Raw genomic sequence first — 125040 nt, forward strand, 5'->3', positions numbered from 1 at the left:
CACCACCAAGGTTTTTCAGACAAGAGCTGACACTGTTATTTAGGAAGCCTTCGGTTCTCCCTAGCATTAATCTAGCACAATTTACTTTAATCAGAGTTCACATAAACCACAAGGTTTGCACAGTTTCAATTAGGTAGCGTCTGGACCAAACTGTCGCGTGAATTCGTAAGAACACAGAGACTAGAACTTAGTAAGTGTAATTTAATATGGAAAATACATCCACAATGCTTAAGATAAAAAGATAATAAAAGACATACAAATATAGTGCAATTGTTTCTTATAAAATAAAAAGGATAAAACACAGAATTGATACCTCACTTAGAATCAAGTTTCTGGTGCTGGGAGAAGCAGACAAAATGGAACCTCTTCAATCAAATGACTCCCTCAGAGAGAACCCCGAGTTACATTTTCAATACAGTTTTAAAACCAAGCTACAGAGCCCACAGCCCCCTTTCCTGGGAGGTCAGAACCAACAGAACTGTAGAATGCAAATTAGGGTTTTATGATTATGCTGTAGAGACAGGTTTTTGTCACTCTATCCTAACTTCTCACTCATATGACTTACAAACCTGATTTTGCCTCCACACAACAGGTCATAAGTTTCCCTTCATTTGCATATCCCACATGCCTCTGGTATGTATGATATTGGAGAAAATGAAATGATATTTTCCTGTGACCTTATTCAGCTTGAATCTGTCATTACCATACAACCCTGTTTCTGCAGTCGGCATGTCTGGGGCCTCCCAAACAGGTGTTAGATTTCATTGTCTTGCAAGAGATATCCTCAAAGGCTTTCACATTTGCATCCTGCCATAAATGGTATAAGGTGCTACCCTTATCTACCAGCCCCCTCTGGGTAGCTTAACATACACAAAACCCATTGATCTAACAGCTTCGAAGAGAACCATGTCACACTAACTTATCAAAGGATTAATTTGATACAACCTATTTACACTGCAGTTATGAATTATCCCTTATAAATAACTGCAAGCTCTATGTTCACGACAAACACTATCTAACTTAGTGCTGAAAAAGTTAATCCTGGCTATGATAGAAAGGTTTCAGAACACACAGTGCATCGCAGCTTGCTGCGTATGGGGCTGTGTAGCAGCAGACCGGCCAGATTGCCCATGCTGACCCTTGTCCACCACTGGCAATCCCTACAACTGACACGTGAGTGCCAGAACTGGACATTGAAGCAATAGAAGACGGTGGCCTGCTCTGATGAATCACGTTTTCTTTTACATCATGTGGGCGGCCGCATGCGTGTGCCTGGTTTACCTGGGGAAGAGATAGCATTGGGATGCACTATGGGAAGAAGGCAAGCTGACGGAGGCAGTGTGATGCTCTGGGCAATGTTCTGCTGGGAAAACCTTGGGTCCTGGCATTCATGTGGATGTTACTTTGACACGTACCACCTACCTAAACATTATTGCAGACCAGGTACACCCTTTCATGGCAACGGTATTCCCTGATGGCAGTGGCCTCTTTCATCTGGATATTGCCCCTGCCACACTGCAAAAAAATTAAATTAGTTGTTTGAGGGTGAAAAGGATATATGGTCAGTGCTACCAGCTTCAGGGGTAATTCACCCATGTGAGCTGCACAAATAAGGAGTTAACCACACTCCTCACACAATGGATAATAGAAAAAAATATTATTTGTCGCTCAAAAGCTGGTTCCGGATAGTAGTATTGCTTACATATATACCGTCTATAACTCTAAACAAACTATATAAGCAGTACATGTGAATACATAAACTGGTATAATGAAGAAGTCCAGGCATTGGGTGAAATGTGTTAGGATTGCAGACAACCTGTCAATGAAATTATTATCTTCATCGTTTATACATGCTGTTTTATTTATCACTTATGTAAGTGCAACCTTGAAGCACAAAATAAAAGCATTGTTTTTATAGTTTTCACAATGATTTATCTTTATTTCCCTCCTTCAAATGCACACTAGTGAGCAGAAAATCTAGAGAATATCAGACAGAAAGCCGACACGAGCGAGAGCCGCGGGTCAGCTGACAGGAGCTGTCAGCAAAGAATCAGCATAACTATCGGAGAAGCAGAACCGCTCGTGTGAATACAATATTGAGACTGCAGAAAACGTCTTACTGAAAGTAATTAGCCAGACATATTTCATGCAAATGAGTAGATTAACATCAATTTATATCTTAAGAACGGACTAAGTGGACATTGATGTCATGGCTGCACATTATTTACTGTTCTAATATTCACCTTTACATCAGATGTGCAAGCAGCTGAATTGCCAATTGTTTGAGGAACATGATAAAGAGTTCAAGGTGTTGAATTTGTCTCTCATTGTACCAGCTGGTCCAATAAAATTGGGGCACCCTTGTTCTCCATATTTAACTCAGTGAACTGTGCCTGAGACAGCCATACTAACTGAGTAGCAGAAAGGAGTAATACCGCTTTCATACTGCCGCCCCGGCAATATCCCGGGTTTTTCAAGCCGGGTTTTTGCCGGGGCTCAGAAACACCATTCATACTGCACCTCGGACCCGGGAATTTCCCGGGTTGACCCCATTCATACTGCACAAGTCTGTGCCCTGGCAATTTGTGGGAGTCATCACCAGAGCAGTTTTCATTGGCTGAAAAATGGTGATGTCATTGAAAGGTGACTGTTTTTTTGACGCATAAAGATGATGCAAAAGTGGGTGGTGATTGTTTACCACATTACTTTTCATCATGGCCGACGACTCACTTTTGTGTAGCCCAGAGTTCATGTTTACTAGTGTGTTTTTGCTGTTTTATGCAGCAAATGAGAGTTTGCTGCAGCTGCTGACACTGTGCACTCTTGCACAGTCCACAGTCCTCCCCTCTGACATTCAGCAGCTCACGCACCTCTTCCTCCATCCAGTGTGTCATAATTGCTGTTAATACACACTTTTTCAGTGAAATAAAAGCTATTTTCTCCAACAAACTCCGATTCTGCTTCAGCTTGATCTGCACTTCACCATCCACCATTTCTCCTAAACTCCTTCTCGAATCTTCCACGGGCTCCCACCGATGACATCATCCTCCAGAGACAGGCAGACAGCCAATCAGCTTGTTTTCTGTGCAACCCGGGTTGAAAAACCCGGGTTGCACCATTCATAGTGCAGGCAACCCGGGTCCGACCCGGGAATTACCCGTCGTTTTTAGACCTGGGATTTTTAACTTGTACCATTCATACTGCACCAAGACCCAGGTCGTTTGAGCTCGCCCCGGCAAAAACACAGGATTTTGGTGCAGTATGAATGGGGTATAAGATAACTCTGTCCAGGTTTGAATACACAGGCAGTAGTAGAGGCTCTGGTATAAAAGCACACACGCACAAGCAAATAAAACATACAGCCTCGTGCTTAAGCGTCTACAATTTTACCTGGAATGTTACCAATTTAGATTGTAAGCTGTGATGAGATAGTGACTGATGTGAAGAACTAAATACATATTGGCTATACAGCACTGCATAAATAATTATAGTAACTAATACAGGGCCAGATTATGGCACACGTGGACCTGAGGCTGAAAATTATAAAGGGTTTATTATGAGAAATGCCGTGCACCGGAGGTGTGGCCAGTGGTGTGTGGGTGTGGCCGGCTGTGTGTGGGCGTGGCCAGCACCATGGAGGGCAAAGTTTGCACTTCTCTCCAAACACCTACATCACCCTCCCATCTTTCCTTATATAAAGAGTTCACAACTAATGGTCTCACACAGGATGGATGTAAAGTGAAGAGTGGAAATACGTCCCAGCTGTCCCTCATACCGTGACAAGCTCCTGGCTAATCAGGATAGTCCCCTAAAATCAGGACTATCCTGATGGAATCAGGACAGTTGAGAGGTAATGGGATTTTATTGACCATTGAAGACAAAGATACAAACAATGGTTAATTATTTTTATTTATAAGGTGCTTTACCAGAAACATACATGAACAATGCTAATTTTCAGGTTTTTAACATTGAACAAAATACAGGGTGCTGAAAACTTAAGAAAGAAAATATATATATCTATAATATAAAAGCCTAGCGGCGTGTGTTAGTCTGTGTGGGAAAAAAACAAGCTGCAGCGCCACCTGCTGGGCGGAGTTATACACTGACCTACTAAATTCTTAGCATTATCTAATATATAAAAGTAAAAGCCTAGCGGCGTGTGTTAGTGTGTGTGTGTGTGTGGAAAAAACTATTTTCTCAGAAAGGGCTCATCCAATTGACCTGAAATTTGGTATACTGACATTATTTGTCAAAAAAAATTAGAATAGTGAAGTCAGTTAACTTCCATCAACCCCCCTTCCCTCCCGTGGGAGGGGTAGTAAAGGCTAAATTTACGAGTTGAGGGGTCAAACTCATTTTCGTGAGGTAATTTTACCTCATGAACAAACATTAAAAAGGGCGCTTGCGTCGGGAAGTAACGCTCTTCCCCTTTTTAAGACCTTAAGTAGCTTGATTTGACTAGAATGCATGAGTATCATGCACGGGTTAACTTGTATATATATATATAAATACACTGTCTATTGTATGTATCTATATTGAACCTAATATATAAGCATTCACTGTCCACTTTATTAGGTATACCTGAACACCTGCTAGTTAATGCAAATATCCAATCAGCCAATCATGTGGCAGAAACTAATACAGGTCATTCACACATGCATAATATATATATATTTGGAGAGCTACTAGCTGAGTAGCAGATAGGAGTAAGATAACTCTGTGCAGGTTTGAATACACAGACAGTAGTAGAGGCTCTGGTTTGATTTTGCAGGTAAACTTCCGTTTAGAATCTTGTATGTTGCACTAGTCTCTGATGACATTGAGAAGCTGGGCTCATTGATGGTATCTCTTACTACCATGAAAGATTTGTCTGCAGGCTGCTTTGTGATAGTGAGAAAAGTACATGAGCTGGCCTAGCAAGTTACTGCCAGTGATGATAGAGTCCCAGGTTTGAATCTGCAGACAGGTATAATTTTAGTACTTAGGATATGTCACATAGATGACATATAGGATGACATTTACTTAGATGACATATAGGAAAGTCTTACCTCCTAAAGATACTGTGCTGGGTCACTGGACTAGTACCCATGTGCTCTACTAACAGAGATTTTGAAGTCCTGGTTTATGTTCCCCCAGACAGCATTCTGTTAGTACCTTAGATGTTGCTCCAGGTTGGTTGATGACATTGAGCATAATCTACTCCCATACCCAGCAAACAAGGTGGCTCAATAGACTAATATCCAGCTTCTCTGTTTGCAGCTAATGGTGGAGACTCTGGTTTGAACCCCAAGACAGGCTTCTTTTAACTACATTGCACTGGAAAATTACTTACATAAGTTAAAGATGGCTCAGAGGGCTAGTACCCTGGTTCTCTGCTTGTAGAGATGGTTGAGTTCTTAGTTCAAATCCACAAGCAGCTGTATCTTTTTGTACTTTTGATTTTACATCTGTCTTGTTAAAGACATTGAGAAAAGTCTCCCAAATCACTAGCACCATGTGGTGCCATCAGTTGACTAGTAGCCAGGTGCTCTTCTGCTGTTAGATGGCTGAGGTCCTGGTTCAAATCCCCTTGATATATTGGTTGATGCACCTGGCTGGTTCATGACATTGAGAAGAGTCATCCTTAAGGATGGTATGTCTTTATTCACATTGAAGGCATTAGTGAATAGTGGGCAAATGGTAAAAGGTTCAACTAACAGCAGAGTTCCAATCAACATTGAGAAAAGAGTAATATATGGCAAGTTAATAATGTAAGAAAGAACTCTCTTTTACAAACTTTGGCTGTTGTACTTTTAGACACAAGAGCCATGTTTATTAAAGAATGCTAGACAAATAATTTAACACATCATCACCAGGAGAGAACCCAATAACCAGCCCCCACTGAGCAGGCTGATGGCAGAGGAAAGACCATCACACCTGTCTGGGGATTTGAACTGGGACCTCCAGCACCACAGTCAGCAATCATGGCCACTGGCCAACTGAGCCAGTACATGATGTAAGGAGCAGTGAGACTTTTATCAATGCCATCAAGGGGCCTGGAGCAAAATCAAATGTGCCTTAAATGTTGCCTGACTGGGGATTCAAACCAAGGAATCCATATAAACTGTAAAAAGATCTCCGATCTACTACGCCACCGAGCTGGAACATTTGCTGGTGATATTTAGAGACTTTTCTCATCGACTTCATCAAGCCTGTTGCAACATGAAATGTTCTAAAAAAGAAACCACCCGGAATTCAAAGTATGGCCTCTACTATGACTGTCCATGGGCACCTCACTACTAGTCAGCTGAGCTAACTTATACTTTTCTCAATGTCTTCAATCAGCCTGCTAAAATGAATCCAGACAGGGGATTCAAACCAGAGCCTCCTCTATCATTTCAAGTAAAGAAACTGGCTACTAAACTACTGAGCCATTTCTTACTTTAAGCAAAGTGAGAGTCTTTTCTTACTGTCTTCAATCAGTAACTTTGTATCAGGAATGGGCCATGCTCCTGTACTGCAAGTCCCAGCAAACTCAATAAACCTCTGTTTGACCATCAGTGCAGAGAGTCCAGCCACAACTGGAGTCCTCTATTTCTATTACTGCAAAAGCCTTTGGTATCTGATTATCTTGTAATTCTACAAAGGTACCTTTAGAGGTTTGAAACAATGGTGTCAAATCATTCTGCTCTGTGGTGGGGTTTGTACATGTCAAGGACTATAGGAATGTGACAAGTGATATGAGGAGTGATGATGATGATATTGGTGTGACCACCTCTCCAACAGACAAATTGCGTCTGGGGGCAGTTTGTGGTATTGGTTAAAGAGAAACTTTGGGGCCTCCTCACACTTGGGTCAGTTAGTGAGAGAGACACATATTTAAGTTAAGTACAAAGATGTTATAACTAAGTTAGATACAAACCTGAAAATACCTTATTGTGTGATGAATTTCAGATATTACTCTATAGACAAAGGGACAGATTCATTAGGATCTTGCTTAAAATCGTTCTGCACATGCCCAGAAACAAACCATACACCAGAGAGTGCAACAACGTCCAATTCATCTTCGAGTGCAAAGGACCCTACTACAGACTACAGTTTCAGGGGCGGATCGGTGAGGGAAATGGGCGTATGCACGTAGTCAATGTACAGTAAGGACGTGCCAAGCTCGAGGAGTGCAATCAGCAGCGTCCGATTCAAGCTTTGGGCATCTCTAATGTACGTGTTACTCTGTCATATCACTTGCACCAGCTACAAGTCTGGTGTAAGTGCTGATTACTAGTGATGATGGTCACATATACAGCTGGAACATGTGTTTGCAATCAGGAGCAACTGTAAAAATGCATTTTATGTACAGTAGACAATAGTAACATCCGAATAAATGTATTTTATGGAGAGAAAAAATGTTTTTTTTTCTTTTTAATGTTTTGTCATTGATAACTATTACAGGTGACATTAATTGATTTTTTCTTTCTGTACATCTTTATATTCCACATATGTGTTGGACGTATACTACAGTGTATTGTCTGTTAGAGCAGAGCGGACCTAGACCCGTATTCATCAGCAGAGTGAGGAGTTAGACAGATGAAGGGCGGTCCCCGCTATGTGCAGATTAAACGTACCAGCATGCCTTGTTTTGCACTGAAGTGCAGTAATGAGACTTCATTGTGCATGAGAGATAAAGAAGACACAAGAACATTTACACACATTTACAGGGGTGCTCTTTGCTTTGCAGAGGGACGCACAACCTTTTCCTTCCTGCAAAAAGTCTTCCTGGTCTCGTCCCTACACTTATCGGGATACATTCTATACCTTCCAGTCACACTTCTACCCACAGGTGCATTTCTAGGTGCGCTTCCACTAATATAACATAACACTTAAAATACACAAACGTGATACACGCAGTAAAAGACAGTCCCGATGATTAATCTAAGGCTTAAATGTGCATGGCAATGAATGGATCTTTTGAGAGGTGAGCGATAGGAGGGCTGTCTAGCGCTTCAGAAGCACTGGGCATGCCAACAGGTGTGTGGCCACACCCCCCACCCTGACATGTCCACGCCCCCATCATGACATGTCCACGCCCCCTTTCACTGTGTATTCTGAGTCAAAATGCTGCTAATCTGCGATGTATGCTAGGGTGGTCTAAAAAATGCAACAAAATGATTCCTGGTGGACCTGATGCATCACAAATACGAGAAAATGTCATTAAGGTACAAAATACCCCTAGTGATTAAGGGATAAAGGACCCCATAACAACTTTCTTATTTTGAAGAAAACCTATCAAGTTTCTCTTTAATAAACACAAATGTCTTCATTATAATTCTTGTTGGAAGTTATGTTCCTCATTTTTGACCCTGTACTTTCTGCTGACACAGTGCACTCATCAAACTCTATCTTTAACCCTTTGCATCTGGGGATATTTTTTATTTGCTATGACCACTGCAGAGGGGCTTCAGTTACACTGTTTGGTAATCTAGTCTTGTGACATTCATAGTATTGTGGGGCGTGAGGATGGGGCAGACAGGGCTTTCTTGTGTCTTAGAAAAAAAATATTTTAAGGGAATTGTTAGAAAAGAAATAGGGAAAAACTGATAACTTTTCACATAAAGTCCGATGAGACCACGCCCTTTGCCTTCATGGATATTGGGGCTACCCTACAAAAATCATTGGTACAAACGAAGGCCTGATATACTAACTTCAGGGCAAGGTGAAACAATAGGGAGTCACTCATGTACTATGCAGAAGCGTGATGTAACTCCCACAATGAAGTAATCCCATACCGATTATTGCAGTCAGTGTTTCCTTGCTCAGCTGAGCTTACAGTCTAATTTCCATCCCTGGAATATAAGTAGGCAAAATGCCTAAAACACAAGCAGCCGCGATAGTGGGACTCCACCCTGTGGGTTTCCCTGTTAATAGTGGAAACCCAGCATGCTCGTTGTCCCCCCCACAAGGCTGTCTAGCGCTGCGGCTGATGGAAGATGTGTAGGTGGAGCCACGCTGCCTTTTGTATTTATTTATTTATCTACTCCTTAAATGCATGAAGCTTCTCCCATTCATTTCAATGGCCCATTCATTCCAATGGTGTATCTACATATAGTGCATGAAATGAATGGTCTATTGAAATTAAAGGGATAAGCTCTGTGTTGCTTGCATCTGGATGTATTCACAGATACATGCCTACCTGTCCAGTGCATATGAACCGCGGATATACTGCATGTCAGACATGTAGCATTTATATGTGTTTCCAAATGTGGTTTGCATTGGCGTCTTTTGACGCAAAGGCAATGCCAATGGATAACCAACGTTATTTGTTCCTGATCACTGAGTCAACTCTTTTCATCAAAGTAATGTCATATTGTAAATACAGTAACATATACTGAATATATAACACCGAAGGAAGCTGTGAAATCAGACCCGGCTTTAACATGTTTTTACTTACATTTGACTTTTGGTCAATCAAACAAGAAAAGTAATGGAGAGGAGTATGCTGGGTCCCGGCGCCGCGCGGATTGGTAAGTTTTTGTGTTGTTGTTTTTTTTTATGGCTGGCGCACGGCAGAGGGGGACAACGTGACAGAGGAAGAGGACAGCGTGAGGGGCAGTGGAGGAGGACAGCGTGAGAGGGGCAGTGGATGAGGACAGCATGAGAGGGGCAGTGGAGGGGGACAGCGTGCCAGAGGAGGAGGACAGCATGAGAGGGGCAGTGGAGGGGGCCAGCGTGACAGAGGAGGAGGACAGCGTGAGAGGGGGCAGAGGAGGGGGACAGCGTGAGAGAGGACAGAGGAAGGGGACAGCGTGAGACGGGGCAGCGTGAGAGAGGGCAGAGTGTCTGGATGCAGAGGGGGCAGAGTGTCTGGATGCAGAGGGGGCAGCGTGTCTGGATGCAGAGGGGGCATTTTTGCATACAACTAAATAAGTATTTCTGTCCTGACCTAAATACTTATTACAATTTTTTGACCCACTACTTCTAAAACAGGACTGCTCAGTTATTATTTTGGAGGGGTGCCTTGAAAAAATTATGGAGACTCTAAGGGTGCCGCGAACTGCAAAAGTTTAGGAACCACTGGAATAGGATGTGAGAGCTCAGTTATTTTTTCAAATGGAATTGATACATGTCTGGCAACCATTTCATCTTATAAGTAGATAACTTGTGATGAGTTGCCTCCAATTATTTTTTTGATCTGAGATATCAGGTAGGTGTCCTTTAAACTGGAGATCTTTTGGCAAGCAGTTTTAATCTTCATAATGTGGCCACTCTTTTTCTCTTTAATAAAAAAAACAACAACAATAAAAAACCTTTTTGAAAAAGTTCTAACTAATGCATTTTAATGATTAATAATAACTTGGTAAGATTGAATAATACAGGAGTTCCCTCTAGTTATTTTGGTGCCCCCTAGTGGTCAGCACCAAGCGCACGTTCCACAAGGTTTGAAGTGCCAGTAGGTTCATCTAATAACTACTTACCACACAGAGTGATAGATTTATAAAGGCACTGGATAAACTTAGGGAATGTGTAACGGTACAGTATTAAATAGAGCCTGTTTTATGGTAAGAGAACATTAGGCAATAAAAGATAGGAAGTCCTTTGTACCCACCAGGGGGAAATTTCTCACAGAAGACTTAGCTCATAATACAGACAGAGGATGTGCAGTCTTGTTCCTGGCGGATAACATTCCCCTAAGACAAACGGCTATAAAGACGACTCAATAAAATGTCTCAGCTTTCAGATATATCAGCAGGCGCTGGGTCAGTCTCACATTTATATGTCTGATAATATATTAGCATCTGGAGGCCACGGAACAATGTTTTGCTGTGTAGGCCCTAATCTTCAGTGAACTCTCCACCAAAACTTGTAACGCTAATAGAGTAATGTCAATGTGAAATAAGGTCATTCTCTCATACATTTTTTTCTATGCTAGCCAAGCATGGCCTCTACAACAGACTAAAACACTAGGGGGCAAATTTATCAAGCTGTGGGGTTGAAAAGGAGGAGATGTTGCCTATAACAACCAATCAGATTCTAGTTATCACTTATTTAGTACATTCTACAAAATAGCCAGAATCTGATTGGCTGCTTTAGGCAACGCCAACACTTTTTCAAACCCGCAGCTTGATAAATTTACCCCTAAAACTTTAAAACAAAACAAAATATATGTGTGAATGTAGCTCAGCAAAGGGCTGTAACTAGGACCGAGCGATATGGGCCACCGCCCAGAGTGCAATGCTGACGGGGGGCACAGTTTATGAATATTTTAGGTTAATGTGGTTAAAATTGAGGGCAAGGGGGGCAGGCCGTTTTCCTTCTAGCCCCAGCCGCTAAAATTTTAAGTTACGGCTCTGGCTCAGCAGACACTTTTGGGAGCAAATGGAAGATTTTGTCTTTACAAATTTTGATATCGGACTTAAAAGTGGAACATTTTGTGGAGACAGAGGGTCAGGAAGATTTAGGTTCAAAAGAGGCACCTTTGGAAGTTAAGACCATTTGAAATAGGGCCCTCCACTTATATAGCCCCCCTTGTATTCCTTCTTGAACTGAATAAACTGGAGAGGGGGATGATATTTATCAGGACGCTACTGAGACTGAAATTTCTATTGGAAATATATATCAATAAGGAGACATGGCATAACAGGGCAGCAAATGACATCACAAAGCAGTGTATGACATCACAAGGCAGTATATGACATCACAGGAAGCTGTATGACATCACAGGGCAGCGTATGACAGTACAGGAAGCTGTATGACTACACAGCGCAGTGTATGACATCACAGGGGAGTGTATGACAGTGCAAGAAGTTGTATGACATCACAGGGTAGTATGTGATATCACAGGGCAGCGAATGACATCACAGGAAACTGTGTGACATCACAGGGCAGTGTATGACATCAAAGGGCAGTGTATGACATCACAGGAAGCTGTTTGACAGCACAAGGCAGCTTATGACTTCACAGGGCAGCGTATGACATCACAGGACAGTATATGACATCACAGAGCTGTGTATGACATCAAAGGGCAATATATAACATTGTTTTATGTTTATTTAATTTACTTGTTTTCATTTTTGCATTCTATTTGTGCTTATTGGTCATTAACAACCTCCTTATATTGCCAGTAAAATTAAAGGAGGTCAACACAGTTTAGGATATATTCAGATTTGCAATGCTCAGAGCAACATTAACCCTAACTAGATCCTGTGTACTAGATGTGTTGGCAGTGGTAATAATCCCGGCCAGGTGGGTGTCAATGGGAACTTTAATGATTAGTGTTCAGTAATATACGGGGTGCAGCTCTCTTCCCATGGTGCTTCCAGGTTGGCATATTCACTGTATGGGCGCTGTTTTCAGCGCAATGGTTTGAAGATAAAGTTCATGATGTACATAATAATCTATTGCTGTTGTCATATTTCATATTGATGTGTTGTCTTTAGGGAGTTTGCTAATGACTTGTTTGTTTGTACATCAGCGTCAGCATATAATCACTCATTATGCATATAATCACTCACAAGCTTCCTTCTACTATCAGGAGTGGCACAGTGCATTGCCAGGCCTATAGCAACATTTGGGTAGGAGCCTGATGAGGGACATCTGAAAGGGGCAGCACGGTGGCGTAGTGGTTAGCATCTCAGCCCCACAGCACTGGGGTCATGAGTTCAATTTCCAACCATGCCATGGCCTTATCTGTGAGGAGTTTGTATGCTCTCCCCATGTTTGCATGGGTTTCCTCCAGGTGCTCCAGTTTCCTCCCACACTCCAAAAAAAACATACTGGTAGGTTTATTGGCTGCTAACAATTGACCCTAGTCTGTCTGTGTGTGTTAGGGAATTTAGACTGTAAGCCCCAATGGGGCAGGGACTGATGTGAGTGAGTTCTCTGTACAGCACTGCAGAATTAGTGACACTATATAAATAAATGATGATGATGATGAAAGGTGCAGCCAGACTCAGAACTGTCCTCTGCTCTTGTGAGTACTGAGCAGAGGCCTCAGGAGAAACAGGAGTCCCCCAATATTGCTGTGCTCTCCCCTCCCCTCACCCCTTGCAGAGATGACCTCAGGACAAGCATTGAAACTGCTCCAAAATACAAGATGAAAACAAGGTTTGTTCCATTGCTCCATTCATAAACACACCACTAGAGGTCATCAAACACAATAAACTGCTGTAATAATTATACTAAGCTAAGCCTAAAATACAATTTGTCCTATATAGATTTGAAATTCAGATGTGAAAGGAAGATTTATTGTTATGCCCACCTGGGCACTTGTCTTTAACTCTGTTGAAAGACACCAAAAACAAACTTGTGTGTCTGAAATAGAGATGGGCGGGTCCGGTTCTCCGAGAACCGAACCCACCCGAACTTTGGGTATCCGAGTACCGAGCTGAGCAGCTCGGTACTCTCCCGCCAATTCCGAATCCAAATCGAGGCCGAACGTCATTGTGACGTCGTCGGATCTCGGGACTCGGTTCTCGCGATACTTCAACTTTATAAATACACGCCTCCACAGCAATCCATCGCCATTTGACAGAGGGAGAGAGCAGGGTGTAGTCATAGGCTAATTAGAGCAGGGACAGAGAAAGAATACAATATTGTTCTTGCAATTGCTCTAACCAAAATCGCTAGTGCAGAGAGGAGGATAGAGGTTTATTATTTTTTCTTCATATTTGGCACTCCCCAGCGCTTTTGGGTTGTCCCCCATAATTGTGCATTAATATTTCTGGCTGTCAAAAGTCATATCTGTCAGCAGTATCTACTCAATAAATGTTAGCACTCCTCAGTGTTTTTGGGGTGTCCTCTCTAATTGTGCATTAATATTTCTGGCTGTCAAAAGTCATATCTGTCAGCAGTATCTACTCAATAAATGTTAGCACTCCTCAGTGTTTTTGGGGTGTCCTCTCTAATTGTGCATTAATATTTCTGGCTGTCAAAAGTCATATCTGTCAGCAGTATCTACTCAATAATTTTAAGCACTCCTCAGTGTTTTTGGGGTGTCCTCTCTAATTGTGCATTAATATTTCTGGCTGTCAAAAGTCATATCTGTCAGCAGTATCTACTCAATAAATGTTAGCACTCCTCAGTGTTTTTGGGGTGTCCTCTCTAATTGTGCATTAATATTTCTGGCTGTCAAAAGTCATATCTGTCAGCAGTATCTACTCAATAATTTTAAGCACTCCTCAGTGTTTTTGGGGTGTCCTCTCTAATTGTGCATTAATATTTCTGGCTGTCAAAAGTCATATCTGTCAGCAGTATCTACTCAATAAATTTTAGCACTCCTCAGTGTTTTTGGGGTGTCCTCCCTAATTGTGCATTAATATTTCTGGCTGTCAAAAGTCATATCTGTCAGCAGTATCTACTCAATAAATGTTAGCACTCCTCAGTGTTTTTGGGGTGTCCTCTCTAATTGTGCATTAATATTTCTGGCTGTCAAAAGTCATATCTGTCAGCAGTATCTACTCAATAAATTTTAGCACTCCTCAGTGTTTTTGGGGTGTCCTCCCTAATTGTGCATTAATATTTCTGGCTGTCAAAAGTCATATCTGTCAGCAGTATCTACTCAATAAATGTTAGCACTCCTCAGTGTTTTTGGGGTGTCCTCTCTAATTGTGCATTAATATTTCTGGCTGTCAAAAGTCATATCTGTCAGCAGTATCTACTCAATAAATTTTAGCACTCCTCAGTGTTTTTGGGGTGTCCTCCCTAATTGTGCATTAATATTTCTGGCTGTCAAAAGTCATATCTGTCAGCAGTATCTACGCAATGGATTCAAAGCAGTCCACATATGATCTAAATGAGCAACCAGGTTCTGTCACCAGTCCTGATGTTAGTGTTCCCAGTACGTCATCTGGCCAAGGCGATGTCAAACAACAGAGTGTTTTCAAATTAGTGCAAAAAACAAAAACCAAAAAAAAATTTACTGTATTGAAGCGAAAAAGAAGTGTAACTGAGCAAAAGTTAAGTGACGATAAAAAAAAAATTGCAAGCATGCCATTCTACACACGCAGTGGCAAAGAGAGAATGAGGCCTTCACCTTTGGCTATTAGTGGCAGATCCCAAAAAGTTACCCAGCCTACAATTGGTGCACAACTACTGTTACGCGTCAAAGCCGAGCTGCAAGATAACAGTGAGGCATTACAGGAGAATATTTGCTCTGATTCACAAATGACAACAATCCCTGTGGAGAGTCCATCCAACAGTGGGATGTCTAATCGTGACCATTCTGTTAGTCTACCCATAAAGAAGGGCCCTTTCAGCAGTTCTGCTGATATGTGCCTGAACAGCCCGAGTGTAGCCGGTGATACACCAAGTGAGGATGACACTTTGTCTTTAGAAGAGGATGTGGGGGAGATTTGGGTATCCGACGATGAGGATGCGGTTGATTGTGTAAGTCCTGCAGCAGTGTGGCACCAGTGGGAGCAGTTCTGGCATGTGAGGTTCTGGCACCAATATGCACTTTCCAAACACAAGCAGGGATGACGCAGGGGGCAGACCACAACAGTTTGACATCTGGGCTGGTTTGAAGGATTTGTCAAAAAAATGTGTGACCTTGACCATAATTCCAACCAATCCTACTATTAACATGCAAAGGATGGTGGAGGGCCTATCAGGGATTAAACTGTATTTTTCATAATTTTCACTAATAATGTTTGGGTGTAATATACACCCAAAGACGAGTGCTCAATTGCTAAGAGTCATTGATGGAGAGGAAGACAAGCAGGCTTGTCTGTAGAATTTGCAGGCAAATTGTGCTGCGTTATATAGGTAACACCCAAAGAGAAGAGCTCCATTGCTCCATTGCTAATTGTAATTGCTGAAATAGAAATAATAGGGCTGACAGTCTTGGTCTAAATCTGCAGTTACATTTTATTGTACCATAGCTCACTGCGAAACTGGAGAGGTGGCAGGGTTTAGTGATAATCTTCCTCCAACAATACTAATTCATCCCAATATCCCAATATCATAGAAGTCTGTGTAGTATGATGTAATTGCTGATAATGGCCTTCCAAAGGGAATGACTAGTTGATTTTAGGGCAGAGCTGTCACGGTTTTTGGGCAATTCTTTTACAGCACAGCAAATATCAAAATGTTTAGCGGACTCATCTGCATCACCACTGGGTGTCTTGGGAAAGCAATTTCTTTTACTACAAGCAGTTGCCAGAGAAACTGAAGGAGAAGACGTCCCAACAAGATGTTGATAAGTCTGGGATCCTTGCAAAGAAAATTAAGTATTTCATCTACAATTAAAATATAGTTAGCACATTTACTTTGTTTTATTGCACACTATAATTTTATGTAGCACCTTTTCAAAATCTATTATTAAGGCAATCACTTGACTCAAGCTAACCGTGTCTGCACTTTCTTCACAGGTAACTACTTCGCTGGACTAAAGTATATTCCCCTCAAATGCTAATCTTCTTGCAGCTGCTGTATTCTCCTACATGCTGTTGCAGAAACCACAAATTGACCCTAAATGTTTATGGACACAAACAGCATCTCCTGCATGTCATTTTTCAAAAGTTCTGTAACACCAAGTTGATAGTGTGTGCAAAACAGGAAATGTGATGGAATTCAGCCCCGCTGTAATGCTGGACCAATATTGGGGTCGTAATCAGAAATGACATATCCTCAGGAGACTCCAAGCAGGATTAGCCATCTTTCAATGACATCCCTTAGTTTTTGGAACAGTTTGTCAGCTGTATGCCTCTTAGTGAAGCTGCTGATACACAGAGTAGCCTACTTCTCAAAAATGTGATGTACCTGGGTACATGCTGCTGCTGTCCATGCTGGGGAAGGCGAATGACCAACCCAGTGGGCTTTCACAATCATATAATATTTTGTTTGCCCAGTTACGCTTGTACACATATCTGTGGTTAAGTGTACAGTGGGTAGAATACCATTTTGTCACCCAATAATGACATTTTTAGTAAACTTTCGGTACAGGAGAGAATTAGCTTTTCTAGTAAAATGGTATAGTGATGACATTTGCTAACAGGGACATAACACCTCAATTAAATGTCTTAAACCAACTGTATTAATAGTGAACATTGGACGCAGATCTAACACTAGCATAGTACCCAGGGCGTCTGTGATCCGCTTTGCGACTGGGTGACAGGTTTCATTCTTGCTTCCTCTTGCAGAGGATTGTTTAACTGCCAATTGTTGGGGGGGAAGACTGCAGGTGCTGGGATGTAGATGAGAGAAGGGAGGTAGATTATGCTGGAATGCTTGTTGTTATTTTTTTTTTAACCGAAGTTTCTGATTTTCCCAACAGTTTTCCAATAACTCGCTGAAAAATGACGAAACATGGATGAGGATCCCAGATGGTTAAGGTCCCTACCTCTACTGAGTGTGGCTTTCAAAATGCTACAAATGGATAGACAACTCTTGCCAGGATTCGTGTAAAAATAATTCCACACTTAAGAGTGGATTTTTGGTCTTATGCCCAGGCATGACAATGGCCTTTTTGTTATCACTGGCAAGAACTGCAGCAATTTTTCTTTTCAAGTGTATGAAAATCATATTGTGACATAGGAGGTGTTCAAAATTGAATAAAAAATGACTGGAAATTAGTGTTACTGAGGTTAATAATAATGTAGCTACAAAATAATACCTAAATTATGTTATTTTAGCACCAATAAATGTAATTTTTATAACAAATTGCAAAACAAAACCAAACAAAACCAAAACCAAAACCAAAACACGCAATGGCGGTTTTGCAAAACCAAAACCAAAACCAAAACACAACGGTAATCCAGATCCAAAACCGAATCCAAAACCAAAACACGGGGGTCAGTGACCATCTCTAGTCTGAAATAACAGAGAACAATAGCTTGCACTCAAATACGTTGCAAATGTAAATATACCATCAAGTTATGTCAAGGTATATGAAATTTTAAAGGTTACGCCACATTGTTGAGATTTCTTTAGGGGTTAAATGGAGTACTCCAGGGATCTGTACTTGGACCAGAGTTTTTCAATATCTTTTGGTGACATTGCAAATGGTGCTAAAGGGAAAGTACGTCTTTTTACACAGGACACAAAGATAGGCAACAGGGTAGACAGACCAGGAGGGGTAAATCAAATAACTGATGATGATAGATAGACTATAGGAATGGTCAAGAGTGTGGCAACTACAGTTTAATGCAAAATCATGCTCTAGATCTAGGAACCACTATTTCAGGTGACATAAAGGCAGGTAAGCAATGTAACAAGGCAATGAGGTAGGCAAGACAGATGCTTGGTTGTATAGGGAGAGGAATCAGTAGCAGAAAGAAGTAATCATACCACTGTATAGGTCATTGGTACGGCCTCATCTAGAATACTGTGGTCAGTTCTGGAGGCCATATCTCCAGAAGGATATAAATACATTAGAGACTGTACAAAGAAAGACAACTAACATGGTGCATGACCTACAGCACAAAACTTACCTGGAAAGACTAAAATATCTTAATATGTCTAGTTTGGAGCAGAGAAGGGAAAGGGGGACATGATAGAAACTTTCAAATATATCAGAGGTTATAACAAGGTGCAGGAGGGAAACCTTCTACAAAGGTCTCTATTTTAGAGGTGTTCTTTGCTATGCAGATGGGGACAGTTCTGCTGTCCCCTCACTCTCATGATTAAGATAAGCGATACATGAGGCTAACTGAGCTGTACTTTAAACAAAAAATAGAAACGTTTATTTCATGAAGGGGTGGTACAAAGTGTTAGGAGTTTGGACTGTGATGTGATATTTACGATTTTGCACAGCGCGCCTCTGGAGATTTTCCACCTCTCTGCACTACTCTAGATAACAGAGGCATCTCCCAACAGCGGAGTGTAGAAATGTATCTTAAAGTATGCAGGGTTGAACATTTAGGCCAGCTGAGTCTTCACCTGCGCCCCCCCCCTCCCGGCTGCTTACGATCTTATCAGAATGCGGCCAGCCGACTTCCGACTCACATGACTTCCGCTGAGCGGTGCAGGGAGGTCACATGGTATATACAGAGGGGAAGGGAGTGTACAGTGCAGGGAGGTCACATGGTATATCTGGAGGAGGAGGGAGCACTGTGCAGGGAGGTCACATGGTATATCTGAAGGAGAAGGGAGCACTGTGCAGGGAGGTCACATGGTATACCTGGATGAGGAGGGTGCACAGTGCAGGGAGGTTACCTGGTATATCTGGAGGAGGAGGGAGCACTGTGCAGGGAGGTCACATGGTATATCTGGAGGAGGAGGGAGCACTGTGCAGGGAGGTCACATGGTATACCCGGAGGAGGAGGGTGCACAGTGCAGGGAGGTCACATGGTATACCCGGAGGAGGAGGGTGCACAGTGCAGGGAGGTCACATGATATATCTGGAGGAGGAGGGTGCACAGTGCAGGGAGGTTACCTGGTATATCTGGAGGAGGAGGGAGCACTGTGCAGGGAGGTCACATGGTATATCTGGAGGATTAGGGAGCACAGTGCAGGGAGGTCACATGGTATACCCGGAGGAGGAGGGTGCACAGTGCAGGGAGGTCACATGGTATATCTGGAGGAGGAGGGTGCACAGTGCAGGGAGGTTACCTGGTATATCTGGAGGAGGAGGGAGCACTGTGCAGGGAGGTCACATGGTATGTCTGGAGGAGGAGGGTGCACAGTGCAGGGAGGTTACCTAGTATATCTGGAGGAGGAGGGAGCACTGTGCAGGGAGGTCACATGGTATATCTGGAGGATTAGGGAGCACAGTGCAGGGAGGTTACCTGGTATATCTGGAGGAGGAGGGAGCACTGTGCAGGGAGGTCACATGGTATATCTGGAGGATTAGGGAGCACAGTGCAGGGAGGTCACATGGTATATCTGGAGGATTAGGGAGCACAGTGCAGGGAGGTTACCTGGTATATCTGGAGGAGGAGGGTGCACAGTGCAGGGAGGTTACCTGGTATATCTGGAGGAGGAGGGAGCACTGTGCAGAGAGGTCACATGGTATGTCTGGAGGAGGAGGGTGCACAGTGCAGGGAGGTTACCTGGTATATCTGGAGGAGGAGGGAGCACTGTGCTGGGAGGTCACATGGTATATCTGGAGGAGGAGGGAGTGCACTGTGCAGGGAGGTCACATGGTATATCTGGAGGATTAGGGAGCACAGTGCAGGGAGGTCACATGGTATACCCGGAGGAGGAGGGTGCACAGTGCAGGGAGGTCACATGGTATGTCTGGAGGAGGAGGGTGCACAGTGCAGGGAGGTTACCTGGTATATCTGGAGGAGGAGGGAGCACTGTGCAGGGAGGTCACATGGTATATCTGGAGGAGGAGGGTGAACAGTGCAGGGAGGTTACCTGGTATATCTGGAGGAAGGTGGAGCACTGTGCAGGGAGGTCACATGGTATATCTGGAGGATTAGGGAGCACAGTGCAGGGAGGTTACCTGGTATATCTGGAGGAGGAGGGAGCACTGTACAGGGAGGTCACATGGTATATCCGGAGGAGGAGGGTGCACAGTGCAGGGAGGTTACCTGGTATATCTGGAGGAGGAGGGAGCACTGTGCAGGGAGGTCACATGGTATATCTGGAGGAGGAGGGAGTGCACTGTGCAGGGAGGTCACATGGTATATCTGGAGGATTAGGGAGCACAGTGCAGGGAGGTCACATGGTATACCCGGAGGAGGAGGGTGCACAGTGCAGGGAGGTCACATGGTATGTCTGGAGGAGGAGGGTGCACAGTACAGGGAGGTTACCTGGTATATCTGGAGGAGGAGGGAGCACTGTGCAGGGAGGTCACATGGTATATCTGGAGGAGGAGGGTGCACAGTGCAGGGAGGTTACCTGGTATATCTGGAGGAGGAAGGAGCACTGTGCAGGGAGGTCACATGGTATATCTGGAGGATTAGGGAGCACAGTGCAGGGAGGTTACCTGGTATATCTGGAGGAGGAGGGAGCACTGTACAGGGAGGTCACATGGTATATCCGGAGGAGGAGGGAGCACTGTGCTCTCCTTCCTTTCTCTATGCGGCCGCTTTGAAGGCCGGATGGCCACACCAGGTTTGCTTCCTAAACGACCCGCAGTTGGTGTGAACGAGCTGTGCTCACTTTGCAACGTAAGAACCACCAGGATTACCAAAACACGGGAAATTACTGTGGTGACGATGGCAGCATGTTACCAATCTGGGGGCTTTGTGCTTCCCGCCTCTAAATTTATACTAATTATAACATCTTACAGGCTGAACAATAGCTTTGCAAAACACTGTAGTGACTTATACCACACAATAAAATGTATCAATAGAATTTCCCCATTATAATCAGCATAATTTGATAGCATGTTTGTACACAATTTTACTAAGTACTTTTAAATGAAGGTTATTTTGTCCCTTGCTAATTTGGGTGCATGTGCATACTGTCATTATGCAAAGTGTTTAGACGACTATTTTTAATTACATACATTTCCATAACATGCCGCAGATCATTACTGATGTAACTGCATTTTTAAAAGCAGATAAACATCATTAGTTCTCATTTGTATAAGAAATATATATGATTTTTTTTTTTTTTTTCGTTTGACAACACCCCTAGCCGAAAGTATTTAGCATGCTAATAAGTCTAATACATCTGTTTACCCCTTAGAGGTTACTGTAAATCACTAACCTGAATTCTATGTGATTTTCCTTTCTTTTTCTTACACCATGCACCCTGAAGTAATGCAAATTATACCTATTATTGTTCATAATGGGGTTCTTTAAACCAGTAAGGGGAATGAACCTATCAGTAGAATTTTCCACTTAGTAGGATGCACACGGTACATAATGACCTTCCTTCGGGTTACAAGAACTGAGGCTTCATCTGGAACACAGGAAGGTTCTTTGTGACTATAAGAAATGTAGCAAGAGAGGTATTGTTTCCTTCTGACAATAGTGAATACTCATGAAAAGAAGACCTTGAACTCTAGGGTTTAAGTCTTTTGTATTTTATAAATAAATTATTTTTTGAAGACCCTAATTCTTTAGACAGACCCGTATTGTAGGCGTTCATAAGTAGTCCCCCACTCCCCCCACGAAACTGCTACACTATCTGTATTCAACTCCCAGTCCACTGCACCTGGCAGCAGCAACATTTCTAACTATTCCACCATGTAGAATGGGAGCATGCATTGTGTGTGGAAGCTTATTGGATTGGTTGGGACCATTGACCAATCAGCTGCTGCATGCTGTACACACCCACGGAACTGAGAGTATTAGTCTCACAATGCAGCTGTCAGTGCTGGGTGGGAAACCAATGCTGTTAGTAGGGTCCCAGTAAGCTAAACGTAACAAGGTACACCTTGGAAGCTGGCTAATTAAAAAGCAGGGGTTATCCAAAAGTGGACAACCCCATAAAAGTAATTTAAAAAACTCCCAAATGTAATCCTTCTTTGCACTATGTTCTACTCGTATGTATTTTCCGATGAATGAAATCATGAAGATGCGCAGTTCTATCTAGCGTTATTAATATTTTACCATATACAATGTTTGAGAAAATCAACGTGCCTGTGTAATTATTGTGGCAAACAATTGCTGCTGGCACAGATTTGCTGAACCACTTTACTGTAGTTTTATTCAGGGATGTCAGGATGGTACAGATACAAACTCTTGTAGTTTCAGCAATCACACAAACAGAAGTATTTACAATTCCATGCGACCCTGCTTCTAGCTAGACACTCGATCCCCTCACTAGTCACCGGCCACTGGCTGGCGTCGGTCACCCCACCCACAACACAGAATGAGCTATTTACGCATCCTCCCCAGCACTAACTAGCCTTAATTAATCACATCTCTGTGCTCCACCTGTGAGCCTGTGTTCTGTGTGCAGAAATGTGGAAATACTTAATACATGTAGATAATATATATATATATATTACTGTCCCACCGTCCTGCACTGTCATACACAGCCAGGACTGCTGGGACAGTTGTGAGGTATGTCCTCCATCATTGCTGGGTAGCACAAAGGGCAACCCGCACGTAGTAAACATGGGTGCAAGAGGCATTACAAGTGAGAGTGTATGGGTTGGAGGTGATAACGTGTTTTTTTTAATGCTAGACACGCGCCCTCCTGGAGTGGCCACACCCCAATCATCTGATAGTCACTGCGCTTCTGCAATCCAGCAGTTATAAAAATCTATCCCTGCTTTTACCTGCTCTCTTTCAGCGGCCCTTTATATATGACGCACTACCCCGGGCCTGGGTGCCAGGGTCTACCAAAGCCTCTTTTCCATAGAATTTATGTGCAGGTCAATTGAAACCCTAATAAAGTTCAGCAGTGGTCCTTCTGACCAGAACTGATTCAGACAAAAAGGAGAGCACGCTAGTAGGCTACAGGTTAACATTGTACAGACAGAGAACATACCGTTGCAGGTCAAGTCATTGACTAGATAGTGAGCGGATGTGATAACTAATGCCAGCGGGAGGCAAGGCCTGTGCCCAGGAGCCTGGGCTGGAGAAACTGGCCTAGAGGTGCAGAGGACTGGGTAGGAGGTGCAATGGTCGAAAGAGAACAGGAGGAAAGAGGGCTCTGCTTGTGAGAGTTTATACCCTAGAGAGAAGGGGGAGACAGGCATAGGCAAACCGAGGTTTTTTTTTCTAGTGCCTGGAAACCCCCCTCCAAGCTTGGGGCACTGTATAATTGAGGTGGCTGGACCCTGCTCCCACATCACCCAGCTCTGCTTGAAAAGGGAGAGCTGCGTGCACCTAACAGTAGTGCATGCAGCATTGCCCATGTATATTATGGGGATAGGAAGAGTTGGAGAGCAGCCAAGCACTGTCTACAATTATAGCCACGCCCCCATGCATGCTGGTCACGCCCACTGGAGGCGTGGTGTGGAAACCCTCCTCTATAATTCCTGCGTTTGCTCCTGACAGGACAAGGAGAGCAGTGGAGGTGATAGCGGAGGTAGAGGAGTTAGGAAGAGGGTTGGTAGGCTTGAATGAAGAAACATGTTTTGAGGCTGCATTGAAGCTTTGGTGACTAGGGTCCAATCTATTATTAAGGAGAGAGAGCCTCATTTTACATAGTTAGTCACAAAAATGGCTCTTTGCTCCTCTTCACCACCCCCCCCCCCACCCTATATTACTCTGTTCCTCTTTCTCTTACAAAGCATACACAACTATATTGCCCATTTACAAGACTAGCTACTATCCAAGCAAATTAGCTTCAATAAATTTTGCTCACCACATACTCTTTATGCTACATAGTAGTAAATTAGACTCCGTGGATAATTATTAAGATTTCTATCAACACACAATTGGTGACAGTAGTTTAATACCCACCAGGGTGGCAATATCTGTGCAGCCCAAAGACTCCTCTGTTCCAATTCTACCGTAAGCTTAATTCGCACCAACTGTTTCAACAATGCAAAGACCTTTCCAACAATACTCCTACAACTGCAGAAATATTTGGCAATCGCACACAATCCATAATTCTATAGACACCCTTCTGTGGAAAATACTACTATAAAAAGGAAAGTTCTGTATTCATTCGGGAAAGGAAAAAAATTGGCAGCATTAGCAAAAGAAATATATCTTTCCCTTGTACTCATAAAGGTGTCAAACGTATATAATATGTCAACATTTTGGGGATAAAAAACAAAACAAAAAACACAACGTGAGCCTAAAGAGTCTAATTACATCTTTAATGAAATTAAAATAATATTTTTCGGCTATGAAGAGCATGCTGGTTCTAAGGCTGATTACTGGCATTACGTCAAACGGCAGTGAGAACGCATGTAAAATGTGATCACATTTGACATGTGGTGGATGCAGACTCTTGCAGTGGCAGCCGGGCCGGGTCAATCGAGGACACTACATCGACTCAAATGAGTTTACTTGTGGTGACCGCAAGTAAATAGAGCAGCACTTTTGGCAAAAATATGGTAGCTTAAAGCGAGCAACTGCTGGAGGAATTTTTCCATGCATGGATAGCTGTTCTGTCATTCAAGAGAAGGCAAGAAAGTGTGGTTTACCCGGCTATACTGCTCACTGGCTGCCTGTAAGTTGCTGAATATGTTTCAAGATTGGCGTATTGACATTTAAATCCCCACATAACCAGGGTCTTGGACTTACTTGCCAACTTTGTGAAGTACCCCTCCAGGAGTTACCGGAGAGAGGGTATGGGTGGAGGGGGCGGGACTCAATGAATCGTGCCATTTTTACCCCGCCCAGTGCCGTAATGACGTATAAGAGTCATTTTACACCGGGGGCGGGGCCAAAATGACGCAATACCCTGAGAAGCATGTCATTGTGGCTCTATTTCTGACAACAGGAGATTTGCCTACTCTCTCGATATTCCGGGAGACCCACCCGGAATTCGTGAGTCTCCCGAACATTCCGGGAGAGTGGACAAATATGGTCTTGGGTCCTTGAAGCAGCTTCTGATATATGCCTATACTCCTACTCGCTCACTTCTCTCCACAGATGAAGAGTTACTAACAGTACCTAGAACAGCGGTGGGCAGCAGGCAGCCCGACAACCCTTCACCAGCGGTCCCCGAGCAGTCTGGTCCCGATCTTATCAGAACAGGGGGTCAGGGGACTTCCCCATCATGTGACCTCCTCTGCACAGTGCACGCAGCATATGTGGAGAAGGGGGGGGGTGCACTGTGCTCTTCCTCCTTCCTCTGTGCGGCCTCTTTGAAGGCTGTACACATGGCCCTCCAACTATTTCATGTTGACCTAGAATCTCACTCATTTGGGACTGAGCTTTTAGCTTTATGACCCCTACGCTCTAGAACTCGCTGCCTCGTGCAATCCTATAGGCCCTCACTATAGAAATCATCAAAAACCGACTAAAGACTGAGCGCCTGATTCATCCAGGTACATGTCTGCTGATTTTGAGCGTATCATATTCAGAATCACTCTCCACGTGCCCAAAACCGGACCATACGTCAGTAAACACATACGTCAGTAAACACAGCCCTGTCTGCTCCATCTGCAAGCCCAAAAACAACTTACTACAGCCTACAAAAAGAAGTGTAGATGTTGCCTATAGCAACCAATCAGATTCTAGCTGTTTTTGTAGAATGTACTAAATAAATGATAACTAGAATCTGATTGGTTGCTAAAGGCAACATCTCCACTTTTTCAACCCCGCAGTAAATATACCCCTAAGCCCTGATCAGTAGTGATGACAGTCTTGTATGCTGCTATAACATGTATGCAATCAGGAGCATCTGTAAAGATGTATTTTATGTCCAGTAGACATTAAGAACATCTGATAAACATATTTCATGGGGGGAGGATTTCTTTGTACTGTTTTAACATTAATGCCTATATTATTAACTGGAGACATTCATTCTATTTTTTTCTGTACGTTCTTTGGCGAAATTTGTTATCCACATAAGTATTGGATGTATCCTGCAGCATCTTGTGTACTAGAGCAGAGCAGACCTACCCCCGAATTCATCAGCGCACGTATCTCTTCAGATCTCTGTACAGCGCTGCGGAATCAGTGGCGCTATATAAATAAATGGTGATGATGATGAAGATGATGATTTGCACATTTCTAAACAAACACACATTGTGCTAAGCATGTGTATGCCCTAAGACCTGTTTACTCAACCATTTCATTAATGCCCTGTTATTTTCTAAAAAAAAAACCAAATCCTTTAACTCTCTCTTCTGTACTCTGTTAATCCTTTACATGTTTATTTTGTAACCTGATTTTTTTTATCCGCAAATATAAATCACTTTGAGTCCTATTGGGAGAGAAGCGCTATATAAATAAAAGTATTATTATTATGATGATTATTATTATTATACAACATGGGAAAGGATTTTTGAGGGCCCTGTGTAATTCAGTACACCCCCCGCATGTACAGCCTGAGCCTGCCAGGCAGGTACGATTGATTTCTAGACCCCATATTACCTCTGCTTCCAGCAGACAAGCAGCTGTGCCACTTACTGAGCTCTGCTCTGTATTATTTTATGCTATGCTGGGATTTTGGTAATAGAAAATGTATGTCTATTCGTGGGAGCTGATCGTTTCTTGCTGTATTGTGACATTGTACAGTTATTTATTTGCACCCAAAGGATAATTAGCCAACAGACTTCAGGATGTTTGGCAGAAGCCAGATCCTGTTTTGTTACCTCACACACCCTTCATTTGGAACGTTACTCTGTATTATATGGTGAAACTATCAGCAGGCAACAGTCTGTGCATTGTACATTTTTATTCCACACTGAAGTCTTCTTTTTTGTTTGTTTTCTTTCGCCTGCAGGCTGTTTGACAACCAACCATATCCCCATATTGTCAGGTCCATTTCAAATGAAAGTTGATTGAAAACGGAACTATCTTTACACTCCATTGTTTAGTGTTACACCTTTAGGGGCATATTCAATTCTCCGGTTCCCGCGGTTAAAACGTTATTATAGTACTTTTCTCGCTGGATTTCAGCTCACAGCTCCCTGAGCCGCGAGCTGAAATCCAGATAGCTACTACCATAATAACGGTAGTAGTTTTTACGCTGCGGGACTTCCGGACAATTGAATATGCCCCTTAGAGTTTAGATGAGAGAAATTTTGCAATATTCTGCATTTGGCCACATTTCGCCTGTGGGATTTGGCCATAAGTGTTCTCGGTCCTACCCAAGAACACCACACGACAGAATTAATGAACCGTCGTCACCTTAGCCCTATTCATAGACTGTAAAGTTCTAGGTAATGTGAATATTCAAATGCAGAGTTCTATGTGTTAGGAGCCCCTCCAGCCGGCACAACACAACCCGGAGTCTACTCTGCCAATCAGGTGTTCACTGGAGCCCCTGATAGTGGGGACAGACTGGGCTGCAGACTGACAGAGGGTCGTGAAGTATGTACCGGCTGGGGAGAACCCAGGTAAGCGGAGTGAGGTCCACGCAGAGGTCAAGGGCCGGTAGCAAGTTACAATTCCAGTTAACAAGCTGGGGTCAAGGGTCACAGGCAAACAGGAGAAACGGTAAACAGGCCAAAGGTCAGGGTTACGGGATACACGAGCGAAGTCCAAATCCAAGCCAAGGGTCATACACGAGAGTTCAGCAGAATGCAATACACAGGAACAGGAACAAGCAGGTCAGCAGACTGGGAGTCAGAAGCTATAACCGGCAATGTGGTAGCAGACCTCATTGCCTTAAATAGTAACCCCAACCAATCAGAGCCTAGCTCTGCAAGAATACAGCCCATTGTATTAATTAGCCCGCAGGCTATCTAGATGCGCACGCGCCCAGCAGTTCCCCTTGCTGGGACGCGGCGCTCTCACACTCAGCGTCCCGACCGTTGCCTAGGCAGTGGAAGTGACGTCCCGGTCGTCATAGCGGCTCGTAACACTATGTACTAACTTACAAAGAGCTGCAGTGCTCAGTTTTTGCAGCAGGGCGGCGCAGTGGCGGATCGGGGGGGGGGGGGGGGGCGATCGGGGCAATCGTACCCCCTAGCAGGGGCTTGCTGCCGGCGGCTGCACAGTATGTGCAGGTCCGCTCGGCAGTGACAGGCAGGGACAATGTGCTCTGTGTTTAAAACACAATCAGAGCACACACTGTCCCTGTCTGTCACTGCCGAACAGACCTGCACATAGTGTGCAGCCGCCGGCAGCCTCAGAAGTCAGAAAGGGGGCGGGGCCTAAATCCCCCCCCCCCCCCCCCCCCCCCCCATATATCGCCCCAGGTATAACAATTTTCTTGATCCGCCCCTGGGGCGGCGCCATAAGTAATATTCAGTGATTGCATACAACCTAGCTGTGCTTAATAACGGTATTTCTTTGTTTCTCTTTTGTGAAATATTTTTTTAGTTATTTTTTTCCAGTTAATAATAAAATTATAATTTCTAAACTTAGTTTGGATGGGGGCCGCCCCAAAAATTGTCGTACCGGGCGCTGCTAGAAATAGCCAGGAGTAATGATTAATCACGGCCCAGTGACTATATGAGGGATGTGCTGGAGACTGGCAAATATCTCCCTCCTAAGTACTTCCTCTACTCCCACTGTCAGTCAATGGCGCAACCCCTCAGTCCCTGGAGGAGGAAGTAAACGGTTAGTTAGTTTGTCACAGTGTGTTTCCTCCTACAGTGATTATATGAGGCATGTCTTAGGGGGGAGGGCATTAGGGGGTGACAATGCATGCAGCATAATGGACAGTAATGTAAACTGTGAATTCTGGAAATGACAGAGTTAAAATGCTAATTTAATGACAACACCCCTTGAATAGCTGTATTGAGAATCACTTGAACTTTTAAACCAGATCATCAGCAACTTCACAGTAGCACAGAATATTTTAGGAAATCAGTGTCCATTTCTGTGACCGTGTTAGTGAGGACAGGACTGCATGTGAGGTGAGGGACAGTGTCTTGCTGTGAGGAGGGGAACAGGGCCATCTTAACAACATTATGGGCCCCCGGGCAAAGCAGTACACCGGGGCCCTTAGATATAGATATAGATATATAGATGTATACAGATACAGATATAGATATAGATATAGATAGAGATAGATAGATGTACTTGCTCAGTGACCCTTGAAGGTTTTTTTTGCAGGTTTTTTTCTTTTGCAGGATTATTTATTCTCATTAAGAGCCGTGCCTATGGGGCCCCTTGCCCGTGGGGCCCCCGGGCAGCTGCCCATCTTGCCCAATGGAAAAGATGGCCCTGGAGGGGAATAAGGACAAGTAGAAATAACAGGCTATGGGAGGGCTTTCCTCGCACCTGTATTGAGTGCCAGAAAATATGAGCAGAGATTCCAGCCATAACAACGGTAAGAGGTGTCTCTGCATCGAACTTGAATCTCCCCCAATGAGCTCAACTAACCACACATGACATGACATTACTGATGGCGTCAGGCAATCGTCACAATATTGTTGCATGCATAGCCCCAAAATGACTGTGAAAAAAATTGACAGAATAATTATCCGTTATGTTGGAAAATATGGTTTGAAGCGGATGCTATTGTCCTGCGTATAGGGTCATCTTCCAATCTCACTACCAGAACCTAATATCTCCCAGGATTGTCTCAACCACTTGGCCTAGGGCTAATGGCTGGATCTTGTCCAATTAGACAGTGATCCTGTGGTTCAGTTCTCAGTGGCAGGATTGGCTCCTGTGTTTCCACCTTTTTATAGTGGAAAAAGCAGGGTCTCCGAACAGCACAGAGCAGTGGTGTGAGGCTCCTGTTACACCAGTGCAGGAAGATTGTGGTGTCAAATACACCTCTGTATGAAACAGAGTTCATGTTTTATTTAACTTTTTACCCTGAAGACATTGTTCACTTTGGATCAACCAGGGCCGGTTCTACCATTTGTAATGACTCCCCTTGTACACCGGATAAATTCTTAGACAGCATCGTGGAAATTGTTTTCTTTTACTTTTTTTTACACTGGGATTTTATGTTGTTCTGTATTTTTGATACGGTTTGAAAATAAAGAGTTAAAAAATAAATAAATTCTTAGACAGGATGAATGAGAGGTCTTCACCCGTAGAGAGCGATATTCTCACAGGTACTCAGATGCTCCCAGGATTTGCAGCTGACAGGAAGAGAAGATGCATAGAGACTGCCAGTAACTGGCGGTCTGGGTACCAGAACACCAGATGGTAAACAAAAATAACCTGAAGAGGATGCAAATGGTCGAGGCAGGCAGCAAATAATGCCAGCAGAGACATGCCAAAAGGTCTGGGCAGGCAGCAGGCAACGGACATCCAGAAATAAAGCCAAGGGTCAAGATGGGCAGCAGACAGAAAATATCTAAGGTCAGGCAACTGATAGGTGTAGGTCTGCCGAGAGGCTAAGCTCCCCCGCTCGCAGGTAACAGGAGAATCACAGTCATGATACCGGCAAAGCCGAACACAGCGCCCCAGTTGCTTGGAAACCAACCATGACTGAGCAGGCAGGACAGGTGGCTAAAACAGAAGAGAATGCCAGCTGGGACAGAAGTGTGATAGCGAGCCATTGTGAGTAGCATGGCAGCTCGTAATACCATAAGGCGGCGGTTCCCAAAGTGTGCGCCGTGGCGCTGTCACTGGGGTGCCACGTCAGTGACAGCTGCGCGAGAGAGGAGGCTGCAGGGTCCTAGCGCCGCACGGATTGGTAAGTTTCTGTTTGCTTTCTTTTTTCTATAGCTGGCGCCTGGCGCGGGGCAGAGGTGGGGGTCAGATGGCAGAGGAGGGGGAGAGAGAGCAGAGGAGGAGGGCAGATGGCAGAGGAGGGGGACAGATGGCAGAGGAGGAGGGCCGATGGCAGAGGAGGGGGACAGAGAGCAGAGGAGGAGGGCAGATGGCAGAGGAGGGGGTCAGATGGCAGAGGAGGGGGACAGATGGCAGAGGAGGGGGACAGATGGCAGAGGAGGGGGACAGATGGCAGAGGAGGGGGACAGATGGCAGAGGAGGGGAACAGAGAGCAGAGGAGGGGGACAGATGGCAGAGGAGGGGGACAGATGGCAGAGGAGGGGGACAGATGGCAGAGGAGGGGGACAGAGAGCAGAGGAAGGGGGACAGATGGCAGAAGAGGGGGTCAGATGGCAGAGGAGGGGGACAGCGTGACAGAGGGCAGAGGAGGGGGACAGCGTGAGAGAGGGCAGAGGAGGGTGACAGCGTGAGAGAGGGCAGAGGAGGGGGACAGCGTGGCAGAGGAGGGGACAGAGGGCAGAGGGGGCAACGTGAGAGAGGGCAGTGTGCCTGGATGCAGAGGGGGCAGAGTGTCCGGATACAGAGGGGCATTTTTGCATACAACTAAATAAGTATTTCTGTCGTGACCTAAATACTTATTACAATTTTTTGACCCAACTACTTCTAAAACAGGACTGCTCAGTAATTATTTTGGAGTGGTGCCTTGAAAAAATTTGGAGACTCTAAGGGTGCCGCGAACTGCAAAAGTTTGGGAACCACTGCCATAAGGCTATATAAGGTGGCAGCTTAGCACACCAGCATCACTGGTGGCATTACTATTCAGACCATAGATCACTGGTGGCTTTACCAAGCAGATACCCCCAATCTCTGCTGGCAACACCATGCTGACCCCAGATCTCAGGTGACAACATGGTGCCGACCCAAATGGGTCCTTTAGCGCACTGAAGATAAAGTTGGACATTGGCGGAAAGCCCTTCTGCTCCACGGAAGATTTCTGTCCTCCCTGAGCTCACCAGCTCACACTCTGACTGGTGGATACTTTCAGCAAGTCATTAATGAGCCAGCCAGGTACCCGAGGTAGAAGAACACCACAGAGCACCCAGGGACACCCTACTTCAGCCATAACTCTATTGCTATGCACCTTATGTACTGATTCGGTTAGTAGCAATACAGTTATCTTCGTTTTGGCTGAGCTGGAATGAGATGTTAGAATGCAAAGACTTTTTATCTATTACAAAGCCGATTGTTGATTTTCTTTTGTGAGTCATCCGCTATCACAAACCACTGAGATCTCCATTCATGACAGAAAGAGGAAATAGAGGTAGATTATCTAGGAGAAAATTACAGACACATCCAGAAGTGCGCACAAGAGATGTCAGGAAATGGTATTAATAGCAGACAGTTTACATGCAACTCCCATTCTGCATCTTGTTATAAGGAAGCTCATAGACTTCTCTAGCAGATATGACTGAATGCATCCTGTAACAATTGCAATTAATGTGATGATTCCGATTGCAGAGAAGAAGATCACATATTTGCAAACACACAATATGTAAACTTGGTTTGACAGGCATGCATTAATGGTGTACCTGTCATTTACACAGGGTATGAATGTAGCTGTTTTACAGGCCTACCAATTTATTAGGAACTGGTGAGATCACTGAGGCATGAAACCCATTGTGGCGTCACTGTGTGTAGGCCATAGAGCTGAGTAAAAAGTACATAAGTGAACTCAGTGACCCATCATCTGACCACTGAGGATGTTGGAGACTGACTGGCTCAGGCCATGCAGTTCATTGCTAACACTGCATTTAGGTGCAAATTTAGAGGCGGAATCACAGCAACCAATCAGCACTTAGATGCAAGCTAGACAATGAAAGCTATGGTTTATTGTACTGTTTTGCAATGTTTGATCTTGAGTTTGTCATAAATGCAGTAAAAATAAAATATGAACAATTTACATAGCACTTAAAGCCACAAACTTAACCATGGTAAAGGTGGAGGTATAATGCAGGACATGATATATATAGGAGAACTGTTATATCTGATGGCAGATACACGGAGCAGGAGATTAACTGAACAAAAGATAATCCAACTGAAAGCAGCAGGATTCCTAGCAGCTTGCCATTTTCAACTATCTAAAGGCACCCTGGTGAGCTGGATGGATAGATAACATTAATGCTAAACTGTCAGCTCAGAAAAGGGATCAGCAACTGACAAATATTGACACCTCAATAAAGACCCTGAGGGTGGGCAATCACTACAGGTGGCCAAGTATACAGAGAACAGAGAATCTTGCAGAATCTTGCTGAAGAACAGTAACAGAAGATCTCATGATCTTGTCCGGTCGGAAGACAATGATCACATCTCTACACTGCTGTGACAACAGGTGGTCTCCAGACACATTCATGAGTCCATCATCAACCACTTTCTTCCAAAGGAAATAGGGCTCAGTGGGGGGCTAATCTAGTCTATTAAGAGACTCTGCCTTTGTATCTGTAAGCAGGGAAATACAAATAATACGGAACAGGAAGCTTGTGGGCTTTCCTTGCTTGCTCTCTCTCTCTCTGTATCTGTAGATGCTTCAGGATGTGAAGTTGGGGCAGCTGGAGCAAGCACAGGTATCCGAAACCCGCAGTTTATTAATTATATCCCCCTGTCTTCTTGCAGGTAACCAATCAGATTCTAGCTGTCATTTTGTAGAATGTACTAAATAAATGATAACTAGAATCTGATTGGTTGCTATAGGCAACATCTCCACTTTTTCAAACCCGCAGTTTAGTAAATATACCCAATGGTGTTGTTCATTTTTATCGTATGATTTTGATTCAAGCTTGTATTAATGATTTACAGGTTTGCTAAGTGTCATGTGATTACCATAGCAACCACAGTCACTTGACATGATTTAGTGAGCACAGAGGCTTTGGACAATTCAGAGTGTACCTCGCAACCCTCCAGCCTTTGCCCTCAATTGACCACTGAGGAGCTTGAAGACTGACTGGCTCAGGCCAAGAGATCAGCTAACACTCTCCTGGGAACAAGCAGAAACCAAGTATTTCCAGGAAAGAGAAACTTTTAAGCTAATCCTCACAGATAACTAAAGAGAAAATAAATCTGACTTATAAGTAGGGCATACTTTTAAATCACATACGATGATGAATTGGTAGCTAAATAATTTATGTTTATTACCCTATTCTCTACTTTTTAATTCTCTCTTTACTGTTAGACACTTTATATCTCTCTTTCATTCTTCTTTCTTTTCTCATCTCTGCTCTGTCTTGTGTGACAGCAGATGGGCAGTTCCGCGAGGAAAGACTGACAGTGGCCCTCTCTCATTGTTTCTGCATTACACTTGTCCTCAGTGTCTCTTTTCAGGCTGCGAGTCTGTTTCTCCGGCTTCGTACTTGGCAGCTATAAAAGAGATCAGACACGGACGGATTATGGCTCCGTTCCAGCGTCTTCAAATGATACACGCTTGGATGTTGGCAGCACACAAAGAAATCCACGCACTGCTCTCCAACATTTTTTCTTTTTATTTGTTGTTACGCTGCTATATGTTTTATTTCACAATACTATTGTTTGGACAGTCTCAGAGAAAGCAGACAGCAACCACTTGTGGGTTTTTCAGCCTTCAGTCTTCATCCCTCTATAGAGAGTTACCAAACGCTGAAACAGTGAAACGTCTCTAATTTTATTATTTCATATCAATTATTTATATAGCGCCGTTCATATTATGCAGCACTGTCATCTTCTGTACTTCTGGAGAGGATTTTAATCTTTTCATAGCTAGGATGAAGGCAGCAATGTTTTATAGCTCCATGGAGGCTCAAAGGGTTCTGGGTAATTGCTTGGTGCGTGGAGAAAACCAGGGGGAACACTGGTGACTGTAATGACTGCTTGATTGAAGATACTGCCATGGCTACATAATACAAGGAGGCTTAAGCAGCATATTTCTCCGTGGTAGAGTCCCTCATGAATCTGACTATGGGTGGTTTAACATCTTCCCACGGTGTGTTACCCTGTGTTGCTGCTGTTCACCTTGATAGATCGTTAAACGCTCAACAGCCAGGGACACTGAGAGGCGGGAGAGGGTACAAAGTACCTGGGCCAAATTTGGGGGTCCGCTGCAGTGACAGATTATAATGGGGGCCCCACAGCTCCTTCTCCATCCATTCTCCATCCTGGGCATGTGGAGACCTGGATTATAGGGGGTAGATGACTGCACAAATAGATTCCTAATGGTCCATGTGGTCATGCCCATCTAGTTTGCGCTCACAGCATCTCTTATGCCAATGTTGTGAGTGAAGCCCATGGAGGAGAGGGAGGCCAAGCAGCCGCTGCACCAGGCCTCCTTACAGCATTTAGTATACAGGGATGTTACAATAGGGGGACAGCGGCTATGGGGTATAAAGTTAAGGGGGGGCCTGGCAATACCAGGTTGCCCCCCTCTGAGACCCCTGTTACCCCCTGAAGCCCCTGCTTTGCTCTCAAAAGAGCGTATGCCTCTCCTGAGTGGACCATGCATGGTCAGAAGGAGTCACGTGGTCTGCTCTATTGAGGGTGGGAACGGCATCACCGGGCGCCTACCTAGATTTTGCTACAAGGCCCAGTGATGCACTATTCTGCCCCTGCCATCATGTACAATAAGTTAGATCCAGCCCCACAGAACAGCTGAACATGCAGAACATAGACTAATATGTAACAATGAGAAATAGTTGCTAAAACAGTTATTTTCAGTCCCGACTGCACCTGATCAGCCTCAACGGCTCTACATAAAGCTAAAACTGCAGAAGTACCTGGTACGCTGCAGCTCTCTGCCCCCGGATCTCTGCTTGAGCCCTACTTTGACATTATGCTTTGCAGGTTAATTTAGGTCAGAGTTTATATATTCTATTTCAACTGTATGTCAGTCTGTCATACTGTACTTCCCTCTACATATTTGCACAACTGTGCTTATGCAAAAGTCCACCCTGCTTAATGCTTAGCTGGCAAACACAATCCTTTATCTACGTTGCATAATAGGAGTAGCTGTTTGACACATACTATAGTAGTCTTACAGTTGTACGCCTGAGGGTCTATCCTAATACATTCCTGCACAGTGAGAACCAGGATCTAAATGCTCTGCATTCTCATTAGTAGAGTCCAGGGACCTGGTTGTTTTAATCCAAGTGTCTACAGTGACATGAATGCCAGCTAATCAATTCTCACTTACATGAATCACTCAGTTGTTTTCACATAGGGATTGATTTTCCCTATGCTACCTACTTTTAATTCTGTCCACACTCTTTATACCAGAGATATGCAACAGGCGGCCCTCCGAGCCTGCACCTGCGGCCCCCAGCTTGTTGTTGCTTTATTGTCAGATGTGTTTGTTATAGCTTGTAACACTTGTATGGGCAGCATGGTGGCTCAGTGGTTAGCACTTCTGTCTCACAGCACTGGGGTCATGAGTTAAATTCCCGACCATGGCCTTATCTGTGTGGGGTTTTTATGTTCTCCCCGTGTTTGCGTGGGTTTCCTCCCACACTACAGAAACATACTGGTAGGTTAATTGGCTGCTATTAAAAAATTGTCCTTAGTTTCTCTCGATCTGTCTGTGTGTGTATATTATGGAATCCAGACTGTAAGCTCCAATGGGGCAGGGACTGATGTGAGTTCTCTGTACAGCGCTGCCGAATTAGTGGCGCTATATAAATAGATGATGATAGTATAAAATGTCTCTTTCTTTGATTTAATGTATTGCTTTAGCTTATTACTGAGATTAAGGGTAATGTAGGGTCTTTAGAAGGTTGGAGGGCCCCCTCCCTGTTCTGTACAATCATGCATGCAGCAAGGTCAAATGCAGCAATTATACCTATGCCAGTGAAACATTTAAACATTGGCTGTGTATAGTTCATACCTCTATTCAATCATTCAATGCCGTGCTTTTTTATAGTGAGGGCGGGGCTATGGTGACACGAAATGTCACCACAGCCCTCCTCCTAGCCCATGTCACATGACTTCTCCCCCGGGGGAGAAATCTTAAAAGTGGGCATGTATGGTATAGTTGCAACCATATATATTCCTACCTCCCAACATTTAAATCAGCGAAAGCAGGTCAAAATAAGCCCCACCCCTGTTCAGCCCAAACCCCGCCAACAAATAAGGAGCCCATTTTTTATTAAACCCCACCCATTTTACAGCAAACTAATTGGGATAAATTGGGATAAATCGTCAAAATGGGGACAGTCGGGAGGTTCCATATCAAACATAATTTGAAAGGAAACTTCTAAATTCTGGCATCCACTCATGGCCATGGGCAGGGACGTTAGAGGAAAGGATGTTGAAGTTTTAGCAGGTATTTCTGTGCCAAAGCTCCTTGCTTTGTTGACAGACACATCCCATGGGCTGAAACAGGCCCAACACCTGAATTTGAGTTTTATTGGTCTCTCAGTAAACAGACTGGTAACGCCAATTCAGCAAAAGCTTATATTATAAAACAAATATTAACCACTATAAAATTAACCTTTATGATAATTGATTAAAATGCACCTTTCAGCTACACACAGTGGAGGCAGCCATTTTGTGGGCTGTACCAATCTTCAAAGGACTCCAGTCCACGAGTTCACCGGGCACAAGTGACGTCACTGAGACTCTTCTTGAGTGGTATTTTTAGGGCATGTGTTTCTAATGAATAGGTTGGCTGTGTTGTCATGCATACTGGTTCAGTCCACAAAATGGCTGCCTCCAGGGTCGGACTGCCCCGCTGGGGAGCCAGGGTATCCCCGGTAGGCCCCGACCCTAATGGCTCCACTCTGCGTTGGTGGGGGGAGCGAGTACCATAGAAAAAAAATACTCACGTGATCGTGGCGCCGGAGCCCCTCCTCCTTCCTCTCTGCTCCGTTCGCACTGGATGTCGGGGTGACGTCATCACCCCCGACGTTCAGTGAGGAGCGACGCAGAGAGGAGTCGGCAAAAAGAGAGAAGACAAGAAGAGAAGAAAAGAGAAGAAAGAAGCCGATAGAAAGGTAAGTGAAGGAACGGAAACAAGGGGGGCAATGGCAGCATGGCAGAGTGTGATAAAGGGGGGAAAAAGCAGCATGGCACAGTATGATAAAGGGAGGCCAGGAGAAGGGAGGAGCAAAAGCAACATGGAGGGCGCAGTGTGATCATAAGGAGGCACAGCATGGTCATGAAGGGGGACAGTAATGTGTGTGTGATGGCACAACGGGCTTGTGGCAATGTAATTTGTGTGTGTGGTAGGTGGTGGCTATTGGGTGCTATTTTGTTTGTGGGGTGATGGTGGGGCAATTAAATTTTATAGCGAGGACTATTAATTTAAGATGGGGTGGATTGGGGGCTATTAACTGAATGTGGGGCTGAGTTTGAGGAGCATGAGGTCTATTTATTAAATGTGAATATGAATTTTTTAATGGCAGTGATGGTTGCTGGAAATAGGTATATTTATTATACGTAAATGCTATTAATTTATTGCTGGGGCTGTTTGGAGGGAGGGAAATAGGTTTATTTATTAAATGGAAATACTATTACTTTAATGGTGGGGCTCGAGGAAACCCTAAATATTAATGCCGGGGCTGGTTGGAATTTTCTAAATGTACCCATTATTTTTTTCAAATTGGGTCCCCAACATTCCAGGATCCAAACAAGCCACAACTAAAGAAACCAGCAGCCATAGGTGGTGAAAGTGACAAGAACAGGTAGGAGAGAGCAGGACAGTCTGTCAAATGTTCTGATTCTAGTGGGATGACCCCGATTTTTGGTGACTGTTCTGCCCAATCTAAGGGGCAGTTCAAGACTGTGTACTCTTTATATACACACTGCATTCTTTATATACTACACTATGGTGCTAACTGTCCTTCGTGGGCTGACCACTCCCCCTCTAGTGTTTGGTCTCTCCTCTATGATGGCTGGCCACAACCCCTCTGGTGGGCCCCTAGTGTTGCAGTCCCCCGGTGGGCCCTTTATGCCCCAGTCCAACACCGGCTGCCTGCACTCTGCAGACCAATAGGCAAACCTTGAAATGGGTATTTTAAGTATTTGAAGTTTGGCTTGACTCTAAAAGGAATCGGCAATATGCTCTTGTATATTTGACATCTCAGCCTAGTGTCACGGCTAACGGCTATTGTCATAAGCTTGTAGAACAGGTGGTCCTGTAGAGCTTGTTGCGCTCACAGGTACTCGGAAGCCCAGGTCTTATGCTCTGCATACTACAAGCTTATGGATATAACCAAGGGAGGGCTAGACTCGACTCAGCAGCCTATTTTAAAGGAGAAAAAAAAATTCAGGTGTCCCAGCCCTAGGTAGGCCACTATGGAATCGGCCCGTGGGGCAGATGCTCCCCTGCCCTCCAGCCCAGCCTGCCCCTGGATATAACCGTAGCGCGGGAATGGGGATGACGGCAGGGGATAAGCAAAGTCGGAGACAGGCCGAGGTCATGGGGCACAAGCAGGCAGCGAGGTGAGGTCCAGGCAAAGGGTCAGATCCGGCAGAAAGACAGGATATCCGAGTCACAGGCAGAAGTCAGGGTCACCAGCAATGAATCACGGTCCAATAGACAATCCAAGGGTCATACACAGAAGGGTCTATCCAGGAGTACAGGAACAAAGTACAGGAGCAGGTCAGCAGCCAGGAAACAGAACGCTATAACCGGCAGGGAGGCTAAGCCCTCCCTGCCTTAAATACCTAGACTGCCCAGATTTAAGGAGGTGCTGAATGATTTTAATCAGCCACCTGAGACTGATGAAACATAGTTAATCTATTCTGTACCTGCACCCGGCTGCCTCTAATGTCGGGACGCAGGGCTGTCCACGAAAACGTCCCGGACAGATGCAGGAGAGATGAGTCGCGGATCGCCACTGCTCATAACACCTTGGTGACCAGCTCTGATATTAGAGGCTGTTTGAATTTACTACTATCCCACTGCAAATTTTGAATTTTGAAGCAACAAGGACAATTATTTTGATTGTCCTTATTGATTTCCTCAGCAGATCTGTTTTCACATAAGGTAATTAGAAAACTGCGCTTATTAATCAAACGCCACTCTATTTTGAGCAGCAGTTTTACAGTCCGCGTGGATTGAATTTGTAGCGTCTTAATGTAACATCTTAAAGCACCCTGTGGGTACTAGATAATTTATAAGACTAGTACGGACAACTTAATGCCCGTTTGTGGTTGAAAGCTGGGCAGCGCAAATCACATTACCGTCATTAAGGACTAATTTTAGCATTTAATATATCTAATCCAGTGGAGAACTGCTTGATAATCGTTGCCAAATTGTGAAATGAACTCCCTTAATTGTTATATTGATTTTCTGGCCCGAGATCTGTGTTTTTAACCACCGGAAGAGCTGAATTTGGCGTTCTCACTATTTGGCTTCTGTTTGTGGAATTATTGTCTTTCTTTCTTGACTGGAGTATGATGACAAATGTATAATAACTAGGGGTATAGTTACTAAACTGCGGGTTTCGAAAAGTGGAGATGTTGCCGATGGCAACAATCAAATTCTAGCTGTCATTTTGTAGAATGTACTAAATAAATGAGAACTAGAATCTGATTGGTTGCTATAGGCAACATCTCCACTTTTCGAAACCCGCAGTTTAGTAAATATACCCCCTAGTCTTGAAATAGAGATATGATCTATGTAAAAGGCACACGTTATCCACGGTGACTATGCATACTACCTTCACAGTGAGTACAGTTACTCCTCCTAACAACAAAACTCCTTCCTTGTTGTTATGGCAACACAACGGAGACACAGTCATTGTACAGTCACAACAGTGACTTGGCAAAGACCTATGACGTATATCTGAAGAGCATGTAATAAAAGATCTCTAAAACCTTCTTGAGCAATAAAATAATGAATAAAAAGCCCTGGCATCGACATAATCCATCGCAATTTAAAACATTTAGCTTCTGAATGAAACAAAGAGCCCTGTTCTCCAGAAGGCTTTCAATATGGGTTTTACCAGCAATGTACTGCTTATTTCTTATAGTTTTGTAGAAATAATTCACCCTTTGCTTACAGTAAAATCTACTGGTGTTTCTGTGGTTTGAAATAATCTTTTTTTTATACTTGACTATCTGTAAAGATTGACAAGTGATGGAAAACAAGAATGTTTATATGAGATAATCTTAAAATCTGTTTTATCTTACAGGGATTGTCTACCTTAAAGCAGAGCTGGATATTCCATTAGGCAACCAATGCTCCCTCCTCGGACCCATTGGCCTGGACTATCTTAATCTGATTTTATGTGGGTTTTTGTTGACAAAAAGAGGAGAAACCAGTATATTGCAGAAAGCCTCATAGTCTTAAACAAACTCTAGGTTAAAGGGTTATTCAATCTTCAGATGACTTTAATTATAGATTTGTACATGATCTTCTGCACTTTGTACTAAATCCATATATTTTTTATTGCTAGCTTCCATCTGAGCCTTTGAGTGTTGCTTATAGATCATCAGTCAGAGTTGTTTATTTTCATTGCTCCGGTGTCCTCCCTGCATTGGATACTTGTATATAGGTAGCGGCTTTGTGTCGTCTCCCAGGGTAACGGAAATAATCAACTCTGCCTGATGATATAAAGACGTGATAAAGTCATTGTTGAATGGGAAATCCTGATTTTTCCTTTTTCACACCCCCGAGTCAGTTAGTTATGTTAATATTTGAGACTTGTCATAATTACCCTATATGCACCATGGCCTTAGCTGTGTGGAGATTGTATGTTCTCCCTATATTTGCGTGGGTTTCCTCCGGGTGCTCCGGTTTCCTCCCGCACTCCAAAAAAAACCACAACATACTGGTAGGTTAATTGGCTGCTATCAAAATTGACCCCAGTCTCTCTCTCTCTGTCTGTGTGTGTATGTTAGGGAATTTAGACTGTAAGCTCCAATGGGGCAGGGACTGATGTGAGTGATTTCTCTGTACAGCGTTGTGGAATTAGTGGCGCTATATAAATAGATGATGATGATGTATGATCCACTCTTGGATGCTGTGTGCTGGTATCATCTGTTATGAAAACTTCGAGTTTCTGTCTCCCATAAAAAACCATTATAGCGTAGCACATATTACAATGTGCTCTCATAGTATAGCCCATGATAATGAACTATAGGTCTCAAAGTAATGTGCTCCCTAAGTTGTTGATGAAAAATAAAACTATAAAGATACAACGTGAACATGTTGCTATAACATAGAATTTTGTAATATGTGTTTGATTAGAAAAAAAATGTTCTTTTTATTGTTATTATGTTTTATTCTCCCGCATTACAGTGCTCTTACTCTGTAGCTGCATTTGACTAGGGACAGAGCAGTTATTGTATTCGTTCTTTACAACAAGGTCAGAGGTTCAGGAGACGGTATGACTAGGTTAGAACAACCTGTAGCCAATCACAGCATTAGAATGTTAACAGCATCACAAACTATTAGTTAATGGAGCCAACCTGTTATGTTCTGTACAACTTTCAATTACCCCGATCACCCCCCCTGGAGCCGCCACTGTGTGTGTGTTAGGGAATTTAGACTGTGAGCTCCAGTGGGGCAAGGACTGATATGAGTTCTCTGTATAGCGCTGCAGAATTAGTGGCTCTATATAAATAAATAAATAGATGATGATGATCAGTTTCTAGGGTCCTAGCAACAATGAATTCACACTAATATATGATCACTTCACACTGGTACATTTACATGGTGCAGGTATATAATTTCTGGAAAAGTGAGATATCTGTATGATAAACAGAAATCAGGCTCACCCCCACAGCGATTCGTTTTGGATGTCAAAACTCTGATACACATGGGAGTTCCATGGCTTTAACGGTAAAACATATCTACAACATGAAGAACACGTCTACAGGAAATCTACATTTCAGGGTTTTACAAATGACTTTTGAATGTTAGTTAATTGTGTAGGAGACAGGATTTAAGGTTTCAGACCAAACAACATAGAGGGACCTGCAGGAGACCGGGGATTAGTAGAATTGACCAGTTTGGAGTCACTTTATTTTCTCTTTAAAATGAGGTACATTTATCACAAAATAACAATGATATTGACACCTTCACCTAATGAGTGCATAATTGCACATTCATTTTCCTCATTTTTTTTTCATGTATGTAGAAAATATATCGTCAGCCGATTAAACTCTATATAAATGATTAAAACAGTCCGTACAACATTACACAGTTCATGTAGCTAATGATTATAGTTCACAGTCTAGGTCAGATTTAATTAGACGATGCACTAAAATAGATTTGCAGAACCACTTATTCTGATTTAATTACTTAAAATGATAGTGTAATGAGCATGCTTTCAGGAGGGGAAAAAAAAGTGTTTTAATGGGCTCCTTTGAAGTTAATACGAGGAAAATTTTTTTAATCTTTTAACCAAAAGTGTGATATGACAGTCCATTTTCAAAATCATGTTACAGAAGCCAAAATAGTTGCTTGGTTGACCTCAGCCTTTCGCACTGCCAGAGTTGTGATAAACATGAGAAGGGTTCAATAAATTTTTCAATAAACGCAATTTTCTGACACATGCATCAGAGAGCAACCTGCTGAGGATATGATGACTCAAAGTTCATGGTATCAATTTTGTAATATTTTGTTAAGCTGTTATTTGCTTTTGTCAGTACAGTAAAATGTCTGTAGTTATCATACAATCACACCGAGGGGTCAATTAAATTCGGCGCAAGGTGATGCAAATTGCAAAGTGTCTCTGCAACAGTCCTTAAAGAGACATCGCGTTAGGAGTTTTTACTAAAATCTCTGCTCATTTCCCCTCGCGTCCCATAGAGAAGCGAAAGAAAGCGAGCGGAGATTTCTGTACCGTATCAGCCGTCATTGTCCGGCGGATCCTCGCGGCTCATTGAATCTGCCCCCAAATTAGCAATTTTTGTGTGGATCCTGAATCCTTTGTAGCTGATCAGCTCTACCTGGCTGCAAATCAGGCAAAATTCCTCCTGTGGAAATACATCCCACTGTAAATACTAAAACACTAACACCCATCATGAGAAATTAAAATTGCCTGCAAACAGGGGCTTTTTCCATGAGGAGAGGTGAGCACCTTGCCTCAGGAGGCTGCAAGTAAAGGGAGGCAAAAAGGAATATAAAGTATTTTTGTTAAAAAAAAAAAATATGTATATATAATTGTATTTGTTAATCAGGTTGAGTCTATAGTTTAAATCAGGGGTCAGAGAACTTTTTTACCTTTTACCACCAAATATATTTAGATACTCTGACGTTACCCCCTTGATTTGAAAGGAAAGAAATCATATATTATTAATTATTGGAATTCAAAATGTTATTGAATCTATTAAAAATTTCTTTGCTTCAGAAGAGAAATTATGTTGCTTCATTTTTGATACGAGAGCATCAATATTGGGGCATTTTGATGTCAGAGCAATTTTGATACAGTCTTCAGCGTCCAATCGATTTCTCTGCTTTGTTTTTATGCTCGTTAGAGTGGAAAATCCTTGTTCGCAAAGGTAGGTTGTTGCAAAAGACAGCAACTTTTTGACTGCCTCCTCAGGTGCAATTTTGATGCCTTTGCAGCTGTTGACATCCAAAAATATGACAGATCTGCTTTGTTTTCAAATGCAATACGTGCTTCAGTATTGCATCGAAGCTCAAGAAGTGTCTCTGCCAACCCTTGAGTCTCTTCTGGTACAACAGCAATTTCACATTCAAAGGGGTCTACAATCCAACTGACAGCATGTGAATCGGCAACATTACTCCCATGAATTTCATTTTTACCCCATTTGGGGTAATTTACCCTTGCTCCCTGACCACTCATATAAATCGATACAATCTACCCACTGTTGTACATTTACTGATTTAACACTACCATTCCTGCAGTTTGCAGCACACAAACTGGTGGAACTACCATGGGTATTGAGGCAATGCCACCCTCCCTCCAAGACCCTTGCAGGAGACACCCCATACCCTTACGAGTCCACTTTGGAGCGACGCATGCGTAGTCTACACATCCTCAGAAGAGATCCTCTTTTTGTTCTTTTAGAGGACAATGGAGGTGTCCTGGGGAGCTTACATCAGGCCCCTCTTGCAAAACGTAGCTATTGGTCCGTCGATGCAGATTCCCCCATCCCTACATATCCACTGTACATAGTATGTACAGTAGATATGGTTCAACAGATAAGGATCAATTTATTTTATTTTCCTGTGCAGATGTGATATTTCACAGAGATTTTCATGCCGAAGCAAACATAAACATAATAAAACATTGCAGCTAATTGCAAATTGCCTTGTATGTTTTCCCATATTTTACTTGTAATTTAGGGTGTTTTTGACTTTTCCATCATTTAAACTTTAATAGATTTTATACCAATTTCTCCTGGTCTCTTGAAAAACTTAAAATGGGGGTTTGACTTATCGGGTAAAAACTTGGCAAATCCATACACACGCTTTTTGCACTAAATATATAGAGAAAATCAATACGACGGATCCTACAGTTCTTTTTTCTTTGACATGTTTTCCCACGAAACTGCTTAGTTTGTGTTTTTGATACCTATACTTGTAAATATTTTATTTAATGCACAATAGACATCCTGTTAGTTATGTTGTAGCAATGGTTTTTGGAGTTGTCAATTTAATACATTGTTTTGGGTGTTTTACAGCCTGGGGGAAAAGACCTAAATCAATAGAACAGACCGCAGCACTCAACATATGTAAGGGTTAGATCGTCAGAGATGGAAGCCAGTCTCTCAATATTTGTGGTTTTAAGGATAAGCAGGAGAGCTGCAAAGACGCTCTCCTGGGATTTACTGTCAGAAACTTTACCAAGGTTTAATTTCAAGGCTGTACTGCTGTTAAACAAAATAATGATTTTGGTGCCATATAAACAAGATTTGGGAATATCCAGAAAACTAGAAACATCCTATGTAAAATTGTAATTAAATTAAGTTGATCTAATATACAAATAATCTTGCGTTCACAAATGCAGACCTAATATATATCCAAGTTTGAAGGAAGAGAATATATTTGAAATTACATATAGATGAGTTTAACCATTGTTACATGTATTTAGCCATGATAGGCTTTGTGTGGCTCCAGTATATTCTGATAACTATTACATAGGAAACGGGTGTTAAATAGAAAAATAATAAAAGAATAATATAAATGCAAATCTAAGTTTTTTCATATAAGGTAAAATGTTTTAGGGTTACCAGTCCTTTAAAAAATAATTCCAGTCCTGTGCCAGTCTCATGCCCCCAGACTATCATCCTTATATTTTTACTTTCTCAGAGGTGGTTCGTTGTTTCTCGGTATTAGTCAAGAGAAGAAGATCCTGTTGTAGTGGAGAACCTATAGGGAGGAAGCTTTATACTGAGAATTTTGAAAAGTAACCAGCCACACCTTGATCCTCCTTACCTGAATTGTGGCCTCCTCTTCTGCACTGTTGGTGCCAAAAATAACATTGGGCTTCGCCATTTTATGCCAATGGAGATTGAGGTCCCGCCATTATATCCTGACCATTATGTTGGTGTCCTGGAGTTAAGAGCATGAGGCGGACATTGGACTTGTTTGCATTATAGTGGCTTCAGCTGATCCAGACCTGGCTGAATCCATTGCTGCTATTGAAGGTGCATAGTTTCAGTCACTAACATTCTTACAGGATAGAACAGTTGTTTCATTGGTTGAAACTACCTTTGATTTAAATGGACAGAAATCCAAGAATTTCATTGGATGACATAGGCTCTTTACTACAATAGGGTAATCTCATCATTGGTATCGTGAATAAACCACTGACCTCCACAAAGACACTAACAATGTAAGGATATGCATGGCTTCAATGGTTTTAGCTCATCAACCACGCGAGCTCACACTCAGACAGCTGACAGTCTCTATTGTCTATAGACCAGAAGGAGGCAGTGAGGGGCTAGACATTTGCAATGCAGGACGCCCGTCATTTAGTGCTGCAGTGATATAATATGGGCACCATGATTTACTAACTGTGCACGAGAGCGGGAGAGGTGATGGAGAGAGAGAAAGAGAGAGAGCAAAGGAGAGGTGATAGAAAGAGAGAGAGGGAGGTGATGGAAAGAAAGAGAGGGGGGAGTGAGCGAGGGAGAGAGGGGGTAAGGGAGTGAGGGAGAGAGAGAGAGGAAGTGGAAGAGAGTGAAAGAGAGAGAGGGAGAGAAAGAGGGAGGAAGGCAGAAAGAGAGAGAGAGAGAGAGAGCGAAGGAGAGGTGGTAGAAAGAAAAAGAGAGGGAGGTGATGGAAAGAAAGAGAGGGAGAGTGGTGGAGAAAGAGGGAGAGAGAGAGAGAAGTGTGGAGAAAGGAGGAGAGATGATGGAAAAATGAGAGAGAGAGAGTGGTAGAGAAAGAGGGAGAGGTGATAGAAAAAAGGAGAGAGAGGGTGGTGAAGAAAGAGGGACAGGTGATGGAGATAGAGAGAGAGTTAATGAGAGGAAGAGAGAGAGAGGCGATGGCGAAAAAGAAAGAGGTAATGGAGAGAGCGGGAGAGAGAAGGAGAGGTAATGGAAAGACATAACAAGGAAGAGCTGATGGAGAGAAAGAAAGAGGGAGAGGTGATGGAGAAAGAGGGAGAGGTGATGGAGAGAAATATCGAGGGAGAGGTGACAGAGATAAAGAAAGAGCTGATTGAGAGAGAGGGGGGAGGTGATGGAGAGAAAGAAAGAGAGGAGATAAGGATAGAGAGAGAGGTGATGGAGAGTGAGAGGAGATGGAGAGAAAGAGTGAGGGATTAGTGATGGAGAGAGAGGGAGAGGTGATGGAGAGGGGAGATGTGATGGAGAGAGAGGGAGAGGTGATGGAAAGAAAGAGAGAGGGAGAGTTATGGAGAGAAAGAGGTGATTGAGAGAGAGGGAGAGGTGATGGATAGAAAGAGATAGGAAATAGTGATGGAGAGAAAGAGAGAAGGAGAGGAGATGGAGAGAAAGAGACGAGAGGGAGAGGCAATGGAGAGAGAGAGCGGGAGAGGTGATGGTGAGAGGGAGAAAGAGAGGGGAATACAAAGGGAGAGAGTAAGAGCAAGAGATAGCAAGAGTGTGTGAGAGAGAAAGGTAGAGGGAGAAGGGGTGTGAGGGAGAGAGGTAGGAAGGGTATCAGGAAGGGAGGGATAGAGAAGGGAGAAAAGGAGATAGAGGAAAACAGTGAGAGGGGGGAAGAGAAGTGGATATAGATAGAGAGGCAGAGGCATAGAGCAAATGAGGGAGAGAGGAAGATGAGCACAATATAGAGACAGAGAGAGAACGAGTAAGAGAGAGAAAGAAAGTGGTCTACCAACATCAAAGCAACTTCCAATCAGCAAAGGCTGATAATGGATAATGGATCTCCCTTAGTATTACCCATATATAACTTTCACATATAAGACTAATCTTATTACAAACGTTTTAAAATAGAACGATTTTGATGGTTTAGTTGCCCTGTAGGTGACACACCGGCTGTTTTATACACAGATTATATAAAGTGGTGACTGACAAGTAAGAATAAATTGTTTAATTTTTGTTTTCTGGAATGGGTTGTTCCTATGGAAACAAGGTATTTTTGTGACAATATTTCATCAGACTAGCACAGAGCTGCTCCTTCGAGTATTGTGTAGTGCAGGGGTAGGCAACCTGCGGCTCTCCAGGTGTTGTGAAACTACAAATTTCAGCATGCCTTGCCACCTATCTGCTGGTTATCTACTGGAAAAGCATGCTGGGACTTGTAGTTTCACAACACCTGGAGAGCCGCACGTTGCCTACCTGTACAACATCTGACAAGTTGGACGCAGCCACAACTGAAATTCCAGTGACAGTCGTAGGTTTTGAAGGTTTGTCCACAGAAGTCCCTGAGAATGACCAGTTGTGATATATGATGTTATAGATCATAAACCCTCTAAGCAAAGCCCCCATTATCATTTGTAATGACATGTAAATGTAAAATAATTGGATTTAATATACAGATCAGGCGTCATCTCTATGCACAATAAACTAGACCAACTGTTCATACTGTTCATTTATTGCAAAATAGACCTGAATCATAGGCAGCCAAATTTAAAGCATAACTCCCCCGAAAACTAAATTTGGATCACAGCCCTGAATCTTTGGAGCCTTTGGGGTGACCTGCCAGATGAGGGTAACCCTGGACTGAAGATAATTAGAACTTTATTGACATAGAACCATTTCCTGTTGCCCCACAAAATACTGCTCCCTATGCCAAAGCCAATACAGCCTGACCCACATAGTCATTTAAATGTGGTTAACATTTATTGGGGTTTACTTGGGTAGCGTTTTTCATATCTTTCTTCCAGTGAGTCTGTTTCCAGACGTACGCTGAGCGGATGGGTATCTATCTCCATCATTCATTTCCATTGTTTGCAAATAGTTTTGCTTCTACTAACAAGGACAAGGACAATTTCCCTACTGAATATGCAGAGAGGCAGCATTAATTAGTCTTGGCCCGATTACAAGAGATTTTGACAAGGATACTGAGAAAGTGCCAGGAAGAGATAGATGTTCAGTTTAGCAGAACACAATAAAGATTTTGTCTCATTGTCACAGTTAAATTGTTAGCACAGCAAAGTGACAGGTTTTTAAAACATTTAAAAATTGATTGCAGATGGAAAACATTGTCACATTGTATCTGATAGTCCCGTAGCACAAGAGACAGAAAACAATGTCACATTCTATCTGATAGTCCTGTAACACAAGAGACGAAACACATTGTTGTATTGTATCTGATAGTCCCGTAGCACAAGAGACGAAACACATTGTTGTATTGTATCTGATAGTCCCGTAGCACAAGAGACGAAACACATTGTCGTATTGTATGTGATAGTCCCGTAGCACAAGAGACGAAACACATTGTCGTATTGTATCTGATAGTACCGTAGCACAAGAGACAGAAAACATTGTCACATTCTATCTGATAGTCCTGTAGCACAAGAGACGTAAAACATTATCACATTGTATCTGATAGTCCCGTAGCACAAGAGACAGAAAACATTGTCACATTGTATCTGATAGTCCCGTAGCACAAGAGATGTAAAACATTGTCACATTGTATCTGATAGTCCCGTAGCACAAGAGATGTAAAACATTATCACATTGTATCTGATAGTCCCGTAGCACAAGATATGTAAAACATTGTCACATTGTATTTGATAGTCCCGGAGCACAAGAGATGTAAAACATTGTCACATTGTATCTGATAGTCCTGTAGCACAAGAGATGTAAAACATTATCACATTGTATCTGATAGTCCCGTAGCACAAGAGATGTAAAACATTGTCACATTGTATCTGATAGTCCCGTAACACAAGAGATGTAAAACATTATCACATTGTATCTGATAGTCCCGTAGCACAAGAGATGTAAAACATTATCACATTGTATCCGATAGTCCCGTAGCACAAGGGACGTAAAACATTGTCACATTGTATCTGATAGTCCCGTAGCACAAGAGACGTAAAACATTGTCACATTGTATCCGATAGTCCCGTAGCACAAGAGACGTAAAACATTGTCACATTGTATGTGATAGTCCCGTAGCACAAAAGACGTAAAACATTGTCACATTGTATCTGATAGTCCCATAGCACAAGAGATGGAAAACATTGTCACATTGTATCTGATAGTCCTGTAGCACAAGAGACGTAAAACATTGTCACATTGTATCTGATAGTCCCGTAGCACAAGAGACGTAAAACATTGTCACATTGTATCTGATAGTCCCGTAGCACAAGAGACGTAAAACATTGTCACATTGTATCTGATAGTCCTGTAGCACAAGAGTGTTATATACAGCAAGTATCTATTGTAAATTATAGTCTATTTTATTTGTATTTTAATTGGTGTACAATATAAGGTATTTTTTTTTACCTCCTGATGACTTTAAGTTACTGGTTTGTACACGTCTGTCTATAACATTTACTAACCATATTGCATTGTTTATCTGGCTTCTGTCTGTGCTTTTCAACCTTGCAATTGAATCATCAGCGGAGTTGTTTAGTTGTGTTGCCTTGGTGTATGACACAATGCTGCTGTTCAGATAAAATTGGATGCAATGCAGAAAACACGGTAAAGTTGTGTCATTTACCAGGGCAGTGATAACGAAAACAAAACTGCCTGAGGATATGAAGAAATGGCTGAAAAATGCAGAAGTAAGATAATGGATTATTCCTTGCTCTATATTTATCACAGGGTTTGACTTTCCTGATCCATGCACAGAGAGGGGACTTTTGAATTGTAGAGTTAATTTGTTCCTATACTGACCAAACTTGCATTATTGAAGAGGGAGGGAACGAGTGTAAATAGTTAATGCTGGGTACACTCAACTGTGTTTTTAGCTGGTTATCGGGCCAAACAGACGATAAATGACTAATTGGTCCGATATCACAGTAGTGTGTATCCTGGAACGATGAACTATTATAGTTCCAAAGCACAGATCATCATCTGATCTGATTGGTCGTACTGTTTAAAAATGTTGTTCGGCTATGGAACAATGTCGGTCCAATTCTGCAGTGCGTATGCACTCTGCGGAGTTTGTTGGACTGGCTCCAGGAGACAGCTAGCCACAGGTGGAATTGGTTCCCGGATTTATCAGTTGTGGAAGTCAAATGTGAAGGATATTACAAACTCCAAATCAACGATCTGCATTGTCTTGCATGAAAGCGTATTGGATGCGTCAGTTCCAAGTTATTTATGAAGAGACCCAGCACCTACCTTTTCCCTTTTTCCACATCTAAAAAAAAAAAAGACATTTGGAAAACCCTAACACCAAGCTATTGGTGCACAGTAGATTACTAGCAGCAACTCTGATGTTATGGCAGTAGTAGCTGGTGCAGTGGTCGAACTACCATTGATGCAGCAGTTACAATGCACCGGAGCCCATGGAGGTAATGGGGCCCGCTGCATGGCAGATGCAGAGGCCAGTGGCTCTGATTCTCTGCTCCCCGCCTCCCTACATTGGGGCCCACAGCTCGCTAGTACTGCCTCTGAGCTGGTGCATCTGCATGGTGAGTACGGTTACTAGCCAAGTGGCTGCCACCTAAACTGCAAAGCAAACAACCTCAAAGCTTGAAGAGGAGAAGGGAACAGGGATGGTGCAAAATATTCCCAGCTCTTGTAGGCTCCTTGTGACAGAGGGGCACCTGTGTTCACAGGCCACGTCCGCCACAGCTCATGTTATGTAAAATGTAAATCTGTTACATTCCAGGATGGAACGCTAACCCAGATCTCTGAGACCTGGGGGTTCTAACTCTAGAATCATGTTCTTTTAATATTCCTATATGTCATCTAAGCTTCATTTAGCCCCCACCACCCCATACCATCAGATCGGCATATCTGGATGATTTCTGTAAATACCTGTATAGAAGCAGAGCACCAGCAATAATTCTGTACTTACATTTCTGCCATTCATCCGAGCACTTATGAAGACACGAGGATATTAAGAACAGCCCAGCCTACAGTCCATTCAATGAATGTATCACACAAATAATCTCTGACTTGTAAAGTCTATAAATCACGTGTGTCACGTTGAGATTCAATATATAAAATCTTTTTTTCTCCTTGAAGGAGGTAAGACCTTACAAGATTGTGCTGTTTTCTGACAAAGTATTAGTAATTTATTAGCTGTCTTCTACAGCCCATTCTTCAAAGATGTAGCTTCTAGTTAATTAACCTTGGTGGGAGAGGATGACTTTGAGTCTCACGTTGAACAGAACAGAGAGAAGAAAACATTTGGTGACCAGGGCCGGTGCGTGGGATGTCGGGGCCCTAGACACGGTGCCATCCCGCTCTCCGCTTCTTACCTGGTGAGCAGAGGGGGCAGTTGGGCTTCTTCTGTTCTTGGGAGTTTGGCGTTGGACTGTGACATAACAAACATGGAAGAGAAGCAGCTTCACAGGTAAGACGCTGCCATCTGCTGCCTCTCCACGTCATTGGCCAGCCCTCGGCGCGGGGGAGGAGCAGAGACAAGACACTGAAAGGGCGACATTATGGAACTCGCTCAGTATTTCAGGTGTCCCTCACACCCTGGCGCCCTAGGGCAACCATCTCGGTTCACCTAGTGGTAGTGCCACCCTGTTGATGACCAAACCTCACATATGCACTTAATAATGAACAAGAAAAACACTGCAATTGTACAGCGCTACCGAATCTGCTGGCGCTATATAAATAAATGATGATGATGATATCAAGTCATACAAAACAAAATCATCCATAAAAACAGAACAAGTACAAGGATGACTGTGCAGCCGTGGGGCAGAGGGTAGGGAAGACCCTGCTTGTGAGACCTTAAGGATAATCAACCTAAAAGGAGTAGAACCAAACATTTTACAGATATATTTGGACAGCAGACGGTTAACAGTAACCTATAAAAATGCCACAATTTTGCCGGATAAACAGTAAAGTTAACGAGACAAATAAGAACGGAAGAATCTGTTATAATGCACGTATTGGATTCCTGTGGATCCCGGCCAGCATCGCTCCATGTGTGGAATACAGATGAGATGTCGGTAATAAAGGTGAACATTACTCCACAGCGCGCACTCTCTGGGTGTTTATTCCAATAGGAAAATAAGAGGTTAGACGCTTATAATCTGCCAATGGTTCCTGGTGGTGGTAATGGAAGATCAGGCAAGGTCACTGTGCATCTGTAACTTATTCACAATATATTTCTAATGAAAACTATAAATCCTGACAGAAAGCTGATACATCTTGCAAAGAAAAAAAAAAACACCCCAGCTGCTGTGAGTAAATCCTTCCATCGTTCAGAGCCTGGGCTTCTGTCAATATCTCACCAGTAGGGCTAACTTAATCTCCTGCAAAATACAGCAAGACAGATCAGCAATCAAGAGTTTAGTGCAGGGGTCCTCAAACTTTTTAAACAGGGGGCCAGTTCACTGTCCGCATGAATCCCAGCATTTTGAAACCTGCAAATCAGCGAACGTTGGATGGTACAGGGAATCAAAAAAATAGGACATGCTGCATCCGTGTCTGTCTGTTGCACACTCTGACTGCTTGTGTGTGAGCTGCATTTTTTCAGAAAGGTTTAATTCATATTATTTGCAACGCTGGCAAATGCAGCTCAGACCTGTTGTATTACAGACACAGGGAAAGCACCCAGGTGTACAAGTAACTAAAAAAATTCTATTACAAAAAATAATTAGTACAAAAATAATTTAACTCTTTTATATAGAATGATGTTTTTAGAAAAAAAACCATCTGGGGGTAAATGTATCTAGTGCGAGTTTCCAGCAGGATTGAAAAGTGAAGATGTTGCCAATAGCAACCAATCAGATTGTAGCTGTCATTTTGTAGAAAGTACTAAATAAATTAATTGAATGTGATTGGTTGCTATAGGCAACATCTCCACTTTTTAAACCTGCCAGCAACTCGCAGCTTGATACATTTACCCACTGGTAGGGACATAACTGGGGGTAACGCACTCTTGTATATCTTCTAACCATGGCTGCCAATGACAGCTCTAGGGTGCAGCTACAAGGCCAGATGGGGCTGATGCAGAATTGGCTGAATTTGCTCCCAATATCGCACACAATAACTCTAGTGGAGAATGGCACACAAAACAAGAAACATCCAGTGAGCAGCGGCTCAGTGGGCATAAACTCCTTGTTAATGAGAGAGGAGAATGGCCAGACTGGTTCAATTTGACAGGAAGGGGGTCAGTAACTCAAATAACCATGGGTTATACCAGTGGTGTGCCGAGGAGCATCTCTGACTGCACAGCACGTCGTTCCTTGAAGTGGATGGGGTACAGCAGCTGAAGACCACAGTGGGTTCCACTCCTCTCACCTAAGAGCAGGAACTGAGGCTACAGTGGGCACAGGTTCACCAGAATGGGACAGTAAAAGATTGGACAAATGTCTCCTGGTCCGACTAATCGCAATCTGCAGATGGTAGGGTCAGAATTTGGTGTAATCCATGGATCCATCCTGCCTTGTGTCAACTGGCTGGTGGTGGTGTAATGGTATGGGGAATATTTTCCTGTTACACATTAGGCCCCTTAATACCATTTGAGCACTGTTTAAATGCCACAGCTTGCCAGAGTATTGTTGCTAACCACGTGTATCCCTTTATGGCCACAGTCTACCCATCTTTTAACGGCTCCTTCCAGCAGGGTAATGTGCCAATGTCACAAAGCTCAGGTCATCTCAAGCTGGTTCCACCAACATGACAGTGGCTTTTAGTCACCAGACCACAATCCAATAGATCACCTTTTGGATGTGGTGGATCCTTGTTGAATCCCTGTCATGAAGAATTCAGGCACTAAGTATGTATATGCATATAAAGGAGACCGAAAAGTTTTGGTGAATATCTACAAATATCAGTATTCTGCAGCTCTTGAAAAGGTTTGTGAAAACCATGCTGCGAAAGTTTCCTGTATTTGGAATAAAGTATTTATTAGTAATAATTAAGAAATGTTGTAAAAAAAAGAACCATGCATTAAAAATTAATGTTATGCCCTTGAATGTATTTATAAATACTTTTTTATTTTAGCCATTTCTAAATATTTTTGAATCGATTCGCTAAAAATTAAACAACTTGCCCAAAAAAAAAAAAAATGTCCAGCGAACAAATATCCAGGAATTTTAGAGGTCTATATTTATAAATCTGTGTACATGGATAGCTAAAAAGATATGTATACGATTAAAATATAAAAACATTCAGTAGTGAAATATACAACTATGCTCTATCGATAGCACAAGTGTGTACGGAGTCTTAACTTTTCTTTGGAAAGAAAGTTGACAGATTTGTTCACCCTCCTCGTTTTACAGAGATTTTTCACACCGCAATTCCATAAATCTGTTACCTTTCAAATCACGGAGAAAATGATGAAGCGTGAAAAAGAAAAAAAAGTGTAATTTCCTCAACTTAAATATGTAATTTATTTGCTTTATTCCTTGAAATTACCAGACTCCCAGCGGCTGAAACATTGTTTTACTATAGCTTGGAATTTCATTTACTTGTGTAGGATGTTGCCTAATTTTAGAAACACTTCCTGGCACTGAAAACAATGACTTATTTTTCTTTTTTTTTTTCCCCCCCAAATATAGAAACTTAAATTTGGAAAACATGTTTGGGGTATCTAAAAATAAAACAAATTATATTAATAGCACCATATATTTAAGAGCATCATCATATACACACAGAGGACACGGATATCTTGCAGGCTGAACCAATTTTCACAAGAACGCAGCATATAATTTCACTGAAACTTGTGCCACTATGGAAGAACAGGATGTGCACATTAATACAAACCCCAAACGTTTTTCAAACGTTGATTGGAATGCCTTATCTTGCACAATTACTTTACATTCCATATTGCTTGTTCTTCCAAGGCAGAATGAAACCAATCATAGATCATAATAGTACAGTGCCACCTAGTGGACCATTTCTTATAAAATGTTTGCTGGACACTAACCAAGCCATAACTTTTTGAAGAAGCTTTTAAATCTGTTTAAATTATTTCATCACAGCAGAACAGATCTCTGTTGTCGAATGGTTATGAAACAGAAAATCCAAGTGCAGCACAGCGGCATCTACAGAGCTGGTTTCAAAGGCAAACCGAGGGGGGGTTTACTAGTGCCTGGAAACCCGCCTCCCAGCATGGGGTACTGTATGCTTGAGGTTGCTGGACCCTGCGCCCCAGGACCAGCCACTTTGCAGCTTGTGTGCTGATCGTTTCTGTCTGAACTGTTCACAGCCATCTCTCCCCAACAAGTATTGAAAGCAGCAAGAACAGGTAGGAGAGAGCAGGACAGTCTGTCAACTGTTCTGACACACTCAAATCATTGTAGGTGCATTTGGGAGGCATTTGCCTCTTCACACGGGTCTGCTCGAAAAGGGAGAGCTGTGTGCCCTTAACAGTAGCGCACGCAGCATTGCCCGTGTATATGATGGGGATAGGAAGAGTTGGAGAGCAGCCAAGCACCGTCTAACATTATAGCCACACCCCCATGCACGCTGGTCACTCCCACTGGCGGTGTGGCATGGAAACCCCTCTCTACAAATCCTGCATTTGCCCCTTTCCGCAAAGAGCAGATTATTGCATTGAACCTAGGCCCTCGTCTCCAAGATTTGACCAGGTTTACTCTATCTGTAAATGTATATAATAAATCAATTACAGGATCTTAGGTTATTTTTCTTAGTCTGTATCTTAGGGGCTCAAACTTGTCGGGGTTCACCGTTATAAACAAAGGCCCTGTAGTAACAAAAGTGGACATCACATTTATGCTTAGCCGTTCCTGTAAACTTGCTTTACGGAACCCTACGAATCATTAATGCAACATGTCCCATTGTCTTGTGTTCTTGACCTGTCCAGTGTCCACTTTGCTCACTTGTGAGTACTGTCAATAAAGTTTATTTGACGAGCCATTTGAGCTTGTTGAGAAGAGACAAACCATAAATAAACTTCATTATTCTAGTGAAATAATAGAGTCTAGCCTAGAAGACTGAGGAGAACCTTAAAATAAAAACCAAAAGACAATTACAGCACACAGCAATGTATTACTGCAAGTTATCAGCTTGTACGCTTCTCTCAGACTAAAAGTGATCCCACAGTCACCAGAATGGCTGCCTGCTGTGATAAGCTCATATTGCTCAGCAGCTAAGTGTATTGATTAAAGGGATTCCCAGCCGGTGCCAGGAGATTTTGCAAAGTTATTGAATTAAACGCCTGGTAAGCCTTAACGCATTTGTTCTAAATTTGAGGCGTACAGGAGCTATCGCGTTTCACAGCTTGGCAGATCAGAGGTGAGACGTAACCAGAGAACACCGTGAAACCGCAGCTCTGATCTACAGATTGTCAGGTTCCATCGCCTCATTTCTGCTGTTCTAAAAGGACACCACATGCATTTGTTATAACCAGTGTTTAAAATGTGTATCTGTTGCCTACATAGCGGAGGCAGCTGTTGCATGGGAATAACCAATATTCAGAATATTTACTAGTAACTAGTGATAGTCACCTTTTTTTTTTTTTTACAACACTGCAATGAAAAATCAGTTCATATATGTGCAGATCATTGTTGGCCCATAGTTGCCTTTTAACTGTGCTGTGCAACTGAATGTACACTGCTGTGCACTTGGCAGGAGAACCCATCCATAAAATGCAATATAATGCAGCGCCATCTAGTGGTTGAACCCAATTGCATAAAGCAGTGGTTCCCAAACTAAGCTCCATGGCTCCCTGGGGTGCCGCGGCGATCTCACAAGGGTGCCACGTCCAGGACCGGTGTTAAGTAAGGCAGGGGACTACTTGGCAATTATTTTGGCTTAGGTGTGCATTGAAAGAAAAAAATTAGAGACCCTAAGGGTGCCTCGAACTGAGAAAGTTTGGGATCCACTGGCATAAAGTGATCTCAAGTTGCCTGTTGAAGGCCCACCCATCCTAAATGCGTAGCAGGACAAGAAAAGGGTTAACCTAGGATATACTCATATAGCGGAATCTTATTTTTATTTAAATAAATTTGAAACTTGTTCTATTGGAGACGGTTTCTTTCAGCAACCAACCTTCTCTGTATTCTATATCTAAATAGTGGTAGAAAGCAAACACTCCCTAATACTTGGATCTTAAATGTAATACCTTATACTGCTGTCCCCCTTTATGTCACCAGTACAATTTCTATGTACATTACAGTTCAGAGTGTGTCAAATCTTTAATGGCTTAAGACATGCTGCCACATATGAAATGAACCAACCATATTACAGGCAAAATCAATACGAAGAACATTTAGAACATAAAGATAATTTAGCCTGTTGCTGCCTTGCTACATATTGTTCAATGTCGACAAATATACGTGTACAAGAGGCAACAATATTTGTACCGTGCTGATCATTGTAGACGAGTTTCACATTAATTGTTGAAAAACCAAAACTAAAAAAAAAACATTTCAATAAGGTTGGATATTAACTTCATTTTTACTATTTTATTTGTGAAAAAAAACTACAAGCAAGAGATTCATAAATAGACATTTCTAATTAAAGCAGAAATAAAAAATAAAAAGATAAACGTGGCTTTTAGGACAGCCGTGCACATGCTGGCAACAGGAATATATTAACATCTTTATTTTGCTAGACAAAAAGCAGTGTTTAATAAAAAATTTCCCGAAAACATTGAAAGACCTGTGAATTTCTGACCATTTCACAAAAAACCACCAAATCGACACTTAGCATGAAAAGGAAAAATGAAAAATAAAAAAAACAAAAAACTTAAAAACAAAAATAAATCCTAAAATGCTTCATAGACTGTACAGCAGTAACTGTTAAAAGCAGAGTACAAGCCGTCTTCTCAGAAATAGAAAGGAGAAAAAAACAAAAAAAAAAATAAAAACACAAAACAAAAACGTATGACACAAAAACAAAAAAAAATAAAGTTTACAAAGATAATGTTTGACGTAAACAAGCATTCTATAGATGTCGGAAAAAACAAAATAACTAGACTACAAAACTAAAAAGACAAAATGTAACCAGCTTTACACAGTAAATAAAGGTTACAAGTCATACGTAACAACAGAATTGTGCATTGAAAACTTCTACGTTTCAATGTCTCTCTCTAAATGTTGGCTCTCAAACCACGTTTGGTTATATACAGGAAAAAAAAAAAAAAAAAAAGAAAAAATATATATTTTATATAGTCAGCAATTATTAAAATTTTCAATAATTTAAGATACAATAAGCTTAACGACAAAAGAAAAGAATAACAAAAAAAATGGTTTTAGTAAGGCAGGTGATAAGGTTTCTAAAGGTGCTGCCTATTATTTAATGCATACCGGCCGCCTACGCACCGAGGAGGCTGCCGTTCTGTGGGCTCAGATTGGATCTTACTTAGTCCGACCTGCGGCTCTCCAGGTGTTTAAACTACAAGTCCCAGCATGCTCTGCCAGCTATCAGCTGGCAAACTACTGGCAAAGCATGCTGGGACTTTCAGTTTCACCTGGAGACATTGGCGGATCTAAACATTTTTGTAGGGATCAATTGGCTCATTTACCCCTCCACTCCTAGCAGGGGTAGACTGCACCAAGTACGTGAACCTAGAGGCCAGCAGAGGATGCTGACCAGCCACCCCAATTGTGACTGGCTAGATCCTCCGCCTGCCTCTCGACCGTAAGCAGTCTGCTCCTGCTAGGGCGGGAGATCGCCTCCCTCGGGATCGGTTAGAGCCTGGAGAGCCACCGGTTGGCCAGGCTCGACTTAGTCTGTCAGATCTCTCACTAATCCCCAATGACCTGATTGGTTCAACCAACAAAACAGCTGCCGGCACAGAACGGAGGCAAACTTTAAATAGTTTATCTCCTAACAAAAGTATTTTGCAGAGGGGGGAGGGGAGGTGGGGGAAGATCCTTATATTGAATGCTCTACTCTTGCATGATGCAACAGTTTCAAATTGCACAAAGTAAGATTATCCGTGAAACTTGGAAAATATAACACTGTGCTGTATATCAGCCCTGCGCCAGTGTGCGCCCAAGACGCGCGGTCCGCTTACACACGTCTACTGAATAAGATTCTTGCTGCGGCTTACCAGCCCTTGGTGGACTGCGAGCTTAAAAAAAAGAGAAATATAAGTTCTATATCTACAGAATTTACCACACAAGAAACGATTTAGGATATAAATGCATTATTCAATTGTGCACATCAAATATATTGAACGTTACATAGAAGTCACCTTGCTTCAAGGCGATTTTTTTTTATTTATGTTTTCCACCTTTAGATGACTCGTTGGTTTGTATATGTCCTAGTGAGACTTTAACTATATACTTTTATATGAATTTTTAGACATTAGAGAAACAAATTGATTAATATTGTTTTGCCCTAGAATTGAAAACTGCTCTCTGCAGTGATGACAGAAGAATTGTTTTAGGTTCTAGGACAGCAAAAAAAAAAAAAAGGAAACAACTTTAACAGATGATATAGACACAAGACTGAAAGACACAGACGGATGCAAAACTGAAAACAAAGAATTGGATTTAGTAAAAACTGGAGGATGGCATGTACATTTAAGGCATGTAAAGCACTGGAAAACAATTTTAAATGTTGGTAATTGTTTACCAATTCTAACCATAGGGAAAAAATAGAATTATATATTACACTGGCTATTTAATGAGTAGATTTAAAACGGCCGAGCTTAGCCTCAATTTGTTTGCAGATTTGTTCAAACAGATGCAATTTAATATATTCATTAGTGAGGTTAAATTTAATTTCTTTAATCCCAGAAATTCAATGTCAACTGTCAATACCTAGTAAAGTGGACATTTGTCTGAAAATTACTGGCAAATGTCAGCCCACAGTGAATTAGACCAAGTGAAAGATGAAACTACACTTATGTAATTCTGTGCTGAGCCCCATCTTCTGAATCAACTTTGGTAGCAAAAGGGTTAACACAGGATTTGAGTCTTTTCCCCCCATTTTTAAATTATTAATATGCTGCCTTATACAGAACCTCCCACCGTTTTTGTTCACTAAATTCACAGTTCTGTAGATTTTAGCGATGTATTTATATCATTGGTCAGAGTTGTTATAAAGACATGGCTAAAAAAGAAACGAAAAATAGAAATATATTTAGAAAAAGTTGCCAGAGGGCACGTACAAACGACACAATAAAATCAAAGCTATCCGAAGGTGGAAAACCCATTTACGTTTATAAACTGCAGAGAAAAACTACTTCACCTGATCATACGGAGAGGAAAACTAACTTCACCGATCAAATACTACTGAAAAGAAATAATACTGACTCAGGAAATTTGCTGTTACAGGGAGCAACGTTAAAGAAAACGAGAAGGAAAAAAAAAAAAAGGCAGAACTATAACCCGGGACAGGAGTTTGCAGCTTGCACACTGTGGGGGATAAAATACTCTCTGCAGATTGTGCTAAACCAACAGGTAGGGCCAATAAAAAGCTGTAATGAGACCTTGGACACGCAGCAATACCCAATTTCATTCTAGAGCAACAAGAGGGCTTCATACGTAAAACTAGTTAAACTGATCACTTTTTACTCCTCGAAGTCACAAATCTGCTATAAACATAACTGCGGTTACTTGTTCGAACACTTCAGGCAAACCAAAGGGCCAGTGACCGTAAAATACATATTTGAAGAGGAAAAGGCTTCTTGTAACATTCACAAACATGTACGTTAAATCCCAATTCAGATAGATCCGAGATCAAATGTGGAGTCGTAGGTACGGTTAGACACTGGCTGTACGCATGTGACTGGGAGCCTGCAAACTACATTTTTGGAAGAAAAGCGCTTGGGAGTGACGAACTTTCAAAATAGACTTAAAAAAAAAAAAGTGTTTGTCATAGTTCTAAGGATCTAATCTGAATGATCTTATATTATTCTCTTTCCTATTCTGCGACAGATCAGTCTAACCTGGAAAATTGCTGAACGGACATCACTGAATACTAGTTGAAATATTTTACAATTCTCTAATGACACGGGATCTTTATAAAAACACTCATATTATACACACGTTACAAGAAGCCTTTCCCAGATGTATTTTTAACTTGCTCTTTACTTCTCACAATGGAGGTCGCTTTGTGGGCTGACCCAACATTCAGTTCAGGAATCCACGAGACGCTTGTGACATTACCGAGACGTGAGGCTCTTTGCACCTCCTGCCTCACCGTTCACAGCGAATTCACAGGCTGAATGGCCCAGCCCCAACAGTGTCGGCCTTCACCGTGTGTAGGTGATGGGTTTAGTTTACTGTTGCGCAAGTAATAATTTAGGTTATAGCCCCTCTTAGGTTTATACATGTTCTAACTAAAACCAACCTGTCTGCAGCCAACTTCCTAATACAGAAACTTATTTAATCACATGAGAATAAAGTGCCGTTACTCCGCAACCAATCAGATTATTCTAGTGCATCTTAAAAAAAAATAAAAAAATAATAATAATGAAAGCCAACATCTGATTGGTCGGTTGGGAATACAGCACGTAACACCATGAAATTATATAAGCTCCATAGACTACATAATATTAGACCTTAAAGACCGTCCGAGACCGGTACTTAAAATGTAATACTATGGAAATTCTGTTCAGATTCTTTCATAACAGTATTAATCAATTAGGTTACTTTGGGATACAATTCTCTTAACAGGGCCACTAAAAGTACAAGTTTATATAAAAAAGGCATTTTGTAATATTCACAAACATATGCAAAGGTGTCTTGTTAGATGTTGAAGATTTCCTGTAGCCTCCACCAATATAGTGACGCGCTTGGAAGTCTGATGTGCATAGTTACGGCCTATATCTGATATTTTTCAATTTGTGAAACAGGATAGGATATATATATATATATATATATATATATATATATATATATATATATATATATATATATATATATATATATATTTGTGAATATTTCTAGCCAGTGCTTTTATATATAAAAGTATCTTGCATTTTCTGTTTATTTTAATTAAATTATTTATTTTATTAGGTACTATTCCCATTTACACATAAATATTGTGGCTGACTGAAACGTCAGTCGTTTTTCGCTAAATGAAGATTCCACTGGTTGTTATCCTAACTGGATTACATGGGAAACACACGTAAGTGCAGGATGAAACACGAGGACATTCCCTTAGGAGGGTTAACACGTTATATTGTCACCCTTTATCACGCCTAAACCGGGCCAACAGGAGCTTCTGCCACCGAAACGCGTCAAGTGTCCGGTCTTCAAGGCTGTGTTCAAAGTTTTTTTTCGTTTCACAGTGTATCAAGCACCAGTGTTTTTTGTTTTTTTTATGTATTGGTTTTTAAATAACCATTTATTTATATATATTTATATATATATTTTTTTTACGTATATATTGATGTATAAAAATTGATAATATGCTGTAGTACAGGAAGGGGGCTGGGCTGGACAAAACAATAGCAAAGAAAGGGATATAAGCAAGAAAGAGGGGTTGTGAAATCAATAAATAAAGTCAAAAATAAAGAAAAACCCAGTAGATTTGTATAAACACAAAAAACAAAAAAATTGACTTCGGTGCACATCGAATTACAAGTGATTGTTGGGGAAATGATATAAAATAATGGAATACGCAAGTATCAAGGGTATTGTTGAGGGTACGAAGTTCATGGTAGCCAGATGCCCAAACTGAGTGGTCCTGGCGTAGCGACAGATTGGTATCCAGAAAAAGAAAATAAAAAAAAAATAAAAAAAATCAGTCTTAACAAATAATAATAAAAAAAAAAATATATATAATATAATATAATAATAATCCAGGAATATAAACAGACAGAGGCAGTTGGGTGTCTGGGAACTCCTGACCCCCGATTCAGAGTCTCTTCTGCCGAACGTATGTGCAATATTTTTTTTATTTTGTTTTTCCCTCCCTCTCTTCAGAAAGACTCGTCGTTCACAACGGACAGGTCGCCCTTAGGGGTTGAGGAACGGGAGGAACCTTTGTCTGTGCATTCTGAGCCGGAACCGCTCTGATTCTGCTGTTCCGAGCCTGCGCTGGAGGCGACTGTGGAGGAGGAGGTGGAGGAAGAACGAGTCTTTTCTTTAAAGTCTGTGATTATTACGGTCACGTTGCCCACCGTTACAGCGAGTTGTTGTGCGGTGCTTCGGTCCACGTTCTTCAGCCTGGGTCTGTAGTAACACAACAGAGAGACGATTACTAAACGTACGGAGTCATTGCTGCCTTCACAGTTTAACAGAACCCAGAAAAGTTTAAACTTTTACCCCCCCCCCCCCTATTGCAGTGTAATGTTTTTCGGTCTTTTTTTGCTAGGTGGCACTGTTGCTACATTGATTAACATTAGACAATCTAATCACAGAGAGGACTGCACCACCAAATGCAAGAAATTATAAAGAAAATTATTTGCTCATCTATAAAACAAGGAACCTCTAGTCAAGAAGGGTAATGAACATCATATTAAGATTTTTAAAGTACTCTCCAAACTTTATTCAGAATCCATCTCCAACACTGATGAGCTCCAATAAGATTGAAACAGAGGTCTACAAATCAGATTGGTGGCTCTAGGTTATATTAGCGGCAGCTTACCTCCTAAAACCAAAATAATCATAGCTGTACCCACAATTCCACAAAAAAAACAAAACAAAAAGCCTTTTAACCCTGTAGAATCTGGTTCTCAATTATTTTCTTTACCTTCTGGAGACATAGAAATACTTATTGTCCTCACTGTATCATGTACAAGAGACATTTCTTTTTAATAACCTTTCACCTTATAACAACCCCTTCTAATATCTCAGTCATAAAGTTTCACATCTTGATCAATGAATATTAGAGACTTCTTTGATTTGGAAGCAATTGGGTAAATCATCAATTCTATAAATACAGGGGCAAAATTTTTCTCTTTTACTTGAAACAAATTTGAAATTAAAAGGAATATTGTTTCTTTATTAAAAAAAAGAATTATGTATCCAGATAATATTTACGGACAGAACGTATATTTGACTGTTCCCCTGGACTCCCCCTGCTGTGTCTTTTACTATTATCAGGTTATAAGACACAGCAGGGGGCCATTTTATGCTCCTAACTTTAAAAGGCACTCGGATGAAAAGTGCTCCCTGAATTCTCTCAAAATATCAAATGTGAACTCAAACTATATCCTGTAAAATAGACAGCAAAATGGGGGACCAATAAAAGAACTGTTTAGGGCACAGTTCACTTAACAGGAACTCACCTTGAAGTGTGGTTAAAGTTGCTGATCTTTGTTGTTGCATTTGCAGACTGAATACTGTTCACTTCAATTTGGGGGTCTCGGTGAATATCCAGCTTTGGTCTGTGGGACAAACAAACCAACCACAACACATTATGTTTAGAGTCTGATTCATGTCAATATAGTCACACATGCCAAGTTATCAGTCTGTTTGGCTAACGTCAGCGGTGGGAAGCAGAGCGTTTTGGCAGCAATCGTCGCTGTTTAAAGGTTCCTTTAGCCTGGTGCCGTCATTTCCACAGGTAACTTGGGGCAACTGCGAGCGAACTGGACCGGCGGAATCTTGCCGCTGATCTGATCGTTGGGGCCTAACAATCAGATTCCAATATGAAGGACAGCTTGTGGTCATTTTCCTTTCACAGAACAGCAACATGGTGGTCCTGACTATTATTAAATAAAAACAAGGTCCGTACGTGTCTATTTTAACAGTGGTAAGGGGGAGAAACTGAAATAAATAAGATCTGCTAAAGAAGAGAACACCAGGTGAAAGAAGAACAGATGTTGGAATATACTAGAGTTGGTGCACTGTATAATTTTCTGGACACAACCGTGCATTGTCTATAGAAATACAAATAAAAAAAATAATTTTCTAACTTTGTGCAACTCGTCCCCAATTAATCTTATCCTGCACAAGAACCACTTCACCTTTCATACCATAGAGGAAACATTTTCTGAAGTCTATAGAAATCATTAGGCACAACACTTAAACGAAGGGTGCGAGATTAGCCGTAAAACAACACCAGACCCAGCGCGTTACTCAACCTCCGTAAGAGCGTTTCCTTTATCTTTTCTTTTTGAACACTTCCTAGTAATAATCCCAATTAGGCCGTCGTTCAGTATCGTTTTTCAATAATGCCTCACAGGACTGTGAAATGGGATTTAAAATAAAATTCTCAGCCAAGCACACATTCTCTCAACGCACAAAAGAGCTCTTTTAATCTACACACAAAATATCGAGTGGCCAATATCTCCCAGAATTCCACTGTGAATGTAAATGAGCTATTAAAAACAGTGGCAAACAAACATCCAACCTCCCAACAGAAGCAATTATGGGCTCTGGAGCGACAAATTTACACACGTGAGAGCTAAAACAACTAAAAATAAGTGTTTTTCACGTTCCGTCTTAATCCGTACAGCTGCTTCGCTGGGGATGTTTCCAAATATATTATTTACACTTGCGGAATATTGAAAGTTTGTCACCGGCATTATAAATAGGGTGGGTTTTTTTGCTGTTCAGCTGGGTAAGAATAAATGTTTTTAAACAAACATTCAACAGAATTTCACCTCTCTCACGATCTATCCCTTGAGACTATGCATAAAATGATAGCATTGCAATATTCAACACCTACCAAGCCATGAAACTATAGAGTACCTAGAACACTACATTTTCCAGACTTAAATATTACATTACTATGTGGCCTAGCTGTCAATTATTGGATACATTTAATACACATCTACAGTCAATGAGATGTTTGCCTATATATTTATTACTATCCGTCAAAGATGGAGATATGGTATCAGACTTGCTATTAAATTCCGGCAAAACGTGTTGATGGAAAAGATTAAACAGGACAATTTAGGTTTAAATAATGGTATTCTTATCATTAACATAGCAATTCTGACTGCTTGCTCAGCAGTTAATCGGTGACCATTTTTAAATGTCTGCCGAGATGGGTGTTAGTGAGAGGACCGATGAGAAGCCGCGAGCTCTGTCCTTATCACATGGTCACACAGGAAAAGCCACCGCTCGATTATAGAAACGGCGGCGCACCGGGAGAGGCCGCTTCAGCTGTAATTCTTGGTGCTCCACTAAGGGGAAGCAACAGGTCAGCGAAAATCAAACGGGTAACCGGGAATGCTGCTAATGACAGTGGTTACTCTAAACGCCCACTAATTAGTCAAGAGATAATTTGTGTCCTTACTCAGAAGAGCAGCATTCATTTCTAAGAAAAGATCAACTGATCTGGTAAAGGCTTTGAAGGCACCAAACCAATAATCTTAAGGTTACAAATCGGCATTCCTCCACCGACGACCCAACATGGTACCGTCACACCTACCGGTGAAGAGATAGTCTTCTCACATTTCTACTCTAATTAGGGCACTTACCTGGTCTTTTTATTAGTGGTCTTCTTGACAACACTTGAAGTAATATTAAGCTCTGGCTTCTCCTTTTCATGTCTCTCTCTTTCCACTTTATGTTCCTTTTCTGGTTTCTCTTTATCAATTTTATCTTTTTCTGGTTTCTCCTTGTCCAGCTTTTCTCTGTCCTTTTTTTCCTTGTCCAACTTCTCCCGATCTTGCCTTTCCCGATCCAGTCTGTCTCTGTCCATCTTCTCGCGATCCAGTCTCTCTCTGTCCGTCTTCTCGCGATCCACCCTCTCTCGGTCTAGCTTCTCCCGATCTAGCCTCTCTCGATCCACCTTTTCGCGGTCTAGTCTCTCTCGGTCCAGCTTCTCGCGATCTAGTCTCTCTCGGTCCAGCTTCTCGCGATCTCGGTCCAGCTTCTCGCGATCAACTCTCTCTCGATCCATCTTGTCGTGGTCCAACTTGTCCCGGTCCAGCTTGTCTCGATCTAGCTTGTCCTTTTCAGGCCTGTCTTTGTCTACTTTGTCTCTGTCTGTCCTGTCCTTCTCAGGCTTTTCCACCTTTTCTTTTTTCTCCTTCTTCGGAGGCGGTGGTGTTGCATACTGCTGGGCAACTTGCTGGGCGACTAACTGCGAGTTTATTCTGGGCTTCCTAGTAGAGAGGAAAAGGAAAGATGAAATACTTTGTAGTCAAACAGAACATCAAACAGGGAGTCAGAAGGTAAAGGATACAGACATAAAAGAATACACATTAGCAGAGAAACTTCCTGCAGCATAGCCAACGTACAATAGCAAAACAATTTCCTCAACAAGTCAGTACTGGGGGGGGGGGGGGGGGGGAAGAGGGATCCCCCCAATGCAGAGGACTAGTACAAAACAGCAGGTACTTCCTGAAAACATACAAATGAAAAATTGCTCCACACATCATAAAACTGCTCTGCATTTTAAAACATTGATGTTCTGCAGAGGTGCTTTTTTTTCTCTCTAATTGAACCATAAACAAATGTATTTGAACCAATATATTCCATTAATTGGTGCAACCTATACTAAATACATTACTTAATTTGTATTGCTTTGTCCTATGACTGCCTAGATGATTTAAAGTTATTGAAGACATAGTTAACAAAAATGAGACATACTACCCAACTTGCAACAATAACAAAAACAAAGAATAACAATAACAATCAACTAAATATACCAAATCCATCAAATAAACACACGTTTTAAAAGTTTTCCGGGGTCAGATTTCAATCCATAAAATTAAAAAATATTTATCCATCTACACATGCAAACACAAACAGCAATTTTATGTATGTTACATGTTAGGACTATAGAAAGAGTGTATTAGAATATATTTAATTCCAGTGTGAAGCAACATCAACATTTTAGAAAGATTTCTTTAGATTGGAAGACGTGAAAATAAAGTCACACTTTTGTTATATTGAAACTCTTGCCTAGTGTCATCATCAGCTATTTATATAGCGCCACTAATTCCACAGCGCTGTACAGAGAACTCATTCACATCAGTCCCTGCCCCATTGGAGCTTACAGTCTAAATACCCTGACACACACACACACACAGACAGACATAGACAGAGAGAGACAAGGTTAATTGGCGGCTATTAAATTGACCTTAATGATATGTTTTTGGAGTGTGGGAGGAAAACTAAGCAAACACGGGGAGAACATACAAACTCCACACAGATAAGGCCATGGTCAGGAATCAAACTCATCACCCCAGTGCTGTGAGGCAGAAGTGCTAACCACTGAGCCACCGTGCTGCTCAATCTTTGCAAACAGATGCAGAATATGCTGCCACTGTATATATAAGACTATTGTAATTAAAAGATGTTATACACAGATAAACAGATATCTAAAGGCGGTTCCCGGCCTCCTGGATGGTCTGTACAACCTCAGAGATTATTTGGCTACTTTACAGCCAGTGGAACAATCGACAGAAGATACTCTGCAAGTCTGTGGAGGTGAAGGCGTAACAGCTAATCTTCAATTCAGAGCACGTCTGTCTGACAGAACGCCCTCGCTGCCGCACAGCACTGCTCTACACAACAATAGCTTCTGTGTGTCTCAGAGGAATCAGGATGATTATTTTGTCTGGAGAATGACAGTTTCACACTTATTGACTGAAATTGTAAGAATGGAGAATGAGAGAGAACTGGCATAAATCAGTACTGGATTTTGATTAGGGAGAGAAAAAACAAAACCACCGCCCCCCAAAAAATAGTCCATTCACCTAAAAACGCAGGTAAAACAATTAGTAAAAGACCATGATTATTATCGTAGATTTGTAAGGTGCCACAGTGCTCTGCAGCGCCGTACAGTAGGGAAAACAATACATACATTGAATGGACTTGTTTAGCAACTAACTTTTTCCTGTGTTGTAGAGTTTGTTTTAAACCATATGTACTGAATGTGTCACGACACAAGACGACTTTGATAATAGGTCTTGTAACACAAAAAGTTTGTGTATCCGGTCAAAAGAAAAAAAAAATGAACATGTTTAATACTACTACAAATGAAAACCTAAACCCCAATGGAATATGCTGGATATTTATTCTTGTAGATATCGACCGATTTCACGGAAACACCGGTCAGAATTTAAAAGGGAAAAGAAAACACTCTTTAATCTGCCGAGCTTCCAAACCAGAGTTATTTTTCCTAAGGGATATTTAATTAATTCATCAGCTTCAAGTTTCGGGAGATTTGAGGACAAGGAACAATGGGCTATAATCTTCACAAGTAGTTTTAACATATGTACAGCTTGAAGAGCCAAGAGACATTGGCCAATACGCTGACGTGGAGATTCCTTCCCCTACCTCTCAAAGCGTATAGACAATAAAGGCAGCCATATTGTGTATGAACCACTATTTGTGAGTGGTCAGGGGGTATAATGAGCGGAGACTAACTAGATAGGAGGGTGCAGAGAGCAATAGACTGGACATTCTATTGTAATCATCATGTACTTGAAATCCAATTCCACCCAAGGCCAATTTTTTTTTTTTTTTTTTAATATGTTAATGTACAATTTTACTGATCTGAGCTCCATTGACCCAGCAAGTTCTCCAAATTCTAAAGTGCCAGAATAGAAGATTCTACCTCCTACGTGACCAGGTCTTGTTTGGAGAAGTCATAACTGATTAAGGCGTCTACGGCTTATTCACGTGAATGGGAAGTCCATGGGGGAGGTTCTTCGACAACCTTAACCGGGACTCCACAAGACAGACCCCTCCTACTCGGGTCGCTAGAAATATCAGGAGACTCAGAACAAGGGAAGTAATATTGTTGGGCTTGAAACACACACACACAAAATGTGGAATCAGAACAAGGGAAGTAATATTGTTGGGCTTGAAACACACACACAAAATGTGGAATCAGAACAAGGGAAGTAATATTGTTGGGCTTGAAACACACACACAAAATGTGGAAGCATTAACTTCTGAACCTGATCAGTCATGTGCTGAATGGCCAACACCCCCCACCCCTATATGGATCATCCCTCAAAGTGCAAGAAAAGAGGTTGACATAACTGGTCTCACGTTTGCTAGAGCAATTAAAACCACGGGGTGTTTGTGGTGAAGCGCTGCAAAACATTTGTGGGTTCCTGAGGAGGCGGGGGGGAGAAGGGCTGTAAGGTGTTTACAGTATAGAAAAGGTTGGATGTGGGTTTACTGCTGCAGCAGAAGTTACCTATGATACAAGAACAAACATGGCAGCGGACGGCATTGCTGCCTCACAGAGCTTGCACCTTCGGTTCAATTAGGACTATGGTGCTACCTGAGTGATGGTTGTATATTTTGCCCTTATTTGTGGGTCTCCGTTAGGTCTCCCCCTCTCCTAAGACAATACTAGTAGTTAATGGGCTTCTAACTAAAATGTTCCCGGTGTGAGAGTGTCTGTGGTAAGAAAATGAAACTGCAAGTTCCACTGGGTCCCTAGAATTCTAGAATAAGGTTCAGCACTGTGAAAAGGATATTTATACAAGTAAAACCACACACACACACACACACACACACCTCAGCATTGAAGTGAAGTGTAGAAATAGCCACAAGTAAATCCCCGAGTGTTGGCATCTGAACGCATACTACAGTAATATATGGTAATTTGTAGTCATTTCCATTTACTTAATTTAGCTTATTTGTAAAGCAAATGCATATGTAAGCTGCAGGAAATTGTTACATAGATAAGTACTGAATAAGTATCTGATAAATAATTGCATAAAATGTACATTTGCGGTTTGACTGTATATTGTATTGATAAGTTCCAAAATGTAAAATACAAGCTCACTTGATATGAAAAGTGATATCGATAATACACACAGAAAAGTGAGAGATTTAAAACAAATAAAATAAAGTTATAGAACTTTGTATGTATTAAAAGCTCTTTAAGATTCCCATTGCTGGGATCTGTAGTTCGACCACTGCTGGGGAGCGACAAATTACCAACCATTGGCCGATTGTATAAGACATACTGCAAATCTGAGGTTAGACAATTCACCGGGACAAGAAAAGCAACATGGAAAAACATGGAGTTCAGGGTACTTGTGAGTGTGTGCCTAGCAACTCGCTGCACAAGAATCTCGTTACAATGGCCTATGCTCTTGGCCCTACATTTTTAATTAGTGCCGTCCCATAGTCGCAGATAAGGACTGGGACAAAGAACATCTCTGGAGGCTAAACTACATCGGTGACATTGTTCCTGGAGCAAAGTGCGTTCCTACGAGCCGGGGAACACAATGATAACTTGTCAACAGAAAATGCAAAACCTCTCATTAGTCACAGAATTCCACTGTGTGCCTCCTATGGGAGGGGGCAGTGACAAGTCTTCTGCAGTGGAAAAGGCTCGTACAAAACACACATTACATTCATACATAATAAATTATGAGGGAAAATGTTACAGGATCATATATTGAAAATGTGCGGAGTCTCTCAGATAAAAGATTTAAACTTGCCAATTTCTAGAAAACCTCTAATTTTCAATAATTGCCCTCCCTTCGCAGTTAGTGCTTTGGTTGTAGACAGTGCTTGGCTGCTCTCCAACTCTTCCTATCCCCATAATATACATGGGCAATGCTGCGTGCACTACTGTTAGGTGCACACAGCTCTCCCTTTTCAAGCAGAGTCGTGTGAAGCGGGAGCAGGGTCCAGCCACCTCAAGTATACAGTGCCCCAGGCTTGGAGGGGGGTTTCTGGGCACTATGAAACCCCCCATTGGTTTGCCTATGCCAATGGCAAGACTATTACTTTTTTTTTTTATATATATTATTTTACATAACTGCAAAGGATATTAAAAAAAGTAAAGGATCAACCCAGTGCCAGTTCATATACAACAATTACCCTAGACAAATAATGGGAAAGCCCACCCAAATGCCAGTCCGCTAGTTTTCGGCTCGCCTGTCAGGCTGAGGGGCTTGTCCGCACCTACCCGCTGTTAAATGACCCATTCATCCACCAACACCTGGAAACCACATAATAAAATATGAAAGGTTCCAACGGGCCCGTGGATGAAAGACATTGAAAACCCCCCACATCACTGGACCTTTAAAGCGAGAGTTTGTTTTTCATGTGTGAATCAGCCCTGAAGGATTCTGTGACTATTTAATCTCATTTTTATGTTCTCAGACATAAGTGCCAAAAGTCAGCAGTTTAGACGCAGGTGCGCTGCCAAACAGCCCTTCACCTGAAGAGACCGCAAACATTCACGGCACTTACACCCACCGCCGGTGTCCCCATAAATCAGTGCGCAGTATTTCAGGCACAGCTAACAAGCTACAGGTTTTATGGTTTCTGAACTTTGTCAAAAGCACGTCTTTAAAAAAAAAAAAAAAAAAAAAAAAAAAAAGCAAAAACAAAAAAAAAAAAAAACACTGCCAGTGCTATACAAACAGTACAGACACAACAGGCTGCTACCGAAACTAAAACACACACAGATCATTACTTTCATAATGTCAGCCAAATGCCCAGTGTGCATGCTGTCAGATTCAGCCACATACATCGTTATGCTACAGACAGTTTTTGACCAAGTGTGGTTCTGGTGGTTATTGTGGTGCGTAATATACAGTGCAATGCAAATCTAACTTCTTTCAAAAGGACTCATGCTAATTATACAATTTAAAAAGGAGATCCTATATATTCTTACACTTTTATTTATACAGCAGTGCTATGTAGAGAATGTAAAACATTTATATCACTCTCTGCCACAGTGGACCTTACATTCTAAAATCTCTATCACACAGAAACGAATATTAACCCACCAAACGGTTTGTGGACTGTGGGAGGAAACCCACGCAAACACAGGAGAACATAAAACCTTAACGTAATTTGACTGGATTATTATTAGCAGTGACATGCAACACTGTGTACTGGCCAAATAATCATGAGGAATGATGAACACGCGTGTTTACCGAGCAATAAAGTTTGGGGGGGTATATTTACTAAACTGCGGGTTTGAAAAAGTAGAGATGTTATCTATAGCAACCAATCAGATTCTAGCTGTCATTTTGTAGAATGTACTAAATAAATGACGGCTAGAATTTGATTGGTTGCTATGGGCAACATCTCCACTTTTTCAAACCTGCAGTTTAGTATATAAACCCCTATATGTTTGCCACATACATTCTCTAGCAGAGTATCTAGCACTCCGGTTAGCTGCAAATATTTTTGGTGTGTTCAAGTGTATAGTCTTCTGTCTAATCCCCACCACCAGGGAGCTCTAGCCAACCTTTGAACCAATGCATTATTGCTTGTGACACACAGGAGGGGACAACAGGATCAATAAGCTAATCATTAAGTATAACCAATTAACTTCCCAAGAGAGGGCCCAAACCAAGTTACAGACCATGCAAATCGTCCCCGCTCTCCTGTACGGATGGTGAATTTATGGAATGAAACATAAGATTGCGCTCGATGGGAAAGCTTTATTTAATGAGATCCATATTTCCTCTAAACTTAGATAGCTGGTAAACTATTTAAAGTATGTGCTAGATGTGCTCTACAACAAAAACATCTCCCACATTTAAACTGCATCCACATTTCACTCTGTCCCCAGCAGGATAATAAAAGACATGGTTATTTTAATATGTTCAAGCAAGGCTGGGGTGTACAGACAGCGCAGTTTGTTAAACAAAATCTGCTTTTATAACCAGAGTCCAAATGTTCCACAACCATAAATATAGTTTGAGGGGTCTTTTTTGGTTGATTATACTGTCCTTCCATATTAAACGGGGTACACACTACTGGTTTTTCACCAGTTTATCGTGCAATTGACGATAAATGACTGCTAGGTCTGCTATTGCAGTACACTTCCATTATCAAGTGTTATCGTACTAAAGCCCATCGTATGGTTTCATTTGATTTTAAAACCGGACTAAAAATCTCTAAACGATGATACGATGTCAGGCAAATCCTGCAGTGTGTACGCACTCAGGACTGGCAGTGCAGGCAGATCTCTATAGAGTTTACAGAGTCACAATCTTTTCACCCGATGGTTATGACAGATGAAGAGCACAGATCTGAAGGTAATTGTATTGTGAAGGTAAAAATACAGAATATTTCTGTGAATTTAGACTAAGCCCCAATGGGGAGGGACAGATGTAAGCGCGTTCTCTGTACTACACTGCGGAATTAGTGGCGCTACATAAATAAATGGTGATGATGATGATGATGATGATGATGGAGGCCAATGAGCACATACATACAAGCCACACTGGCCAACGGGATTTGCTGCCCTTATGGTTTAAACCTAATTGGATTTCGATGGTCTGTAATGATGGTCCGGTGTCCCAGAGAGAAGCCAAATGTCTGCCAATTTGGTGGAAAATTGGAAATTTGAATATGTGCGCAGCTTAATAAAAAAAAGAATTAATAAAACAGAATTAAAAACTAGCACAGCCAGCAGCAGAGGAGGAGGAAACCTTGTAGTACGACAATCTAACATGATAATGGTCACAAATCACGTCCCGACAGCAGCTGGACTATTATCCCTTCATACACATCCAGGTCACCCTAAGTCAGGAGTCTCTCCATGACACTACCAATGAACTATGATTTCCTGTAATTTTACGTTGCTGCCAATAAAAGTCTGATTTGCACGGACCGTCCTATCAAAGATTTGTTCCTGAACATTTTTTTTTTATTTTTTTTTAGACCCATTACCACTTTTCTGCACAAACTGTGTTCAAATCATAATCTAATATAAATTCAGGGAGTGCAGGAAATGTTTTAAAAAAAAATAAAAATGTGTAGCTTATTGTAGGGATCATGATGTGATATTAATAAAAGGATAACCATCAAGTGAAAGAAATCCAGTAGTTGGTCTTACGCCAACAAATGATAGCAGCACAGTGGTCAGCATTGCCATCTCAAAGACACCTACCAAGACCTCATCTGTGTGGCGTTTGTATGTTCTCCCCGAGTTTGCATAGATTTCTTCTGGGTGCTCCACTTTCCTCCAAAAGCGCGTTGGGGAATTTAGACTGTAAGCTCCCATGCAGCAGGGAGTTATACAAATGATTCCATACAGCACTACATAATATGACTAGCGTATATAAACTATAATATTAATTGCACACATTTGTAAAAACTCTCAAAAGATAAAAGCCATCTAGATTGTAACATCTTGAAATCACCTTACATGAAAACGAGCTTCAAAAGCGAGAGTTCAAAGCAAAGCGTACCAACTACCCAGAAATGCCCTTTAAAACAACCGCCGCTTAAAAGTTGCACTCGCAACAGAGGCATGTTAAGCCGTTAGGTTAACTAGAAGCCTTCGCTCTGTAACACATCTTACAAATCTGCTCAACAACTTCAGAAGATAAGTCGTGAATGCGCAGCGGACTCTTCGGCGTGTGGGATATGTCACCAGTGTCCCTGTACAATTATGTTACGCTGCTTTAATTGGGAGAATTCCAACAGGAAAGAAAAAGAGAGAATGCCCAGAGGAATACGGTATTTTTCCAGATAGAGAATTCGTCCGCAGAAATCACTTAACCCTCACTCTGCCAAAATGATTCACTGTGTATGCATGAAAAGAAAGGGAGTTCTAACTTCTTTATATGAAGGACTTGAATTGTAGCTATGATTTATGCAAGTGTGCAGGCCAAATTGTCAAGTAAAAAAAAAAAAAAATATTACAACATTTACTTTCCATTTAGCAAACAAATAATGAACACAGTAACAAAACACAAGTCATTTTTTAGTATGAGGTCTCTTAAAGGAAAGTCAAGACACTAATTACAATATATACCAAAAGCAGTAATATTACAGAACTGAATACACAATAAATAACTGTTTAAGTGTTTATACTTAGCTGTATATCTCTATTGGGCTCGTTACCGTCTGCAGCAGGCGGCCACATTAAGGCCGCATTACCACCTAGGAAACATTTCTTTCATAATATGTCCCCTCCCCCAACCGGAGCCCCAGGAAAAATAAACAGTGATGAGGCAGCACGGTGGCTCAGTGGTTAGCATTTCTGCCTCACAGTACTGGGGTCATGAGTTCAATTCCCAACCATGGCCTTATCTGTGTGGAGTTTGTATGTTCTCCCCATGTTTGCGTGGGTTTCCTCCGGGTGCTCCGGTTTCCTCCCACACTCCAAAAACATACTGGTAGGTTAATTGGCTGCTAACAAATTGACCCTAGTCTCTCTCTGTATGTGTGTGTGTATGTGTCTGTTAGAAAATTTAGACTATAAGCTCCATTGGGGCAGGGACTGATGTGAATGAGTTCTCTGTACATCGCTGTGGAATTAGTGGTGCTATATAAATAAAATGATGATGATTATGTCACAGAGTAAATTAAATTTCAGTGGAAACTCAGGAAACACTAAGTAATGTGTTTCACCTTCAGGCTTCATATCTGAACATTTCATTTTTTGAGCTAGTTCAGTCTTTAAAGTGCACCTGTCAACTACACTCTGAGATAGCCTGAGGGGTAAAAACAAAATAACGTAGCCAATTTACTAGGAACTAGTGCTTTAACAATGACGAATTGGTTGCATACTCATGAAAAACCGTTCAGCCTACAAAATGGCAGCATACAATGTACAGTACCCATCAAATGTAATGGTTTGGTAGTCTAAAACTGCAATAAGCCAATGACCGGCTGCTTTTCATAGTGTACAGCCTTTATATCAGAAGCCAGGCAGCCAAGGCATCCAAACAATGACTTTCCTGCATCTAATTCATGAGCGCCATATCTATGGATGCACATCTTCACTGGCTCCTAGATTTCTCCTGAGCTTGACATTATTTTGCTGCTCTACATAGCAGTGGATGCCATAAAGCAGCTTAAAAATGAAAAAAAATTGGTCTCGGTCATGCAAAGGTTTAAAAAAAAAAAAAAAAAAAAAAAGGACAATTTCTGAATTAAGTGATTCCAATGCTCAAAGCAGTCTGGGAAAGAGAATACACCATGTGACCACCAAATGAACCAACTCAGAAAGAGTTAAAACAGTTACCACAAAACAAATTACTTTATATGTAATATATGTGGTACATTTTCTGTTGAATCCATGAGGTAAACTTTTAATCGGGGTAATATTTCACCAGCTGTACAGCTGACAGCTCATCGACAACTCTAAGGACATAAAGTACATAAACAAATTACCTCATGATCCTAAAATGTCTGTCAGATAACAGCGGATAGCACCATGCAGTAATATAAATAGATTGGTCAGGGTATGAGAACTTCATGCACATTTATAAATCTTTAAACTGCTTAAAAAAAACAAATTAATATGAAAAGGCGTATTTTAAGTGTACCGTCACCTGCACATAGTGGAGGCGGCGATTTTGCACGCTCAGCCAATACACATGAGAACCGATGCAACCGATAAATTCACTAGGAACCAGCGAGATCACTAACGCACGGGGATCATCATTTGTGAAAGTGCCATGTTTTATTTTAAAAACTAGGGCGAAAGTCGCCAAAATCTGTACCATTCCCATTCATCACCATTTATTTATATAGCGCCACTGATTCCGCAGCGCAGTACAGAGAACTCATTCACATCAGTCCCCGCACCATTGGAGCTTGCAGTCTAAATTCCATAACATACACACACACACACACACACACAGACAGAGAGAGAGAGACTAGGGTCAATTTTAATAGCAGCCAATTAACCTACTAGTATGTTTTTGAGGAAACCCACACAAACACAGGGAGAACATACAAACTCCACACGGATACGGCCATGATTGGGAATTGAACTCATGACCCCTGCGCTGTGGGGCAGAAGTGAGTAGCGATAGGAGAAATGATCAGATTCTATTTATAAATCTGCTGAAAGAGTAAATAGACATTAAAATACCCCCTCTACGTTTTTAGAAAGCATGCTACATTACCCCACGCACCCTTACTTATTTTTTTAGAACTCTCTGGATAACAGTATTCTAAGAGATTCTAAGATAAGATTCTAAGAGATTCTATACCTGTACTACATACTGCAGTGTGCTGGAATTAGAGTACGTGCCACAGAAGTCTTCTAGCTATTCAGGAGGGGCGCCTAGGGGCTAATACCGTTTTATGAGCATAGCGCAGGGAACAATACAAGCCCTGAAGAATGCACAGGCCTTTTACACTGAATGGGCCCAGGCTTTTTACAGCAGGGAGTCTTCTGGGTGTGAAACTTCTTACTATTCTCTTCTGTCCTCGCCTGACCCTTACCCAGGCAGAGAAGTTCCTGTTGCTTCATCTGCTTTCTGGCTTATTAGATAAATAGAGCACTTTGGCCCCGGGGTGCTGGCCAATCATTCAGGGCTTCTGGAATTAATGCACAAAAGAACAGGACCCACCAGTATAAATTGTACCTACTGCTTCATTGTATTCTCCCATTATCGTGCCCATTTCACTTGTGTTTTACATTTGATAATCGGTGTCTTTATCTTTGTAAGTATATAAATAGAATAAGATACAATCTGCAGATTTCCATATACAACACTGCAAGATAACACACACACACACACACACACACACAGAGCTAATTGGATAATCAACAATCATTAGTAAAGACAAAACAAAAAAGAAACAAAACATAATTAGCTGGTCCCTGGCCTGTAGCAGCTCTCGCCTCTAGGCAAGTGACCCGTGCGTCGCCAACTCTTGAAGAACTACAAGTCCCAGCAGGCACGCTTGGCGTTCCCCCCGCAGCTGTGGAGACACGAGTCTGCTTGCCTTTGGTTTATAGAATAATCGCACATATTGATATTAAGCCATCTAAACCTTGTTCTTCAGCTCCCTAATACCAATTACAAACAAAATATTTAGCTTTCTGCGCTACAGAAAGGGCACAGGAGAATACACTAGTGATTAGCGTTATTTAAAGGATACATTTTGGCAACGCAATGCCTGATTAACCCTTACTTGGCCATAACTAAATCATTAGCGGAATAGCATAATGCTCTAATTTTATGCACAATTTAGTTGGTTACTCTCTGCGTGTAATTAGATGAAAGAGATAAAATAAGACATTCTCCTTCCAAATTCTCTCATTCTGTGGTTGGTAGTGGATCAATTATTATCCTTATCTATATAGTAGAGATATATATATATAATTTTTTTTAAAAGGAATCAGGGACAAGAGACATCCATTGTCATCACTAGAAAATTACTCTCAAAAGTCAGGTATCAGCATTTGTCTGGTCCTACATATAAGCAACACACACACACATGTAAGCAATAATACTAACATGTTTTACAGCTCACTGCTAAAGAAAGTTCTTATAAACAAATATTAATTGATCAGTTCCCCCTATTAAAGTCGAATGAGAAATTTTGTTTTTGGCCGACATATAACACCCAGAATAAATTACAAAGAAGAAAAACCCATAAAGGGAGATGCTCCGTTTCTGTCTCTCTAAGACTAAGTCAACAATGCAAATCATCGTCATAGTTTATTTGTATGGTGCTACAGACTCCTTGGTGCCCGGTATAATCATACAGATATATGCATGGATGTAATTTAGAGAACACATCACCATCATCATTTATTTATTTATATAGCAACAACATATTCCGTAGCGCTTTACAATTGGGGACAAACACAGTAAACGAATAAACAAACTGGGTAAAATGGACAAAGAGGTGAGAAGGCCCTGCTCGCAAGCTTACAATCTATGGGACAATGGGAGTTTGACACATGAGGTTAAGTCTACATTTGCAGTCGGCCCAGCCAGGCTACAAAGGTAAAAGTGACTCATAAGCTAAATGATCCTGTCACACAACAATGTTGGTCAGGGGGTAGTTGTCTTGTGTGAAATTGTGTAACAGGTGGTAATAGGGTAATGTAGTGAGGTTAAAAGGGTGGTTGAGGAATATTATAAGCTTGTCTGAAGAGGTGGGTTTTCAGAGAACGATTGAAAGTTTGTATACCAGAGGAGAGTCTTATTGTGCGAGGGAGAGAATTCCATAGAGCGGGTGCAGCCCGAAAAAAGTCCTGTAACCTGGAATGGGAGGATGCAATGAGTGTGGAAGAGAGACGCAGATCTTGTGCAGACCGGAGCTGCCGAGTTGGGAGATATTGTGAGACAAGAGAGGAGATGTATGTTGGTGCAGCTTTGTTGATGGCCTTGTAGGTTAGTAAAAGTATTTTATATTGGATTCGGTAGAAAACAGGCAACCAGTGTAGAGACATACAGAGTGATTCAACAGAGGAATCACATGTAACAAATTCAGCACAAGACAGGATAGAGACAAGTAAGAAAGACGGAGACTTTAGAAGCAGGAGGGCAGGTTAAAGTGGGATGAAGGGGGACTGTTCTGTCACTACGTGTACCCTATGGAAAAGGTTACACCTTGCCATTCACTTTCCACAGGGGACCACTAAGGACAGGAGTGAGCAATGAGTACAGGCAGGACCAATACCACCGTCATCAGTGTAATCTCCAGAACAACGCACCCGTTTTCACCATCTCATTTTCAGCCATAGACCATAAGGATTGCAGACCACATGACAGCTGAACCAGTATATCACAACTTGGCGACCCTGGAGTCTGTACAGTCCGAGGATAACGCGTATCCGGGAGTAAATGTCCACATGTAACAATAAAGCCATAATGGATGTTACCAGATGGTTAATAACAAGCGTAATGTGGGTTCATTGAACTGTAAAGACTCAGCCATCCGCACCTGCTAATAAAGGAAACACACAGGGCGCTAGACAGATCTGAAACCCCCACGACTGTCCCCAAAGAAAAGTTTCTAGACATTAAAGTGCCAACACGTTTCAGATATGCTAATGAACATTGAGCCCATTAACAAAAGGAAATGAAAGGAAAACGCAACTCAAAAACTTTTTTTCTAGCCGGCTGCTTTTCCTCTGTGTACGTTGAGGTCACTGAAACATTTGATTTCAATGTTATTTAGAAACTTCGGGCCCGATTCACCTTCGGACTCAAGTCCTGCTGTATGGCGTATCTTGCGTGAAAGAGCTCTGCGCAATTGTATGTAATTCGTGTCCGAATGCAACTAACACCAGTGCCTATGACTTGAATGGTCGGTACGGGGGTGGAAGGGGCGAACGGACGTAGGCTATGTACAAGGGAGGGTGTGCTTACGCAGATGCGGCCGATTCAAGTTCACGGCATTTCTTAGCGCCCTGTTTTTTTAAGCTGTATCACAGGGCAGGTGTAAGTGCAGAGCGATCGTGAAGACTACATGCATGCATGCTAGAACATGTGTTTGCAAGCAATAGAAACTATAAAAAAGCATTTTAAGTACATTACGCATCTTGTTTTATGCACTTCATGTAGAAAAAAAAGTTATAAAACACAAATGCATGCGAGAATCCTCCACTCTGTTCTCGTTGTCTGCAAATGGCAAGTAACGTATAGCCAGGGGGTACTTATACCCGGATTCAAATGGAAACGCATCTTGAGATCCGCGTGTATTTGAATACGGGCCGACAAGCTTCATTCGTTTTTTTGGTTTGTTTTTTTAACACGCAAGTTGAGCTCAAAAGATCAATCAGGCTCTACCTAAACACTAACTATTCAATTATCGCAGCACTAATGCACCATCTGTGTCATGGACGATTACAGTAACCTTTGCAAACAGAGCTCAATATCATTATGTCAAAATAAAAATAAAAAAACACAGGCGCCATCTAACAATCTCCCATGTGAACCAGGAACCAGAGACGTTATTCCCTTTATTGCGTTGCAGATTCCTGTGCAGGTGGATGAAAGCAGAAATCCCTCCGACACCGGCATTTAAAGTGATTTTCCATTTTAAGAAATTGCCACAGAGGGAGAGCAAACCTTTCATTACCCAGCCCACATAATACCGGCAATCTCACCATAGTTCACTGACTCGGGCGGCTCTGACCGAGAGGCACGCGCAGGCGGATGTGAGGCTTACTGGGAATTCTAATACTTGGTTTGTTTTGTTTCTTTCCTGCTGGCTAAACTCAAGATCTCCTGGCTGTTCGCCTGACCCGGGACACGTGTGGAGCTGTACATCTAGCACAGAGTCATCTGGAGAGCGGAGTTGGAGTGGATTCTGCAGTCCCTCATCAGCCCAAGGGTCTCAGAGTGAGCAGTCACTGAACCGTCACTCAGTAAAACACAGAGTTCTCATTAAGGCAGAGAGCTGCGGAGGCTGGAACTTAGATGACAATTTGTGTCAACACAGTGACTGTTTCAAGGACTTGTCAACCTTCACAATGACTGTCGTGTATTGTCCTGGACATGCCCTCTTGCTACATTTTAGAAATACATTAATTTATTGCTATAGTTTCCAGGCATGTATTTAGATCAACAGGAATAAATTTAGTGCAATATCACTAATTCCAAGCGAGTTGTTAAAGCTGCAATAAACTACGTAAGATTTTACCAAGATGCCCCAGGGACAAACCAATGTCATTCGCCAACTTTAAATAGCAGCTTATCATCATCTATTTATATAGCACCATTAATTCCGCAGCGCTGTACAGAGAACTCATTCACATCAGTCCCTGCCCCATTGGAGCTTACAAGCTTACAGTCTAAATTCCCTAATACACACACACACACACACACACACACACAGAGACTAGGGTCAATTTTGTTAGCAGCCAATTAACCAACCAGTATGTTTTTGGTGTGGGAGGAAACCGGCGCACCCAGAGGAAACCCACGCAAACACAGGGAGAACATATAAACTCCACACAGATAAGGCCATGGTCGGGAATCGAAATCATGACCCCAGTGCTGTGAGGCAGAAGTGCTAACCACTGAGCCACCACGCTGCCCTGCCCGTTTGGTCCACAGGCTCACCCCTCACCACTGGGTCACAGTGATAAATATCTTTTACAAGGTGGTCGTACAGTATTAAGAGTTAATACTTAGTGATGTGGGACTATTAAAGACAGTAAAAATCTTACTTAATCAAGTTTAACAAACATGTCATGCTGGTAACTGTAGTGCACCAAGTCCCTCTAGGCAGCTCAGAAGACGATGTGCTTTCATGTACTGGCTCATCAGCCAAATGTCCCTGGAAGTTAATGTTGGCAGCTATGCCATATTATCTTTGGCATCAACGATACTAGCAGAATTTTTCACTAAGCATTTTTGAAAGCTGAAAAGTACCCGTTTTACTGCAAGACGAGTGATGCAACAAATTTATTGTTCTCAAAAACAGTCATTTTTCAGTAATGCTCCTTTATAATAAGTAAATATATGAGACAAGTACATAATCATTCCTTAATAAAGCCTATGATAATTAAACCAAAATATGGCAGACACGTAACTAAAAATGGTGAACTGCACTTCTATCACCGAACTAGTTCTACAATCATCACAATAGACTGCACAACTGATCCCCTAGACAGTTCAGCTGTACTTCAAGCAAAACCACCTAAAAAAAAAAATATAACAAGAATATATTACCAATGAAATCTATAGGCACCCCAACCAATTCCCTTTTTTGTCTACTCTCAATATAAAAGGCAATATATAATCATTTTAGTTCTGTAACAATTTCCATAGCTTAGATAAACGTATGTCCAATGCCACGCACACACACTCACATTGCAATCTCATTGTACAAATTTCGGAATTTGATTAAATTGTACAGAAATCTTTGCTCATGTGGGAGACGCTCCAATTTGATGGTAAACAAAAGACGGCTACAATTGTTCAAGCTGGATATTTTCTCTCTGTACAGAATATTGTGGTGAGTGTTCTAATCAGGATTCCACATAATTCCTCACCACAATCAGTAGATCTGTACAATTAAAAAAAATATATTGTTGGTGTAGTGTAATCTCCCAGCGTTTTAAATACCAAAACTATTTGTGACAGCAATATAAAAATAAATGGCAATTAAATAATTGCAGGTAGGAAATTGACCTAGCCCCCACTATGGGACCGGCCTGGGTGAGGGGGGGGGGGCGGGGGGGAGAGGGGACCCCCAGCCCGACTGGTACAACTAAGCGAATATTTACAAATAGAGAATCCAATTTTTGTGTGTAACTGTTGCTTACACGTGACGATATGTATCTACCTTAAGGAGCACTACAGCAGTTTATAAATTGGATTTTCTCACATTACACTGTACATATCATGACACCTCCTTTCCACGTGGTAAATAAAACGCTATGTGGAAGACACTAATAATTACACACACACACACACACGCTTGTACGGACCATGTGATGGCACTACAGACACAGGACACGCTTCTAGACAGTCTGTGTAATCGGGTGCATTGACACCGCTGCTGCATGGCACATTAGGAACCGCTGATTGCTACTTGAGCTGGAACACAGTGCGTACAGTGTGAAGAATGTAACAATGCTGTAATAATGGGATCCTTTAGTGCCTGTCGCATGGACAATTTCAAGCATGAACATTCCCCTTAGAAAAGGCACCAATACAAACACCCTGATTCTAGGACACTGCCGTCCTCTCCACCAGATCATACACGTACGTGTTGTACAGAGCACGGCAATCATTTCACAGAGTGTAAGCTTGTGAGCAGGGTCTGTTAACGCAAAAATGATTCAAAAATAATATAAGTATTTGAAAAAGCAAAGGTTATCTTTATTCTTGCAAATTGCATATGCAATGGTCTGTATTCATCATGAAACACGACAATATCCTCCATGTAAGACACAAGTTATATAGAAGTAACACCACCCCTCTTACATACGTCACTAACCACATCACATACTAAAGAATATACCTCAAAAGGACAAAGTTGGTTATATATAATCTCTTCATAGTACACAGATTTCTATGCCTAAGCAGGTCAAAGGGCATATGTGACCTCTTACACTTTTCTCTCTATATAGCATGACAGCTGCTGACCATTTTAACATCCTATGAATAGATGCCCTATTGTAGAGTATAACATAGAAAAACAATTTAACCATTTCACAGAATACAGAAAGAAATCATTTGACCAACAGATTTTATACACATCAATATTGTTTTATCCAACATATATTTGTACCATAATTTTTCTATTACATTTCCCCTCTTTGTGAAAACTATTCACACACTATAACCTTTAACTTAAAAAAACATATCAACTACAAAAAAAAAATATAAAAAACGATATTAATATTTTTTATAAAACTAACTATCAAAGAGAAATGTTTATTTAAGTTGTGGTACAAATATTCTATCCTCCTTGATATTCTTCAATGCAATAGAAACATTCCTTAGTGAATCCGAGACTACATTTTAAAAGAAGATAAATTAATGCACATATTATTAAAAAAATAATAGCATATTTTTCTAATGTCCAAAATAGTCCTTTCCACTACCCTAATATTCCTGAGAATATACCTGTAAATCAAGTAGAAGGAATCCACTATCAGATTCTCTCACCAATTATCATCTTCTGTATCAATGTTATTATGACTTATTCTGAATTCATTTTTTAATTTTGAAATATGTAACATATATTTATCTATTTCTTCTTCTCAGTTTGAAATATTATCAGAAATGTACGTACGCTAATACACGTTATAAATCGTTTCTAAAGTGTGACAATATACACCACTTTGTGCAGTTAAATAATCTAATATTAATCTTATGTTGGATTAATTTTAGTTTTATACGCTCGAAACTCTTTGGAAACATATCTAAAAGTGTCATCATAAATTTCTGTAATGTTATCCAACAAATCAGCTAATTATTCAATTGCTTTAATATTATTTAAATATCCCACATGTCCATGAGTGAAAACATTTTCAAAACCTACCCCTACTTTGACTGAATGTTCTGTTTTAAAAAGATGTTTATATTTAGTACTTACAGTTTTTACAGATCTCCTCGTTCTGCGTTTTAAGTCTTGAGTGACCATGTCAACCAGATCTCGATGTCATATTATAATTGTGCTAGGAATTAATTCTCCCAATATAACATATACCTTCAAAATTTGGAGGTAGCCATTTATATGCTCGCCTTCCACATATGAAATACAAATTCTCAGGAAGTGTATATGGTATATTAGATATTAAACTATGAGCTGCCTCATAGCCCAATTCACCAGTGGTCCGATTAACAGAATGTATCGTCCACCTAATTATATTCCCACTCAATGTTATATTAATCAATTTTTCAATTATTGTTAAAGAATTAAACTATACAATCCTCAAACGTTCCTTTATTATGCCTAAACATATTTTCGATACTTTATAATTCACTCCTTTCTGTTGAATTGTAGGTTTTGTAGTTTTATTATAACATGTTATATTTTCATGTATCACATTATAATACTTTATCAATTTTATATGTGATGGCATTGTAGTACTATACTCTTCTTTCGTTTTATTACTACATTTCTTTTCACCTAATTTTACTTTTTCATTTATAGGAAATGGTATAAGACCAACATTATAATGTCTATGAGGTACTTATATATAAACCCAACACTCACTAGTATTAAATTTTTTCCTATTAACTAATGAAATACATTATTGGATGTCGATCACTAAAAAAATTGGATCATCTAAGCACCATTGAACGCATAGTTTTTCCATATGATGCTCACAATATTTACAAATACATGTTTTTGTTGGAGATAAATCTCCACAATGGTTCTGTGATGCATCTCATTTAACTCTCCTTTCCAAAACCGTTACATTATTGTTCTGTTGTCCATATACAGGGCTGTAAACATATAGATCAAGAAAAATACCAATTGCAAATATGATTAATGTTAAAACAAATAGCAATGTCCATAATTTCAAATTTGGCTGTGGACCAATTAACTCTGAATACCAGTTTCTTTCCGTTTCTTGTCTTTTCCTCTTCACAAGATTTTCATCCCCTGACTTCGTCAAGTGGAGAGCATCTTGCCTTTGTAAGGGCTGAGACATTATTATGGTCTCAGAAATATCCCTTACTTGTAGAATAAAGGTGATAATTATCTTCTCACTTGTTCAGGATCGACTGCTTTCTTTCAATGGGAAGCGTGTATCCAAGTGCTTTTTCTTTGACCTTTAATGCTGTTGGCGTCATTAATAGCACGAGATATGGACCTCACCACCGATCAGTCAACGATCCGGATCTTAAAAAACTTCTTATCATCATCCAATTTCTCAAATTCAAATTATGACAGGCTCTGTCAATCGGAATCGGTTGTGTGCCTATCACAGCAGCTGGAATCTGTCTCAACTGTTTAGTAAATGATAGAATGTAGTTAAGTCACATCATTAACTTGGCTTTGACTGGTATTGCAATTCAGAGTTAAATTGGGAATTCTTCCAAACAGAATCTCATACGATGATAAATTGAGAGGACCTCGAGGGGTTAATCTGATAGCATGTAAAACTATTGGCAATGCATCAGGCCATAGCATCCTTGTTTCCTTGAATACTTTAGACAGTTTATTTTTAATAATCTCGTTGTATCTTTCAACTTTCCCACTACTTTGTGGATGGTACGGTACATGAAGCTGTTTTATAACTAACAATTCACACATTTGCTTAAAAACAGATCCAATAAAATGATGACCTCGATCAGAAGAAAGTACCTGTGGTATGCCATATCTACATACAAATTCTTGTACATTTTTTCTTAGCTGTAACATTAACGGTGGCTTTTGCAACTGCGTAACCTTCAACCCAACCACAAAATTTATCAACACATATTAATACATATTCTAACATCCTACACTTAGGAAGTTGGATAAAATCAATTTGAATTATTTGAAATGGGCCGTCAGTTGGTGGCAGGTGATTAGGTATTGTTTTTACTGCCTTCCCTGCATTACTCTGTAGGTAGATAATACATCAAGCACAGTACCTGGCAGCTATGGCTGAAAATCCAGGTGCATACCAATACATATGGACTATATTCTTCATAGCAGCCTTACCTGCATGGGTTAATCCATGACTCATTTGTGCCAATGCTGGTAAGAGTGCTCTGAGAATTACAGGCTTACCTCCCTTTCCATGCCACAGTCCATCTTTACGAATTTGACATCCTGCCATTTCCCATCGGGCCTTTCCCTGTGAAACACAACTTTTTTTCATCTCAATTAGTTCAGTTTAATCAGGTATTACAACATTTAGAATTTTAGTATTTTCAACAATCTGTGCAATGTCCTTTTCTGCTGCTCTCTTAGCAGTTAAGTTAGCTTTATGATTTCCTTTTGTTACTTCATCATGTCCTGTCATATGCGCTTGGCATTTAATAACTGCTACCTGTTTTGGTAATTGAATAGCATTCAATAATTCATTTACAATTTCATGATGAGCGACTATTGTACCATCAGCTGTAATGACATTTCTTTGTCGCCAAATTTTAGCATAATCGTGAACAACACCAAACCCATATCTACTATCAGTGTAAATATTTACTGTTTTATTCTCTGCCAATTGACAAGCTTTAATTAATAATTGTAATTCAGCATCTGAGCAAAATGTGGAACCGATAAGCTTTCAGAATATATAGTCACATTATCATCCACTATTGCAAATCCTGACTAATGCTCCTGTATCATTTCTCCTATGACAACTACCATCTACATATAACATCAAATCAGGATTTTACAATGGTATTTTTTAAATCTGATCGTGATGCAGTAGTTTGCTGCATGTATACAACACAATCATGTGGTTCATGAACAAAATATTCAAAATTCTGACGTTCACTTTTGTTTGCATTCTCCTCATCTGATTCACTTGATGCCAAATCATTATCTGGTGTATTCAAATATACCTTCCCCTCCCTTTTTAATCTTATCAGATTCAATATCAGAAGTAATAAACAATCGTAGCAGAATATTTAAAACGTTACATCTGACAAGTGTAATATTTGCAGCCATTAGAAGAATCAATTCCCATTTTGTTAGTCTGGCATTTGTAACATATCTAATCATATGACATTTTAAAAGCGTTAGTACAACATGTGACACTTGAACAGTAAGTGGATTTCCCAAAACTATTAGCATATTTGTCTACCAATATAGCTGTGGCTGCAACATATTTTAATACAATTTGGAAACCCTCTAGCCACGGGATCAAGTTTCTTACAGTAGTATGCAACAGGTCTGGGGATATTCCCATGGGGCTATGTCAAAACACCAGCTGTATGACCTGAATATTCATGACAAAACAAAGTAAGTGACAACTCAAAATTTGGTACATTTGGTTTCAATTTAACAGAGATCGGGCTAATCTTCATTTTCCCAGTCTCATTTAAATCTATAGTCCACAACTGACTAGGTACATTTTCTAGCATGTCATCTACCATTTTATTTAGCCCTGGTTGTTAACACCATACAAGCTGAATTCCATATGTGTCGTGATAAGACATATTAGTATCTATATCAAGAGCTATCTGCATGTCTATTTCTCTCAGGCATGTCTAAAAACACTCCATCCGGAGTACAATATATTGAACATCCTAATTTACACAACAAGTCTCTACCTAACAAATTAGAAGGAGCATTTGCTGCCAATAAAAAAATGTTTATCTGTGATATGACCTAAAGTGACCCTTTTTCTGGCTCTGTTTCTTTTAAAGAAATTACATGATCAGCGACTCCTATGGGCATTTACAATTCTATCAGTAATTGGTAATAAAATGTAATTATTTTTTTTTTTCCAGTACTGATCCTGCAGTTCCCGTATCAATCAGAAATTCATGCTTATTACCATTAACTGTCATATTCACAATGGGGTCCTATACATTGTTTTTTTTTTTTTAATACTGGACACATGTGTACAAAAGTTGCTGGAGACCGTCAATTTGATCTGGTCTTACCAGATTGTCTGTTTCCTAGGCTTTCTGCAATACTTGGCAAAATGCCCCCTCTCCTGGCAGTTATAACATATCACTTGTGATCTGTTACTTCTGTCAGGATTTTTAACCCTTGCATTAGTTTCAACCTTTTTAATTACCATATTATCCTCATGATGTGCAGCAATTGCGGCTAAGGCATCAATATCCTTCATAACCCAAAGATGGTCATGAATTTGCACTCTGACTTTTAAATTGTTTTTCAACCCCTCCACAAAAGCACTAGTCAAAATACTTTTAAAATCCGCTTTTGCAAACACATTAGAAACACCCAAATGATTTACAACTTCTCTTCTGAATCTAGCATTATATTCTCTAATCCTTTCAATTGTACCCTGTTTAATCAAAAAAACTTTAGAACAATCTAAAAATTTAGCCATAGCAAAATTCCACTGTACATAAATTTCAACTCTTGCACTATTGTTAAGGGTTTGACAATTAGCCTCATTTAACCAAAATTGCAAAGCTTGCGTTTCTTTACTTTTAAAAACATCCTTTCCTATTTCTCCTAGGACATTTATATCAAAATTTCCTTTTTCTGTAAATTCAGGACACCTTGTTAACCATTTATGCACATATTGAACAGACTGTTTTTCATATTTATGGAACATAACAGCCACTGGAGAACCAGGGGGAATATTATCAACCTATCATTAGGCTTTTCCAGTGTGGTTGCATATGCTTCCATGGCGCAGCTTATCTTTTTTATACTCCAGTCAGTCTGCGCTATGGTAATAGGGCTACAACCACTATTAATATGCAACTCCCTGCTTACAGGCTCCAACCGTTATAAGCGACATCACACTTTATCTCGTCAGATAAATCCTGGACTTATCATACACACATATTACACACGCTGCTATCTAAGGTCTTATAGTATATTTTTATGTTTCACCTTAAGTGACTTGGGACTATGCTTTGCCTCCTTCAAACGTTAACCGAGTGATATTTGAATTTGGCAACTGACCTGGATTCTGGCCTCGTAAAGAAAGCCCAATCACACTCACATATATTCACTTATTCATTCCATGGCTAACAAGGTATAACAGTCTCTGAGTAATAAACAGAAAATAGAAACTCTAATTGGTACCAAATCTATGCTTATACTTCTATTCAAAGATATAAAGCATATAGACAAACAATTAAAGATACGTTTGCAATTTCACACTTACAGAGATAACTATAAATACCTTTTCAGCAAACCCAGAGAGTGGGAGACAGAAATATATAATCATAAGATAAAAATATATTACCTTTTGTGGCCACTATTGAGTATATATTTTCCTCTCCCCTCTTCCAGAAGTGTTGGCTGATCGATAATTATAGATATATCTCGGTGGGACCTCCATAATGTTAACGCAAAAATGATTCAAAAATAATATAAGTATTTGAAAAAGCAAAGGTTATCTTTATTCTTGCAAATTGCATATGCAATGGTCTGTATTCATCATGAAACACGACAATATCCTCCATGTAAGACACAAGTTATATAGAAGTAACACCACCCCTCTTACATACGTCACTAACCACATCACATACTAAAGAATATACCTCAAAAGGACAAAGTTGGTTATATATAATCTCTTCATAGTACACAGATTTCTATGCCTAAGCAGGTCAAAGGGCATATGTGACCTCTTACACTTTTCTCTCTATATAGCATGACAGCTGCTGACCATTTTAACATCCTATGAATAGATGCCCTATTGTAGAGTATAACATAGAAAAACAATTTAACCATTTCACAGAATACAGAAAGAAATCATTTGACCAACAGATTTTATACACATCAATATTGTTTTATCCAACATATATTTGTACCATAATTTTTCTATTACAGGTCCTCTTACCTGTCTGTCTGTATTACCCAGTATTGTTTTATTAATGTCTGTTCCCAATTGTAAGGCACTATGGAATTTGCTGGCGCTATATAAAATGATGATGATATACTTTCCATACATTCAAAGTTTGTCTTGTCCACTATGGGAAACATAACCATAAATTGGCCATCAAAAATATGCATCACACGAACAACCTGCCTTAAGGCCAGGGGCGGATTCACCAAACCTTCTAAAAAGGAAGAGTGGAGGCGTTGCCCGTAGCAACCAATCAGATTCTAGCTGTCATTTCTCTCCTACATTCTAGAACATGATAGCTAGAATCTGATTGGTTGCTATGGGCAACACATCCACTTTCCCTTTTTAGAATGTTTGATGAATCTACCCCTAAGCAGACTCACAGCTGCCATGTAAATGGCCTCTCCCAGAAGCCCCTTCTCCTTTTGATTACCTGACGGGAGAAATATCTTCTCCTATCTATTATTTTTATCAACAATGTTTAGATTGTAAAAAGAGCACTTAAGATATTCGCTAAAAATACATTTAATCTCCCCTCCCCCCGTCAGTGCGTCTCCTCATAACCATAAATACTTTTGCTGCCGATAATCAGAAAGCTCAAAAAGTGCTTCAGCTACATATAGGGTCTCGTAATGTCTCCAGTACACAAACCAATCAGAGCTTTCAAAACAGACATTCTAGAAACCCAATGCAGCACAAGTGCAAACATATGACAGCTGAATCAGCGGACAAGGTTATCAACCAATTACCAGGGGCAAACGCAGGATTTGCAGAGGGGGTTTCCATGCCACGCTGCCAGTGGGTGTGACCAGCATGCATGGGGGCGTGGCTATAATATTAGACAGTGCTTGGCTGCTCTCCAACTATTCCTATCCCCATAATATACATGGGCAATGCTGCGTGCACTACTGTTAGGTGCACACAGCTCTCCCTTTTCAAGCAGAGCCGTGTGAAGCGGGGGCAGGGTCCAGCCACCTCAATTATACAGTGCCCCAGGCTTGGAGGGGGTTTCCAGGCACTAGGAAATCCCCCTCGGTTTTCCTATGATTACATACAGTGACATAATAAACAGGAGGGAACAGTGGCATTAATTCTATGGTTCTCCATAAGTGGCTTCATACATTACTGCATTAAATCTGCCCAGACACTGCCCTATCCAGACATTCAGCCGGATCACCAGATTACAGATTTACATAGACAGGGTGCCATAAGTGCGGTGGGACAATAACCACATACAGCGTCATATGTAGGCATCATCCAACCGACATTAACGGCTCCTTTTTACTGCAGTCTCGTTGCACCCATAATTAATGAGATTTACACCCTAACTGGCTCTCAAAGCAGTGTATGGGCCCCTTAAGATTCCCCGCTGTGCAAATTAAAATTTAATCTTCAATTAAATCATCTGCCCCATTATTATTTACATCTGCCAGTGCTACAAGTGCCTCTTTTCACAGACAGTGACGTACAACTACATTTATTTTTACCTTTTAAAATATGGCACGTAATATTTCATAAGACAGCAGAACCCTGGGATTTAAAGAGGATCCACTTCTACAAGAAACATCCAAAACAGGATCAGAGGAGTAATTACGATTAATAGTTTATTACCTCCCTGCTGCTCTTATAATGAGATGTGCGGCTCTTGGTTAAGTCCTGTGGAAGTTGTGTGGGGGGGGGGGGGGGGGGGCGATTATGAATGAACTCACAGTACAAGTTATAAAGATATCTATGAGAGGTTACTATGCTGCAGCAGGTTGAGGCTATGCTTCATCTGCAGCTGATCAGTATGGAAAGTGACAGCCGGCTGTCAAGAGAAGCCCCCAGTGACCCCCTTACATGTCTGCTGTTCTGCTACAGATCAGAGGGAGACGGAGAGAAGGATTGCTGTTTGACTCCTATTGCACGCTCATCTGGGAAAAAATACATTCATTTGTTTAAACTTGGGCTTGCTTTCCCGACTGCCTGAAGGAAACTATTCTATCAGAAGTGGATGTTTACAGCTGTCAACCATAAGGCCCAAGGGTGTCCGTGTTATTGCGTCCAATTTCATAAACGTCACTCGGTCCGAGTGATCCGTTGTCATACACGGCCTAGAACGGGATCTGTGCTTCAAAATTAGCCGCACCTCGCTTTGCAGGCGGTCTTGTTCTTAAACAACGATTTTTATAGCCATACAGAGATGTAGAACACAAGTTATGAACGGCGATAAACTTTACCCAAGTGCCATCTAAATTAGACCGTAAACCCTCTGCTTGTTTCTCTTGCACTGTATATAACCAGCTTTTCAGAAGCATTGTGCTGTATCGCTGCCTCACAGGGCTGTGGTTATGGGTTCGAATCCAACTAGGACCTTATCTGTGTTGCGTTTGTATGTTCTCCAACTGTTTTTGGTTTTCCTCCGGGTGCTCCGGTTTCCTCCCACAGTCCAAAGACTAACTGGTAGGTTAATTGGCTGCTGGCAAAATAGACCTGTGTGTGTATGGTAGGGAATTAGACTGTAAGCTCCAATGGGGGCAGGAATGGATATAAATGATTACATATTCTCTGTATAGCACTGTGTATATAGACTGTACTAAAATACCCTCCTCTCCAACACACAAGGCATACTGAGAGCAGTGCCAATTTTATGAGAATGGAAATACCTTTCTTGGACCAAAGTCAGTTCCTTGGGAAGGACCTTCACAGAATTGTGGCAGTGTGCAGCAAGCAACTTTTGAATTACATCCCGAGTAAATGACTGTTCTGACACTCATCAAAAAGTACACATCTAGTTTTCCCTATTCACCCGTTCGGTGGAAATGGCTATTTTGTGAGATGAACCAAATCAATTCATTAGAAACTTATCTGATAGCTTAAATACTTCTATAGGATTACTGATAGGAAGTCTGCTCTGTACAGGAAAATGTCGCCCACTCCCCATATGATCACTATGCTACCTCAAATATCTTCCATTTAGATAGGCTGCTGAAAAGTTGACACATATATTTGAAAAAACTAAACCACTATTTTATAAGCCAACTAATAATTAAAGTTTTTTGCTCCTTTAAAAGTGATATCATTTTAAGGTTCAGTGTCTGATGAGGTGCAACAGCTTTGAAGTGTAGACCCATTTTAATTTTTGCAATGGGTTACTGTATATATTCATACTTGGTCATTAAAAACCACCTTAAATCTCTTGAATCCTCCCTAATTAACTCCAGAACTCACCCAAACTGTTTTTTTCCCTCTTCTGACAATTGCTTAGTGTATGTATACAACCAAAACATACCTATGGTAGAAAGGTTCGCACCGCAGACAGTAACAGTGGAACTGAATCTCACACCGACAGTCGTCACCTCAACAACTGTGTTATTAAAACCCACCATCTATTTCTAGTGACCAACACAGTGCGATGTGAGAATTACTAACACCAATGAAAAGCAGTAGAGGAGGAAATGTACACTGACCACTCAACAGAAAGTGTAATATTAATATAAGGAATGAAAACCGAAAGGTTCAGGACTTTCAGATAATAGATCCTATGGTTAGAATTGAAACAAAATTTCTGCATAAGAAGGGGTAAGCTGAGCGGCGGATCCCATATTTAGGCTATAAGTAGGGTATTTTCTCATGAAAAACTACTAGCTGTTGAGGGTTTCGGGTGACATCCATTTACATAGACCCAAGAGGGACTGGTGGTGATTCTTTCCTGGTCATGAAAGGAAGTAAAAATTTACAGCATCTTCATCATCTATTTATATAGCGCCACTAATTCCGCAGCGCTGTACAGAGAACTCACTCACATCAGTCCCTGCCCAGAACGAGAGACTAAAGGCAATTTGATAGCAGCCAATTAACCTACTAGTATGTTTTTGGAGAGTGGGAGGAAACCAGAGCACCCGGAGGAAACCCACGCAAACACAGGGAGAACATACAAACTCCACACAGATAAGGCCATGGTCAGGAATCGAACTCTTGACCCCAGTGCTGTGAGGCAGAAGCGCTAACCACTGAGCCACCGTGCTGCCCATATATCAGTCTACAATCATCGATTTGTAAGGCACCCCAAAAACTCTATAGTGCTGGATGGCTAGTATAACAAATCATACATAAATCACAGAAACAGTACATAGAAGGTTAACAAAGAAGGTGCAGACAAGAGAGAGAGAGGATGGAGTGGGGATTTGCCCCTGAGAGCTTACAATCTATACTACATCCACACCACTGCTACCCTTGCTTAGACATAAGGAAACCTAATTTGTGAACTCTACTTCAACTATTGTGACTATTAAGGGGGGGTGGGGGAGGATTCCTTATTTATAAATAGAGCTCAGTCTCACTTTACCCATGAAAACCTACGGCCACTGGTTACTTAGAAGACAGCCAAGATCTGTTGTTCTCTGTGCACATTTATTAATAAGATATAATGTCTTTCCTTATGAACACCCATCCAGGCACTGCAACAGAACATCGCCAACCAGTGGACAGATTATCAAGAAAAAGATGTAATGCTTTGAAAACACTCTCGCTCATATGCATACATGTTTCCCCTCATCAACAAGCCCTTGAAACATTTTTAATAACATTTCTTTCCCCTGAGCAAATAACCTTTAAAATTGGACTAACCATTACACTTGGTTTATCCCCTCGGGTTTATAAAATATAAATGCTTACTTAAAACAGAGTGTTAGCCACATCACAAGAATAACATGCCCACTAACCGCTGCTGAGACAGAAGAGGCCTCAGTTTGAGTGCTGAAGAGACGCGGCCTCAATCATTGATCGGAACACAGTCAGACATTCACTTTACACAGAGGGAGGTGGTGGGGGGGGGGGGGGGGGGAACCCCCACTCGAAAAAGAACAGAAATATTTTATTTTCCGTGTCGCTTCTTATCATGTCAACAGAATGTTGGACTCTGCCTCTTTCTAATAAATTCAAAGTGCATTTCAGTGCTTGACTTTACACTTAAATTCGCACTGCACCCTGTGGGGAAACGAACCACAAATAATTAAGTCGATCTTTGAACGTACTCTATATAAATTATTTTTTTTCCCCTTGCACTTAAAATATATAGACGACACCACTAATATGCGTGGAAAAAGCATTTTGAATGATATTGTAATTTGGGTGATCTATGCGTTTGGCCGGTAATTTAACAGATCGTGCCACTAATGTAATGGGTTTAAGAGCAGCGAGATCGCCTCTCGGTAATATCCGATAGGAGCCAAATGGAATTATCTGCCATCGCGGATGAGAAGCGCAGCACAGGGCCTGGAGAAACACTGCTTGGTAAGAGCTGCACTTTACAAGCTAATAATATGCTCTGCACTGGGGTCCTCCAGAGAGAGAGCGAGAGAGAGGGGGGAAAATGACTCAGGCAGCAGATTAACTCTTTCATCACTCAACCAGCTCCCCCTCGTAACCATATTAAACATTCCCTAAAAGCACAGGATGCTTGGAGTAATTTCTTTAGAACAGGCCTGTCCAACCTGCGGAAGGTCCCCCAGATGTTGTGAAACTACAAGTCCCAGCATGCCCTTCCAGCTATCAACTGGTTGTCTACTGGCAAAGCATGCTGGGGCTTGTAGTCTCACAATACCTGGAGGGCCGCAGGTTGTTCAGGCTTGCCCTAGAGTGTGTGGGGTAGGGAATGTGGACTGTAAGCTCTAGTGGGGCCGGGACAGATGTGAATGATAAATATTCTATGTACAGCGCTACGGAATATGGAGCAGCTATAGAAATAAACAATCAATAATAAGTCTCTCCTGTTCAATATTCTACAGATTTTTTTTGTTATATATTTTATTTAATTTCACACAAAAGACTGGACAAAATCCAATTTGTTTGGAGGCAGTTTCTCCACCCCATAAAGCAGATTATCACAAACAGCTGACAGGGTTTATAGTGTCAGTGTCCTTAAAGGGGATGTCCACTTCTGGACAATTCCTCCTCTTTTTGACCTGTCCACATGTAGCACATGGGGAGGAAGGGGGGGAGGGGGTTGTAGGTTGGAAGGGGCAACCCAAGACCACTATACTGTTAGGAGAGCGCACAGTACTGGTGGAATCAATCTGTCCAGTCCTCTTTCAATATAAAACGCTTTATTCAGCACTTCTGGAGACCTCTAGATCAGGTCTGACCAACCTCTGACTCTCCAGGTGTTGCAAAACTACAAGTCCCAGCATGCATTGGCAGCTATTGGCTGGCAAAGCATGCTGGGACTTGTAGTTTCAGAACACCTGCACTGTGACTACTGGCTTCAAGTAATCAGAGAAAACACCTCTTACATGCTAGATGAAGGGGGAGGTCACAAATGTGCTTTTAGGGATTTTTATTTTTATTCTTAATGGAATGTTCCATTTCTTATTAGGTCTATCAATCTGAAGCACTTAAGAAGGGGCCGCTCACACTATTTAATTTTTTGTTCTTATATAGTGGGTACAAATTTGTCGACTGCATTTTTAAGGCACATTTTGCCTGACCAATGAGACTCCTTATGTAGTTTTAGATGCCTTTGATATATGGGACAGAGTGACCCGACAAAAGGTCACAAGGAGCCGAGACTGGAATTCAAATCCCGACCTCCTTTGTTGTCATTGTTATACAACCAGCAACCTTAACTAATTAGCGGCTCCTTAAATAAATAGTTCTAAGTAAAAGTGCCAAAACACATTTCATATCATTTTGAATTATTTCTTTTAAACAGGAATCCAACTTTAGGTCCTTCATTGTCCGCTTGTTCATGCTAAGCCAGGACACATGGTACGTTAGACACGGATGTGGAGACAGACAAGCACACATATGAGGAGGGAATACCCAGCTCTGGAATGATAGTAAATTTGAAACGCGTGTTGAGGGCCGAGGGTTGGGATAGTAAAACAAGACAGGCAGTGTTTTTTTTAAACTATCCCTGTCACGATGGCAGCCATTTTGTCATCTGAAACAATAGTCAGCCTGTCCATTCACTACAGCTCCATACCCCCAGTGATGTCACTAGCTTCTACAGCATTGAAAGGCTGCTCATCTAAAATATTGGTTTAGCCACCTTTAAAACATACCCGCTTTCATCTCACATGTGGCTTCTGCACGTTGCTGATTAAGTCCCCATTCAATACACAAGTCATGGTATCTGCAATATATTAGATCTAAAAGTAGCACAATTTATTTATTTTTTTAAATGCGTCTGAGAAAAACAGGGTTCTAGGAGATAAGTTCTGAAGTAGACTGGGTGCCCAGAGTTGGTGAACGCAATAATTCACAGGAACAAAAATAACGGGCCTGATTCATTAAGAATCTTAACTTAAGTAACTTCTTATTTCAGTCTCCTGGACAAAACCATGTTACAATGCAAGGGGGGCAAATTTGTATTCTGTTTTGCACATAAGTTAAATACTGACTGTTTTTTCATGTAGCACACAAATACTTGATAGCTTATTTGTACACTGAAATTTAAAGTTCATATTTGTGTGCTACATGAAAAAACAGTCAGTATTTATGTTATGTGCAAAACAGAATACTAATTTGCACCCCTTGCATTGTAACATGGTTTTGTCCAGGAGACTGAAATAAGAAGTTACTTAAGTTAAGATCCTTAATGAATCAGGCCCAACATTTGTAAAAGGAAGACATGAATGGCCCTCACAACAGCTCTGGGGGCCCGAGGGCACATTCTTTTCATTTTAAAGGGAAATAGATCAAGCAACGGACAAAGCATTAAAAACCTGCATTATGAATAATTAGAGGTAAGTGTGTTTTCAGTCAAGTTCGCTTGAGCAAGACTAATTGAGGAATGCACTAAAGATGCACTCCAAAAAAAAAAAACATACTGGTAGGTTAATTGGCGGCTATCAAAAATTTACCCTAGTGTCTGTCTGTCTGTCTGTCTATCTGTGTGTGAGTGTGTGTCTATATTAGGGAATTTAGACTAAGCTCCAATGGGGCAGGGACTGATGTGAATGGGTTCTCTGTACAGCGCTACGGAATTAGTGGCATATATAAATAAATGATGATGATGATGATGAAGATGCCCACATACAATGAATCACAGTGTGTACCAAAGACCGCATTTAACCATATATACCATTTGACCACGCTAATGTGCCCAACCTGATCCAGCCATTTGGCAGCTGGATCTCAGTGGGCAGATTGGCCCACATATATACACTTTAATCGATCACCGAACAAGTCCTGACTTTAGGCACACAGCAATTATAAATCAACAGAGCAAAGAGAAAAGAATTAACTGGCTTTATTTGTGTAGCACTAATTACAGGATTACTATCCTATGTATATAAGATATGTACACAGGTGTTGGAAAACAATGCACCTTGAAGAGTAGGTAATTTGACCTCACTACATGGGAACTTAAGAGGTATTCATTAATGTATGCCGTTACACATTACTGTAAACGCTGCAGGCAACGGCAAAATAGACGTTACAATGAGAAGTCAACGATTGTCAGAAAGCACACACAAGTCCGTGTGCTCATATTACTAAAGCTGGGTACACACTACACGGTTTTCGTCAAATAATCGGCTCAATCAGCCGACATACGACCGGTCGTTCAAAAGTCGGGTCAGTGTGTTCAGTGACACGATGGTCGAAAGTCTGCCCATATGGACGATTATCGCCTCATTTGGTTGGGCGTATCGTTTAATATTTTCGTTCCAATCTCGTTTCCGTTGTGCAGTGTGTATAAACTTCCGACCGATCCACAACAGTGAGTACGAAATTACAGTCATTGCTCACGAAAACATGGCTGTAAAAAGTCGCTAAAGGGACGTCCGCTCTTCCCTTTATCGTCCTAAACAAAGCTAGTATGTATGCAGTCCATGGACCGAGCGATCGGACCATCGATTGCATGTAAAATCGATCGGCATAAAAAGTTGGTGGAAAATTCTGTAGTGTGTACCCAGCTTTACAGAGCTTTTGCACCAGACAGAATTTACTAGGATTTGATCATGTGCGTTTAAATGCCATTTCAATGCCCATATATGTAGGAGCCCGAAAAAGCAAACTACTAATGAAAAAAAAAAAAATAGATCTGGCCCTTTAAGCAATATGTTTATTGGCTAAATCATCGTGGATAAGAACTAAAAATGTAACAAGATTGTGCTGTTAAATTTGCACACAATACATTGATTACGACAAAATGTACACAGAATAAAAAAAATAGGTTTTGTATCATTTAATGTGCATGCTCTTTGGCCGAGGATAAGAAACCTACGGCTTCAACTTATCACATAGCAAGTTATGTGCATCTAACAAGCGTGTATCATTTGTGGCTGTATATTGAAGCTTCAAACTACGATTCTCAAGTCGGGAACCAATTCCAGTATAATCTAGATGAAATATCATACAATTGCATGATATGCGATATACTGTCCATGGGAGATTACAAACATAGTCAGAGATAAACAAATGGTATATTCTGTGGGAGTATGAATTTTCCATAATAATTGTCACATATAAATGTATCTCCATTATGTTATCAACTGCACAAGCTAATGTGAGTTTATAAAGGCTCTCCCTGTGCTCTATAGACATCTTTATTAGGAAAGATTAAACAAGTGGTATATTAGAGTAAAATAAATATATACTATGTTGTAGATGTACCGAGCATACCAGAAAATGACCATTAACAGAGCTATCACTGCTCACTCTCATTTAGAGCCCAGGGTGGATAAAGCTGGGTACAGACTTTATGCAATTTATGTGCAGATCACATAATATACAACCATTTGGTCAGATATTGCAAGAGTGTGTACGCTCGCATGTTCATGTTTTATCTCACCAAAACACATCGCATCTGTTGATTTGGTTTTGTAAACTTCAAAAAAAAAAAAAAAAAAAAATCACGATCAACGATGGAACGATGTCAGGAAAATGTGGAAGTGTGCACGCACTCACTACCAGCAGATATCTGTAGAGTGTGCAGAGTCACGATCTTTTCAGCAGATGATTAGGAGAGATGAAGATCACAGATCTGAAGGTAAATCTTGTAGGTGTGTACGCATAAATCTGCCGGAATATCGGGACCTTCAGTCATTGAGAAAATAGTTCATAATCATCATTACCATTTAATTATATAGCGCCACTGATTCCGTAGCGCTGTACAGAGAACTCCCTCACACCAGTCCCTGCCCCATTGGAGCTTACAGTCTAAATCCCCTAACACACATACACACAGACTAGGGTAAATTTTGATAGCAGCCAATTAACCTACCAGTATGTTTTTGGTTACATAGTTACAGTAATTGCATTGAAAGCAAGATTGCGCAAGTGTGTACCCAGCTTAAGGCTAATATATCAATATATATCAATCTAATACCTTTTGCAGGTATGGATTTCTAAGAGGTTGTCTGCTTTTGACAACCTCCCATCAAAGTCCAACAAAGCGGCAAAAAAAAAAAAAAGGTGACTCCCCAAGAATCCTCCCCACTTATTAGCAGAAACTGGGAGACCCACTCTGAACCCACCCACTACCAATTTACAAAATAAGTATTGGAGATACAATGCCTCTCTAAATGATGGCCAGTATGAGACTCCCCCCTACCTTAACACTTCAAAAGCAAAATTAGGACAATAAAAAGCCCACCAAGATCTACCCGACACACCCGCATTAGGGTAATATCTTGCACTATCCATTCAATAAACCTGTTGAACGGATGCATATTACACACAATGTCTCTCATCAAGTTTTTAAGTAGACTAGGACAAACTGATCTAATTATATATGTATTTATTTCATCTGGGCTTGATCGATACATTTTTGGCACCGAATGTTCAACAAGGCAATTAAAAGGCACACAGCCAGCGTAGATCTATGATTTTTGGCAATGAGCGTAATTTTTATGTGCTAGCTGGGGAGACATTGAGGAGACAGGTGTAATAGACGCAAATCGTATAAACCTCTGTAAAACGATTTAATACCGGAAGACAGGTTTTCTCATTTTAAAAACTTGGGAGCATGCAGAAAGAGAAGAGAGATGGTCACAAAAGTTAGAACTAAATGCTTAATAAAAACGCAGGTCACCTGCGAGAAACGGAGGAAGCCATTTTTTTACGCAAAAATATTTAGGAGAATGTAGCCCACTAGAAACCTGTGCGTCATTTTAAAAAATTATTTTAGGTTGGTGTCAGAAGATTCTTGCACCTACACTATAAATGCTAAATCTAAAAAAAAAAAAAAAAATAAATAAATAAATAATGATTTCAGAGTATACCAGTAGTCAGGGAACAGGGGTAAATTACCCCAAATGGGGTAAAAATGAAATTCCTGGGGGTAATGCTGCCGATTCACATGCTGTCAGTTGGTTTGTAGACCCCTTTAAATGTGAAATTGCTGTTGTACCAGAAGAGCCTCAAGGGTTGGCAGAGGCACTTCTTGAGCTTCGATGCAATAATGAAGCACGTATTGCATTTGAAAACAAAGCAGATCTGTCATATTTTTGGATGTCAACAGCTGCAAAGACATTCAAAACTTGCACATGAGAAGGCAGACAAAAAGTTGCTGCCTTTTGCAACACCCTACCTTTGCGAACAAGGATTTTCCACTCTAATGAACATAAAAACAAAACAGAGAAATCGATTGGACGCTGAAGACTGTATCCAAATTGCTCTGACATCAAAATGCCCCAATATTGATGCTCTCGTATCAAAAATGAAGCAACATCGTTTCTCCAAAACCTGAAGGTTTGAAGTTGAAGCTTTCAAAGAAATTTTTAATAGAGATTCTATAAAATTTTGAATTCCAATAATTGATAATATAGGATTTCCTTCCTTTTAAATCCAGGGGGTAACATCGGCGTATCTAAATAGATTTGGGGGTAAAAGGTAAAAAAAAAAGTTCCCTGTCCCCTAGAGTATACAATAGAACACTTTGAAATATCAATCTTAGAAGCAATTCAGAGCCATTTAAAATGCTGAACACAATTCTTTCTGGCACTAGTCATAGAAAAAAGTGGCTTAAGTTGTTCAAAGAGATTTTATCCCACAGCTTCTATGCTTCTTGGTCCATCCCCTCCTGATACGTTTGCCATTTCCTTGATCTTATCCAAGCTTCTCTCCTGACCCCTCAACCTGACCTGGAGGAGTTAGAGGCCCTTGGGGAAGGAATCACCATCATCAAACCAGAAAACCATAAATCTTCTGGTCATAAGAGGGGGTCTCCCAGATAAAGAGCTTAAATATTCCCTCAGCATACTACATTGTTCCTGCGAGGAGTGTACACCTCGGGTACATTCACAGACTGGAATGTGACTCGGTTCTTGTCTCTCGCCCCATCAGTCATCATCACCATTTATTTATATAGCGCCACTAATTCCGCAGCGCTGTACAGAGAACTCACTCACATCAGTCCCTGCCCCATTGGAGCTTACAGTCTAAATTCCCTAACACACAGACAAGTCCACTCAGCTTCTTAACTAACTTCAAGGACAGCAAATGTAACAAACAATAAAGAAATCTACATATATATATTTTTTAAAGTAAATAATTTAATGGTCAAACAGGTATTTTGCCTTAACGCCTTTTCCTACAGACGCTCCAGCAGTGAACTTAGGCTTTATCAGGCTTTTACGCCCCCCAGACACAGGGCAGCTGGTATGGACACATTCCTGAAAGCTGGAGCAAGGGAAGAAAGGGAAAGTGGTTTATTGTTCGGAGCCGAGGACACTTGGGATTTGCATGATGGCCTTAAGCTACTCTCCCCTAGTCATGGGGTAAACAACGTAGAATCCAAGGGGCCAGCAGGATTTTTCAAAGCCGTGAAAGATGTGCATCCATCAAGATCCAACAAGTTAGGTTCCAGCAGTAATCTTTTTAGGTGTATTAGCTACGTGGCTTCTGTATCTGGCTACTATTAAACCACCCTAATAATTCAGGTTATAAACGGGATTATAAAAAACTAAAAATGCACAATTATACCAAGATGGCCAAGATCCCGAACAAAATAATCCAGGCACACATCAGGAGGTACCTTGACGTCCTAAGCCGAGAGCATCTATGTCTAAGAAGTGCACGCGACAAAGCCGAAATAGTTAAAAGCTCTGGCCATGACTTATAAAGTGCCAACATACTCCACAGCGCAGTACACAATATTGGGAGGTAAAAACAAATTACACAACAATAACATAGCCCGAAACATTCGTTCTAGAAGTCCATGGCCAGACAAGCTTATAGTCTAAGGCAGTGTTGGCTAACCTGTGACATTCCAGGTGTTGTGAAACTACAAGTCCCAGCATGCTTTGCCAATGTATATTATGGCTGGAAGGGTATGCTGGGACTTGTAGTTTCCCAGGTTAGCCAATACTGGTTTAAGGGAACGAGGGAGAGGAAGGGGTGATATGCACTGTAGGAGATGTTTGGTACACACAAGTGTCAACTAAAAAAACAAAAAAAAAAACAACTTTTGGAATGCAAACGAGGGTTAAATGTACCAATTTAAATTACATTGCAAAGAACCCTAGGCAGCCACTAATCAGGAAGTATGTGCTAAATGTTCCTTAGTAACAGATAAAATAAATTAAAACAAAACACATTGTAGCATCAGTCACTAAAATAAAGGAGTGAAGTGACCTATACAAATCTGAGATGCCCACGTAGCAGCAGAGAAGAATGGACACCCGAAGCGTATAATAAAGTACACCACACAATGCATAAAAAGCAGTAAGCTGATAGAGGATAAATACAGCAATCAATAATCAATTAACAGCAGAATCCTCCCCTGCAGGAAATGACAGTGGGCTTCTATCAGAACGGTTTCATCCAATGCATCATCTTCTCATCACCTCGTTTGCCCTTGTCGTACGACGTTCGCTGCCAGTGGCTCTGACAGAGAGAGAGAGAGAGAGAGAGAGAGAGAGAGAGAGAGAGAGAGTGCAGCCCGCACAGTCTCCGCTCTGCAGTTCTTTTACTGACAGCGGAATACAAAACAAGTCCAGCATTTAATGCAGAAAAGAAAAAATATATGTTTTCATAGATGCCCACCTGTTTTGGTGCAAAGGGTGGCTGGCTTTAGTTGAAAATAATCCCTCGCCCACAAAATATTTAAAATAAATGTGTTAAATCCCTTTACTATAAACAGCAAGAACCCCAAGGTGGACATCCTGTTGCTTTTAATTGATCACATCCCATTTGTGTATCATTCATTAAAGACCAGACAAACTCTGAATATATTACCATAACAAAACCAACCAACAACACCTGATACAGCTTCCTGCTGAGTGAGCAGAAGAGAGGTCTCACAAGTAGTTATTTAATCTTGTAATTTAAATATAATTAGCAAATACATAAAATAGTTTTCCAACATATACTGCAGTTTTTTAAAAAATATATACTTTAAAAAGGAAATACAATTCCTTTTAATTTGTCTATTCTCTAAATTGTTTTTTTGGCCACAAGAAAGTTTCATAAACCAAAAGATTGGATTTCATTAATCAAGAGGCAGGCTGTGCCTCTCCAGCTGTTGTGTATTAGCAATGCCCACCCATGCTGGGACTGTTAGTTCCACAACAGCTGGTGTCACAGGTTTCCCACTCTCTGCTTTCATCTGTGCCCAAATCTACCCTCAAAATCTGTTACACACTCTGCACGCCCCTAGGACACTTAAGGAGAAGGAAGGCAAAACTCTCGGGAGGAATTGTACGTGAATCACTTGTCCTATGAAGAGATCCAGAAAACATGTCTTGTAAGAATGCTGCAGGACATTCCTAAGCCCAGCTGCATGAAACACACACACACACACACACTTATACAGTCCCAAAATGGTATCCCACCAATATTGACAAAGTTATATTAAAAATAAACAACAAACAACAAAAAAACAGATGTTTATTAAAACAAACAACTGAAACTGGATGAAGCAAGACAGAAAAAGGATAATCCTCCAATACAAAAAACATGCAATAAAAAACAAAAACAAAAGAGGAAATATAGGATCATTTAGCAAGTGCAGCACTAATTCATATTTGCTATGCAATAGTATCAATTGGTCAGTCATTAAATCATCACGTAAGACTATATTCGGATACCCGTGTGTTAAAACCACTTCTATCCACTCCGTTAGGTGTGGGATCCTTTTACACTACTTCCTCTAATTTGCATACCAAAGACATCGATATCTGGAAGTAAATGGAGGCATCCGTTTTACAGCCTGCCCCAAAATTCTTGATCATTCACAAGGAACCAGTGACATACATATTTAGGAGCCGATTCCTCTAAAGACGCAAGTCCCAATGCGTTCCATATCTTGCGTAGAGCAGGTTGTCCAGCCTCCTTTAAGTTACAACCATACAGAAGTGGACAAAAAAAAGGTAACTAAACAAGTTGGGGGCAGCACGGTGGCCCAGTGGTTAGCACTTCTGCCTTACAGCACTGGGGTCAGGAGTACAATTCCCGACCATGGCCTTATCTGTGTGGAGTTTGTATGTTCTCCCCATGTTTGTGTGGGTTTCCTCTGGGTGCTCCGGTTTCTTCCCACACTCCAAAAACATACTGGTAGGTTAACTGGCTGCTATCAAATTCACCCTAGTCTTTGTGTCTGTCTGTGTGTGTATGTTAGGGAATTTAGACTGTAAGCTCCAATGGGACAGGGACCGATATGAGCGAGTACTCTGTACAGCGCTGCGGAACTAGTGGCGCTATATAAATAAATACTGGTGATGATGATCCAACCACAGGTGCATTTTTGCATAACCTCATCTGAATACACTGCATAGACAGCAGGGGTCATTATCCTACATCCCATCACCGCAACATGTGCAATTAATTTGGAATGCACTGCAGCAGACTGAGCCAAACATGCAGGTCTTACTCCATTGCGTAACAGCCCTGCGGCTGTAACAAACAAAACGGGTTACTCTGCAAGCGCACATCTAGGACACTGATAACTTCATAAGCACCTCCATCCTTCCAAAAACACAATTTATATAGCAACTGCTGGAGTCAACGCCTTTCTTACCAACTGAGCATGACACAGGCAAGTAAGGGGACAGAATTCTGCATACACACTTCTATTCCAAACCTTTGGGAGCTCATCAGTGTAAGACAGGGGTTTTCTGCAGAGCATGCAAAGTGCATTCGCTATAACCGCACCAAGGAAGCAAAAAAGGTTAGCACTTGTCCCTAATGACTATTTGCATATTAGTCTCCACCGAAGGGACAGCTTTTGCAATAGAGAAGCTTATTTGCATACACTTGATCCCTTGGGAAACGCTCCAAAGTCTACTGAATCTGTTTCAGCGAGAAACATCCGGGTCAAAGCAGAAATACATTAAATGTGTGGTGACAGTATCACTATAAATCCACAAAACTCTAAGTTTAGTTCACTACACCAATAATAAAAACAGATTTTACATTCCTTTCAAAACAATCTACCTCTGAACAATGTGCGACAGAGTCCTTAAAGTATCCAAAGGCCAAAATGGGTCTGTTTAAAGCCAAGACAATGCAAACAAAAACATTTACAACACCAACGTGATCTTCTCAGTCTCCTTACTACAAGTCAAACACACAGGCAGTACCTTGTTTATTATTAACTGTCAATCACGTGCAGGAAACACTAAGCGAAGGCTTCATAACAAGAATTCCTGCCCTCAAACTAGTTTCACATCATGATGAATAATCTGTTTTGTATTCTTCTATGTAAATTCCTCTTTCGTGGCCAAAGTCGTTGTGTAGACGCACTTCAGACTACGCATTAAAACATTATCAGCAATGTAAACACCGTCTTAAAGGCACAGGAACACAAAAATTGGTCTGACAGGGCTGTAGGTTAGATAGCTACAGAAGTACATACTTCTATGCCATAGGCTGGGGAATCTAGTACCGGATACACAGAACTGAATTCAGGCACATTTTTAGGTAGCTTTAACTGAGAATATTCCCAGTTTTCTCAAACTTCTGCATTGCACTGAACAAAGACGTTCAATATATAGGGATACAATGTCAAGCAAGTTCAAGGGCACACAAGAATTGTTTAATATCAGAAATACAACATGCGTATAAAGGAGAAAAAAAAAAAAACGTTTTAAGAGCCACGGCACTGACAAACGCACAGACAGAGTGAAATTACTCTTAAAAACAAAGTTATATATCAGTCAAGATACCAAGATTCACACTGTCAAGTGAGTATTGTGTGATGCTCTCCTGTTGTGAACTACAACACAAAGCACGTTGACCAACAAAGTTCAACCTCACATAGACTTGTACAAATGGTGCCGAATACATGGACTTGTACAAATGGTGCCGAATAATTAAATCATTGATACTAAAGCCAAAAACATCCTTAAATGCTGCAAACAAATTTATAAAAACTGATATATATTCACTTTAGAAGTTAAATTTTGCAATCAATGATCCTCATAATCAACTTAAGAGTTTCCACTTACATTTCATAAAAACAAAAATGCAAATATTAAAAAAAAGGAAAGTGCTTCTATAGTAGAAAATATAATATCCAATTTTGCTAGGCACCTGTATATGTCATTTTGTTGTAAATCCATCAGAGAGCAACTAGGAACAAGGTCTGGAGGCCATTAAATCAACTGTCTAGACAAGTCATCTGCTCTTCACCTGCTATCAAATTCTAGATTTTAACTGTAGTGTTGACACTTTTATATCCACCATAATGGATCAGTTTATTTAACACACTATTGTTTCACTAACAGAAAAAACAAACAATAGTGCCCAAGATTTAACCTAAACAGCACAACAGTCACATTGCAGTCCAAATCTTAGTGCAATGCATTTGTATCTTAAAAACCAAAAACACCTGTACACACATAAAGCAATATTATCTGTATAGACTATATAGATACATTTTATACACAATCCAGTACCAAAAATATGTAATTATAAAACAAAAATATAAAATAGTAAAAACAAAGAGTACAACAAATGGCAATAATAAAAACATAAAATAAATATACCATTCAGAAAAGCATGCGATCAGTAAGTCACAACATTTTCTTCATCATCATCACAATCCAAGTAGGGTCCCTAATTAGCAGACAGTACCGTACCTAGTAGAAGTTCCTTTCCGGACATCACAGATACTGCATTTAAAAGCTTCAGCACTATTCCTAAAAGTGCACACACTACAATCCCAATATCCCTCGTCAGCTGAAGGCTTTGCTTGCCGTTTTGGCCTGAAAAATAAGGAAAAAAAAAAGAATTAGGACATGTACAGACTTTTTAAGAACGCCATGTGCAGCCTAACATTCTATGCAAGAGGCACTGTGGAATATATAAGTCCTTTTCGTAACATGTGGAAGAGCAGTGAATACCAAACTTAACTCTGTCTGTGTGTTACTACTATCCAGCAAGAAAAGCACAACTGAGTATTGGATGCAGGTTGTCAATTCAATGGCTGCAGGGGGTACTGAGAAACACCATCCCTTAGGTTAACATCACTGCCCTTCCAAATTAACCTAACGAAGCCCGTGAAGACATATCCCAGGGAGGGAGGGGGTTAAGCAGCAAGAAATGACTGAGAAGAGGCAGCAACTGTTCCATCCATCTACCCCTATCCTCCTGCAGCCTCACCCCCTCCACCTTCCTTGTGCCAGTGCCCTGTCAAAGATTCAACAGAGACACCCACAGCATCTCCGCCAATGGCACACCGAGTGGATTGCCACCACTGTGACACTCAGTCATTCCAACAACACCCCCCCCCCCCCCCCCCCCCATCACCACCACCAAGATTAACCCTTCCCTGCCCTACAGGCCACCACCTTAACTAAGGCATAGAGGAGAACTAGAAGGAGGCATTTAAGAAAAAAAAATACACAACACACCCCACTGTGAAAAATAACACACAAAAGACAAAGAAAGCCGTACCCAACATGACACACACAACACATTCCAGCCACCCACTGTCTCCCATTCCAACAGGAGCCCTCCCCATTTACCTATCAATAAAGGGAGAATGGTAAGACATAAGGGGGTGCTACTGGGTGCAATTATTTATTTAGATTTTAAGGGTGGTGGAGGCGTTTCTCTCTCCTCTCCACCCTCCTTTTTTTTTTTTTTTTCCTCTCTCTCTCTCTCCTGGTAAATATTCTCTTTGTCTGAGGCTCTGTGCAGGGAGTGTGTGTGTTATGTGTCTGAGAGGATCAGCCGCCATAGCAGAGCTGTGCCCTGGCGCACTTCCTCCCCGACACACACAGCTCCCTATATATCATATACATTAGTAGCATATAATGGGGAGGGGGTGCAGGGTGGTACTGCAGCCTCCACTTACAAGGACAGGAGGATGATTGGGGAGGAGTGCTGGGGGTAAGGGGGGGGGGATTATGTCTCCATCTGTCTACATGTAATGGGGGTATATAAATAAACCAACCCCCCCCCCCATATTTCCCCTCCCCCTACCCCTGCACTGTACCTGGTCGGGCTCTTCTTGTCGCCCATAATCATGAATGTACAATCCACGCCTGGTGCACCCTCCCCCCTCTTGTGTTCTGCAGGGACCCCCCCACACCTATAAATAGGAATTGGAGGGAGGGGGGTTCAGGGGGGAGGTGGATGGATTGGAGTTGGGGGGTGGTGGTGGCTGCAGGGGGTTATGATGCCGGTGAAGTGATGGGTTGGGGGGGTTGGCTGATCCGCCTCGGGGGGGTCCGGGAGCAGCCCCAGCCGTGCTCTCCTCCGCCGATCCGCTGCCAGACTGCACAGACCAGTCACTCAGGGACGGAAGGAAGGGCGGGACACAGCCGACGTGACGTCACGGCTCCGGACAGCCAATGGCAGGCCGCGGGGCTTTAAAAGTCCAGCACTTGGCAAGTGGGGAAGGTGAAATAATTCTTTTTTATTCTCGGGAATAAATTACCCATTTCTAGCTGGGCTGCTGGAAGCCGTGATGCCAGCAGCACTGGGAAGGGGAGGGAAAGACAGGTGGGCTTCAGCTGCTGCAGAACCTCTTGGGGGTGAGGGGTGTTCCTGGAAGTGTGTCTGGCAGAGATGTCTGCTGCTCCGAGAGGTTCTGCAGCAGCTACAGGTGTGTCAGCAGCACTTGTCACCTGCCAGAGAGGGTAAGACAGGTGGGCTTCAGCTGCTGCTGAACCTCTTGGGGTGAGGCTGTTCCTGGAAGTGTGTCTGGCAGAGAGGTTCTGCAGCAGCTACAGGTGTGTCAGCAGCACTTGTCGCCTGTCAGAGAGGGGGAAGACAGGTGGGCTTCAGCTGCTGCAGAACCTCTTGGGGTGAGGGGTGTTCCTGGAAGTGTGTCTGACAGAGAGGTTCTGCAGCAGCTACAGGTGTGTCAGCAGCAGCGCTGGTCTCTGATAACAGTCATCTATCTATTCTGACATCCTCACTGAAGGGTCCTCGCAGGGTCTGTATCAGACTTTGGCAATCATGTGTCTCTCCAGCTGCTGTGGAACTGTAAGTCCCAGCGTGCAGGAGCAGCCTATGGCTACAAGTTTCTCAGCAGTTGGAGAGCTACAGGTTGTCTCTGGCTGGCAGGGCATGCTCAGACTTGTATTTCCACAACAGATGGAGAGCCACAAGTTGCATTACCAGCGGACTATATTGCAGAATATTAAAACTAGGCTGCACTCATCTCCCTTGTGTTGGGTAAAGAAAGAGAAGAACAGTGTGGAAAGATGGGGGGGATGAAAAGGGAGAGTGAAAAAAAGGGGTTATATACAGGTGATGCAGGAGAGATAAAGATATGGGGGAGAGTGCAGAGAATGAAGTACTGATAATGAATGAGAGGTCTGATAATAAAGAGATTCGATAACTTGAGGAGGGGATTTGGGAGATCCACAGAAGGACATGTAGGGACAGCTAGAGAAAGAATGGTAGAGTTAAAATCAGCTATGAGAGAGAATAGTATAAATCTGTAGGAGAGATGGTGAAAAAGAAGATATAAGGAAGAGAACATAAAATGTGAGGCAGGTTATATTGTAATGGGGCCCCAGGCCAGTAACATGTGGTCCCCCTGCCACTAACCTTCATAGACAAAATGAAGCCTGCCACATATCCCCTCCTCACCAGTCTGTGCCCTACATGCTCAGCCTCATCTGCTTGTGCCCAACATGTTGCCTCCACACCAGTCTGTGCCCAACATGTCCCTTCCTCACCAGTCTGTGCCCAACATGTCCCCTCCTCAACAGATTGTGCCCAACATGTCCCCTCCTCACCAGTCTGTGCCCAACATGTCTCCTCACCAGATTGTGCCTCACATGCACCCTCCTCACCAGTCCGTGCCCCACATGTCCCCTCTTCACCAGTCTGTGCCCCACATGTCCCCTACTCACCAGATTGTGCCTCACATGCACCCTCTTCACCAGTCCGTGCCCCACATGTCCCCTCTTCACCAGTCCGTGCCTTACATGTCTCCTCCTCACCAATCTGTGCCCCACATGTCCCCTCCTCACCAGTCTGTGCCCCACATGTCTCCTCCTCACCAATCTGTGCCCCACATGTCCCCACCTCACCAGTCTGTGCCCCACATGTCCCCTCTTCACCAGTCTGTGCCCCACATGTCCCCTCCTCAACAGTCTGTGCCCCACATGTCCCCTCCTCACCAGTCTGTGCTCCACATGCCCCCTATTCACCTGCTTGTGCCCAACATGCCCCCTCCTCACCAGTCTGTGGCCCACATATACCCTCCTCACCAGTCTGTGCCCCACATGCCCCCTCCTCACCAGTCTGAGACCCACATGTCCCCCCCTCACCAATCTGTGCCCCACATGTCCCCTCCTCACCAGATTGTGGCCAACATGCCCCCTCCTCATCATCATCATCATCAACATTTATTTATATAGCGCCAGCAAATTCCGTAGCACTTTACAATTGGGAACAAACATTAATAAGACAATACTGGGTAATACATACAGACAGAGAGGTAAGAGAACCCTGCTCGAAAGCTTACAATCTATAGGACAATGGGAGTTAGAAACACAAGGGCATGTACATCATATTGCACAATGGACCAGCCAGACTGCAAAGGTAAAAGTACTGAGTGGGCTGTGTGTGTTGCAATGTTGGTCAGAGGGTTGTTGTCTTGCATTAGCAGTGTAGAGGAAGGTAATAGGGTAATCTAGGGAAATTAAGATGATGGTTGAGGAATATCATAACCTTGTCTGAAGAGGTGGGTTTTTAGTGAACGCTTGAAGGTTTGAAGACTAGAGGAAAGTCTTACTGTGCGTGGGAGGGAATTCCACAAAGTGAGTGCAGCCCGGAAAAAATCCTGTAACTGAGAATGTGAGGATGTGATGAGAGTGGAGGAGAGAAGTAGATCTTGTGCAGAATGGAGGTTTCGAGTAGGGAGATATTTCGAGACAAGTGAGGAAATGTATGTCGGTGCAATTTTGTTGATGGCCTTGTATGTTAGTAGAAGAATTTTATATTGGATTCGTTGAAATACAGGCAGCCAATGTAGAGACTTACAGAGTGGCTCAGCAGAGGAGTAACGGTTTGTAAGGTAAATCAATCTAGCCGCTGCGTGCAAAATAGATTGTAGGAGTTCAAGTCTGACTTTGGGAAGACCAGTAAGGAGGGAATTGCAATAGTCGATGCGGGAGATGATGAGTGCATGAATTAATGTTTTTGCGGTGTCTTGAGTCAGATATGTGCGTATTCTGGAAATGTTCTTTAGGTGTATGTAACATGATTTAGATATAGAGTTGATGTGGGGAATAAACGACAGTTGTGAATCAAAGATTACACCTAGGCAGCGAGTTTGCGGGGTGGGATTTATGGTCATGTTATCAACAGAAATAGAAATGTCAGGCAGGAAGCTTCTGTTTTTGGGTGGGAATATTATTAATTCAGTTTTTGAAAGATTGAGTTTGAGTTGGCGAGAAGACATCCAAGATGAAATGGCAGAAATACAGTCAGTAACGCGAGACAACACAGATGGTGAAAGATCAGGAGAGGATAGATAAATTTGTGTATCATCTGCATAGAGATGATACTGAAATCCAAAGAAGCTTATTAGTTTTCCAAGAGAAGTGGTGTAGATAGAGAATAGCAGAGGACCTAGGACTGAGGCCTGTGGAACTCAAACTGATAAAGGAAGCGGAGCAGAGGTGGATCCAGAGAAATTAACACTGAAAGAGCGATTAGATAGGTAGGATGAGAACCAGGATAGGACAGTGCCTTCAAGACCTAGGGATTGCAGCGTTTGTATGAGGAGAGAGTGGTCAACAGTGTCAAATGCAGCAGAGAGATCCAGGAGAATTAGAAGAGAGTATTGGTTATTATTTTTTGCTGTGATCAAATCATTGACAACCTTGGTCAGCACAGTCTCTGTGGAGTGTTGAGAGCGAAGGCCTGACTGAAGAGGATCCAATAGGTTGTTTGCTGTAAGAAAGTGTGTGAGGCGGGTGTAGGCAATTCTCTCGAGAAGCTTGGAGGGGCATGGGAGCTGGGAGATGGGGCGGTAATTTATGAGAGAGTTAGGGTCAGAATTCTGTTTTTTTAAAATAGGAGTAATCACTGCATGCTTGAATAGTGATGGAAAAATACCAGTAGAAAGAGATAGATTACAGATTTTAGTTAGAGGGGGAATGAGCACAGGAGACAGGGACATACCAATTTGTGAGGGAATGTGATCAAGAGGACAGGAGGTAGAGTAGCAAGATGAGAAGAGAGTAGAAACTTCCTCTTCATTTGTGGCATCAAATGAAGAGAGACTCCTCACCAGTCTGTGCCCCACATGTCCCCTCCTTACCAGATTGTGCCCAACATGCCCCCTCCTCACCAGTATGTGCCCCACATGTCCCCTCCTCACCAGATTGTGCCTCACATGCCCCCTCCTCACCAGTCCGTGCCCCACATGTCCCCTCTTCACCAGTCTGTGCCCCACATGTCCCCTCCTCACAGTCTGTACTCCACATGCCCCCTCCTCACCTGCTTGTGCCCAACATGCCCCCTTTATCACCAGTCTGTGCCCCACACATCCCCTCCTTACCAGATTGTGCCCAACATGCCCCCTCCTCACCAGTATGTGCCCCACATGTCCCCTCCTCACCAGATTGTGCCTCACATGCCCCCTCCTCACCAGTCCGTGCCCCACATGTCCCCTCCTCACCAGTCTGTGCCCCACATGTCCACTCCTCATCAGTCTGTACTCCACTTGCCCCCTCCTCACCTGCTTGTGCCCAACATGCCCCCTCCTCACCAGTCTGTGCCCCACATGTTCCCTTCTCACAAGTCTGTGCTCCACATGCTCCTCCTCACCAGTCTGTGCCCCACATGTCCCCTCCTCACCAGTCTGTGCCCCACATGCCCCCTCCTCACCAGTCTGTGCCCCACATGCCCCCTCCTCACCAGTCTGTACCCCACATGCCCCCTCCTCACCAGTCTGTGCCCCACATATCCCCTCCTCACCAGTCTGTGCCCCACATGTCCCCTTCTCACCAGTCTGTGCCCCACATGTCCCCTCCTCACCAGTCACCAGATGGAGGAATGGCAGACGGGAGGGAGAGATGGAGGAAGGGCAGATGAGAGGGAGAGATGGAGGAAGGGCAGATGAGAGGGAGAGATGGAGGAAGGGCAGATGAGAGGGAGAGATGGAGGAAGGGCAGATGGGAGAGAGATGGAGGAAGGGCATATGGGAGGGAGATGGAGGAAAGGGCAGATGGGAGGGAGAGATGGAGGAAGGGCAGATGGGAGGGGGAGATGGAGGAAGGGCAGATGGGAGGGAGAGATGGAGGAAGGGCAGATGGGAGGGAGAGATGGAGGAAGGGCAGATGAGAGGGAGAGATGCAGGAAGGGCAGATGGGAGAGAGATGGAGGAAGGGCAGATGGGAGGGAGATGGAGGAAAGGGCAGATGGGAGGGGGAGATGGAGGAAGGGCAGATGGGAGGGAGAGATGGAGGAAGGGCAGATGGGAGGGGGAGATGGATGAAGGGCAGATGGGAGGGAGAGATGGAGGAAGGGCAGATGGGAGGGAGAGATGGAGGATGGGCAGATGGGAGGGAGAGATGGAGGAAAGGGCAGATGGGAGGGAGAGATGGAGGAAAGGGCAGATGGGAGGGAGAGATGTAGGAAAGGGCAGATGGGAGGGAGAGATGGAGGAAAGGGCAGATGGGAGGGAGAGATGGAAGAAAGGGCAGATGGGAGGGGGAGATGGAGGAAGGGCAGATGGGAGGGAGAGATGGAGGAAGGGCAGATGGGAGGGGGAGATGGATGAAGGGCAGATGGGAGGGAGAGATGGAAGAAAGGGCAGATGGGAGGGGGAGATGGAGGAAGGGCAGATGGGAGGGAGAGATGGAGGAAGGGCAGATGGGAGGGGGAGATGGATGAAGGGCAGATGGGAGGGAGAGATGGAGGAAGGGCAGATGGGAGGGGGAGATGGATGAAGGGCAGATGGGAGGGAGAGATGTAGGAAAGGGCAGATGGGAGGGGGAGATGGATGAAGGGCAGATGGGAGGGGGAGATGGAGGATGGGCAGATGGGAGGGAGAGATGTAGGAAAGGGCAGATGGGAGGGAGAGATGGAGGAAAGGGCAGATGGGAGGGAGAGATGGAGGAAAGGGCAGATGGGAGGGAGAGATGTAGGAAAGGGCAGATGGGAGGGAGAGATGGAGGAAAGGGCAGATGGGAGGGAGAGATGGAGGAAAGGGCAGATGGGAGGGAGAGATGGAGGAAAGGGCAGATGGGAGGGAGAGATGGAGGAAAGGGCAGATGGGAGGGAGAGATGGAGGAAGGGCAGATGGGAGGGAGATGGAGGAAAGGGCAGATGGGAGGGGGAGATGGAGGAAAGGGCAGATGGGAGGGAGAGATGGAGGAAAGGGCAGATGGGAGGGAGAGATGGAGGAAGGGCAGATGGGAGGGAGATGGAGGAAAGGGCAGATGGGAGGGAGAGATGTAGGAAGGGCAGATGGGAGGGAGAGATGGAGGAAAGGGCAGATGGGAGGGAGAGATGGAGGAAAAGGCAGATGGGAGGGAGAGATGTAGGAAAGGGCAGATGGGAGGGAGAGATGGAGGAAGGGCAGATGGGAGGGAGAGATGGAGGAAGGGCAGATGGGAGGGAGATGGAGGAAAGGGCAGATGGGAGGGAGAGATGGAGGAAGGGCAGATGGGAGGGAGAGATGTAGGAAAGGGCAGATGGGAGGGAGAGATGGAGGAAGGGCAGATGGGAGGGAGAGATGTAGGAAAAGGCAGATGGGAGGGAGAGATGTAGGAAAGGGCAGATGGGAGGGAGAGATGTAGGAAAGGGCAGATGGGAGGGAGAGATGGAGGAAGGGCAGATGGGAGGGAGATGGAGGAAAGGGCAGATGGGAGGGAGAGATGGAGGAAGGGCAGATGGGAGGGGGAGATGGAGGAAGGGCAGATGGGAGGGAGAGATGGAGGAAGGGCAGATGGGAGAGAGATGGAGGAAGGGCAGATGGGAGGGAGATGGAGGAAAGGGCAGATGGGAGGGAGAGATGGAGGAAGGGCAGATGGGTGGGGGAGATGTAGGAAAGGGCAGATGGGAGGGAGAGATGGAGGAAGGGCAGATGGGAGGGAGAGATGGAGGAAGGGCAGATGGGAGGGAGATGGAGGAAAGGGCAGATGGGAGGGAGAGATGGAGGAAGGGCAGATGGGAGGGAGAGATGGAGGAAGGGCAGATGGGAGGGAGAGATGGAGGAAGGGCAGATGGGAGGGAGAGATGGAGGAAGGGCAGATGGGAGGGAGAGATGGAGGAAGGGCAGATGGGAGGGAGAGATGGAGGAAGGGCAGATGGGAGGGAGAGATGGAGGAAGGGCAGATGGGAGGGAGAGATGGAGGAAGGGCAGATGGGAGGGAGAGATGGAGGAAGGGCAGATGGAGGGAGAGATGGAGGAAGGGCAGATGGGAGGGAGAGATGGAGGAAAGGGCAGATGGGAGGGAGAGATGGAAGAAAGGGCAGATGGGAGGGAGAGATGGAGGAAAAGCAGATGGGAGAGATAGATGGAGGAAGGAGTAGATGTGAGAACCTGTGAAAACTCCAATGATGAGATTGGCTATGCTGTGAACATTTCAATGCTCTAATTGGCTAGTAAACAGGGAACACACAGAGATGAGCATAAGATTACAATTATATACAATAAATTGCTCAGACTCTAGTCAGACACACCTTTAAAGGGACTTGATAGAGCAATAATGAAAAGGGAAGGCATGAAGGATAGATGAGGAAGAACAGGTGTCACAATGCTAGGAAATTGCTAAAAATATACAAAGAAAAGATGATGTGAGTGAGAGCTACGTAAGACCGAAGATATCATAGGAGTAGGGAAATAGCATTAGGCGAATCTAAGGAGAGAACATGACAAACGGGGAAGTGATGAGTTTCAGATCCAGAGGCACCAAGGAGGAAGATAAACAACACTGAACAGGATGAAGGGATAGATGAAGCAGATGAGTGAAGAGAGGAGGATGCAGTTAGGAGTAGAGGTTAGACTGATAAGATGGTGAAAATAGGATACAGATAGCAGAGTAAGTGTGAGGGAGGAGGAGAGTGTACAGCAGAGGACAGGATGGGCAGAAAGGGAACAGTAGGTGATTTCAATTAGACAGAGGAAGTATAAACTAAAATAAAACAAAGTCTAGTAAGATGGTTACTGGATGGCCACTTGCTGCATTTCAGTTAGGGGATTGTTTGGTTACTTTACCCCTTTTACCATTATTTTTACATTTTATCTGTAACGTTCCGACACATTCCAGAACATTCTACAACGGATAAGAGATAATAGAGATAATACGGAATGTAAGATCAGTTACCTAGAACAACAGAATATGCTGATGTAACTTCCTCTTGTAACTCATGATTTCCTGTCCCGCATAAGTGACCATGTGACTTCACAGCTTCATATTGGCCTTAACCTAAGTTTAGGTCTATGTTTAAGTAGTTGAAGTATTTCGGAGGAGCACCCGAAGGAAACCCACACAAACACGGGGAGAACAGAATTTAGAAGTTTCCTTTCAAATTATGTTTGATATGCAACCTTCCGACTGTCCCCATTTTGACGATTTATCCCAATTAGTTTGCTGCAAAATGGGTGGGGTTTAATAAAAAATGGGCTCCTTATTTGTTGGCGGGGTTTGGGCTGAACAAGGGTGGAGCTTATTTTGACCTGCTTTCGCTGATTTAAATGTTGGGAGGTAGGAATATATATGGTTGCAACTATACCATACACGCTCACTTTTATGTGACATGGGCTAGGAGGAGGGCGTGGTGACATTTGCGTCACCATAGCCCCGCCCTTACTATAAAAAAGCACGGCATCAAATGGTTGAATAGAGGTATGAACTATACACAGCCAATGTTTAAATGTTTCACTGGCATAGGTATAATTGCTGCATTTGACCTTGCTACATGCATGATTGTACAGAACAGGGAGGGCGTCCTCCAACCTTCTAAAGGCCCTACATTACCCTTAATCTCAGTAATAAGCTAAAGCAATACATTTAATCAAAGAAAGAGACATTTTATACTATCATCATCTATTTATATAGCGCCACTAATTCTGCAGCGCTGTACAGAGAACTCACATCAGTCTCTGCCCCATTGGAGCTTACATTCTGGACTCCCTAACATACACAGACAGACAGATTGAGAGAAACTAAGGACAATTTTTAATAGCAGCCAATTAACCTACCAGTATGTTTCTGGAGTGTGGGAGGAAACCCATGCAAACACGGGAGAACATACAAACTCCACACAGATAATGCCATGGTCAGGAATCGAACTCATGACCCCAGTGCTGTGAGGCAGAAGTGCTAACCACTGAGCCATTGGGCTGCCCAGCCCAGCTCTTGAGTGCTACCTATTTGACTATTCTGTCATATTTTCAGTGCTATCCAGACCCTGCCCTCCGTCCCCCCAATGACATCATAATTCCACCACAATGATACCACAGATATTCCACTCAACTAGTCCACCCTCAAGCTATCGTGCGAGCATTAACAAACCGCAGTAGTTGACCATAGCAGAAAGTAGGTGAAGTATTATGACAAGAATATTAAACCAAGTGCAGACCGCACATAACCAGAGCCTGATTAAGGGTTCAGGCCGCCCTAGGCTAACACCCTTGCATCACCCCCAAGCGTCCACGACGGGCTAATATGTGGTAAATAAAACCGGACTAATCATTAATTTAAAATCTGGCTCCTTCACCCCCCCTCCATTCCCCACAAATATTAATGTTTCTGTGTTTTTGAAACTCGGCTCAACTTGGCTTTTTAAAATGGTCACAGCAATCGTTGCTATTCAGTTTGTTTTCCTTACTAGCAGAACTGTATAGGAGACCGTAGGGAGGAACGAATGCTACTGAGGGTGAACATAGGCAAACCGAGGGGGAAGGGGGCTTCCTAGTGTCTGGAAACCCCCTCCAAGCCTGGGGCACTGTATACTTGAGGTGGCTGGACCCTGCTCCAGCTTCACACGGCTCTGTTTGAAAAAGGAGAGCTGTGTGCACCTAACAGTAGTGCATGCAGCATTGTCCATGTATATTATGGGGATAGGGAGAGTTGGAGAGCAGCCAAGCACTGTCTAAAATTATAGCCACCCCCCCAATGCATGCTGGTCACGCCCACTGGCGGCGTGGTGTGGAAACCCCCTCTACAAATCCTGCATTTGCCCCTGGTGAAGGTAGAGGGGGCTGTCACACTTGCATTTGTCGCCATCCTTGTCTCATACTCGCTTATCCTCAAGCGCCCACCCTCGGATGACTCATTGTCTTCAGCCTTTACCGTGGGAATACGTCAAGATCAAAATCTTATTACATTTTTCTTTCATGTTTTCTTTTTTACTATGGAGAATAACAACTCTTATATTTTAAACTTAATTTTAGCTTATACCTCTCCCTGTCACAGTTTTGCTTCCACAAAAACTTTGCGCCCTGCGGGATACGTCCAACGTAAAAGGGAATATAAAATCACAAAAGAATGGACAGAAAAAAAAATACTATTCAACTAATGTTACCTGTTAATAATATTGGCATTCATGATAAAACATTCAGAAATAAAACACTTTTTAGTATGTATTTTATGAATGTTTACTGTACATAAGATACATTTATACAGTTGCTCCTGAAACATGTAATAGCATGCGTACACAGCCATCATCACTAGTAATTGGCACTTAGACTAGACCTGTAGCTGGAGCAAGAGATACGGCTGAAAAACAAGTACCTGAGAGCCGCCAAGATCTCGCTGCGTGAGCTCGAGATTGGCGCGCCCTTACTGTAGATTGACTATGGGCAAATGCACCTTGCCCACCCTGAAATCGTAGGCTGTACTAAGTGTCTTTTGCACCAAAAGCTGAACTGGACGTGGCTGCGTTCGGTGGCGTATGGTCCCGTTCTGGCATTCGCAGAGTGATTTTGCGGATTATACGCACAAAATCGCCATTTACACGACTTGATAAATCAGGCCCATAACGTCTATCCATGAAAGCGCTGGATACTATTACATTTATAAGCTGCATTCCCACGAATATTGATTAGGACCACAATATGGCGGCCTCCATCGTGTGTAGACGACTAATAGACTTTAAGTTCTTAACTGCAGAAAATCTACTGAAATTCATGCATATGATGAGCTTGAGGGGTAGGAGATAAATCTTACCTGGATCTTCTCATGACTTTTGGGTGACCGCTGCAGGGTTGTGACAGTTTGCTAGAGGGGAGATCCGGCAACTGTCACAAAGTTTCGTATCTGAAGGTTCCAAGACAGTTTCTGGGTAGGAGCCGAGTGCTCTGCCGTGAGGGGCTGGGGGGCAGGTGGCGTCTGCCCCCTGGGCTGGCCTATAGTGGGCTATCTTAGGCTGGATCACAGGGCTACCTGCATAAAATGTTACGTACGCTGCTTAGCCGAGTCCCCTCCCCCATACTCCTGTTCAAAAATTGCCAGCTTGCCCCTGCGTCCACCCAGACAGTTTGGGCCTGATTCATTAAGGAAAGTAAAGAAATTAGTAACTTTGAACCTCGGCAGAACCATGTAGCATTGGAGGGGGGGGGGGATTTTAAATGTGGGGACAGATTTATAATTGGGGGTAGAGCATGTACTAGATCAACTTTAAATTTCAGTGTAAAAATAAAGCTATCAAGTATTTGTGTCCTACATGAAACAGCAGCCAGTATTTAACTTATGTGCACAATAATAACCTCATTTGCACCCCTTGCATTTTAACATGGTTTTGCCACTGTTCAAAGTTACTCATTTTTGGCTTACGTTCCTTAATAAATGAATCAGGCCCTTTATCTCTGCTTAATAAAACTAAAGTGAGTATTGATCAAGTGCAATCTGTGGACATTCACACTGAAGTAGATCCCCTGAAAACAAAGGTAAAAGTGTCATTAGTACCACTACTGTCATGTATAGGGAGCATAGAGCAAGTCTTGTCTGTCCATGGTGTATTGAAGCTTCATAGTTGCCAATGCGTGGATAGTATTTGTAAAGACACATTGCTGCATGAATAAATATAATAAACGCTGTACTGTGCCTCTCATCATCATGATCACATGATTATAACGCAATTTATTTTTCATAGACCTTCCTTTTAACTCGTATAATGTCATTTACATTCACAGATTATAACACAGTCCAATTGTGTGACACTTAGGCTCTGTGATCACATGATACCAGTCATTTCATCTACATAATTAAGCATAATGGTCGTGCCACAAAATAAATCTCCTTTTGCAACAAATAGGGCACGTATAGGCAGTTTTAGTGCACCAGAAGATACGCAGTACCACCGAATACATTTATGTGCTACAAATCATGTTATGAGCTACAAATACGATTTTCTGGGTTATACAATATTTTTTTTAAAAATCAGGTAATCAATTTGCTTTCAAAGTTTGATCTTGCCTGCTGAAATAAGTTTGTACCACAAAATCGAATTATGTTCCGAAATAATGCTTTTATACTACGAAATCTTGCAATAGAGAATGCAAATTTGCAAAAAAGGGCTCACCGTGTATGTTTCGTAAACCTTACATCAACCTTATAATTCTAAACCTTTGCATGCAAATAAACACACGGAGACTTGTATAAGTTATTAAAATTGCCAGAACTTTTATTATGATTTTAATTTTAACTAGACCTATGGTGGCGGAGAAAGGGCACTGCGAAACAACTCTCAAGCTGACAAACACTATCATGAGTGGACTGGCGCAAACCGCCATGCGTCCACCACCATGGGGAACAAATCCCAACATAACTTTGCGCTGAGTTGGCATCAGAGTGAA

At 42.0% G+C, this 125040-nt stretch overlaps 1 protein-coding gene across 1 annotated transcript; it reads right to left on the reverse strand.

The window, feature by feature from the left end:
- Positions 1 to 63936: 63936 nt before the first annotated feature.
- On the reverse strand, positions 63937 to 112578 carry RYBP (RING1 and YY1 binding protein). Its single transcript, XM_075183460.1, has 5 exons — positions 112258 to 112578; positions 110897 to 111022; positions 67801 to 68430; positions 65659 to 65757; positions 63937 to 64600 (listed from the first exon to the last, which is right to left on the reverse strand). The coding sequence occupies exons 1-5, from the start codon at positions 112287 to 112289 to the stop codon at positions 64348 to 64350; spliced, it is 1140 nt and encodes a 379-aa protein (XP_075039561.1). The 5' UTR covers positions 112290 to 112578; the 3' UTR covers positions 63937 to 64347.
- Between the last annotated feature and the right edge of the window lie 12462 nt (positions 112579 to 125040).

Source organism: Mixophyes fleayi, chromosome 8, assembly GCF_038048845.1.
Source record: "Mixophyes fleayi isolate aMixFle1 chromosome 8, aMixFle1.hap1, whole genome shotgun sequence".
Taxonomy (NCBI): domain Eukaryota; kingdom Metazoa; phylum Chordata; class Amphibia; order Anura; family Limnodynastidae; genus Mixophyes; species Mixophyes fleayi.

What these genes read in the sequence shown, in the direction of transcription:
- RYBP (XM_075183460.1), bottom strand. Translation starts at nt 112,289, where the DNA reads ATGATTATGGGCGACAAGAAGAGCCCGACCAG. An exon ending in GACAAGAAGAGCCCGACCAG is followed by an intron (nt 111,023 to 112,257) that starts GTACAGTGCAGG and finishes CTTATTTTTCAG; the next exon opens with GCCAAAACGGCAAGCAAAGC. An exon ending in AACTTTAACCACACTTCAAG is followed by an intron (nt 64,601 to 65,658) that starts GTGAGTTCCTGT and finishes GTGTTACTACAG; the next exon opens with ACCCAGGCTGAAGAACGTGG.